The sequence below is a fragment of the Meriones unguiculatus genome, chromosome 1 (genome assembly GCF_030254825.1).
Source record: "Meriones unguiculatus strain TT.TT164.6M chromosome 1, Bangor_MerUng_6.1, whole genome shotgun sequence".
NCBI classification, from domain to species: Eukaryota; Metazoa; Chordata; class Mammalia; order Rodentia; family Muridae; genus Meriones; species Meriones unguiculatus.
The window spans coordinates 16,583,806-16,726,734 of NC_083349.1; the positions used below are offsets into that span (position 1 = coordinate 16,583,806).

Genomic DNA, 142,929 nt, shown 5'->3' on the forward strand with positions numbered 1-142,929 from the left:
AGACACCCAGCCACGTGTGAGCTGGGCCACCGGGCTTCCATAGCTCTTACGTTTCAAAGTTTTATCCCCTTGTCTGGGGATTTTTTTCTTTTACAGTTTACTCCCATCTCACCTTCATTTCTAAGTAATCTACTAGTAAGCTAACCGAAAAACTATTACCTTCAGTATCCTGTTTTTGCTGCTTAAAAAATGCCTAGCAAAATTTTATCAATGTGCACACGCTGGCTGAAGACACCACTCACCCTCTGGCCAGTTCATTTCTGGTGGTTTCCCTTATATCTGACCACGTGTCATGTTTCCCTGTGTGTGACATGGTGGCGCACGCCTTTAATCCAAGCAGAGGCAGGCGGATCTCTATGAGAGTTCGAGGCCAGCTTGGTCTACAAAGTCCAGTACAGCCAAGGTTACACAGAGAAAACCTGTCTTGAAAAAACAAAACAACAACAACAAAAACGAAACAAAAATCAACTTTGGAACTTGCTAAGATCTCAGGTTCTGGCCTCCAGAAAGGAGTGACCCATATCCCCCTCACGGCTCACGATCTTCTAGGACCCGCAGCAGAGCTTCCGTGCCCACCAGATCTAGTCTTAAGGCAGTTCACCACGTTCTTGTAATCTCTCTTTTCTAAGGGGATCCCTTTCCTCTAGAGTATGATGTGGTTTAGAGTGTGTGGGCCTGACTGACCTGCCTCCCAGAATGCCCTGAAGGCTTGTAAATGAGGAGGCGCAGCCTCCAAGTTTCCACTCTAGAAGGGTCTGTGCCGAACGAGGCCCTCCTACAACAGGGACGCCTGTCTCGGCCTCAAACCCCACACCGGCCTGGTGTGCCAAGATCACGGCACTGCGGCTGCTAATTCAGCGCAGGCGCAGAAGGCAGCGGTCAGCTCCGGGCAGCCTGAAGCTCGGGGTCGCTCGGCCTCCCCCAGGTCCCTAAGTCCTCCCGGAATCCACCAGCCCGCCCTCTTACAGTCTCTTTCTGGCCCGTCGCTAAGCGCACGCCCACCAAAGCCACCCCACCCCTCCGCCCCGCGGCTTGACGCCCGCGGGCCTCCGTAAGACAGCTGTGTCTCCGTGGCGACGGCGTGCGCCGCGCGGCTCCTTTGTTGGGCGATGCCTGAGCCTCTCGGAGGCGGGGCAGCCGGAGAGCAGGTGGGCGGGGAGGAGGTTCAGGAAAGGAGGGTGGGATGGTTGCTGCGTCAATCACCGCTGGCCCGCTCAACTAGATGGTACTGGCCACCGGTTCCGGGGCACGGTCATGGAATGGGGGGTGTGGGCTGAGGGGAAAGGACCACCAGACAGTGGGTCTGGTATGCTGGGGGTCCTGTGAACATAGGACTTTGTCCCAGCTCCTTAACAGTGGCCGCCACCCACCCACCCGAGGTGGGGAATTGAGGCCCAATCGGGCCTAATGCAGCCCAGGATGGAAACTGCATCACCTGTCCTCTGCTTCCCACTTGTCAACATATTTTTCTTACGATGTAATCTAATGGAGGCGGAGTTCTTTCCTCCTAGTTCCAAGGTGTGAAAAAAAAGAAAAAAGAAAAATCAAACCATAGACTGTGCAAGGGCCTGGAGACCTTAGGGAGGAGAGACACATCTGTCAAGCAGACCTAGGCTCCCCATGAATTGTCTGCCCTTGAGACCAGCTCCTTAACTGAAAAGTTACCTTTTCCTTAAAGCAGAGTGAGTCAGGCACGTGTGGCAGTCATCGGGCTGACTAGTTGACAGATGATCTTAAACCTGTAAGCATTCCAGCCACTGTCTTTGCTTGGGTTGGTTTGAAAGTATACTCCAGCTAAGCAAAAGAACTAGGAGGCAAGACTGGCATTGCCCAGGTTTCCTCTGGTGCCTACCTAGACATCTTTTTGGGCTGGGCTGGGCCAGAGTTGGGGGTAGGGAACTGGCTTTCTGACTTCAGGGTCTCCATCACAGTAAAGAAGAGAGAACTAGGGTGGAAATAGGAAACTGCCTTACCAGAAGCCCCTCCCCATTTTGCAGGTGGTTTGCAAATTGAAAAGTCCCCATCTGTTTTCAGCCGAGCATGCTTGTTTTCCCTGGTATTTTCCAGGTAAAGTTAAACTGTAACCAGGTGTGTACTTGCTTGTAATCTCAACATTTTGGAGGTAGATGCAGGAAGATCAAGATTTCGAAGCTCACCACAGTTGGAGTTGGAGGCCAGCTTTCTCAAACCATAATCATCATTTTCTTCTTAAAATTTTGTGGTACAGTGTGAGGAACAGAGAATTTAACCAGTACTTTTTTGTGTTCTGGTATTTACAAGTTTAAAAGCCAAATTCATGGTGCTGTTGCTTTTTCAGTGAGTCAAGCCCCTGCAAATGTGCCCTCACTCTTCTGTCCCCCTCCCGCTCCTCCCTTTTATCCATTCCCCCATGTGACTTCTGGTTGCTAGGACCTGTACCACCACCACCCCTTCTTGTCTCCAGGTGACTCCATACCAAGAAGGATGAGCGGTGGCCACTGGAGGGTATCAGATGGAAGACACCAGCACTTCTGCAATGGCTGAGGAAGCTACCAATGATCCCAAGAACGCTGCCAGTGATGCCAAGGACGCTGCCAGTGATGCCAAGGACGCTGCCAGTGAGGCCAAGGATACTGCTAGTGATGCCAAGGATTCTGCCAGTGATCCCAAAGAGGCTGCCAGTGATGCCAAGGATTCTGCTGCTGCCAGAAATGATAATGAAAGGGGTTTTGAAGGGGTCATCTTTTCTTCCTCATCAGTTTTAGACTTGAGTCAGAAAGGCCTGTGCCACTTGGGAGAGTTCTTGAAAGTTCCCCACCTTCAAGTAAGTGTCCAGATCCTGGAGGTTGGGGGGGGGGGAGGGAGAGGGTGGCACACAGGTGCCTGCAGCCAGCAGTAGAACTGGAACTAGGCTCTTTTTTTGTTGTTGTTGTCGTTTTGTTTTGTTTTGTTTGTTTGTTTGTTTGTTTGTTTTTGTTAGGAGAGGTGAACTCTAGGAGCAGAAGGGTTAACTGGGGTTTTATGGGCTGACCACAACAAAGAACAATTGAGATGCGATGAGGTGCCAGGCAACAGGGAGAGAGGTATCAGGATAGGGCAGCCTCCTCCAACCCATGGGTTGTGTTACGTCATGAGAAAGCTGGGTGGAGATCAATGCCCAAACACCCTGGGTCTCTGATTTAAAATGCAGGCCCTTCTGCAGGCCCTGGGCACTGTGAAAACAGCTGGAAGCTTCCTCTGGTTTTCTTGATGTGAACATCCTGCTTTCCTTTGTGTCACTCCCTTCAGAGCACTCCCTAGTGGTGTTGCCTTATCCCTTAGCTTTCCTGAGCAAGCAGCATTGGTGGCAGACAGGATAGAGGATCCCCAAGTGGTGCTGGAACTGCCCTGGCATCACAGAATCTCCTTAAGCTGCATCCAGCTGCGTCTGGAACCTAGAAACAGTACTGTGGTTTGTTGTAAGATGACAAAGTAACATACTTAAAGACCTTGTCAGGGACATTGCAGCACTGGGGTAAAGCTGTTTGTTCTCTCTGCCCATGTCTGCTCTCAAGGTATGAGAGATAGCTAGCATCCTTTTTTTTTTTTTTTTTTTTTTTTTTGACAGATCTTGCTGTGTGGCCCAAACTGGCCTTCCATTCACAGTCCTCCTGGCCTTGCCTGGCTGTTTATTATCACTAGGCTCCAGGAGTGCATTCTTAGTTATGGGGACCTACTTCCTTCCTCGGGCCTCCTGTTACTCTACATGTCACCTAGTAAGAGGTAAAGCTCTCCAGTCTCAAGAGTCAGGCCCAGCTGTGAGGAACCCATTGCCTTTATTTGAAAAGGAAGGAACACATTCCAAAGTCCTTTAGGTCTAACCCAGACTCATAACTATCCAAGAAGACAGGTTTTGCTAGGAATGTGTTACTAGAACAACAACAACAAAAAAAAAAAAAAAAAAAAAATCAGTGAGGTAATAACTACCCAGAGCTTTAGACCTTTAGGGGTTATGGGCTGCATTTTGCAACTGTGCAGCAATCAGTCCCTGAAGCTGTCCCTTCCATGCCAGGGGCATTGATGCCCAGAGGACGTGGAAAGCAACGCTGCGAACACCAGAACCTGGAGGAAGGGCACAGCAGCGTGTGCTCCACTGGCCCCAGACAGTGCTGAGTCAGCCTTGCCAGGCTTGCTGGGGAAGGACAGTGTGTTACCCACTCTGATGTTCATTTTCCCATGTTCTGAAGGAACTCTGCCTTCCAGTCTAAGTATCAGGGTTAGCTTACACCCTGAAGAAAAGAGCGGGCCTGAACAGGTTAAAGCCTCCACTCTAACAAAGCGTCAAGCAGGGAGCAGGGTCACGATAGAGTCTTGCATGTGCATGTCTTTGAGGAAATGTGTTCTCATGTGTCTCCTTATGTGTCTGATGCAGGCATACATATGTGTGTGGGGACATCTGCCGCCATATGTGTGAAGGCATGTACACATGTGAACTTGGGGGGAGTGTATCATAGGCCTGAAGATATGCACATGTGTGTGCATGTGGATGTGTATTCTTATGTGCTGGGGGTTGTGTGTGCGTGGGAATATGCATTCTCATGTACACTAAGGCATACATGTTCTATGTGGGGTGTGTATTCTGGGTACTTGGCATATGCATAAGTATCCAGTCACGGGCACGTGTCACACCATGCTCCCCTAACTGTCACTCTAATCTCTAGAGGCCATGCCAGATGCCAGCAGGCAGGAGCTGGTGTTTTCCAAAGTGATGTTTTACTTTCATATCTACAGAATGCCATCATTCCGATCACCATTCAAGAACCTGCAAGTCATTCAGATTAGAAAATGGGATAAATAGAACTGGGGGCTGTGAAACCCCAACAGGGGGAAGGTGCCTGTGGCTCCTGGAGTAGGAAAGCAGCACAAGTGTCACTTTGGCCAATATACTCCATTTCCTGTGCCACGCTGCCAGGGAAGGCCCATTATCCCACCCTACAGCCAAGGACACTGGAGAACAAAGAGATACAGGAGCTTGCTTAAGGTCACATAACTAACAACTTTTGAAACAAGGGAAGTCTGGGTTTAAGGTTCGTGTCCTGGGCATCTGATGCTGCCCAGGACAAGTGTGGCTATAGGTGTAAGTGTGGACAATGATGCTTTCCCAGCATGTAACAGCAACATCGATGGAGGCATTTAAACAATAGTATATAATCCAAGCACACCGTGACTACAAAATTACACCCGCAAGATGGCTAGGTAGGTGAAAGTGCCTGTCAGACAAGCCTGGCAACCCAAGCGTCACGCCCAGAACCCATGTCAAGGTGGAAGGAAAGATCTGCATCCAGAAATTTGCCTGTTGGTGTTTACACATGGGTTGCTGCATGCATGCACCCCGTGCACACATGCAACACAATAATAATAAAATTTCAAATATATTTACATATGATACTATATATAATGTGTATATATGTGTGGATATATATCTATACACACACACGTATGTATACACATATATCTACACATATATATGTATGTGTGTGAGTGGGTATAGTATTTTCCCTTATCCAGGAATGCTCAATAGAACATTTCAGAAAACATATTTTAATAACTTATAAAATGTATCCCTATGGCCATTCTATTGCTTTATCGGTTATTGTTACCCTCTTGCTATGCTCGCTTTGCCCACCACACATTATCGTGGGAGTGCACAGACAGGAAAGCAGGATGTCCCAGTGCTTTCTGTGGTTTCAAGCATCCACTGAGGGGTGGGGTGTCTTAGACTATAACCCCGGCAAAGTCAGGACAACTCACAGGGCTCAAATCAAGCCACATGGGTCATGTCTTCTTGGCTGGGTGATGGCTTCTTTCTGTGTGGCTGGTCATAGATCACACCACAGCAGAATGTGTCTGTGTCCTGTAGCTTCCCCCTAACTGGCAACCTGGAGTGAAGCCATTGTGGCTCTTACTGCTTGTTCACTTGGTTTGCTGAGAGCGTGGTACTGGGTGTGGCCAGGGAGAAGGAAGTTATGGGCTTCCAATCTTTCTGATCCTTATTTGGTTTGACGCATAGTTGTGAGTGGTTTAGCCCCTTTGGAGATGGTTTTAAGTTTCACTGGCTGACAGAGCATCTTCTGGTCTCCTTCTGTGCAAGCAATTGCACCTGCAGAGGAATTCGCTCATCAGGATTCCGAAGGATTTTTTCCAGCTGCTGCCCAACCTGATATGGCTAGACCTCCGGTACAACAAGATCAGGGCTCTTCCCTCTGGGATCGGCTCTCACAAGTAAGTGTTCCTTAGACACGCAAGTAGATTTTCAACTGGGCTGGGCACTTAGGGGGCAGAGGCAGGCAGACCTCTGTGACTGTGAGGCCAACTCCATCTACACAGTATGCTGCCATCTCAAAATTTAGATGTCCAGATGGTTCAGACACAGCCCTGAGGTGCATGCGTGGCCAGCGGTTGCAAGTGTGGCTAACTGGATCTTGATGGGCTCTTTGATGTGTAGAAATGGCAGCCTCGTCGCCTCTGCTGGAAAACCCACATGATTTCTGAGGCACCTGATTCTACCCTGACCCTACTGTGGGAAGCTAAGATTAGAAATACCCTGGGTATATAAAAACCCAGCCACATGTTGCTGTAGGGCTTGGGGAATCCCCCTAACTCTCAGGAAGAGTTTTGCCCCATTTTGAAAAACCAAAAACCTCCAAGCAAGCAGTGTGGACTGTCCTGGCACATTCCTGCCCCTCAGCTTCCCCAGAGTTTCCTGGAACTCCCAGTCGCAGAGCCAGTCTAGCCCACCCTTGACAGCCAGGCCTCTACCCCCCCTGCCCCATCTGCATGCTCACCACCTCCTTTCCTGGGTCCTTTCTTCATGCCATACATCCTCCTGCACCAGTGTTAGCTCTGACCTGGACCTCACTTCAGACTATCACCTATCTGATCTGAAAAGGGCAGACAAGTCCCTAAAGGAGTTTGGAGATTACCAGGTGTCAGGAACATAGTAGGAGGAAGAGGAGGCTGAGAAAGGCCTTTAGGGTTTGGGATCTATGTCCTCAACTTTATTTTGAAAGAACTGAACATGGGCAGGGATAGAATTAGACTTGTCCCCAGATCACTGCCTGAAGAAGGAAGCTGTAGGGCAAAGGGTAGAAGGAGGGAGAGTTGGCAGGCAGCCAGGGCAGTGGTCCATATAGGAAGCTTGGCCAAGCTGGTTGCAGCAGGGCCTCAGGGGACCTTAGAGCTGTTGGGATTGACATTGACATGAGGCTGAAAAACAAGAGTCACCCAAGGGTGACCTCAGTTTCTGTGGGGGGTTATCCCAGTAGTGGTATCACAAGTCCACTGTATATCACAGCAGGCCTTGGTGGCATGACTAGCATACAGTTTTCAGAGGTGACCTGCTGGCTCTGTAAGCACCATCTCTTTAAGTATCAATAAAAAAATGTATGGAATTTTTTTTAAATTAAAATTAAAAAGTGAGCGCTTCACATAAATGATGGTGACAGCAAATGTCTTGCCTTCAGTCTTCAGCTTAGCAGGAAGCAGCTTGCTTTTGCTGTGTCTGAGCTAGGGGGTGCCCCAGGAACCCACCTCTGGAGCTCTGGAGACCTTGGGGCCTGCAGGACAAGCGTGGATGAATGGATGGGGAGAGGACACAGGCCTGGCCAGCTGGTGGTGGGACAGCTGAGCTGGGTCTCCTGAATGGCTCTCTGGGATGTTTCACCCAATCCTGTTTCCACCAGGTGTCTGTGCATGTCCTCTGGTCTTCTGGGCCTTTGTCCTGTGTAGAGTGGCTTTCTTCCCCACAAGGAAACTACCGTCTGTGCTGAGATAGCCGAGTGGTTTTCATCCACAAATTGTTTAACTGTTAACACTCAGTCTAGGGAGTAATTGTTGTCCCTGAGGGTTAAGATTACATGAACTGTGCTGCCGAAGGGCCCACTGCCTGTTTCTCCCCCAAAAAGGTACTCAGTCCTCAGATCTGGAATCATTGGATTTTGACAGTCAAAACCAGCTGGTTTGTGTTATTTAATTTATAATTGGGCCTCTGATTTTATACCCATTATGTCATTAAAATTGGGTCTGCTTGCTGAAGGGCTGAAACATTAATTAGAAATTTTAAGTAATTATGGGCTCATTAAAGGATTTAAAGTTAAAAAAAATAATTAAAACAACGAGCCTCCCACCCCCCGCCATGTGCGGCTGTGTGAGCGTGGGCACAGAGATTAAAACAAGGCATGTTGATTCGTTCTCCTGAGGCTCCAAGCTGGCAGGTGTGTGCGCCGCTGTAAGATGGTTCTGAGGTGGCCGGTGAGGACAGTCTGGCTACTCACAGAGCACACAGACTGACACAGGTTCATCATCACACGAGTCTTGCTACATAACGTAGGAACCATCCTACATACTTTTAGCTTTAATATTTGGTAAATATTAAATATTAAATATTCTTCCAAAAGAAGCCAAGACAAATGTCTTTGTCTCTGACGCTGGAGAAGTCCATGGCACATTGCTGAGTCTCCTGTGTTGAGTCACTGTCAGCTGTTCAAAGAAAGATGTCCTTGCTGGCTGCTTCCTTAGGAGCAGATTTAAAGGATACCAGGGCAAAGCCAACTAGCTGGGTCAGGGCGGCTGCAATGACTTGCCTGCACACATCCCGCTAAGTTTCTTGGGTGGGAGAGATAGGTCAGTGGTTGAAAGGGCTTGCTGAGGCGTGGTCGGGCTCTCTGCAAATGCCCACATGGGCAGTTCGTGACTGTAACTCCAGTTTCAGGGGATTTGACACCATCTTCTGGGCTCCATGGACACATGGTGCATGTACATACATGTAAAACATAAAAACCATGCAAAGACATACATGTTTAAACAATAAAATCTTTCAAAAAACGAAGTTTATTCATAAAAGCGTCACATACGGCGTGATATGGTATGTGTCTGTGATCTTAGCACTGGAAAGATAGAGACAGGAGGATTATTGAAAATTTGGGACCACTCTGGTCTGTACAGCAAGGTCCAGGCCAGCCATATTACAGAGAAAAACTTTGTCTCAAAAACAAGCTTCAAATAACGAGAATTCCTGAGAAAGTGGCACCATGGTGAATGAGGAAGTGAGCAGGCGTGAGCTTTGCTCCAGGGTACAGGGGCATTAGTGCTCTTCAGCCCAGCATGTCCTCTCTCTGCCTCAGGTTCATCAGATGTGGTCACACTGAGCCCATCAGACCAGAAGGCAATGGTTTCAGCACCATTCAGAGTCTGGATTGTAGCTCAGGCCTAGAGCCCTGCACTTTGCTAGCACTGGCCGTGAGACAGGCCCTACCTTCAAGTGGACAGCACAGCAAAGGAATAGGCTGAGACATTGTACCAGCTTTCAGCCGAGTGTCCTTGAGAAGTGTCCCCTGAGAGGGGAAAAAGCAATTAGCAGTGGGTTCAGTCTTAAGAATTAAATATGAAAAATAAAACAGGATTAAAAATAAAATAGGCAGACAGGGTAGGGGCAGAGCTCACTGTAGCACTCCTATTGTCCTCTGACTGTTCAGGGGCTTGCTGGTGGTGCATGGAGGGGGTGTGTGTTAGGACCTCTGTGGCCCAAGAAAAGGAAAATGAGGAGTTTTGACATATTTTTACAGTCGTTGAATCTTCTGCTTCCTAAAGTATTTCTGTTTTCTCTTAAAGACATCTGAAAACTTTGCTTTTAGAAAGAAATCCTATCAAAATGTTACCCGTTGAGCTAGGTAAGTACCACAGCAATAAAGTGAAAGGTGGCTTTAAATGCTTTGAAGTTCCTGGGCTTGTGATGGAGACGAGAGGCCTGACAGAAAAGGGTAGGCAGCAGGGCGTTCAAAGTCCCTCCCGCAGCTTATTAGTTACTTTCCCGGTCGCTGTGATAAACTACCCTGACAAAAGCAGCTTGAGGGAGAGACGGCTTATTTTGGCTCACAGTTCAAAGGTTCGCTGTGTGATTAGTGAAGGCGTGAGATCCGTGACACTGCATCCACAGTCGGGAGACAGACAGTGATGCCTGTGTTCCACGCACTTTCTCCTTTTCCTTACAGTGCAGGATCCCAGCCCTAGGAATGGTGCTACCCACAGTGGTAGTGGTGAGGGTGCCTTTCTGCTTCATTCAACCTTATCGCAATACTCCCCCCTACAGGCATGCCCAGAGGGCTGTGTCCAGGTTCCTTAAGATCTCATGCCTTAACACTGTTATGCGCATTGTCTGTGGCCAGGCCAGACTGAACTTCACACGTAGCACACAGCCTAAGAAACGCTGCATATGTAACTATGCATGCTCCCGTCATGTGGCTTTGCTTTCTGTGGGAGCCAGGCCTCTCGCCAGTTCTAGCTGCTTGGTTTTAGTAACCTTCCTTTAGGATCAATCTCAGTTCCTCGATTCTTTGGCTCACTTGTGCATCCAAGGCCCAAGTGGACGTGTGGGGCTATTTACTCCTTGTGTGCGTTTTCTCTGCTGTAGATAAGGATGGTCATTTTCTCCTTTGCATGTTGATCTGTCTCAGTTTCTGCTCTCTCTTATCCTTGTCTATTTAAGTTTGATTCTGCTTTTTGTTTTCAACTTCATTGAGTTGGAAGTTTAGGTTTTGATTTCAGATCTCTCTTCTCTAGCATACATTTGAACTGCACTGTCCTACCTTCACTGCATCCATTTGCTATGGCCTGTCATTCAACTCAACGTGTTTTCTGGTGTGATTTACCCGTGGGCTCCATTAATTTGACAAGAACAGCTGAAGGATGTGTTTTGGCTCATGGCAAAGAAGGCATGACAGAGTTCACTATGACAGGACTGTGCAGCTGGGATGGACAGGTCAGGCAGCAGAGAGCAGGGAGTGCTGGTGCTCACAGCTCGCTGCTTTTAACCTTTCAGTCAAGGACCCTGATCCATAGGATGGTGCCATCCACATTCAGAGCGGGCTCACCCTCCCCTTCAGTTAAACCTCTCTGGAGACGCCCGTAGACACGCCAGAGGTGTCTCCTGGGTGATTCCAAATCACCCGGGTTAATTATGAAGATTAGCACAGCTTGCTACTTAGCTTATACCCAACCAGAGATTTTCTAGCTAGCTTTCTGTGATGAGTGGTGCTTTGCCATTTAAAGGGCAGAAACTGTCAGGCCAGATGAAAATGCAGAAGCCAATTGTATGCAACTCACTCACTTGAAGTTACTAAAATGCAGAAGGCTTGAACACCCGTGGCTGGAAGGGAAGGGAGGCAGCAGGCGTGAGGACAGAAGTGACTTCATGATATGAGACAGTGTTCGGTGTCATTCTGTCACTAAAGTACTGGGCATCTTAAAGAGGACAGATATCTTTGGCTTCCCTCAGTCTTTCTTCTTGACATTATTAGTTGGCCAGGAAACCCATCTAGAAGTGGGAGCGTGGTGGAATGTGCTCAAAAAGGAGAACGTGGAAGGAAATAAAGACCATGATGTGGTCTGTCATATACAGGGCAAATACAAAAAAAGATGGTTGTTTTTCACCTAGCCTTGAGACTGGGGTGGGAAGTGGACCCCTAAGACATTCTTAGAAATTATAAATTCAGCCCAACATGGTGACTTATAGCTATAATCCCAGAACTTGGGATCTGAGATAGGAAGATCGCTGTGTGTTTGAGGACAACCTGGGTTACATAGGGAATTATGGTCCAGTTTGGGCAGCAGGGTGTGAGACCCTGTTTCCACAGAAACAGAAGAATAAACAAATGAATGATAGCTGTCATTTCTCATTACCTGCTTCCCCATCTCTTCCTCCACCTCTTTCCTCTTTTGAGACAGTCTTTTGTAGGCCACGCTGGCCCTGATCTCCCCATGTAACTGAAGGTAAACCTGAACTCAGGAGCTCCCTTACTCCACCTGGAATCTCAGGCATGTGCCACCATACCTGGTGTGTGCTGGGTGCGGAACCCAGAGCCTTGCACACATCAGGCAAGAACTCTACCAAATGTGCTGCACCCAGCTCCATCAACCCCCACTGCTGAACTTTTCAATGCAACTCTTGCCATGTTCAGTTCCAGAACTGTTGGTACTTTTTGATACTCTCTGTTTTCATTAACAGAAAATTTGCTATTTGCTTAGGTGGTTTATTATATTTTCCTCTAATTAGTGATGCACCTTTATTTTTCATTTCCTTGGCTCTATTTATAATGGCTGCTGAAGCCTTCATCTGCCAATCCTGGCATCTGGGCTGCCTGAGAACACTGTGACACCTGTTTCCTCAGCACATGTCCCATTTCTTTTTCTTTGTTATGTCACATAGCTTATATGTTACAAAGGGACATTTTGGGTAGTGTAGCCACTTTCTGCTATGAATTTCACTTGAAGGTTGCTGCTGTTCAGTTTGCTTTTATCATCATTAACTGTCTTGTCTCCCATGAAGTGTTCAGAACTGCTATTTCATCTCTTTATTTTGTATGTGAGTATGTAGCTGTACCATGGCATGCGTGTGTGCGTAGGTCAGAGGACAACTTGCAGAGTTTGTTCTCTCTTCCCACTATATTGGTTCCAGGGGTGAAACTCAAGTTCTTGGTGGCAAGTGCCTTAACCCACTAGGCCATCTTGTCAGCCCTGACAGAGGAGTTTTTAGAAGAAAACCTCAGACATCTGTCATCTCCTCTGCTCTAGATTGGTTTTCAGTGTGGGAACAGTTGCTCTCCTTTCCCTCCTGGGTCCCTCTCTAAGATGTGCGAGAGTATTGAATTTCCCTTCCACTACAGGCCAGGTCGCCACACTGAAGGCCTTGAACCTGAGATTCTGCCCTCTGGAATTCCCTCCTCACCTGATCGTGCAGAAAGGCTTGGTGGCAATCCTGACCTACCTGCGCTTCTGCTCCGTGGAGAATGCCTTCCCTGGAGATGAGTTGCCTCAGGGTGTGTAGAGAATTTTCTATGACTAGATGAAGACTGGGAGTGCTGCTTCTCCAGCCTCTGTTGGGGCTCACATGGCAAAGGCTAGCCCAGGCAGACGCTGGGCCAAACACCATGCCTTGCCCTGGCTCCAACCCACGCTGAGTAGTCCATGCTTGTCTGGGTAGATGTGGTAAAAGGTCATGGGATAAAGGCAAGTGGAGAAGCCATTGCCTGCCATGTGCTTTGAGACATCCTTGTGCTCCTCCAGACAACTTTTTAGAAAGCTCAGTAAAACACATCCTGTTCCTGCCTAGATACCAGGAGCTAGCTTAATAAGCATGTTGTCGCCTTGTGGTGAGATATTTAAACTGTCTCATTTTATCAACATATTGACCAGCCATTGAGGAGGAGAGAGGAGGGAAGGGTGCATCAGTCTTCATCTCAATCATCATCGATGTCCTGGGTTCTAAAACAATCACATTCATAGAGGGCCTTAGTGTGTGTCTCCAGAATCAGCTCTGAGACAGGGATTTACGGGCCTGTGGATGTTTCTGGAAGTGTCCCCAGAAACTTGAGAGAGAGAGGCACTAGGCAGCAGGAAAGGTGAGAAGCTGTACCAAGCAAGCCCCTGGGAGGCTTGTGTTGGAGAAGGTATATAGAATGCTGGCATTAGGCCTCAGGTGTTGCTGTGACTAACTACATGGGGGCCTATCTGAGGGCTAGTCCTTGTGTGGGACCTAAGGCCAGTGCCTTAGACTGCCTGTGGAAAGGCACATAGGGAAAAGCAGCATGTAGCAAGACTCTGAGAGGTTGCGATGGCGCCCTAAGTCCCTGACGGACAGTTTGCCAAGGACAGGATAAGAGAGGAAAGGCAGTGTAGAAAGCATCGCAAGCCTGTCAGGAGCAGGAACAAGAGCAGGAACAAGAATGGGATTATGAGTTACTGAGAGGCCAGAAGCAGCAACTGCTGTCCTGGGGGGCAGGGACTTGGGGCAATACCTGGGGCAAATAGTTCAGAATACTAGAGGACATACATGCCAGACCCCAATGAGAAAGCATTCTGGGAGGCAATCTGTACTGTTCAGAAGTGAGAATGCCATGAAAAAGAAGTTAAAGCTCTACCCCAGGCTGGAGGAGACAAAGCATAGGAAGTTGAACACTCCACTCATCTAGGAAGGCACTGGGAAGGCTGTGGAAGTGCAGGTCCTTGACAACATGACAGACGATGGAATTTAGTGTGACACCCTGACTCTGGGGTGGTCTGTGCCTGGAAGTCACCCCTGCTCTGATGTGTTTTACACAAATGCAGGAAAGGGGGTGGTCCACAATAGTCAAGAGTGGTCATGTTTAGCATGTAAGACGAAAAGATGCTAGATGGTAGAGGGGTCACTCTATCTGACCTCACACATCACCTCCTGTCCAGTCCTGCATCTCCTGGCTTGTGGTCCTGAGCCTCTGCCCATCTGAGGGCAGGTTTGCAGCTTATGTCCCCACTGGGTGGCTGCCGTACTGACTCAGCAGTGATGTTCTTTGGACCTTTTTTTTTCTCAACAGTTGACACAGAACTAAAGCCTTTAAAAGTCAGCAAAGCATTGCCATTACCACAGACAGAACAGCAGGCCCACGGGCCAGCTTATAATTGAAGTAAATGTCCATGATATCTTGGAGGAGGGGAGCAGAAATGCCCAAAAGGGTGGCAAGAATGCCTCATGATGCGCATGGGCTAAAAGATAATACCGCAGAGAAGGCGTGAGGAGGTCAGGGCTTTTGAAGCAGTGTGTCCATCCCCCAGCCAGCAGCTACTGTGAGTCTGTGGCAGCCTGTGGGGTCCAGCTAGTCCTGAGTGGACTCCCTCCTGCCTTCCAGACCTCTCAGCAAAGGAACAAAGGCTGTGGCCCTGGCTGCTTAGCCGATCCTGGCGGGTAGTGTTGACTTACTGGTCACCTCTCATGCTGGTGTGACAGAATGCCTAACCACAGTAATTCAAGGAAGAAAGGCTTATGAGGCTCAGGATTTGAGGAGATACAGCTTCATCTGGGGAAGTCGTGGCAGCAGGTACCTGAGCAGCTGATCACGATGTGTCTGCCATGGGGAGGCAGAAAGATGAATGCTGGTCTCACTCAGCCCATAGGATGGCGCCAACTACATTGAGGGTGGGTCTTCTCAGTTACACCTCTCTGGAGACAACCTCACCCAAATACCCAGAAGTTTGTCCCCCAGGTGATTCTAAATCCAGACAAGCTGATTCCACAAACACTAAAATATCATTTTACCACCCCCCCCTAGAAGTCTCAGCAGTTGAGATGGGCCTCAGTGACCTTTCATACCCTGTGCTTTCTCATCTCCATATAGGCATATTCACTGAGAAAGGCCTTAATGCTCTGGACCTCGAGGCAGCTGTGGCAAAGGAAAAGGCTGCCTTATTCCCACGTATGGGCAGGCTAGACCTAAGCAAATCCAGTGCCTTCTCCGAGAACTGGCCTAGTAAGGAGGAGATCAAACGCTTCTGGAAGCTGAGGCAGGAGATCGTGGGGATTGAGGAGGGGGAGGTTCAGGGGAAGAAGCACCTGGCTGCCGAGCTGCCTCCAAATCTCAGGGAGGCACTAAATAACAAGGAGAAAAGGCACCAGAAGCGAGGACCCACAGTCAGGTAAGGCAGCACTGAGGCAGACTTCCTGATCTACAGAGCTGTAAAGTTGTTTTATAATCCGCTAAAGCACAGTGTCCACTTTTGAAAATGTTTTTCTGTTCTAAAACCATTATTTAGGGTTTGTTGAACCAGAGCAGATTAGTGTCATAGAACACACTTGGCAGGGTAGGGCCTGTTGATGGGATTCAGCTCACGTGTAGTATGTAATGTGTGCACATGAGCCGATGTGCGTGGTGGCTGTGTAGCGCTGCCTGTATAGAGGATGAGAATGTGTTCAGTCCAGCTCACACACCCTCCAGAGGTGTGTCATCATATCTCAGGGAACAATAATGGGCTCCTGGGAGTGGTGGGGCCTGCTGACTCTCTAGCTATACTGTGGATGTGAACATTGTGAATGTTATCTGTGGTGTGTGTGTGCATGTGTGTGGAGGCTATAGGCTGACTTCAGATGTCTCCCTCTCCACCTTGATCTTCCAGACAAGGTCTCACTGAACCTGCAGCCTGCTCTTTCTGTTATTCTATCTGGCCAACAAGCCCCTAGGATCTATCTGTCTTTGTTCCCCCACCCCCAACCCCACTCCACTGTGCTAGGAAAGCAGGTGTGTGTTACTACTCTTGGTTTCTGCGTGAGTGCCTGGGAGCCAAACTCAGGTCTTACCGCCTCTGCAGCAACTGGGTTTGAACATTTGTCTAAACCTTAAAGCATTCATACATGTTACAGCCAAGAAATTTTGGCACCCTACACCGTGGCATGTTGTCTTAGTAGCCTGGGGCTACTGCCCTGTTCTCAGTTTGAAGTCACGGGCAAAGAAAGCAGCAGTCTACCGTGCTGTTTAGAAACCTCTTTTCTCCCTCTTGCACTCACTGTGAGGAATAATAATGACAATTTGTTTCATTGATCATGGTTTACTCTCTAATAGTACTTTGTAAGTTTGTCTCTGTGTCATACATAGATACCAGACCTCAGCACTGGGAAACTGACATGGCTTGAGAGGTTGGAGCATTCAGTGTGTGGCCACACTCTCTAGTTCCCTGTGCTGACACTGTGCACCTCCTGGGAATGGCTTAAGGATGTCCTTTCAGTAGCTGGTGAACATCTGGAAGACAGAGTCCTCAATTGGCATGAATCAATTCTGAAGCTTTTCCTACATGGCTTTAGGTGGAAACAGTGACTATTTCAGTATGCAGTGGACCCTACTTTAAAGGGCCTACTTTAAAGCTTTCCTGTTAGTTTTTGGGGACAAGAGCTGGGATCTTAGTCTTGGACTCTTTTTTAAAGTCTGTACATGTTCAGCATTGCATCTCCCACAGATGTGAGAATCATAGTTATCAGCTATAAATATTTTGTGATTTTAGAAAGAAGTCCACCCCCTCCAAAGGCATCCTTCCCAACATCCCTTCAACGAACCAAAACACAGTTTATACAAAAAGGCTGGAGGACGGTCATATGGCTGCTGTCCGGGAGCTCCAAGAGAAGGAGGCACTGCTGGAGCAGCGAAGGAGGTACGCCTGGGATGGGATAATGTCAGGACTGGGGGACCTCCCCGTGGCCAACCATGCTGGTGTGGTTCGGTCACCAGCCTCCGAAGAGGTCTGGTGGCTTTTGTTCTCATGGCCAGGCTGGGTCAGCTTCCCTCATCTGGAAGCCCTTGCACATTTCCATGGTCTACAGTTCCCTGACATGCCTGGGATCTCACTCAGAAGTTCAGATACTTCTCGGTTCCCATTAGACTTGCGCAGCATTGCAGTTAATGGGTGTCCTTTGAGCAGTTTATTATCCCTGCCTTTTCCCTATGGCTGCCTGCCTTTTCCAAGTGCCTTTTGGCCCCCCTGCCATGTACGTTTCTCCTCCCCTGCTCATCCCTAGGGCCTGCCATCATAGCTAAGGAATGTTGTCAGAGGTGACTGCCACCTGTGAGCTTCTCTCATGTTGGTGGCACAAATAACACACTCCCTACCCTTGGGCTCATGTGGCCAGCTTGTCCCCCATCCCGTTCTCAATAGCTATTCTCCTCTGCCCTACAGCTCCACTGACAACCCAGGTGTGTGCTGTTATAGACCCCTGCAGCCAGTCAGCATGGACTACATCCATAGTACCACAGAGCCCCAAGCCTCATGGTTGGGTTTGGCCAGTAGGGGACCCCAGCAGACATGTGCGAAAGCAAGGGTGAAAGCAAGGGTAGGCTCTACGTTCCTAACCTCTGTGAACTTCCTAGTCACATCCTACACACTGCCTTTGACTTCATCTTCTCTCCCATTCAGTTTTCCTTGCTGTTCCTTCCCTGTCCTGTCAGGGTCTATAGGATCTTGGCCACATCAGACTCAGGTCCCTGAAGCCTCCCACTCCTCCCCTCTGAAGCCTGGTTATAAATAAAGCTCCTGAGGCTACAATCAGGAAGTCTGCCTCTGCTTGTCTGGGACCCGGCGGGAACAGACTACTCACAAGCAGCATATGGGGCAGCCCATGGCTGGCATCAGGCCAGACACCCTGCGGGTGGTTGTCTTCTTCCTGTGGTGGGTCGTTCACCTTTGTTGAGAACATTCCTTATACACAAAGAACCAGTGAATGATTCCACTGTCCTGCTTCCGTGTTGTGTTCCATTGCTGAGCAGCTGTGGGGCTCTTTCCTAGTTAGGAGCCTCTGGAGGAGAGAGCAGATCCCTTCTGTTCCTTGTGATGGAGAGGTGGCAGAATAAATGGAGTCCCTTGTCCAGGAGCTAAATGGAAGATTTGGAACATGTCTGAGCATGCTTAGATTGGGGACTTGGGACTTGGACCATCTAGGCAAGCAGTAGGACACAGCTTCAGCTGGAAGGAGATATAGAGGAGAACCTAACCCTATACCCCATGTTTGAACCCAGGGGACCCTGGAAATTCTAAGGCACCTACATAGGAGATGGAGTTCAGAGGGGAAAGGAGAGATGGGAAGCCCAGGCTAAGGCAGAATAAGCATGAGCCAGTGCACAGATATCTCTGAGGAGGGCAAGAAGAGGATGATCGGGAACAGAATTTGGGGTACCAGGCACTGGAGCTGATGGCAGGTGGACTTGAGGCAGCAGAGATGGCTTTGATGCAGCAAGGCCTTATCCCTACCATTCTGGACACTGCATTCTGTATCCCTAGGAGCTCACTTAGCCAATGTGGGTTGAGTGAGATGGGAAAGAGAAAAACAAGTATCTTTTGAGAAGCTGCTGTGACCCTGAGCAGGGTCTGCAGGCTGTGATGCAGTGTGCCTGCAGCCCAGCTTATTACTCCCTGGGCAATGGGACCTGGGGAGCCCAGCTGCCACAGCAAACTATCAGCCTGCAGCAGAAATGTACCCTGCATGGGGGGGGGGGGTCTCAGTTGGAACCAAATTACCCCTATCTCTTCTCAAAGTGTTTGGAAGAAGCCCAGCTGAAGGGAAAGGGGAAGGGGGAAGAGGGGAGGGAGAATAAAGGGTAAGAAGGGGGAAGGAGAGAGAAGAAGGGGGAGAAATGAAGAAGGGAGAAGGGGAAAGGGGAAGGAAGGGAGAAGGAAAGGGAAGGTAGGGAAGGGAAGAGGGAAGGGGAAGAGGAAAGGAAGACTACCTGCCTCTCACTAACTCTATGGACAGAGAGATGGAAGAAGGCTTTGTGAAGCTGCAATGACAGCAGAACTTTCAAGCTCTGCTGGCAGCAACTTACAGCTTGTGACTTTAATGTGACCATGCTTCTTCTCCAGAGACAAGCGAGTTCTGAAGGAGTGGAGAGAACAGACCCAGCTAATGAGGAGCAAGAGGGAGCTCAATAATCCCCAGCCTTTCAATAAGAACATGGTATGTGGCAGGCCAGGAGGCTCTGGTCCCGTGTGAGATCAGGGAGGGGCTCACACACAGTGTCCGGGCCATCCCTCTAAGCCAGAGGTGCTGCACACGCCCCACCCTTTGAGCACTGCAGCGGAGTTCACTGTGCACAGCCCATGGCCTTTGAGGCTGCCCTCAGCCCACTGACTACTGGTTCTATCTGAAGGACCCTGTGGTCAGAGAGGAAAAGGGGAAGGACTTGAGGAGAAAAAAAAAATCAAACACCACTAGCCTGAGACGTGCCTGGGGAAATTGTTCTGTAAACGCTGTGCCCTTATGCCACTCACTTTGGGACTTAAAACAGTGGCCTGGCCACCTGTCCCTGATCCCAGAGTCTCCCCTCTCAGATTGTGCAGCACCCCTTGCAGATCCTGGTCTAGTAGAGTACAGGGAGCATCAACACCAGAATGTGTCTGGCATCCTCTGTACCTGGACCCAGGTAGGCACGGTGCTTCTTAGCCTGATAACATGTTTCTTCAATATATATATATTCAATATATATGTATATTGAAGAGGCCTCCGAAGAGGTCTGGTGGCTTTTGTTCTCATGGCCAGGCTGGGTCAGCTTCCCTCATCTGGAAGCCCTTGCTTCCAGATATATATTCCCTGTGTCTGGCCAGGTGGAGGCGGCACACACCTTTAGTCCCTGAACTTGGGAGGCAGAGGCAGGTGGCTCTCTGAGTTTGAGGCCAGCCTGGTCTATAGAGCAAGTTCCAGGACAGCCAGGGTTACACAGAGAAACCCTTTGTTGAAAAAAAACAACAAAACAAACAAACAGGGCTGGAGAGATGGCTCAGAGGTTAAGAACACTGGCTGTTCTACCAAAGATCCTGAGTTCAATTCCCAGCAACCACTTGGTGGCTCACAACCATCTATAATGAGATCTGGTGCCCTCTCCTGGTGCACAGGCACACATGCAGGCAGAACACTGTATACATAATAAATAAATAATATTTTAAAAGGCTTAAACAAACAAACAAACAAACAAAAATGTTGCCCATGTGAAGCAAACCATTGGTAAAGTCAGTAGCTGAGGAAGGTCCCATGGCCTTGCACAGGCTATTCTAACTATACTGTGCTAGCCTGCAGGTGAGGTCAGTGTGCAGTTCAAATCTTCTTAAAAATAAAACAAACAAATTTTAGAATTTATAGTAAAGTTCTGAAATCAATGCAGAATTCCACACATCCCTTTCTGCCTCCCTCCCTTCCTTCCCAGATCACAGAGCAGCGCTCAGAATAGGCATGCCTTGTCCTGCAGTCTCAAAGGCAAACTGCCCCTCACCAACTTCTCCACAGACACCCTGATCTGGTGGAGTCCTCTTGCCACCTAGCATTCATGTTCTCTGGTATGCTCTAGCTGTGCTGTTCTATGTCATGGTCTTCTGTGACCTGATGCCTTGGGCTAGTGCTGAGCAGTGATTTTTGTCAATTATATCTCCATCATTTCACTTCCTAGTTAGAGATCTGCAGTAGGGGCAAGGGTACCACAAATCAACAATGTCTCTTTCTCTGAGCAAGGTAGAAGAAAGTTAATTCAGAACATGGCTGTTCTGGCAAGAGGTCACATCCTTCTAGGTCTGTGTGATCCAGTTGGAATACAAACATTTCTTTAATCCGAGAGACAGAGGCAAGCAGATCTGTGTTCAAAGACAGCCTGGTATAGAGCAAGTTTCAGGTGAAGAGAAGCTTAGGTCCAGGTATGGTGGTACATGCCTTCAATCCCAAACAATGAAGATAAAGTCAGTTTGTAGGTTTGATTGTTTATTTATCTCCAGTATTCTTCCTGCATGTACACTTGCACGCCAGAAGAGGGCAGAAGAGGGCAGCAGATCTCAGATGATTGTAAGCCACCATGTGGTTGCTGCGAATTGAACTCAGGACCTTTGGAAGGACAGCCAGTGCCCTTAACCTCTGAGCCATCTCTCCAACCTGGAAGCACACGTTTGAAGGTGCTATTTAATTGAGTGGCAGAAATAGTGACAAATCAGAGGAAGGATACACTGAACTCCCAGGAGAAAAGAGAAGAAAGGGAAGCTACCTAAGGGGCAATGTAGAGAGAGCAGGCAGTTTTACCAGGACAGTAATAGAGAGACGGATTGAAGAGAAAGAACTCGGGTAAAGGTGGAATGATCCAGATAATGAGAAGAAGCCAGACTGAATAAATCAGCTGGGAGAGGAGTTTGAGCCAGAACAGCCAAATTGAACCAGCCAGCCCTGAGCTCAGAAAGAACAAGAAAGGTTAGCTTATTCAGCAGTAAGTCTTAGAAGCTGAAAACATTCTAGGCCTAGGTTAGATTATAGGGAGGCTAGAAGCTTCCAGGACTAGGCCTATGTTAGCAGAAGGAGGCATCAAGCCTCCAAGACAACAATTAAAGCAGGAGAATAAAAGTTATTTTTACCGAGCAAATTGTCATGGGTTCACGGTGTACTCGCCTGTGGTAGTTTGAATGAGGACGGCTTCCATGGGCTCATGGGTTTTAACGCATGCTCCACGGTCGATGGAACCATTTGGGAAGAATTAGAAAATGTGGCCTTGCTGGAGGAGGTGTCACCAGGCCTGGGCTTTGAGGTTTCAAAAGCCCACACCATTTCCAGTTGGCTCTCTTTCTGCTTCATGGTTGTCTCAAAGCCCTGAGCTACTGCTCCAGTGCAGTGCCTCCCTGCCGGCTGCCATGCTCCCCACCATGATGGCCATGGACTCACCCACTGAAACTGTAAGCAAGCGCTCAGTGACCTCATCCTTTTGTAAGTTTCCTTGGTCATGGTGTCTCTTCCCATGGATAGAAAAATAAGACACCAGCCTTCATCCCTTTCAGGGTAGCAAGTTTTTCCCTTGCGGTCATGCTGGCCTCTACTCCATGGCTGATCCAGGCCTTGGGATTCATACTTATGGATTACTACCAGGACCCTTCATCACCAGATCTCCAGTAGGGCCTTGCTGATGGTCTGACATGCCCCTTTGTCACTGAGTTCTGTTGCAACATATCTGAAGCAGAGACCATTGTTGATGTCTTAGCAGGACCCATTGTCGCTGATGTCTAGTGGGACTTGTCTGCAATAGGGCTGGCAACTGACGGCTCACTAGGGTTCCTTCACTGGATTTTTTTACCACCTAACATTCCCCAGGCTGCCATTGTTCATCCGACTCAAACAATGGTTTGTTACCTTAAGAAAAAAAATAAAACAAACCGTGGAAATGTTTACTATGGTAGAATGTCCCAGGAAAACATAGAGGTAGGGTCCCTGGGTGGTATGGGTGCCCTGCACATAGCCAGCAGAGACACAGCCCTGCCACCCGTGTGCACTACTTGACCTCTGGACAAAGGGGTACCCATCTCCTGGGATGGAAGTTCAAGAGACTTGGGCTCCTCCAAGCCAAACAGGACCTGTTACCTCATGTCACATGCATTTCTTGCCCAGGAAGCTTTCCTTAAGAGTAGTTCCTCAAAGTCTCCTGGGCCCTGCAACAGGCTCTTCCCAAATAATGTAGTCAGGATCAGAGAGGCTTGTGGGGAATACATGCTGAGAGCCAGCCTTGGCTGCTCTGTTTACCCCGAAGGCTGCTCTGTTCTGTCCAGCATGTATGTGCTACCTCTGCACTGTATGTGATGTCAGAGAAGCCATCTGTTCCTTCCTCATTTAACATGACCTTGCATTACGTCAAGTGTTCACTTTCGTGTCTGTCTTTTTCTATATTCCTCAGTTTTTTCATATGTATAAAAAATTAAATGCATTTCTATCAGCCAGACAGTGGTGGCCCATGCTTTTAGTCCCAGCCATGGCCAGCCTGGTCTACAGAGTGAGTTTTAGGGCAGCCAGGGCTACACAGGGAAACCCTGTCTCAAAGACAAAAACAAAACAAAACAAAAGAAAAAAAGAAAGAGAAAGAAAGAAAGAAAGAAAGAAAGAAAGAAAGAAAGAAAGAAAGAAGAAAAGATAGGAACCAAAGAAGGCTAGAAAGATTACTCCGTATTTAAGGACACTGGCTGCTCTTGCAGGGGACCTGGGTTCATTTCCCAGTATCCACATAGTACCTCACGTCTGTTACCTCAGTTCTAAGGGATCCAGTGACCCCTTCTAGTCCCCTTGGACATCAGGTATAAGACATGGTACACATACATACATGCAAGCAAAGAACTCAATATATTACACAGAAAATAAAAATAAATATTTAAAAAAGATTTGTAAAAGAAATCAAAGATTACAAGAAAAATAGACAGAGGATGTGACAGGCAGTTCACTAGAGAAAAATCCAAATGGCTAGAAATCTATTGGGCAGCCTCACTTGCCCAGCTAAGGAGTCTGTGCGCACAGCCCCCAGCAGTCTTCGAAAAAAACCATCTTAATAACGGGGCAAGCCTGGGGGCTGAGAGATGGCTCAGCGGTTGTCTGCTTTTCTGGAGGTCCAGAGTTCAATTACTGGCAACCACATGGTGACTCACAACCTTCTATACTGGGATCTGATGCCCTCGATTAGCATGCAGTTCTATATGCAGATAAAGCACTCATATAATCATATACAATTTATTAAATCTTAAAAAAAAATGGAGCAAGCCAACTGAGGATCGTTCTCAGTTGATGAGCTCTCTCCCAGCATGCACAAAGCCTTGGGTAAGAGCCCCACCACCACAGACGCTTGGCATGGTATTGTAGCATAGGTCTGTAATCTCAACACTTGGGAAGTGGAGACAGCTATAGATCCCATTTGAGGCCAGCCTGGGCCACATGATGCCTTGTCTCAACAAACAAAAAAACACTAGTATGTTTTGGATACTTTGGAGAGTTCGGTTTTTTTCAGAGATGATAGCAGTCTAATGGGACAAAGATGTTTAGCTGTGTATTTCTGTCATCTGCAGAGGCAAACACACAGTGGAGATTCACAGTAGATGGTGTGCCGCTGCGCCAGCCTAGGAGACATCCTCAGCCTACGCGGGCTCCTGCAGTTGGGCTGGAGGCCGATAGAGGGTGCCAGGGTACTATGCATGACTGGAGGCTGCTGGGCGGAGCTGAAGCTCCAGCCGTGAGCACTGGGTGCCAAGCCTGGGTAGTCACCACGTGGTGTGAGGAACTGCCTTTGCAGCTTGGCTCCAGAGTGAGCCCACTTGCCTTTCCCATGCTTCTTGTGACCCCTAAGTGTGCAGGTCATATCCCGAGCAGGCGCTGACTGCTAAGAGACTTCAGAAATTAAACACTGGTGGGACTCCAGGCCTACTGCCCTATTCAGAAAAAGTTTGCATTTCTCTTCTTCGTGTTCTGAAACTAACAGCCTCGCCTATGACCTTTGAGCCCGTTTTCCTGGGCCTCCATAGCAATTGTGTTTGACACTGATGTAAAGCTGGTGAGAAGCTTTCCCAGTCACCAACACTTGCTGTGCCTAAAAGTTTGCACAGTTTTCAAACAGTTATATTTGTTGTTGCTGTTCTCAGAGATCTAGGTGTTTGGATGAATATTTCTTCCCAGTGGTTTTCTGTAATAGTAAACTATGTATAGATGAGCTTCCCCCTCCCCAAATACAAATGCCTTAAATGAGAGAAACAGACAAACAAAACAAACAGACACACACCTGGGCTTAGCATCATGCATTTCTTTCTGTTGGAATTTCTTTGGAAGACTTTTGACCTATGGTGGGGCAGCTGTCACAGTCAGCAAGCATGAGGAATTCCGCTGTGTCCTACCCTCCCGGTGCATTTCCGGGCGGGTGGCTGTAAAAGAAGGGTGTGGTGGCTCCTGTCCCCTAGCTATATCTTCTTGAGTTCCAGGCCTGTTCAGAGTATCAGAAATGCTGGGTTTGAAAGGCACTTGCTAGCAGATAAGACTCCAGCCCTGGAAGTGTTCTGGAAATGCAGATGCAGTTCTGATAGGGAGTCTGGCTGAGCTCGAAGTCCACCCTCCAGGCAGATAATAAGCAGCAGGAGCCCTGGCAGGAGGCTGACCCCTCTCCAGGCTTCACACCTTCCACTCACTCTCTACTTAGTCAGTCTTGGAGTCCAACAGCTTGCCTCCCCCTAATGGACACACAAACGCACTCGCTGTGCATTGCAGGCAGATGCACGTACACTTAAGCTCCTGAATCTGGGGGTTGGTTAGTTTCCCAGCTCATCCCCTGGAGGCAGCAGAGTGATCAGCACTGGTCACGAGGTCCTTGCTACCAGCATGTCCTGGACAGGAGCATCTGCTAGCTAAAGCTGCAGAAAAAAGCTTCGGATGCCATCTGATGGCTCTGAAGGAAGCTGGCCACTTCAGGAGGTCTGAGAGTAAGATAAAAATGTCTAGTCTCAACTTCTGCTGCTGTAATCAGTAGGATGAAGTTCTCTTGCCTCTAGTATTAAGAGGGAACAGGCAAGCTCCTGTTCAGAAGGAGCCATGATTAGGGCTGAGCCCTAGCTTGGGAAGACACAGACAGACTGGGTGGGCATGGGGATCTGGGAACAGACAGGAGATCTCTTGAGTCATAGCCAGAGGAGAGTTTGGAGACTAGCCTGATGTGTTTGTGACACGGAGTAGAGAGGTCCTGGAGGAAGGCCACAGCAGTCAAGAGACAGGATGGCCCAGGCTATAGGACAGAAGGCAGGACTGCTGGGCAGGGAGGCCAGTGTCTACATGGACCACAGTGGGTAAGGAAAGCCAAATAAGGTATGAGTGGTCATAATCTGAGTGCCATCAGGCTGTCTAGAAATAAGGAGTATGCCTGGGGGGCTGTGAGGAGGCCTGAGTTTCCATGACGCCAAGTAACTAAGCTATTAATATTATAGAGGACAGCTAGGTCTCTTGGCTGGGCTGGAACCCTCTTTCTCCCCACACTCTATTCTCCAGTGAAAGCAAAGATGGGGGCCACTGTGGCAACATGGCAGAAGGGCTGTGGAATATCCCGGAAACACACTGCTCTGGGCTGTTGAAAGATCTAGCACTACTTGGCCTTGAGGCCCTGGCATACAGGGGGCTGTGCCAATAGACACATCTGGATACACCTGATATCCCTCAGGACGCAGCTCCTCTCCCCGGGGGAACAGCTGAGCCACTCGTAGGTTTGTCACCCTGCTTCACTCATGATGTCTAGATCCGTGGCCAGCAACTCTGTCCTGCAGACTGGCCAAGTTCAAGGCCTACACTCTACGTATTTGATTGGTATTAGCACTTATGTTTTAGCCTAAAACTTTGTGATTTTTAAAACTAGTTCATACCTGTATGCACGACATGGGTCCTGTTAAGACCCATGTCTTAACAGGGTGTGTTTTCTGTTATCTGTCTCTGTTATCTGAGTATCCTGGGTCAACTATAGCAACCACATACCCAGGGTCCCTTCCTCGCCTGCAGCCTGGGCTGTTGGCACCTCTGAGAGATGCAGGGATGCCTGTAAAAAATGCCTCCCCCTCCCCTGGGTAGCCCCTGGGTCGCCTAGCAGGGTGAAGGGCAAGTTCATGAGCCTGGCAAGTGGGCACGTGGGAAGAGTAGCCTTTTCATGAATTGCTGGAAATACCTTGTTGTTTTTTTCCTAGATGGCATCAAAGATTCCCTTTGCCACAGATCGGATAGACTATAGGAAAACGCCAGTGGATCCACTTGGGAAAGTGAAGCACAGCAAAGAGAGGACAACACAAAGGAGTTCAGAACTAAGGTTGGTTACAGTCCTGCATTCTGGGCTCCCTAGCTCAATGCCACAGGTTGGCCAATGCATGTATCAAGTGCCACTGAATGTCCGGCCTGAGCATTCAGCACAGTGGGTGGTCTGGAAAGACATCGCCCCTACCCTTGGTATTCCATCACCCTGCCAGATGGTCAGTAGGACTTCGAAGATGCCCACTACAGGGGTACACCTGCGGGCACCGCCACCCCCATCCTGTCCCAGCACTCCCTGAGCACTTGTCTCACCCTTAGACCTGTCCTTTCAGCCCTCAGGACTACCCCTAGCCTTCCCATGGCATAGAGTTTCTGCCAAAACCAAGGCAGGAGAACACATGAAAAGGCCATTTCATGGTACCTTAGGATTTCACACCCTAGTATTCGAGTCTCTGTCCAGGGGGTCACTACACTGCTCATGGGGATGGTGAAGCAGCAAATGTCCTAAGAGCTTAGGCCAACTGGCAGACCCATCTGGAGCTCAGGAGAGCTCTGGGAAAGCTAGGTGCCAACAAAGGGCCAACAGGGGAGGGAGAAATCCCTGAGCCCAGCCACTGGGACCCTGTAGAAGGATTTTAGGGCCTAGGGCAGATGGCAGAGGCTAACTGTAAGAACAGGGAGGGGGATTCCTGGAATTTAGCTGAGGTCCCTGGCATTTAGTGGAGGTTCTTGGCCTCTTTCTGCCACTCTAAATCATTGCATATACAGTCAACAGATAGCAACTTTGGAGTCACAGCCTAGTGTTAACAGAAACAGAGACGTATCTAAAAATGTCAAGTCAAGCCAGACATGGTGGCTCATGCCTTTAATCCCAGCACTCAGGAGGCAGAGGCAGGCAAATCTCTGGGAGTTTGAGGCCAGCCTGGTTCACAAAGAAAGTTCCAAGACAGCCAGGGCTGTAACACAGAGAAACCCTGTACTGACAAACTAAAAAAAAAAAAAAAAAAAAAAATTCTCTCGTCAATGTGATGTTCTGCTGTCTAAAGGTTCAGTAAAACTGTTTTACCTATGAAAAGGAATGCTGTTCTCATGCATGGAACAGGCTCCTAGATCGGCACAGCCACACATAGACGCGAGGGTGTTTGAAGATTCATGTTTATGTGTATGGGTGTTTTGCCTGCATGTATGTCTGTGTACCATGTATGTACAGTGCCTGAGGAAAGCAGAAGAGGGTGTCATATGTTTTGAATTGAAGTTATAGTGGTTGTAAGCCACGATGGGGGTGCTGGGAACTGAACCTAGGTCCTATATAAGATCCATAGGCATCTCTCCAGCCCCAACTTGAGGGTGTTTAAGCAAAGTGGCACTATGGGTAAAGATGTTGCCACAAGCCTAGAATCTCTAGGGGGAGGAAAGGAGCCAGGCCATAGCATCCTGGTGTCTCATGATGGCTCATGGGCTGCAGGGAAAAGGTACCTTCTCCATGGTTGGAATGGGGACTGCTAGCCTAAGGCCAAGATCCAAACAGCAAGTGTTTATGTCCCAGCACCTTACCATTAGCTGAGCTGGAGGAGAGGATAAAACGGCACACAGAGCAGATCCATGCTCGCAACTTCCTGGGTACCAACCCACTGCAAGACATAAAGGTGGCCAACCAGGACCTGGAAAACGTGAGTATCTGTTGACCTGTTTGGGAATGTTTCGCTAACGGAAGGGAATTCTCTACACCATCGCAGAGCAGGTACCCTCTAACCATGCGGGTTGCCTGCTATTTCTGTAGTGGGCTGGGATGGGGGGGAGGGTACCTCCAGAAAAGATCCTGGCCCCATTTAGAGCCCTCAGCTCTATAGTACCAGACATAATGGGATAAGCATGGTGGCTTAGGGCCTCTGAGGACAGGATGGGCATTAAGTGTGGAACTGCTCCATTCCACTATGGAGTCACTGCTTAAGGCCTCATACCCACAGGACAGGCTGAAGCCCTGTGCTGGCTGAAAGGGAACCTCTTGGAGAGGGCTCATGGCTGTTGGCTCAAAAAGAGAACACTGTGCCAAATCAACAGGGATCTGAATGACCACACCCCTGAGCTCCTAAACAGAGAAAATTGTGCCCATAAACCCTTCCTAGACTCTAGAAGTCGAACCACATTCCAATACAGTGACTGATACCATCAGCACATACTTGTGCCTCAATGTCCCTGCTTATAAGAGAAGCATGGAGAAGAAGCTGCCCTGACAGGAAGCTGGTGGAAGGAAGCAGAGGTTTTGTGATAGAGGTACCTAGGTGCCCATGACCCCACCATTGCTTAGTTCCAGGTTAATCTGGCATTGGTACAAGACCAGGCTTTCTCCACAGCCTGTCTATGGCTCCATGTCTGTTCTATCCAGATGGAGAAAAGTAAACACTGGCCTCAAACTTGCCATGAGGTTGAGTCCTCCAAATCAGCACATCACATTTGCACCCACATTAATCATCTTCCCCATCACAGCAAGAAAAAACAAGGTGCTACCCTTGTAGACAGGGAAAGTGGATGCTTGGCAGCTTTGAGGTGAAAGTCATGGATGCCCAGTAACAGTTGCAGGGAGCCTACAGCATGGAGAAGCCACATCCCCTGACATTAAGCCACTGTTACCTGACCTTTGGCATTTGGCGTAATAGCTGAGCCTGTATCCTAGCACATACTGAAGTCAGCAAAGTTTTGTAAGAAGAAAGTCCCTAGAGGTATAGTATTAAGAGCCTGCTGAGAGAGAAAACACCAGCCAGTTGTAAGATTCATTCCATAGAACCCCAAAACACAAGAAAGCAAACCTAGACCAAATAACAGCTTGGTACCAAGTCCCTCTCCTGGCAGAGAAGCTATTGACAAATAATACATGTGTGAGGATACCTCAGGAGTCTGCCCCCAGGTGACAGTGTAGCCCCTCATCAATCTACCACGTCGCAGTGAGCCACACATCCAAGAATATTTGGACAGCAGAAATTGGTCTTAATGAATGTTAAGGGACACAAAGTTAGGTGGGCAGGGAGGAGGTATGGATTGGGAAGAATTGGAAGAGGGGATTAAGTAAGATTAAAACATGATGTCAGATTTTCAAAGAACGAATCCAAATGTTTGTTTTGTTTTGTTTTAAAAAGGATGCAAATCCAGGGACAGTAGGTAAAAGTTGAGAGTGTGTACCCTAGACAGTTACCACTGTCTCCACTAGCCCACCCAGACATGTCCTTCCTAGGAAATTCATCCTTACAAGCAGGATAGAGGTGTAGTGATAGTGGCCATATAATGACTTTCTGAGCTCCGAGAAAGACCTGTCACCCTGCTGTGTGAGGGTATCCTGGGGGTCTGTCCCCAGGTGAGCTGGTAGACATGAAGAAGCCATCCTGGGGTCCTGCAGACCTAGAAAGGGGGCCATGGCTACCCAGGTGTCACTGTCACAAAGCCTCTGCTTTCTACCAGCTGGATAGGTTGCACCTGTCAGGGAAGAAAGAGTTTTCTCAGTGCTACTCTCCAACCCTCTCACCTGACAAACAGACTACATCGGTGTTCCCTGGAACCAGCCCAACACAGGGTGGACAGTGGGCACCCAGCAACACCTATGAGGTCTTTTCATTGTCTGGGGTCTCATCATGATGCATAGGGAACGAGCCTGCATTCGGCCTGCCCCCTGGAGAGGCCATAGCAAGCCTGTAGGAAAGCCGCAAAGGAAAAAGAGAGACCAAATAAAGACGTGCACAACAGGACCGCAGCACTGTTCCTCTTCTGGAGAATCTAAGTTCAGTACCAGTGCCCGCATGGCGGCTTATGACCATCTGTAACTGCAATTCCAGAAGACCCAGCGCAATCTCTGGGTACCTCCATAGGCACCAGGCACTTATGTGGTGCACATGCATATATGTAGACAAAATACTCATACACATAAAACAAATACATCTAAGAAACTTACAGAATAATAATAATAATAATAATATGATGATGATGATGATGATGATGAAAAAGAAGGAGAAGAAAGCATTAAGAAGGAGGAGGCATTATTAGAAATAACTGCTGCCTGGAGGTAAAACTGAATAAAGGCCCCAGAGAGCAAATGAAAAGAAAAGGAGAGCTAGGCAAAAGAGTTAAAACAAGGTTTTAAGACAACAGCTAGAAGATTGGTCCAAGGAGGTTCAGCATGTGTGAGAATATTTCAGGAGATACCAGAGCAAGAGAAGGGAATATTTTTGTTTGTTTGTTTGGTTGGTTGGTTTTTTAAATTAGCTTTTCTAGCATGTGTGAAACCCTGAGTTTGATCTGTAGCACACTGGACATGGTGACACATGCTTACAATCCCAGCACTTAGGAGTAGAGGTAGAAGAGTCTAAAGGCATACTTGGCTACATAATGGGGCCCAAGCCACAGTGGGCCTACATGACACCCTGTCTCAAACAAGGAAAAAGCACAATTAGAGATAGGGTTCTAGTTGTCCGAGTGTTAGTAACTTGATATCCTGAGCAAGGAGGGAACAATCCCATTGCCAAATAGATCATGGAGGTTGAAGCCAGAGCATAAATGCAATTGCAGACACTCAAGCCCTCAAAAATGTTACTCCCTGCCCAGCCTCTTTTGAGGGTTTGGAATGAATTCTACTCACAGGGAGTTGTCTGAGAGGGGTGAGCAGAGCAAGAAAAAACTGCTAGGAGGCCTTACTTGCCAGGGGACCAGAGCCTCTGGCCAGAGGTTCCCTGGGGGAGACAGGTTTGTCCAAGCAAAAAGACTTGGAGGGGTGTCTAGTTTGGGAACACTGAATGACAGGCACAAATGAAACAGCACAAGTATAAAAAGAAGCCCCATGAAGCAAGGCTTTAAATTAACAGGACCAACAGCAAACAGGGCTGATGGGTGTAGTGTGGACCTGAGAATGGCCACATCCACAGCTGGGCTGTGGCTTCTTGGGGGTGTGGCATCCCTCAGGGCCAGTCAAAGACAGTGGGGCTGGGCCTGAGGAGTAAAGCAGAGGACTGGAAGGCAGCTGGCCACAGTGGACAGAGACACTGGGCAGGCAAAGGTAAGGGCTTGAGTTACTGATAACACTGCCCACCTGTGACCACCAAGCTTCTTCCAAGCTTCTTTACCTTTTCCTGACTGGCACAGGACACAAAGCACACACCTGACTCCAGGCTGGGCAGTTTCCTTCCTTGGCCCTCTCTGGCTGGCTGGCTGTATTCCTGAGCAATTAGAAATCTTGGCTAGGATTGTGTTTAGGTTGGTCTCCCACCACAAGCCCCAGAGGTATAGCACCAGCCTCAGTGTGATTCTCATTTCCCTCATTTGTATTGCTGCCTGCAGGGGAGTCTTGAGGAGATGCTGTGGGGACACCATGGCAAGTGGCCTCGAAGGTTGTTACCTCTGCGGAAGGATGGTACAAGAGCTACCAACTGTCTAGGTTGTGCGGCCCCTTCACATCACTGACTATCCTAAGATGCAGCCTGTGGGTGCTTGAGGAAAAGGCATTCTGAATGTTCCCTATAAATACTCCATATGCACCAAAGTGGGGGTTCATTTGTCCTGCCTGTCTAACTTATACCTCTTCGTCTTCTCTCCAAAGGCCAAGAAACTTCAGGAGGAGTTAGGGACACTGAAACTGAAGATGACCTTGAACAAAGAACATCCATTTGGAACTTTAACTGGAAACCTTTCACTTCACCCACCAGCATCACAGCCTCAAAAAATATTTTTTAACACAAAATACTAGGAAAGTGGTGGTGTCATCAAGGATAACAAGTACCTCCCACAGTGAGGAGTTGCTGTCCCCTCTGTGGTGTGGGGATGGAGGGTAACTTATGGGTCTTCAGCTGCTCCAGAGGCTGAGGCTTTTAATAGACCTGACTCCTTTCTAAGGCAGGAGAAGTTTTAGCTGCATTAAAAGGAAGAATGCTGTAAGCAAACCAAACTGTTCTATTCTGTTGTTTTTACCAATCTAGTTGACAGGGGCTTTCAGCTAAGCCATAAATGTGTCCTAGCTTCCAATGATCCAGTGGGAAGGGGGCTACTGGCCTGACTTATACAGCTCCATCTTTGTGGAGCTTAGTAGAGCATGTTATTCTGTTCAAACCGAAGTATCCTTTGGCCTTGACCATTTGTCTGCACAAGGGACAGTGACACATAGCCCCAGGCATGCCTCCGCCCTATAGTATCCCACCACCACCACCAAAGTTAAAATCTCTTGATGATGCCACCCGCACACTACCCCTAGTAATCCTTCTGCCACTCATTCAGAGGCTGCCTGGCAAGTCCCAGCTCTGAATGTGGCTATAAACTCAGGGCTTTTTCTTCAAGATGTTGGGGACAGACAAACTATTCAGACTTTCTGTTTCCTTTTATGTTAGTTCCAGTTAAGACTTGATCCTGGCTGGGCCCCTGGCTTCTAGACCCTTGGAGCACCTACGGAACTTTCCCCTCCTTGCAGATTCAGGGGATGGTCTGAGTTGAATACCCCTCTACTGGAGTAAGCTGGACTAGCCTCTCACCCTGGGAGATTACCTAAGTGGGGTAGTCCCTCTCTTCTGATGAATTTAGGATATTTGACTAGATAAAATCCTTCTCCTGATATATCAGATTGGGTCAGTTGGTGGGCACTCTCTTCTGGCTTCTGCTCTGTTGTGTTGTCAGAGTGTGTAACCAGGGAACATGGGATGCCCTGTTGAATTTTTTAGTCTTATAAACAAAAGAATTTGAAAACATTTGAGGGCTTAGAGAAATGGCTCAGTAGGTAAGAGCACTGGCTGCTCTTCCCGAGTGCCCAAACAGCAGCTCACAATCACCTGCAACTCCAGTTCCAGGAGACCCAACACCCCCTTCTGGCCTCTGTGGGCACATGGTGTACACATATAGTGCACACACATACATGTAGGCAAAACACATATGAAAAATAAAAGTAATTTTAAAAATACATGGAAGGAAGCTCAAGGACCATTTTATTAGAGTTTGAGAGGAAAACAAGGCAGGAAAGGAAAACTGGAAATACCAGCAGCTTTTTACAAGGGAGAGTTATACAAGAAAGCCAATCCTTAAAAATGTTATTAAATTTGTGTGTGTGTGTATGTATGTGTAGGTTAATTTGAGGGAGTCATTTCTTTCCTCCATCATGTGGGTTCTTAGGGAATGAAGTTTAGGTCGTCAAGCTTAGCAGCAGGGATCTTTACTGAAAAAGCCATCTTAATGTTCCAAGAGACATTGTTTTTAAATTAGTGAAAATCTGCTGTGAACAGCTACATGGGGTGAGGTGGGTGGACTTCCAGAGAAGTTGAGAGTACCCTGTGAGTCGGGCAAACAGGCTTAGGATGCTCAGCTGACTTCTAAAAAAGATGTAGAGAGAGGGAGAAAGAGGCCAGGGAGATGGCTCAACTGTAAGCATGCTGACAAGGCTGGTAGCCTAACTTCAGTCCCCAGAATCCATATGATGGGGAAAAAAAACAACTTATACTAGTTGTCTTCTGACCATCAGAGTGCCACGGCACGTACTGGCACATGCATACACACACACTTGCATGCCTGCACATAGTGCACGTGCCTGAGCATACACACGTAGTTATTTAATTAGAGGAGGCTGGGTGTGGTGGTAGTGGTGCACTCAGGAGGCAGAGGCAGGTGGATCTCTATGAGTTCTAGGCAAGCCCCAGTCTAAAGAGCAGGTTAAATATTTTCTTTAAAAAAAAAAAAAAAGAAGGGAAGGGGGGAAAAAGGAGATGGACAAGTTATGCTTTTTGAGTTAGAATTCAGAAAAACAAAGCAGGCAGATGTAGCAGCAGAGATCTGTAAGCATGTATAGGGTGCTTTCTTATTACAGAGATAATTATATACAGTATTTATACAGTATTCTGTCTGCACGTGTGCCTATATGCCAAAAGAAGGCAGCAGATCTCTTTATAGATGGTTGTGAGCTACCCTGTTAGTTGCTGGGAATTGAACTCAGGACCTTTGAAAGAACAGCCAGTGCTTTTAACCTCTGAACCATCTCTCCAGCCCTTGCTTTTGTTTTTTTCCAAGACAGGGTTTCTCTGTATAACTGCCCTGCCTGTCCTTTTCACAAAGAAGACCATAAAATATTTTGCATTAACTACTTAGCTTCCATGTAAGCCTTGTGACCTGGAGTTTTACCTTATCTGCTGTTATTTTATCCAGTGCACACCAGGAGCCATCTTGTTCTTACTGACTGAAAAAGTTCCTTAGCAATCCCTGAGACATAACTTCAGAAGCCACCAAATTCATGTGTGTGATTCCTGTAAAGACACTTAAGTGTGACTCTCTTAAGAGGGCCATACCCATGCTTTGTCCTGTCTTATCCTTTTCCTGAGTGTCTTTCCCTTCCCACACCTCACCCACTGCTTAAAAGTTAAAATCTCCCCAACTCAGAACCATAGTATAAGGAACCCCAGCTTTGCCTGAATGAAGGCCTCTGATCTTAAGCTGTGTGGAAGTGGCAGCATGGGGCTGTGTTCCCAGCCACTGCCCTACTGCTGCTGGTAGACAGCCCCCACTTCCAGCCCCCACCCCCAAGGTCACACAAAAGACAGTGATCCTAACCCAAAGTCCACACCCTTAGTCAGTGCTTTTATGGCAAGTTCTCTTCCTAGTCTTGAGATCTTTCCAAATGGGACAGTGCCATGATAATCCTGATTTCTAGGGACAGGATCTCTTCAGAGCAGTCCATGCAGGGTGGCTAGAAAGGAGCCAGTCCAGCTGCCAAAGTTCTGTGACCTGTGGGAGGTCCAGGATCTTCAGCTACAGACTCCCTGAGGCCTTGCCATGGAGGACTTTCAGGGAAGTTTGACCTGCCCACAGCAGGAGGGGGAGGGGCAGGGAGTTCTGGTGTGCTTCAATGCCCCACTCTACAATACTTATGAACCAGGGCCTGCATATCACTGGCTTTATTCTGTGTCTCCACCCGGACCAGGTCCTTTAATTCTACCTCAGAAACATAGGCTCTGACAAAGTCAGGCCTTGTTGAAGGGACTGCCCAGCTGGTTGGGCCTGGTAAGTTCAGAAAAATGAGGCAGTCAGGCCCAAGTGTATGTTTGTGTGTTTGTGAGTGTGTGTATTGTGTATCACCAATTGACTGACCACGCAACCCTGGAACAGGCCTGTGGCTGTGGCAGCACCCTTTGCAGTCCTGGGTTGGGAGCACTTGTGAGTGTCCCCACTAGAGCTATGTAGGAGTCAGTGAGACACTGAAGGACAGTGCCCTGCCAGGGCCTGCAAGGGAGGAAGTCATCTGTAAAATGGAGGCAGGCACAGAGCTAGTGGCAAGTGGGGGCCAGCCAGCTGTGGAAGGTGAATCCTGAAGCCTAGTCCAGGCTCCAAAGAGGGAAGAAGCTTGCTGCTGGCCACCTTCCCTGTCCAGGTGGGCGGGGCTGGGATGAGGCCCTATAAAAGGCCTGTGTTTAAATTGCAAATCCATCTCCTTGTTGGCTGTTTAAATATTCTACCAAACAGAGAACAGGTTTTTAAAAATGGCTTCCAAATACACATTAAAATACACAGCACAAACCTGGCAGGCAGATGAAGAAAACAGCACAGGTGGCCTGTGGCCCCTTCCCTCTACTCCCTAGCTCTCTGACCAGCAGCAGCCCAGGAGCTTCCTGACACAGGCTCTTTGTTCCCCGTGTCCCTTTGATTTCCAGACCTCCAGGCCACTGTCCCTTACCGCGACCAAACTGCTTTTCTTGCTGACAAACTCCTTACCTATACAATAAGCTGGCAGTTTTCAAGGTGTCCCTCTGTTCATGCCCCACATCGGAGCTTGGCATCTGGCAGACTGTCTACCCCTTGCCTCTACTGCCTGGGGTGAGGGGCTCCCTTCACAAGGGCACCTGCTTGCTCATGTCTTTTTCGGCCGCCCCTTCCCTCACAGCCCCAGTTGCTCAGTTGTGGGTGTCCCCAGCCTGGGAGCCGCTGAACTGGGGAGCAGGGGTCCGTCTCGCTGTAGTCTGCGCTTAGCAGGCATTCTCAGTACTCAGGCACAGATGCTCAGTTAGTATCTGGGTGGAGTGAGTGGGCAGCCTCCCACCAGCCGTCCACCTGGGACTGAGCTGGGAATGGTTCCTGTAGCCACCGTTTTCGGCTCCAAAATTCTGCAGCACCCCGCTCGCTCCGGAGAGAAGGCGTGGGGAAAACAGACGCTTGGGGGAGGGGAACTGCCCCTCAGCCGGACTCCGCCCAGACTTTCTCATCTGCTCTAGCGTCGCCTGAAGGCGAGGTAGAGCGGCGCCGGGGCGGCCTCGACTGTCTTTAGCGGCGTCAGTGGTAGCAGCTCCGAAGCAGGTCCCAGCGGGCCAAGAACTCCACTCCCAAGCTGAGAGGGACAGGGGCCCAGTAGAGCAGTGGTCAGGGCCTCTTTGCCCTTTAGGTGCCACCAGTGCTGCGTCAAGGCGATGCAAGTCAGGCTTAGGGGCTCGGTTCGCAGACGCCCGTTGGTCATTGCTACACGACCGACTCTTCGGGGCAGTCAGTTACCGGTTCTGAATCCGGATCTCCAGAGTGCAAGTGCTTGCGGAAGCCGGAGGAGGTCTGGGGTGGCTGGCGGTCAGGCGTCCGCCGGGCGCCGCCACCTCCCACTCATGGCCAGGCTGCCCCCGCCGGCCTGGTTGCGCGCGCCCGGAAGCCTGGCTCTTGCTCTCAGGAGGTGGCTCTTTTGTACCGTACACTAGGTGAGGCACGCTGCAGCGCCTAAAACTAGGAGACGCAAGAGACTGACGGGTCCTGATGAAATTATCTTCCCAACGCTAGGGGTTGCCCCGACCCCTGCGCCCTGCGAGGTCCTCAAACTGGCGCGAGCCCTATAGTCGCCAAAGAGGCGCTGAGCACACCTGGGTAACCCAGAGCCAGGTCGCCCGTGTAATGTAGGCAACACTAGGCCTCTTGCAAGGGCCCCACTGGTGTCCCTGGCCCCTCGTGTCTCCTCCGCCAGGCCTGACTCTCTTTAAATACACGCGCCCACAGACTTTCCCAAGTACCGAGTGGACATAGGAGTCCACGTAGGAGTCGTACGTAGGAGACGCTGCCGGGATACACTAGCACAGACCCGTAGACAGAGGACCCCCCCCCCAGTGGATGGGGGAAGGGCCCCAGGCTGAGCCGGGTTCAGGGAGTGGCCCCGGGACAGGATCAGGAAGGAGGTGGGGCTCGGGGTGGGACCCAGAGCAGCAGAGTGGGGGAAGGGCTCGGGCCCGGGGAGCGTCCCCGCTACCCCTCGGTTCCTGGCAAGGCCTCCTAGGGGGGCATTCCTAGCCAGCGTGGCGGCAAGATTAATGAACCCTTCTCTCCGCCGGGTGGGGCCCCGCAATGCGTTTCCAGCCCAGGTCTGAGAGCCGGCCGTGGGGCGCACACTGCGGGCGGACCGCCCCACGCCCTCCGGCTCCCGGGAGCGCAGCCCGCGGTCGCGCGCCCCAGCCCAGCTCCGCGGTGGCGGCCGGCAGAGAGAGCTTTGTGACGTCAGGCGGCGTCACGCGGGGCTGACCCGGCGGCGGCGGCGGCGGCGGCGGCGGTGGCGGGCGGGGGCGGCCTCCGGAGGCGGCGGGAGCATGGAGCCGCGGGCCGGCTGCCGGTTGCCGGTGCGGGTGGAACAGGTCGTCAACGGCGCGCTGGTGGTCTCCGTGAGCTGTGGCGAGCGCAGCTTCGCCGGGATCCTGCTGGACTGCACGAAAAAGTGAGCGGGGCAGGGTCGCGGGCCCGGGACTCCTTGGAATCCCCCGGGACACTCCCCCGCCGATTCAAGGTTCTGATGCGGGCTCCGGGAAGAGCGGCCAAGCCCGGCGCCCGCTTTCAGTTTTCGCCGTGCCGGGGTTTCGAGGCGCGCCAGCTGGCCGCCGGTCTGGGTGCGAAAGTGGCTCTCTCCCAAAGTCGCGGTGACTTTCTGGGCAGGAGAGCGTGCGGCCCCGCAGAGGGGCTGCGGGTGCCGGCCGGGACATACGGGAAGCCTTGCCTGAAACTCCGCACATCTGCCATAATTAACGCACTTTTCTTTGTTCAGACGCACTGTTGGATTCGACTGTTTTGCAGAATTGTGATTCGTTTAAGGGGCACGTTTTTACGCCTTGGCCTCACCTGTCACAAGAGGGGAAAGCCCTGTTTTCGTTGTGGGTCCCCAGGCTCGTAGGAGTGGCTGGTGGGGGCCAGCTGCGGCGACTGCGGTGTGTAGAAACACTGCTGTGGGCGAGGTGCTTTGCGGGGGAGTGGAAGATAGAAGTTACAAGGGCCAGCGCCTCAGCTGGAGGGGGACATTGGGCTAGACTCCTTCGACCACCTGTGCACCCTTTGCAGGGGCTCCTGCGGCGCGGAGCAGCTACCTGAACCCAGAGTCACATGGCAGTGCGCTGTCACTGCCGGATAAATGATTAGGCATTAATCAGGCTGTGACTCTTCTGCTCCAGCCAGGCTTTATTCTGGAATTGGGAACAGGGAAAGACCCTGCTTTCAAAGACCCAACTTTTTTCCCTTCCCAAAGCCCGGATTTTCCTGCGTTCCCAGCACAGAGCAGAGCCTTTCCTCCTTTGACAGTTACCCTGCTGACATTATGTCTTCATTAGATGTGCCAGAAGCCATTTATGCACAAGTCATGTGACCTAACATATGGCCTCCCGTGTGACTGGTGCCCCTCTCTTGTTGGTTAGTACAGGGAGTGCCTGTGTGATGGGGTGACATTCGGGGGCTGCAGAATAGCCACCTGAAAGCTTCCAATGCAAGCCCTCCCCCACCCTGCCGACGGCCGCCCTGTCTTTCCTAGGCAGGTCTGGCTCGGTCCTGAGCTTGCAGGGCTGCACCCCTGCACTACCTGTGCAGCCTGCTCTGGCCTCTTTCCGAGTGTCTGCAGCAGAGGACCTGCATTTCCCCAGCTCTTGGTCTCCAGGGCTCAGGATAAGATAGGTTGAGGTAGTCCTAGCTTGTGGTGGAGTGTGTCTACAGAGATAGTGAGATCCCTGCCCCGAGGCCCACGGCTAACCTGGCTTGCAGATCCGTACCACCCTTCATGAAAACAAGCTAGTTGCTGGGATCCTGAGCATGGAAACTGGCAGCTATGGGACGCGTGTCTGTGCCCCACAGTCTACCATAACCACAGCGCCTTGGAGCCAGGAGCTCAGCCTCAGTGGTCACCGCTCTTCTCTGCGTGGCTTTGGTTGCTTCTGTGCCCTTGCAGAGAATTTGAAGATAAAGCTGCCCTTCCCTGCCCCTCCAGCCCTCCAAGACTTGGCCTTGAAACTGTTTCTCCTTCTCCCCCACCCAGTCTTTCCTTCAGGCCACCGCTGGTTTCTGTTTCTGTGTTCTATCCTTAGTATTATGAGTTGCAAAGCTAATGTTTACAGCCCTGCTTGTCAGGCAGGACTTAGTGAGGCTTAGGAGCTGTCTGGGTGTTATTGGCTTTCAGCCTACGGGGTTCACTTGCTGCCATGTCCTCCCAGTACCAGTTTCTCCTCAGGCTCCACTACCTGTCCTTGTCCCTATGGAGGCCCAGTCCTTGGGGATGCGAGCCAGGAAAGAGCCCCTAAGTTCTATTTCCTGGGGTGCTGGTGGGGCATCAGAGCTCCCATAGTTTGGATACAGACCTGGTGGCCCGGTTGTCCTTTATAGTTCCTGATCACTGTGTGTCCCCTCTGCTAGATTGAAGGTGTCACCTGGATGGCCTCATTCATGTAGGCCGCTTGGGTGGTGGAAAGGTCGGAGGCTGGACCCAGCCGCTAATCATGGAGTGCTCACCATGGAGTTAGATTGAAAGATGTTCTCTCTTTTCCCTTCCCTGTCTGCAGATGGCTGGGGAGCTCTGAGGGGGTCTTGCCTGCAAGTCACCTGGTACAGTGCCAAATCCCTCCTCCCACTTCCATCCTGAATCTGCTGCCTGACTGTAGAGCAGCCTGAAGCAAGGTCTCTGCTGCAGCTCTGGGTACCTACACATTCCTGTATGTTCACTGAGCAGCTACCCCAGGCCAGGGAGTAGGCCGAGCTGCTAACAAGCTGCCTCTAGGACCCCTACTTACAAATTGGAGGATCCCTTCAAAGTGTGCTGACCCAAGTGGGGTATGAAGGGGTGGGGATTGCCACTGTTCTGCAGGTGGTGTAGAGATATAGCTCATGTTGATCACTTCAGGTGAGGTAACCCCGGCTGAAGTTAGCCTGCAGACAGCTAAGACAGCCAAACAACAGGTAGGCATCCGCTGGGGTGCTCGGCATGACATCCTCTGTGACCAAAACCACAGTCACTGCCTGTCACCAGGCTAAAGAGCACCAAGTTCCGTTCTGGAATATGCTGTCCAGAGTGATGGATCAGCCACTGAGGGTACTCCTGAGATTACGTGGTAGACACAGGCAACAATGGCGTTCAGACATCCTCTCTGTCCTCAAGGACCTGGAGAGTCCCAGGTACCTTGTGCATCACAGTTGGTGGACTTAGGGTCCTGGCTGACATACTGGCCTAAGAGATTTTACTATAGAGATGTTGACTGAGTGGGCAAGGAAGACATGGGGGTGAGGTGGGCCTGGTCTGAACTTCCGGGGGAGCCCTAGGACTTAGGGATAGTTTGGTGCTAATATATTCTTGTTGCTAATAAATGCAGGGTGCAGGGTCCACACTCATTTTCCCTTCGAAAATCTGGGGTCTGTGTACAAGGATGTAAGGCAGGTCCAACTGTACGCTCTGGAGAAGGAACTGCTCTGAGGTCCAGGCTGTGACTTGTCCTGAAAACCTACTCACCTTGATTCCCAGAGCAGAGGTGGCCCCTGGAGGCCTCTGTGCATTTAGCAGTCCCAAGCAGTCCACTGTTTCTGCAAGACCTTCCTGTTCCTGGCCCCATCCAGCTCTAGCCTTACTGCTTGCAGGCTATTTGCTGGGCTGCAGAAGGACTGCAGGGCCTTTCTAAAGCAAGCAAGCAAGCAAGCAAGCCTTGGTGAACAGCCCAAGGTGGGGCCTTGGGTGTTTGGACTTGGGCCTTCCTGGGGCTGCAGGCTCCTGGCAACAAAGCTATGTAGAGAAGTTTCCGCACAGACTCCCGCCCAGCTTTGCACATCCGCATGCTTCTGATCCAGGAGCCTGTTGACTGAACCCTCAGGCAGTGAGTGGCAGGATGGCCTCTGCCACCACAGGCTGGGGGAGGAAGGTCCCAGGCAGATGTAGTAGGGGTGGGAGGGTGCCACTTGGGCGCCAGCGGCACCGTGAGTCCTGGGTCTGCCTGCCGGATGGGAGGCAGCTGCAAGCAGGGCAGCCCAGAGCTCTGGCAGGCAGCCAGAGCTGTATTCTTCCTGTCCGTGGGCTGGCCTTAGCCAGGCTACTCTGGGTGAGTAGCTGAGACATAACCCATGCAGGTGAGTCCCCAGGACATGAGTTAGCCACTGGTGTCTTGCTCAGGACTTTGGGCCCGGCCATACGCCCCCAGGACTATGTCCTCATCAGAATACCAGAGAGCCTCAGTGTCCCCAGGAGCCCTATCCACTGTCTCCTTTGAGTCAGTACTCCTCTTGCTCTTACAGCCTCATTGGCTCCTCAGTCCTGCTTAGTTTTCCCATCTTTTCCTGAAATCACAGGTTCAGTGCTATGCTGTCTGGGAGATGCTGGCTCCTACCCTGGTGAATCATTTCCCAATCTCCAGGCATACCTCTCCTACATAGCTGCCCTCTATCTAAAGTTAGCCACCCCCAAAGCAGCAGGCCCTCTCACTCCATTGGGAACCCTAACATGCTCTTCTCACTTCCAAGGCCTGTGGCATTTCCTGTGGGCCTCTGTTCTTGAGATTGGCCAGCCTGGAGCACAGCCTGGTCTTATTGGGGGTGCCAAGCCTTGGGAGCCACACTCCCCTTGGACCCCAGGCCAGGTCACAGTTTGTCCACTTGTACCAAGGCCATCTCTATACTTGGAGGCAATGGATTCCAACATCACAGGACTGCCCAGCTGGGGCATGTTTGCAATTCCCTTCACCTCATTGTCTTATCTGTGAAGAGGGAGTGTAGAGGAATTTTAATTCGGAACGTGGCTGCTCTCAAGCAAGAGGTCACATCCAAAGACCTTGAGGTCTGTGTTATCTGGCTGGAATACAGACATGCCTTTAATCCCAGGAGACAGAAGTAAGCAGATCTGAGTTCTAGATCAGCTGGCCCGATATAGAGCAAGTTTCAGGTAAAGCTGAAGTCCAGGCGTGGTACACACCTTTAATCCCAGCACTCAGGAGACAGAGGCAGGTAGATCTCTGAATTCTAGTTTGTTCTGTTCGGTCAGTTTGGTTGAAGGTCTGTTGAGAGACAGTGCAGTAGAGTTTGTGACACTTCAGTTCGTGGAGTTCTGTGGCAGTCTTTACCGGGAGAGTTTTACAGGGGGTGAAGAGAGAACAAGCTAGGCACAGGGGAAGATAGAATGATCCAGAGAGTGAGAAGGAGCCAGAAGATTAGAACAGATTGCTAGAGTTAGTTTGAGGCCAAGCAGAGCAATTCAGTGAGCAACTGAGAGAAATCAATTTGAATTAGTCAGCTTGGAGAGTTTTGAGACAGAAAGCTGAGCTGAACCAGCCAGCCAGAGTTCAGAAAGAACTAAAAAAAAAAAGGAGGGGATGGTAAGGGGGGAGTGAATTTATTCTAAGTCTCAGACACTGAAAGCATTCTAGGCCTAGATTAGATTGTTTGGAAGCTAGAAGCTTCTAGGCCTAGGTTAGCAGTAAACCTCCAAGATAACAATTACCTCAGGCAAATAAGTTATTTTTGCAAGGGAGTGTCACTGCTGGTCATTCTGTGGAACTGCTAAAGGGTTGAGGGAGCTTAAGTCAGAGAGCTACAGCCACAGCCTCTGCCGCCTAGAGGCTGTAAGCACCAAAGCCTTGTGTTCCATGGCTTCCCAAAGTCTAGCAGTTGGCCTCGGCTGCTTTCATTGCTCCTTAGGGTAAAGTCATTAGCTACCCTGCCTTGACCTGGGGTGAGCTGTTCTGCTGTTTACCCACTAGGCAGGCCTTGGGTGTGGCCAAAGCAGGGGCAGGGCAGCAGCTCCAGGAAGGAAGAGTGGCCAGCATGCTGCCAGCACGGAGCCATTTCTGAGGAGAATCTGGGAAAGGAGCAGCTCGAGCCTGTGATGGTTCTTGAGGGCCCTGGCCCAGGTCAGGACCTGGATTTGCCGACAAGCACTGAGTGTCTTATCTTCAGCATGAAGTCTGCCCTAGGCCTCTGGGGATGAAGCAAGCAGATCCCCCGGAGTACCCTCTGCTATACAGCCCCTGTCAGGTGGTTAGCAGGAGGAGGCTGGAAGGATGGACAGAGAAGAGGAGAGGCTAAGGGAATCTTCACTTCCCTGCTGGAAGCCTGCAGGGAGGTAGGCAACTCTCTAGCCTTGTGTGTCCTGCCTCCCAAACCAGCCACTTGCCATTCTTTCCAGGGTACCATGTTCCCCAGTTCCTGGGATGACCTTGCCCTCTGCTTCCTTCCCCGGGACCTGGATGCCTGTTACTCTCACAGAATGCTAGTGCTTCCTGAGTCCTGTATTCCAACTTCCTCTTTCTTCCAACACTGTGAATTTGGGCGCCGTGGTGTTTTTGGGGGGTGGGGTCCAGGGATGTGGATGGCTGCTAACTCTCTTTTAGGGGCCTTGGAAGTAGAGGCTAATTGTGAGAGTTTGGGAGGTTACAGAGCCCCCAGGGCTTTGCTTTGGTGCCGCTGACCTCAGGGACAGCAACAGCTGTGGCTGACTCTGCATCTGGTCACACGTGGCTCCCGTCCTGCACAGGGACACAGATTAGGCATCTGGGACCAAAGTGCTCCATAAGACATTACTCAAGGCCAGGAGGCTTGCTTGGGGTCCCAGCAAGCTGACTCGTAAAGGAAATGGAAGGGAAATTAAGACACATGAACAGAGACCTGTGCCTACAGGCTGTGGGTAGTTGGACTCCCTCTCAGGCCACAGCCTGTCTCAGGATGCAGGTGCTCTAATCAGTCTTCTAGAAGCTTTCCAGCCTCAAGCCCACCTTGGCAGCTATACACACATGACCATTTAATACTCTATGACCAAGAAGAATCCCTCAAGCCATATGTCACAGGATATGTGGAACCTCGGTACCTGTTTGATGTCAATCTACCGCTCTGGACCTATCTCCGGATGGCCTCCCAGGCTCAGAGCTGGTTAGATAACAGGTGCTGAGCATAGCTAGAATCCTTACCATCCTCACTCTGACTTTTGTTCCCTTCTACCAGGTCTGGCCTCTTCGGCCTGTCTCCGTCCACTCTGCTGCCTGTGGCTGACAACCCCTCTGTTATCAGCTGTCATGGCCAGGTTCCTGAGGAGGGAACCGGAGAAGTGATGCAGCTGGAAGCAGGACCTCTGCCTCCTCACCACAAAGACCCTGAGAAGGATCAGCCTCCCAAGACAGATGGACCTGAGCTGCCTCCACCTCTTATACCACCTCTGCCTGCTGGGAAGCTGCCTCCCTTTCCACCTTACTTTGAGGGTGCTCCCTTCCCCCACCCGCTATGGCTGAGGAACACCTACCAGCAGTGGGTGCCGCAGCCCCCACCCAGGACCATCAAGCGGACCCGTCGGCGACTGTCCCGAAACCGGGATCCTGGCAGACTCATTCTTAGCACAATCCGCTTGAGACCTCGCCAAGTACTGTGTGAGAAATGCAAGAGTACTGTGAGTCCTCAGGAGGCCAGGCCTGGTCCCCTGAACACCCCCAAACCCCGCCGGAGGCAAGGCAGTGGCCCTGACAGTGAGCACCGCAAGCCAGAGGAACCAGAGGACAGCAACTCCATAGCTGCGGCCACCCCAAGGAGGAGCAAAAGGGAGAAGCGGGAAGAGGACAAGGTCCCTGGAGAGCATGTTCCACGCAGCCCAGTCATCAAGATCTCCTACAGCACGCCACAGGGCAAGGGTGAGGTGGTCAAGATTCCATCCAGAGTGCATGGCTCCGTGGAGCCCTTCTGCCCCCAACAGTCTCTACAGAATGGCAGCCAGGACTCAGAGGTAGTGAGGGATGTGGAGCCCAGGGGTGGTGGAGACCGACCACCCAGTGGGCCTTCAGCCTCCATTCCCAAGCTGAAGCTGACTCGTCCAGTGCCTCCTATCTCAGACCTGCCCCCTCCCAAAATCCGCCTGAAGCCCCACCGGCTGGGGGATGGGGAGCATGAGCCTCTGTACAGAGCTGAGCTCGTAGAGGAGCTGAATGGATGCCCACGAGGCCCCCTGGCCAGCTCTCCAGCTCTCTTTACTGATGGCTCTACCCATGGGCTGGAGGACTTGTCTTCCGGAAGTTCCGGTGAGGACGACGACCTCAAGAGGTTTCCCCAAGGTAAACATGGTTTGGCTTTTGTCGACTGCCCTGGCAGGAAAGCAGACTGTACCAGTGAATCTGTGTGCAGCACCGACAGCCTGGATGAATTGAAATCGTCTGGTTCAGAAGTGACATCTCCAGACACGGGAGACCTGTCATCTGGCGACAGTGCCTCTGTACCGTCTGCTGACACTCGCCAGACAGTCCCTCCCCTCACGGTCAGGCTGCACACGCAGAGCGTCTCACAGTGTGTGACTGAAGATGGAAGGACGGTGGCTGTAGGGGACGTTGTGTGGGGTAAGATTCATGGTTTTCCTTGGTGGCCAGCGCGTGTCCTTGACATCAGCCTTGGCCAGAAGGAGGATGGAGAGCCCTCTTGGCAAGAAGCAAAAGTCTCATGGTTTGGGTCTCCAACTACATCATTCTTGTCTATTTCAAAACTGTCCCCTTTCTCTGAATTTTTCAAACTGAGATTTAACCGTAAGAAGAAGGGGATGTATCGGAAAGCTATAACTGAGGCTGCAAATGCCACACAACATGTGGCCCCAGAAATAAGGGAGCTCTTGACCCAGTTTGAAATGTAACTTTGGTTCCAGGTGAGTGTTATGTTCACTGGGTGCCTGCTGTTCCTGAAGCAGCCATCAAGAGCTCGTGTCAGCATCCAGACACCAGGGAGCCAGACACCAGGCTTTTTGCTCAGAAGGGGCTTTCCTAAACACCACTGCCCTCACTGATGTTTGTCCCCAGAGCTCACACAGCCCAAGAGAGATGCTTTAGAGAGATGCTTTAGAGAGTCGGATTATCAGATGTTTGTTTGTGCTAGGGTTTTTGAGAAAGGGATGCAGTTTGCCTGACTCTGGCTGGGGTAGAGGGAGAGCAGAAGGATAAAGGGCAGGCTTTCATCTTCTGTCACTCTGAGGGAACTTCTGTTCCTCCCTTCACAAACACTAGTGGCCTTACACATCCTGCTTATATGGGTATATGCTGTTCTGGTCAGACATCTTACTGGTAGGGAGGAGGAAGGCAAGGCAAGGTGTCTCACCCTCCTGTGGAGCTGGCCTCAGCTCCTCAAGCTGGCTGTCCCCTCAGCATGCCCTCTCCCTCCTTTGTAGGTGTGATGGTTCTGAATACTTCTCAATGTGGCCAGGAGCCACCAGTTCCGGGTGGTGGGCGCTCTGTACAGTGTCTTAAGCTCTCATAGGAGAACTCTGTAGTTTATTAGCTAATACTTAGGTGGACTGTGTAGGGTCTGGGCATTGCAGCATGCGTGATGAGGACGTGTCATCATTCAGGCTAGTGGGGTATCATGGAGTCGGGGGAATCTCTGGTGGTCCTATGGTCACCATGTCAGGTGCCTGGGAACATTATGAGGGATACAACCTGCCTGTACTTCTCACTGGGCATACTCATGTCTGATAGCTACTTCCTAGAGCTCTTCTTGGGTCCAGGCACCCTCTTTTTTTTTTTTTTCTTAATCCTTAGCTTAATGCTGATCTCATAGCACAGTGATCAGTCAGGTGGTCATACTCAGAAGATAAGAACAATCCATCTGCCTCCAGCTAGACCCCTGACTTGGTCTCACTTCCTTCAGTGACTTGTGTGCCCAGGCCACTTGCTTACGCCACCATTTTTGAGTCATGGTCTCTTGGCGATAGCCTTTCATTAGTTTTTCGGGCCAACTGACCTGACATCTGTTCAGGAAGAGGAGTCTGGGATACCTCTCAAGCCTGTTTACTGCTCTGCCTGTTGCACTGGAGGTCCCAGGAGAGGAAGCAGTACTGGGAGGAAGGCTCTGAGGCCAGCTGTCAGGCTGCTCTGGCCTCTACTCTCTCCAGTGGTTCCTGGTTATGCATAAACCTTCCTAGGCAGCCAAGCCTATTTCTTCTCAGTTTGGGGACCTTTGTGTAGGATGAGGCAGGTACAAACAGGCCTGGGGGCTGTGGTAGCAGCCTCTGCATATCTTAAGGCAGGGCCTTCGACAAGCGAATCTCAGAGAAAGGTCAGGTGACTCACCCTAAGTCCTCCCCCTTCCCCCTGCTGCATCCCAGCCCTCATAGAACTTCAGCTGCAGCCACAGCACAGACCTGTAACACTCTCCACCTGGCTTGGCTTTGCCTCACCCTCTTCCCTGCCATCATTTCAGCAGCTGGTCCTGGCACTGGCTGAAGGCAGTTTGGATGATGGCTGAGAGACCCTCACATGTGCCCTGATTTTGTTGCCCAAACCCAGCTCCTGGGGAAGGAGTCCAGCCTAGTCCTCACAACCAGACTTTTAATTCCCATCATAATAGCTGTGTAGACTGAGATGGTGCCTGAAGACATCTACCCAAAGGGACTCAGGGGCTCCAGAAGCCCAGTCAGGCCTTAGCTGCTCTTTGGAGAATGTAGTCTTGTAGGTTCTAGGCTGGCCCTGTTTATCCGGAAGCAGAGGGAAAAATCTCACCAAACTGGTTTGCCTGGCCCCTGGTCCTGGGCTGTGCCTGGACCAGCGTGCACCCAACAGCCCTTTGCCTTCTGGGAGTGTGGAGCACTGTGTCCCTACAGTGGCAAAGTACTCTGTCTGGTGTTTTGCTTTTGTAAGGACTTTATAAACATGTAGAGGAGATTCCTGCCAGGCAGGTCAAGTGCTCATCAGGGATCCTTTGCAGCTAGGGCCTCCTGCTGTGTGAATTGGGGTCCCCCGGTAGACAGATATACTTTGCAGAGTCCCTAGTGCTTGCAGCCCTAAGCCCTTCCAGCTTGCCCAGGAGGGGGACCTGGCAACCTGGCCCTCTCTAAGCAGAAGCTGTTGAAATGCCGGTGGAGATCCAGTGAAGGGCATATTGGCTGGCCTGTACATTTGAGAACAGGAAGCTACCCAGGGATGGAGAGGCCTGATGGAGAAGGTCATCTTCCGGGTCCAGCTCACTGGCAGACCATATGTGACCCTGGAACTATCTGAAGACAGCTGTGACAGAGACAACAATTCTTCAAGGTTTGGGGGGGCGGGGTGCCACTCTCACACGCTGGGAGCCATCACAGGAAGCACAGCTGTATCTACTCCCTCCCAATGGCACAGAGCCCAGTGTCCCATCCCTTAGAGACCCTTTACTCACCTGGATGTGTGGCTGAGGGGGGTTGGTGCTGACAACCCTGGACAGGGGTGAGGGGGATGCCCCGACCCTTCATCAAGGACTTTCTTGGGGACTCGGTGTTACTTATGTGTCACTCTCAGTGACTCCTCCAAGCCAGTCCTGATCCAGAAATGTAGGCTAGGCTGCCCCCGCTCCTGCGTGCATAAGAAACCCGGTTTCCTTCTCTGTCACAGGATGGGTGTGGTGGGCACAGCACCACTGGGCTCGGGAGTGAACCTGTAGGCAGCTGCCTTTGGAGGCGACCACCGTACCTTCTCCAGCTAGGCACCAGGGTTGTTTACCCAGGGGCCCTGGAGAGAGTTTGGTGGCTGGGGTCGAGAAGCTTTTAGAGATTTCTGTGTACAAGCAGAGCCTGTCCCCCTCGTTGGACAGGTCAGGTCTCTTCTGCTCCTGCCCATGCTACTGCCTGGAGCCCTGCAGGAGCTGACCATCCAACTTTGTCCTACATAGGAGTAGGTGTTCCCCAAGCAGAGGGCTTGACTCTACCTACTCCCAGGCCAGCAAAGACTGGAAAGGGTTGGTTTGAGTTCGTGTTCTTGAGGCTGTGATGCTTTCTTTCCCACCCCTTGTGTTGCCTTCCTCCCCTGGCCAGTGAACCTGCCACCCACCCTTCAAATCCCCAACTGGATATGGGCTAGCAGGGTGGGTAGAATCCTGGAGACATCTGAGTCACAGTTCCCAAATTAACTTGTCATAATTGTACAAGCATGCTCCAGGAAGGAGGGGACAAGGGATTTGAAGTAGATCCTGTTATCTGGGAAGGCTTCCTGGAGAAGGTGACTTGAGCTGAGATCGGAATGGGGTGTAGCGGACTGTGGGAGGCAGTTCCAGGACAGACCCTGCTCCGGGTGGTGCGGACTCTGTCCTGACCCTAGAAACAGAAGTCCCCGAAGTACCGGGACTCAGAGAAGCAAGCATGTGTGGTCATTTATGCTGAAACAAGCTGGGGAGGCTTGGGTAATGTGGTGTTGTCACCTCAGACAAGAGGGTGCCACCTCTCCCTGTCTCACAATACAGACCTCAGGGTGGTCCTGGTGGGCTAATGCAGGTGGGAAAGTGCCCGAGGCCTGACTGATAATGGCTCTAGTGGAAAGCTCAGAGGCCTGGTACCACAGGCTAGAGGTGCGGAGCTCTCTCTGACTCAGTATGACATTGGGGGTGACACAGTGGGAGAGGACCTTGCTGTGTCTGGCAAGGCTCCATTTGGAGCCTCAGTGGGGAGGGATGCGGTGGCAGTGATAGGAGAGTGGCACCAGGGCCTCAGGGAGAAGGAGAGAGAATAAGTTGACTATCCTCGAGGAGAGGAAGTTATATAGGATCAGGGAGGAGGCCTCGGAGCTGACAAAATGGGATGGAGCCTTGCCCACCTGCACCATAGCATTCTAGTGACGAGAGGTACTGGGTTGATGGCTGGCAGGTTCTGCCTGGGGATTGGCCAAGAGGTGCACAGCATACCTGCCTTGGTACCCTGGGAGCTACAACAGTTGATGGTACCTCTTTTCTGTTTTCCTGAGTGCCCCGGGGCAGTATGTGGACAGAGACACAGGGTTGCCAGGTAACCCACACAGTTTGGCTGCTAAGTGGACTAGAAGTTATGGCACTTCCTACAAAGATGATGAGATGCCATCCCACGACCCAGCCCCTAGGACAGTAGAGACATCCCAGGCTCTAGACATGGGAACATTTAGGCCCCAACTTTGAGTGGCCAGGCTGCAGAGTTGAAAGCTTTTCCAGAGAATATGTAGCAGACCCATGTCCTGGATGTTCCCCTTTGTTGAGCAGTCACCCTGGCTAGAGGCTGTTTGTCCCATGGCCATGGTAACAAGCTGCCACAGAGTAGGGCCTACAAACACCACCAATGTCCTTTAGAGTCAGAGGTCTGAAATCAAGAGTTAAGGCCAGCCGAGCTCCCTCTGAAAGCTGAAGAGGTTAGCCAGCCTTCCAGCTCCTGGTGGCTTCAGGTGCTCCTGGCTGTGGCAACGTCCCTCTGGTCTGCCTCCATAATCTTGGAGTTTCCTCTTCCTCAGTGCGGTATCGTAAGCTGCCTTTCTGAGAAAGGACCCGTAACGGCTTTGGGTGCCCACCTGCATAGTTCAGTGTAACCGTCTCAGAAATACCTACTTGGGTTTTATCTGTGAAAGTTGTGAAAGTACGTGATAGAAGCTGACGTGACCCGGTTCCAGGGGTTAGGGTCTTAAGTCTATGGGGTGCTGTCCGTCTCTTGGTCATCCCCTTCCATCAGCTTTGCCAGCACATGTTCCTTAGGGTGTCTGCACACACTGTCTGTGCCCAGCCTCTCATGGAGGGGAGCCTGAGCTTCAAGGATAGACTGGTACAGGGCCCACAGAGCTCCCACCACACCAGCCTGATTGTGCATTAACACCTGCAGAGGGCCGTTGTGATGTGGCCTTCCAGAGGATTGTGCTGTGAGGGAAGAAAGTGTTGTTTCAGGAACTGTAGTTGACCTGTATGTGAAGGCAGTGACACAGCCAGTTCAAGGAGCATGATGGTCCTTCTCGCCTTCCTGCTTCTTGGTATTTATTTCTCCTGAGAAAGTAGTCATGGATCAGGAGTTTGCAGGTTTTAGTGCACTACTCCTGCTGGGTGGAGAGAAGAACATACCCCCAGACCCCGAGTGCACTGTGCCCCGCCCCTAACACCCACCACAGTGTCCCGCCATCCAGCCTTTGAACAGCATTCTTCAGTGGAACGCACCAAGCCAGCCCTCTTTCTTCCAGCACTTCTGCTCCCCCGACGGGTTGTCAGCTGACTTCTGCATTGCTTTCAGGGAATTCAGGTCCTCTGGGAAGGTTGTAATTATTTTGTTCCAGAATGAAACTAAGGCCTATAATTCTAGGCCTTCTACAGGGGCTCAGGTCTTTCCACCCACTGGCTCCCAGTGGCCTGTCCCTTCCATTGCCACTGGGTATCATGTGGGAGCCTGCAGGTAGGCAGGCAGGCTAGTTTGGGGGAGCTAAGTGGGTATTAAAGTCTGGGGCATCATGGGCCCTATCCAGAGCCTATGAATGCCCCTGCCTGTCTGAACCTTTTGGGCCAAATGCTGCCTGTTTTCTCACTAGAGGCCATTGTCTCAACACCCATCTCTACATGTTGGTCCTTGACCCTACCTGCTTTGGGCCTATGCACCTCTCATGCTGCTCCTTGGTCAGTCAAGGGGCTGCTTTGAGACTGTCACATAAGTTGCTCTCTATAGAGAATATTTCCAGCCTCCACACAAACTGATGGTGGTCTCGAGGCTCACCTAATCCTGGTGAGGTAAGCCATCCTCAGGGCTGCAAGTTCTCCTCCCTCTTTGCCTACCTAGCAAGGCCTGGCTGAACAGTGAGCTCCACCCTAAGCCAGTGTTTCCTAAAAGCATATGCTCTTCTGGGCAGCAAGAATTCCTCTGCTGCTCAGATTGCCCACCTCAGTCACTTGTCCTGTCAGCTCCAGGCCTTCAGTGACCATGGCATCTTGTTAGCATCCCTTCTTCCTGCCATACCTACCATCTCACTCTCGTACACTGTATATTTTCTGGCCAGGCCTGAGGCCCTCTCAGTTCCTGAAAGCCTAGGCCTGGAACCAGGCTGCTCTTGCTCCCGAGTTGTTTATTGCTTCTGGTATTAACACTGGGAATTACTTTTTTTTTTTTTTTAATAGCAAAGCTTTGACTCTCAGTGGTACCCTAATAATACAATTACTAATTTTGTATATACAAAGCTGAATTGCTTTTAGTAATGCATGTTATACATATGATCTTTTGCTTCATTACAATGCACATGATAGTTTTGGGATATGAGAGCACGAATGCCACCCACCCGGAGGGCTGGCCAACAAGGCTGCCCTAGTAATAACACAACAGTCCAGGACCTCCACATTCCTGTGTTTCAAATGCCTTGAGGACAGTTTCTCTGAGTCAAATTGTAACACAAACATGACAGTACATGTTTATTTCATTTGCATTCATTACTGGATTTTTTCTTTTTAATCTAGCTGTGTTTTGTACTGCTGTGAGCATTTCTGTGGCTCCGCCACTTGGCATCCCTCATGGTTCCTCCTGACCCTGTCAGAGTCAGCATCTTAGTAGGATGCTGTCCCTGTGATTTTAGCACAAGGGGGTCCATGACCACCAACCCCTGAGGGCTGAGCAGCATCAAATGGCAACTACTACTGGGTTGTTCTCTCCTTTCTTTGGGGGAGCAGAGGATGAGCCCTCTAGGTTTCTTAGCAATGGAGAAGGCTGGGTCTGGGGAGAGAGGTGCCCTAAGCTGCAGGGTGGGCTGGGCTGGAGCAGGATGCTCTGATACCCTGCAGAAGGTGGGGTTCCTGGGGAGGCCTGGTGTTCTAGCGTGTCAGCAACCCAGAGCTGCTAGCTTGCCCTGCAGTGCTGGCCACAATGCTGGTAAGGGGCCAGTTCCCTGAGAGTGGGAGAGAAAAGGCTTCTCTGAAGGCCACAGTTATAAGACAAAGAGAGGCTCGAGGCCAGGAGCCGTCGTCTCCTCTCAAAGCTTTTTGTGCTTTTCCCTCAATGAAGGTTTCTGCTGCTGGATGTTTAAGGACATTTCCAAAGGTCAGGCCATGGTGGCTAGAAAGACTTAGCTTTAATTGTCTCCCAGGACTGAGGCCTTCTTTTTTGTTTGTTTGTTTGTTTGTTTGTTTGTAAAGCACAGCTTAGATTTGAGCCCCTTTCAAATCTTAAAACACTTACTAGAAGGGACAGGAGGTGTGCTTTTTAGTTGTGCTCTCCCCCATCACCCACCCCACCCTGCAACTCCCCATCACTGTAAGGATAACTGATACATCTGCACAGAGCCTAGCCAGACCATTCCAGGCACCCAAGGCCATTCAAAGACCTGAGATACCCTACCCAGGGTAGCTATCTATCCTCACATGTGTTCCAGCCTAGATGTGGTCATCCTATGGTACCAAAGTGGGTACACTCTTGCTGGGCACCGAGAGTGTTGTGTGGTGTATATATATGGGCCCAACTGTACTTTGCTGCTGGGGTGATGGGTGAGGTGCCTCAGCCCAGAATCTGTTTGCAAGTGGCTTTCTAGCTAGCATGCATTTTGATTAGTTTCGTTCCTCCTTTGATTCCCAAGGGCCTTCTTTCGAGGACCCATAGAACCAAGGTCCCTCTGGTTCTATGGACTGCAGACCTGCTGCAATTGCTCACTGTGTTCATGGAAGCACGCACACAAACATACACATATATATGCACAAACTGAGGGTCCCCTGTATGCCTTCTGCGTTGGAATCACAGGTAGTTGCCATACCCATGTGGGTGCTAGGGATCCAAGCTCCAGTGCTCAAATTTGCACAGCAAGCCTTTTATGTGCAGAGCTGTCTCTCCGGCCCCTGATTTCCAGACTCTCCGTCTTTTGGGTTAGGTATTCCCTATAGTCCTTTTCCTAGGGAAGGTGGAGATTTTGTGTTCTTTGAGCACTCGTCGCCATCAACATGTATAGATTTAGCTTGCTGAATGAGATTTGGGGCTCATACAAATAAATGGAGCCTGTCATGAAGATCATGCAGGGTTCTGCCCTCTGAAGTTGGCTGTGGACCTGCTTCCTGTCGGATTTGCTTTATAGTCTTGCTACTTGCCTATCTGCAGCTCTGAAGAGAAGTTCTTTAGTGCTTCAGACATGTTAAGTATCCATTTAAGACTGCTGAGTTGACACATTTCTCCAAAACATCTCAGCTTAGCGCGGTGCTTACTGAGATCTGTGCTCACTGGGTACTAGCAGTGGCCAGCCTTGGAGCTAAAGAATAACTGTATTCATGAGCCAGACACCTTGCACTGGTACAACCACCCCCTCCATCTACACACACACACCACCACCATCACCACCACCATCATCTGTTTTTGGGGTCTGCCGTCCCTCACCTGGGGAGTGGAGGCAGTGTCCTGGTGAACAAGGGACCCAAGGATTCCCTGAGCTCATTACTACAACAGCAGACTTCCCTCGAAGTGTCCCAGTGTTTGGGCTCCTACTAGACTTATCTGATCCTGTGGTCCAGGGCCTCCCACCATCTAAGATCTACCTTCTTCAGACATGGCTGGGGTATGAGTACCCCAGAAGTTGTGGGAACAAGGGAGGTATGGTTCACTGGCCTGGTGAGAGCTGGTGGAGTCCCTGTAAAGCCATAGAGCCCAAAAGAAGGCTAAGGAGACACTGATACAAATGTGCAAATGCTCTGACCTGATGCTTGAACCCTCTAGGTCGTGTTCCCTACAATTAACCCCTTGATAACCTCTACCTTTTCTGCTTTTCCCAAGGTCACCGACAGTGAGGGTGCAGCTGCTGTCCTGGAACTTCTGACTTCTGTTCAAGGGGTCCATGTGCCCCTGGCTGTCTGTGTGCAGAAACATGCTGGGCACAGTGGTCGGCATGACTCCAGGTCCCCAGAGAAGCAGGTGTGCATGGGAAGGGGCCAAGCTCAGGACACCTGACTCCCCTTGGCGAATGTATCTGTCCCCGTGATTCAGGCTTCGGCATTCTGTGCTGAGGAGTGTCCTGGAGCTTGGTGACATGTTTGCCGCTTTGTGTACTAGCAGCTGCAAGGCTTAGGCATCCTGAAACAGAAGCAGGGACTTCTGCCCAGCCTGTGAGGCTGCTGGTGTGGGTGCCAGGCCTCCCTACGGGGCACCTTCCTCGGTCTGGCCTGGGCTATTCAGCTAGAGCCACCCTGCAGGCTTGAGGAAACCAAATTGCACGTATGGGGTTCTCCTTCTCCAGCCCTTGGGTGTAGGGTCTCTGTGCACTTGAGCCAGGAATCTGGTTGCACCTCCTCCACATTCCACTCAAAGCATGGGTCCTTGGGCTCCCAGCCCTGGCCTGCAAGTGCAAGGCCGCCTTGATCTGAGATGCTGCTAAGTCACCAGTACTGTGAGGGGGAGGGGGAGGGCAGAACTGAAAACAGGCCTCAGGTTAAGAGATACACAGGGCTCTGCCCTGTGAGGCCACATTCCTTTCTCCTCTGTCACTTTCAAGACCAAAAAGAAAACAGAAAGAAAAGAAAACTGTCTCTGTGCTTTTGTTTAAGCATGAAGAGGACTAAATGGAGTCTATGCGTTGAGGCTCTTCCCTGAAGAGCCTCAGAGCTGCACCTGCCTGACCTGTGAGAGAGGCTACAGTCCTCTAACGGGGTGAAGGAGGGCTGTGGCTGCCCCTGTCCTTGTGGCACCGTGTTCATTGTTTTGCTCACTCAAGGTCACCTGACAGGATGCAAATCTGAAGCTAGCACCACTCTTTGCTCTGGCTGCTGGTTTCAGTCTCCTGCCTTAGGCCTTCCTCCTGGTTTTCTGGTTCACCCTGACTCCTTCAGGCAGAGACTTGGACCTGGAATGGTTTGGCACTTCCGTCCTATGAAGCCTTCCTTCTGCATTTTTCTCCCTTTGCTCAGTTGGAGCTAAGGGATGGTGGTGGCTTTTCTTGTTCCTGATTTTGATGGAAAGCAGTTTGGCTTTTGAGTTGGGTGTGATAGCTCTCAGGAGGAACCTGTGGGCAGTATGGGAGCACTGGTTGCCTCCAAGGTCTTCTTCAGGTTCAGGAGAAGGAGCCTGGTGCAGATCCATCACTGACTAGCTGCTCTAACGGTGCCCTGTGGGTCTGGATCTGCCCTTTGGAGTTGGGAATGTTTTCCCAACCTTCTGTAGCAGCAGCAAAGCCTTCTCGATGTTCAAGCTCTCTGGGAAGATGTGACACCAGACACTGTCTCCAAGACCCTATACACACACCAACCATCTGTCTATTTTCAGGGTCTCTCCAACCATCCTGGAGGCATGTGTCTTGGTGAATGGGAGCTTCTGGGCTTCCTTGTGCAGTCAGTTCATGGCTAGAGCAACAGGTCCCCACCACCACCACGACCAGGTGCGCGCGCACGCGCGCATAAAACACACACACACACACACACACACACACACACTTACTCACTCACTCACTCACTCCCCAGTACCCCAGTGTCTGGCCCGGAGAAACTTCGAAAATGTACATGTGAAAGTGGGGAACCTTGTATGGGGGGGAGCTTTGGAGAAATGATAGCAGGCAGCCTTGCCTTTTTGCACCCACCATACCCATTCTGAGGCTGGGAGAGGAGGATGGAGGAGTCACCCACTACTGTTTCCTGAGCACAGCCTCCTCACCTTTGTCCTACAATCTAGGAAGACTGAATTTTGGCCTCTGGACAAGCAGGGGCCCTTCAGCCACATAAGTGGTCATGTTGTGCCAGGACCTGAGTTGCTGTACTTCCTCTCAGGGGTTCCCCAGGAAAGGCTGAGCTAGGGGAATTCATGCTTCCAGTCAGCTTGAGTTAAGTGCCATCTGGGGCCTGGGGCAGGTTTGTATCTTCAGGAGGCCTGCTCTGCTGAGCAGAAGGATAGGGATATATTTTATTCATCTGTGCTTTGCCTGTGGTGTGCATTATGCGTCTTCAAGGGCATTGGGTCAGGCCCGGATGTAATAGACAGCAGCAGAAGGATCTAACAGTGAGGTAAAGGCCAGCCGGGGCTACGTAGTGAAACCCTGTCTCAAAAAAATATCAGACCAGGAAAGGCCACTGGCACTTGTCCCAGGCTCCAATCAAGATTGAAGAAACAGGGCAGCATGATGTGTGAGAGCGCTGTGCCCTGGCGACCCCAGCAGCAACTCACAGGGCCTGATCATCCCCTCTGCCCATAACTGTCTATAGCACCACATTCCTGAGCCACAGGTACTGGCTGAGGCCAGTAGAGGCTGAGGAGGGGAAGACCAGTCTCCTCCATGGTGTAGAAGAGTTCCCTGTGCTAGGGGAGCTTAGGCCCAGAGGCACCTTCCACGGGGCAGCTCTTAGCCACACACGACCTTCACTAGGCCAGAGCTCCGACTTTAGGCCAGTGACAGTAGCATGGACTGCTGTGTCTGTGAAGACATGAGTTCTATATCAGATCAGTGTGAGCACAACTCTCAGAACTCACGTGTTATCCACCCACATGCGCGGAGGGTTCTGCAAGCAAGGTGCTCTGCCTGGTGGGTCTCAGATCAGTCAGCCTTGGGCATGTTATCCTAGGGAACTGAGAGACTGCAATGACAAAAAGTGTTATCTGGGTGTGGAGGTGTCTTCAGAATACTTTGCCCTGTGAGGTTGTCAAGGAGCCTTTGCCTGACCAGGAAAGGAGGTGTCCTGGTTAGGGTTACTAAGGCTATGATGAAGTACCAGGACCAAAAGCAAGTTGGGGAGGAGATGTTTTATTTGGTTTACACTGTCACATCATAGTCCATCATTGGAGAAGAGCAGGGCAGGAGCTTGGAGGCAGCAGCTGACCGTGAAGGGGAGCCACTTAGTGGCTTGCCCAGCCTCCCCCCTCCTCCCAACGCCTGCCTGCCTTTCTTCCTCTTTGATTTTTTATTATATTTTTACTACTTAAACCATTTTTAATTTTAAATACATTTTTATCACATTCTCCCTCCAAGTTCTTCCAGATACTCTCCCCCTCCCTACCCACCCAACTTTAAGTTCTTTCTCAAAAAACACTAAAATTCAATAGAACAAACACCTCAAAACCAATAAAACAAAACAACACCCCCCCCCAATGAAACTGTAACCAAATAAAAGCACAAAAAGGCTGGTTACAACCATTGTTGGACAATTACTCAACATGAGGCCTGCCCTGGACTGGTTGATATATACCTAGTGTCCATTGGAAAAAAAAAAAAAAAAGATGATTTTCCCTCTCCCAGCAGTTCAGTTGTTAGCCTTTACCCTAGTGGCTAGGATTCATTCATTCTTTCTTTCTTTCTTTCTTTAAAACCATAACAAAATAAAATAAAAACTATGACATCAAATTTGGACAAGACAAACCAAGAAGAAGGAAAAGAGCCCAAGAGACAGCATAAGAATCAGAGACCTCCTTTGCAGACTCAGGAATCCTATAAAAACATTAAATTGGGAGCCATAATATGAACACAGAAAACTTGTCGCAAGACCATGAAGGCCCTGTGCTTACACTTCCCTGAGCTCTGAGCAGACGGATTTCATTCAGCCTGTTCCTTATTGTACCCAGGACCACAAGCCCAGGGATGGCACTACCACGATGTAACTCTCACATCAATCACTAATAAGATGTTCTATAGGCTTGCCTAAAGCCCAATCTTTTTTTTTTTCTTAAGATTTATTTTATGTATATGAGTGTTCTATCTGCATGTACACCTGCACGTCAGAAGAGGGCATCAGACCCCAGTATAGAGAGTTGTGAGCCACCATGTGGTTGCTGGGAATTGAACTCAGGACCTCTGAAAGAGCAGACAGATCTCTCCAGCCCCTAACACCCACTCTTATGGAGGGATTTTTCTCAACTGAGACTCCCTCCTCTCCAATAAACTTTAGGTTGTGTCAAGTTGACATGAAACTAACCAGCACTGGTAGGAAACACTACCTTTCTGGATATCTATACGCTACACCCCAGAGCACTGGGGAGTCCTAAAACCCAAGAAATTCTTGCATGCCTGACACTAACCAGACTTGAGGACATGAAAGACCCTGTCATGTCCCTTGGGAGCACTTCCTCAAGAGGTCAAGAAGGTACTGAGTGTGTACACTGATGGCCATGCCAGTCCCTTTGGCTGCCTAGTCCTTAGAACCCTGTCTGCTCAGTTCTACGTCCTAAGTTGGCATCTCTGAGTTAGTGCCCCCTCAGAGGCCCAAGGCACCAAAGCTTTCAGGAAGGGAGGTCAAGACAGTCCTAGAGTCCTGGAGTCCTAAGCTAGCTTGTGCTACCTGTCACCTACCACACGACCTGGAGACAGCAGCTGCCCTGGGGCATGGTGTGGCATAGATGAGGCTTACGGTCTAATGAGAAGTACAGTTAACTTTAAGTCATCAAGACTTGTGATCCCCTCTTTTCATCAGGGCTGACCATGCACAGGGACTCCATTCTGTCACTTGCTTCCCCAACCTCCACTGTGCCTGAGCTGCTCCTCGTACCCACCCCTACCAAGCTCCTACTCCCCCTGCACCTCCATGTTGCAGCCAGGGTTGCCTGCCTGCTCCGATGGCCCTGAAGGCCTTGGGTGCTGCAACTATGGCAATGTGGGGCACGGTGAGTGTGGACAGAGGACTGGACAACAGACCTTCTGGCCCCAGGATAGGCCTGATCTGGCCCTGCACTTCTGGGGCCGCCTCAGCTACTCCTGTGCGCGCACACACACCTCTCGAAGCCTAGCTCTCTCATGGCCAAGTAGAAAGTGGGAAGAGACAAGGGCAGAGTCATCACTGCTGGGCTAGACACACGGTTACACCATGAATCCAACGTGAAGCCTGAAGCCCTGTACTCAACTGTGAAAACAAAGGCTCAGGTCCCCAAGCTAGCTCCCAGTCTCTGTCCACTGAGTAGCAGGCCCCGAGCCTGGCGACTTCCAAATGCTGTCTGGTGGTGCCGCAGCCCTGTGTGGTCTCTGGAGGGCCTCTTTTTCTCTTGCTCTGAAGTGACCACTGTTGGTGGTAGAAAAATAGTAAAAGGAGATAAAAGTATATGAGCTCCTCCCATATGTGCTCTGCTCCCAGAGAGTCTCCTGGCATTCACAGCTGTTTGCTTTTCAGACTTGGCCTCCTGCCACCAAGAAGCTCCGCCTGGCTCTCTCCCTTCCATGTTCTCCATGTCTCCCCATGTCCTGGGATTCCCTCTGCCTGCCAGGCTCCTGAGCGGCTCACAGTTGCCTGGTGTTTGGTGGCATCTTGTCCCTCTGGACACTGCAGGAGAGATGGCCTCGATGGATGAGCCTCCCCTCATGGGAGCCTCCCCTCCTCGTCCCTGTCTGCCAAGGAGTGAGCCAGGAAGAGGGGAGGCACACACAGCAGGGGACACACACACAAAGGTGGGGGTGGGCTGTCTGCATGGCTAGGTTGGGCCTGTCCCTGGCTGGGAGTGGCTATCATCTGTTCAGAAGGGTTAAGCTGTTTTGTGCCCCAGAAACCCAAAGCAGCTTCCAAAGCTGACCAATGCCCAGCCAGAAGGAGGGGCTGTGGCTTGAGGGGGAGCTGCCCACAGGTCTGATCCAGGACTGAGTTCCTCCTCCCACAGCCCCTGTGGATTCAAGGAAGAGTCAGTGGCCCCTCCTGCTCCTCCTAGGACTATGGCTACTGCTGTCACCAGCCCAGGCTCCCTTCCTGCCCGCCCCCTCTGGAGGCGCCAACCAGCCTCTGCCCCAGCTGGTTTATTTTTAGCTCCTGCCCTGCCTGACACTGCCTTAGGTTTTGCACTGGGATCTACAGAAACCCTCCCTAGGGCAAGCAGGCCCTGACCACTGTAGGGCACAGTGAGGGCTTCCCTCCTTGTGATTCTAGGAGGTGGCAGCAAGAGTGGGATTGCTGACCTTCCTGGCCAACCGAGAGATGGAGCCTGGGAGTGGGGTCCAATAAAGTCCATAGTAGAACAGAATCACTGTCCACAGCTAGAGGGGACCATGGAGTGGGGGCTGGGAGCTGGAGTAGCAGTCTGAAGAGAGCAGAAAGGAGCAGTCGCAGCATGGGACCTATAGGGCATAGGTGGGAATTAGAATTTGGGACTGTAGGCCTGAGGATGGACACTAACTAGGACAGAGAGGTAGCTACCCTTAGAACAAGGGTCTTGTGATGATTGGACTGTAAGGAAGACATGACAGCAAGGCCCCATGTGATGGTGGTGATGGGACAGTCACAGGGAGTAAGAAAGAGGAGAGACTGGTCAGAGGGTCCAGGGATATCCAGGGTTTCTGGAGCACAGGAATGGCTCCCCAAGCCCTCAGACAACTTTGCAGAAGGGGGACATCCTTGTGCAGGAGAGGGTTTAGAAGATGCACCCATAGCAGGATGCACACACACAGCAGGGCCTACTCTGGGACAGGTCTACTATAGAAGTCATACAGCTCACCAAGAAAGGTCCCTGGATGATCCCTGGGAAGCCACAGAATGCATGTCCACCCTCTCCAGTCTGGCACAGAATAGGAAGGCCAGAACGTGACAAGTGGCACAGGCAATGAGGACATCAGCCCAGATGGACTTATCAGGTATGAACCTTTCCTGCTAGCCACTCACAACAGAGGCCCATCCTGACCTTTCATTTGAGGGGCTTGTTGAATGCTTGGTGCAATGAATGGGTTTTTAGTATGTTTGCGGACAGACAGATAGACACACCCACATACACAAAAAACCCATCTGAGATCATCACCAAGTCCCCTGAAGGAAAACCTACACCTTTTTAACCGTGTCACCCCCACACCCTAATGACCACTATTCTGAGGACATCAGCCCAGATGGACTTATCAGGTATGAACCTTTCCTGCTAGCCACTCACAACAGAGGCCCATCCTGACCTTTCATTTGAGGGGCTTGTTGAATGCTTGGTGCAATGAATGGGTTTTTAGTATGTTTGCAGACAGACAGATAGACACACCCACATACACAAAAAACCCATCTGAGATCATCACCAAGTCCCCTGAAGGAAAACCTTTTTAACCGTGTCACCCCCACACCCTAATGACCACTATTCTGACTTCTGCCCCAAGAGTCCGTCTATCCTGGATGCTCATACCCTGTGTCCACACTGCACATGATATGGAGCTGCTTTCACTGCGTGTGTTACTAAGGCTCATCTTAGCACTGTGCATTCATCCAAGCTCCATCCTTCCTAGGGCCGAATAATGTCCCGTCATGTGGGTGGGCCACATTTTGCAACCAAATTTTTGTTGTCTGGGTTGGTGTTTTTCTGAAGTGTTAGAAACTGAATCCTGAGGCATGCACAAGCTGGGAAAGCCACCTCCACAATATCTCGTTTTGCTGACCCAACAGCTCATTCGTTGCTAGCTCTTGCACCATTGTGACTAAAGTTGCCAGAACACTGGTACACAGGTGTCTATGTGGACACAGGCTGTAGATGGTCACTGGGTCCTGTGGGTCAGATTTGGATCATTTTCACGTAGGAGCCATGATGGTGACTTACAGTAACTGGTTGTGGGTGCCAACTAGCTCTGTCAAGGCAAGGGCAGGGCTAAGCTCTACCTTAGCTCCAAGGCCTCACTTGGGCCTGCTCTCTCATATCTAGACTTGGAGGCATCCAGCCCACGCCACCGGATTAGCTGCTAAAGGTGGTCACTAGGAATGGAAACCCTAGTGGGAGAGGTCCAGGTAGGTACTTCAGATGTCCCTGCTGCAGATACGGTGTTCAGAGGGATGAGGCAGGGAGCCCACTTCTCCACTCTGTCCTGGACTCAAAGTGGTGTGCTTGGGGTGGCGCCCAGGAAGGGACTCCCGATTCAGAGTCATTGTCTTCCTTGCCTCCTCCTGTGCCTGCAGTTTGGACCCAGTCCACACACTCCCAGCCTCTGCAGTGAATATGAAACAGTACCTGCTGCATTAAGCCCCGTCCACACTGTCCCTGACGTGTCTTCTCTTGCCTGTCATTTCATCACACGTGGTTTGGGTTCTGCAGAAGGTGAGGTGTGGTGTTGCCTGGTGACTGACTGGTTGTAAGTATTCCGTCTCACACGCTGTTCCCAAGAGCTCCTGCTAACTGGCAGCATTCCCACAAACAACAGGCCTCTTCTTGGCTTGGCAGCGTCCCCCTCGCATATTGTATGTTTTCCTCTGAAATGTTTAATGTGCTCAAGTCTAGCTTCAATCAGATTGGCTCTAAAGCAGACTAATCATTTAGCCTGATTGCTGGGCTGCATTTGGTTCTGAGAGTTTTAAAACTATGGAAGAAAATAACCCTATCAAGCTACACAGCCACTGCCCGCTGCACAGCTGATCTCTCACAAGATAATGCATTGCCCTCTCTGGGGCTTTGTGGTTGGATTAGTGTTTACAGGGAGTGAAAATTGTTTTACTCACCAGCTCAGTGTCTAGAATGTTGGGCAGATGTTAATTATGTTATCGATGCCAAAATTGGAAATACCTTGCCTCTTCCCAGAGTTGAGCTTTTTGGTTTAATTACTGTAATTGCAATGGCTGAAACTGAAGCACGTGTGCAATCAGAATGGGAAACGCTGACGTTAGAACATAGTCTCAGACCTTCATAGCTGGGGATGGGGCACAGCAGGTGTGTCAAAGAGAGGGCTTCTGGCTGATGCCGCCGCACGCCTGTGAGGAGGGGATTGTGTGACGGTTCCTTCCACGTGTAGCCATGGGTATGCACTATGCTGCGGTTATATCTGGCAATGATTTCCCATCCGCAGTGTCACTGTGATTTTCCGCCCTACTCCTTAAATGCAGAGGCAAATAGCAGCCCTGTTCTGGCAGGCAGAGGCCTGCAGGTCAGTTGGTGGTGGACTTGCTGGCCTGACCCAGGGCTTCTTTCCCAGACTCCTGCACTGCTCCAAGGTAGTGTGGGTGGGTGGGGGGGGGTGTTTTGGCAGCCAATGGATCTTTTTATTTCACAATCAACAGATGCAAAAAAAAGAAAGAGAAAAAGAAAGAAAGAAACCAAACATGCTGTTTCTGAAGCTGCCCTTCAGCAGCAGCAGGTGGGCTTTGACTGCTGTCTACTCAGTGGCTCAGCAAACTCACTCATCCGCCCTGAGAGAAAGCGATTGCTTAGGAGAAGCTGATTAAGCTCTGTGCAAGGGGGTGTGATTAATGCCTACTCACACAGCAAACAGGATGGTTACATTCCACTGTCTTCCCATGACTCAGAGTCAGAGGCTAAGAGCTTGGGAGAGATCCATGCCAGGGACCCCAGGCATCCAGCCGCCAATGAGGGTCACTGGTGGCTGCGTGCTGGGGGCCCAAAGTTGGTTGCAGGTGCACCACCATCATCAATATCATCACTATCTTCATCTTCACCACTCTCATCAGAACCATCATCTTATCACTGTTATCACTATCAGTACCACCTCCATCATCTTTGCCACCACCACCATCACCTTCACTATCTCCATCAGTACCTTCATCTTCACCTTCATCATCACCAGCACCTCCATCATCTTCACCAACACCATTACCTCTACCATCAACACGATCACCTTCATCATCTTCATTAGTTCTTTCAACTTTACCACCATCACAACCATCATCCTGCCTTCATCGCAACCACCATCATAACCATGACCTTTATCACACTAACATAATTGTCGCAGTCACTGTCATTACTGCTGGCAAGCCAGGTAGATGAGGTGGGTGGGGCCTAGGCCTGGCTCCTGTTGATCAAGTCCCCTATATAGGGAAGTGTGTATACTGTGTGAGTGGACACACAGGTCCAGAGGAAGTAGAATGATGCTGTAAAAAGAAACTGAGATGAGGGAAAAGAGCCTTGACAGGTGGCCCTGAGAGCCCTGCCAGCACTGGACAGCCTTGTTTTTGGTGGTGTTTCAGAGTGTTTGGTGTTGTGCACTTGCCTCTACTTTCTGCCCTTCCAGGTCCTCTCCTGCTGTCTCCTAATCTGTCCATTCATCCTGCCTTTTCTACCCTTCTTGTTTTAACCTCTTCTCTCCAAGGACCACATATGCTCCCTGCCTCCTGCAGATCCTGGAACTCAGGGCCAACCAGAGCCAGTGGTTGGGATCCAGTGCAGGAAGGGAATACAGTTGGAATTCTGCCAATAAATGTCCCCATTTCTGATGACCCACACTCCCTCCACAGCTCTTGGCTTGAAGCTTATCTGGAGATAAGAGATACCAAAGACCCCTCTAGAGGGAAGGGTGGGTCTGCTGCACACCCACTCCAGCCTTCCTTGATAATTATTCTGAGCCATCCATCCCTCCCTGGTGTCTGGGCCTCCCAGGAGCTACCCCTGCTTCACAGATCACCCCAACGGCAGGTCCTGACATGCTTTGTTCCCTGTAGCTTGGCAGCCATGGGGGATAGAGAAGGCATCCTGTCTACACTCCCAGGTCTCTCTCTCATCCTCCTGGCCCTGCCTGGCATTCATCAGCATACTCAAAGTTGCTCAGGGGCAAAACTGGGAATGAGGCTCTACTCAGGACCTTGCTTGAGGCCACTGTTCCCCTCTGCACGTCCTGAGCCTCATAGCTCTCCACTCTCATTCTGTTTTTCCTTCCTTCCTTCCTTCCTTCCTTCCTTCCTTCCTTCCTTCCTTCCTTCCTTCCTTCCTTCCTTTCCTCCTTCTTTCTTTCCTGCTTTCCTTCTTTCCTTCTTTCTTTTTTCTTTTTTCTTTCTTTTTTTTCTGGGAAAGCTGGGCTCTAGGGCTCACTTTCTACAGCTCTTCATTTCCATGGCTATTTGTTTGTTTGTTTTTATTTCCAGAAAGCAGGTGTCTCGTGAGCAAAAGCACTCTGTGGGCATTGCAGACCGGAGTGACTGGAAGTAGGTGGGGGAAGGGCACTCACACCAGCTTGCTTCTCCTTCAGGTTCTAGCATGGGCTGCCAGCGGTCCTTGAGTGAGCATCCCCTCTTTATCTGGAACATCCTCTGTAGTCTGAGCTCCAGTTAGGCGCTGGGCTCGTGTAGCACATGCCCCAGGCCTCCCCAGGCTCTGTAATGACATGATGGTGACAGCGTTTCCTAGGAAACTGCAGCTAGCTGCCAGACCAACATGCCTGTGCCCCTTGGGGCTGCAGTGGGTGTAGGCTTGGATGCTCCAGAGGGAAGGTCTGTGTCTCTGTGTAGTGAGAGGAGTGAGGAGGGTGGGTGGGGCACACGCGTGCATGTCTACAAGAATACATACGTGAGTGTGTGGTACCATGTGTGAAGTATTCCCATGTGAGTTCTGCATCTGGGGTCTTCATGGGTGCATGTCGGAGTATCTTGGGTCTGTGTCCTGCAAGCCTTTGTGTGGATGTGTGAGCATGTGTGCACTGGGGCTTTGGTGTGCCTCTAAATCCACGTGGGTATATGTACCTTTATGTGTATATTTGTACATCTGGATGTGTGGATATTTTGGAGCAGCTGTGTATGTGTGTGCAGTGCTTTGGGCTTCTCTGGTATTCTTGTGTTCTCTCTGCAGGCCTGAGACTTCCTGACAGCAGCCTCATGGGCCCAGAGCCAAGCTTGCTATCCAGCCAGCAATGCACCACTCCTGCCCCTGAGCCTTCAGGTAAACTGCCGTTAGCACACAACAATGGAGGCCAGCAGGCAAGGTCACTAAGGCAAGCCCAGACCTGGCTGAGAGCCCTGAAGGTTCTACCATGCTCCAAGGCCTGCTAGCTAGCGGCAAGAGGCAGTAATGTCTTCAGATCAGCCCCTAGGACGTAGGAGCAATGTAGGTACGTAGGAAGAGCCGAAGACCCGCTGCCAGGGAGGACTTCCTGGGGGAGGCCCCTCTCAGGGTGCCTGAGCAAGTGTGGGACCTAGGGAGGAGGGGAGGGAGGAGGGAGAGGAGCTTCCAGCGCTGGGGTTGCAGTTGACATAGGCCTCAGGGAGACAGGCCTCCTCCTTCTCCTCCCCAGCCACACCCTCTGCATTAGAAAATGTGAACGATGTGGAAAGGCAGGACAGTTCAGGTGAGCTCAAAGCCAGTCCTCAGCCAGCCCAGGAATGGGTGGGGAAAAGACCAGGTATCCAGAATGGGAGGAGACATCACAAGCAGGGGCTAGGGCACAGGCAATGACAAGAGCCACCAAGAAGCTTCTTAGGAGAGGAGGCTGCAGAAAAGGCTGACCTGAGCAGAGTGTATATCACTGTTGAGAGACCCAGTCCACAGGTACCTGGTAAATACCTCTGTCTGTCCCAGGCTCATCTAGAGGAGGCAGTGGTGCCAGAGCCTCTGCATCCCAGGGCCCCCAGCACTCCAGGCACATGGGTGGGATACAGAAAGAGATGGGTAGAGGGGCTCAGGGACCCCAGCCTTCAGAGGTACTAATGGTCTTCTCCTACAGGTCACTCTTGGGCCTGGCCTGGGGCTGCTGTGAGGGATTTGGGGTACCTCTGTATACAGGGTCACACGCAGCCCTTTGTCCACTCAGCAGATGCCTTCCCCTTCCCCTAGTCAGTAGAAGGCTGGGCCCTAGCCAGAAAGAATGACAAGCAGGGAGGACAGCAGCCAGGGACAGGATGGACAGGATCAATCAGGCCCTCATTCCATGTACTGCCACTCCTTCCTCCCCTCCTCCACTACCCCATTTCTGCAGCATCCTAAGAGAGGTAAATCTGAAGGTTTGATCCTGTGTATAGCATTTCTTCTTTGCTGATTGGAATATGTCTGCTTTAGGAGCAAATGGAAGAATTAAAGCATGCAGAATGTGCATAGTTAGGCTGGGTGCAGCTCACCCTAGTAACACCAGCAGTCAAAAGGTAGAGGCAGATGTGAAGCCAGCCTAGGCTACACAGTGAGTCCACAAGAGCCTGGGCTCCAAAGGGAGACCCTGCAGAGAGAGAAAGAGAGAGGAGAGAGACAGAACTTAAATGCTTAACATTAAAAACAACGATCATTTTTTTCCTTTAAGTGAATATTGGACTGGAGACAAAATGAAAGTCAGCTCAGTGCTGACAAGTATAAACTGTTCTTATCATTTTGTACTGCCATTAAACTAGAGGTAAGAGCCTGTGCTGCCCACGCGGGTATCTGGTGCCCTCTGTAAATCCCCGCACCTATCTGCTGTTCCTACTTGCTCCAGGAAGAACATAAAGGACAGGGTCTGGGAAATCCTCCTCCTGACGTCAGCCTGGACCCCGAAGCTTCTAGCCCCGACTAGGGAGCTTTGTCTCAGGGAATATCTCCCTATGGGCTTACTGAACACGCCCATCCTTGGCTCTAGACTGCTTCTGTGTGTTCCAAAGCCTGATCTTTGTGCGCTGTGTCTGGGCATCCTGGATACCTGATTGACGTAGGATATGCTAAGTAAGGTTGTGTCTGACGAGAAGAAGGGGTTTCTTCTCCTGAGATGGATGCCTGGTGGTGCCCCATAGGGTGGGGCCTGAGTCCCAGTGTGGGCACCTTGAGCAAACACTAGGCAGGCCTGATCATGTACAACCAGCAGTGGGTGAAATGGCTGCCCTCCTCCAGTCCCAGAACCTGTGCAGTCTGAGCAGGCCTTCATGGCTGCCCTCATCATTTTGTGTGATACAATAAACAAATAACAAATAATAATAAAAAAAATAATAAGTAAATAAAATTGATGAACAGTAGATATTTTTTTAGATTTGTTTTTATTATTTTAATTACGTGTATGTGTCCATGTGTGGGTATATGCACATGGATGCAAGTGCCCATAGAGGTCGGAGGTGTCAGATATCCCTAGAGCTGGGGTTACAGGTAACTGTAAGCTGCCCGATGTGGGAGCTGGGAATTGAACTCCGGTCCTCGGGAAGAGCCATCATTCCAGCCCCTAACTCTAGCCTGGAAAGTTTACAGTTGAGCCTTAGCTAACCTGGTGTCTGTTGAGGCTGCTGCTGCTTCCAGGCTGTGGTCCTCACTCACTCGAGGAGAGTAAAGAGGGCAGTCAGCATCCCTTCAGGCCTTCTACAAGGGCCTGAAGACCTGATTACATCTAAAGTAAACCTCCCCAAACCGTCCTTTTGGTGGTTCAGTTGTAACTTGAATTCAGAGGACATCTGTAGTCAGTCTGCAGCAGAAACCAGGAGGGTTGATTTCCTGGGTCCTCTGTGCTTAGTGTTTAGCCAAACGCTAGTCTAGAGAAGGCCTTTAAGAGGGAAGATCAAGTAGGGCCCAACAGCAGAGCCAGCCAGACCCCTCAGGGATCCACTGAGAAAGGTTAGGTGGCTGCGTCCATGACATGAGCTTTTTCCTAATAGGGCTTCCTGGGCATTGGAACAAGAGTGGGGGTGTTACCCTAATTCAACCCCAAAGGAGCATCCAGGATCAGGGCAGCCTTTTGAGGGGGACTAAAGTCAGCAGACACCCTGTTTTTTTCCTGAGACCCTTGCTTGCTGCAAGCCAGAGCATGCCATATCTCGGCCATTGCCTGGGAATATATACATTTCTAGGCAGTATCCAGAGAGCCCCAAGTGTAGGGACAGATACCCAGCTGCTCCCCTCTGAGCCCCACAGGGAGCATTCCATTGTACCAGCCAGAAGGCCAGGGTAAAGAAGTTCAGGATGTACCCATGACCTCAACTCACCACACCCAGCCCCCTGTTGGGAGACATCATGCCCTAATGGGTAATGGCCTCTGTACACAGGGCTCTCTGTTTGCTGCTTAGCTTGCTCGTTTTGGTATCAGTCCTTCCTGGAGCCACACTGTGAGGCCACACAGGAAATGCCAGGTCTCTTCCTGGAGCCTGGGGCATCCTTCAGGGTATCAACGCACTCATCGCTGTGACGAAATTCCTGCCTTGAATTCCTCTAGCACTTAAGGGAAGGAGGGTTTATCTCCGTTACAGTTTGAGGGGCACAGCACATCATGGAAAGGACGTAATGGCCGCAGGAGCATGAGGCCACCGGTGACGTTACATCCACAGTCGAGAACAGAGTTATGCATGTTAGCGCTCAACTTACTTTCTCCTTTTTATGCAGCCTGGGACCCCCAGCCCATGGAATGTGTTGCCCACAGTAAAGGCCAGTCTTCTCGTCTCCATTGAAGTAACCTAGGCAATCCCTTACAGTCTTCCCCAGAGGCTGATCTAATCTAGATTATCTCTCACAGGCATTTCTAGAGGACTGTCTCCTACCTGATTCTAGATCCTGTTGTCTTGAACATCACCTGTCAGTGATTATAGCCACAAAGCCCCCTGTTCCCAGAAGTGCAGGCCCAAGCTGGTCCTCAGCAATGCCAGCCCTTCCTGTATTTTTCTTGTGTTGCTCTTGGTCTCACTACAAAACCAGTTGCCGTTCTTTGTAAACTATCAAGAAACATAAGGAAGGAGCTGAAGAGATGGTCCAGCACTTCCTGCCTTTTCCAGGGGACCTAAGCTCAGTTCCCAGCCCCACCTGGAACTCAAGGATCTAAATGCTAACTTCTGGACTTCATAGCACCTGCATAAGCACAGAAACATATACTTACATGTCAATAAAAATAAATACTTAAAAAAAAAGAAACATAAGGAAATATCCTAAAAGAAAAGTAAAATTACCCACATTCAACTCACTAGAGATTAAATCAGTTAAACACTCTGGTGTGTGTGTGTGTGTGTGTGTGTGTGTGTGTGTGTGTGTGTGTGAAGGCAGCTGAATAGAACATCATTTTACTTCAAGCACTGAGGTTTGTTTATACAAACAGGACTGTTTAGGGAAAACCTTAGACTCAGGAGTCCCTGATTTGGCCTCAGTTGTCCACGTGGCTATTTCATACTGAGTCACCCACTGATGGCAAGCCCCGCTGTAGTATGTCCCTCAGGGAGGGTGTCCTGAGTACTTCCTGGCACCAGGTGAAGTCATTTCTAAGGCTCTGGTACCACAGAGGCTGCTAGGAAACCTAGATGGTCCGGAAAGATATGCTTGCTGGGAATTTTTTATCTAAGATGCAAAGGAAATAGCAGACGTGGCGTTGAAATGAGAACCATGACATTTCCTTTTCTCTTCTGGAACATTAAGAGTGACATACGCTCAGTGGAAAAATCACAGGAAAATGTCAGTTAAGTAAAAACTATTTCCCTGATCCTCCTACGCTGAGGGTGGTTGTCCTTTTAAGCCCTATCACTCCCCCTCCTTCTTTCTCTTTCAGGAAAAGAGGAGCAGTGTGGAGGTTTTAAGCTTCCTTACTTAGTGGCCACCAGGTCTTGGCATGTGACTTGAGTTCCCTGAGCTTTGCTCCATCGAAAAAGAGGAGTGAAGAAATTTAAGGAGCCAACTGCAGGGTGTCGGTATCTTGGTATCCACCTCTTAACCTTTCCTGTCCCCAAATGCCACACGGAGGTATCTTCCCATAGAAGCTGATGCTTACCCTGCACCCTTTTGAGTGACCCCTGGCATTCCACTGTGTGGGTGCAGCAGACAGTTACATGACCCGACTTCCACGCTGGACATTTAGATGGCTTTCAGATTTGACTATTACGAATAATCCCGTGATAAGTGGTCTCCTGGTGAATGGTTTATGCCAGTCTGCGGCTCTTTTCTTACATAGCCTCCCATCTAGGGAGCTATGGGTTACAGGGATGCAGAGGCCAGGCTTTCAACTTGACTGTGCTTCCCATGCAGACCGTTTGTAGCATACTTCCTCCACCAGCCCTGCTTCTGCCCGGGGCAGGATGTGTGTGCGTGTGCGTGTGCGTGTGCGTGTGCGTGTGTACCATGAATGTTCAGGTTCATGTGCGTACCTGGATATCTATTCCTCCAGGAAGTCACAGCTGGAAACAGCTGGAAGAGTCACTAATGAAGGTAAAGGCAGCCAGGCAGTGGAGATGCACACCTTTGATCCCAGCACTCAGGAAGCAGAGGCAGGTGGAGCTCCGTGAGTTCAAGGACAGCCTCTTCTACAGAGCTAGTTCCAGAGTAGTCAGGGCTACACAGAGTAACCCTGTCTCAAACAAAACAGAACAAAAAAGTAAAGTAGGGGGGCAGGACTGGGGGTGGCTCAAACAACCATGAGGGTCTGACAGCAGGACAGACGACATGAGGAGAGTTTTGGGAGGGAAGGACACATGCAATTGCATGGTCAAGTGGGACACATGCAGCCCAGGCCAGGGCCTGCTAAGAATAGCTTGGCCTCAGCTCAGTGGCACTGGCTTGATGCTTTCAGGCTGGCAGCTGGCAGTATGGCGACAGCTGGAAGACAAGTTGTGTCTGAAGGGAGGCTGTACATCTATCTCTCTATAGCAGCCTTGGTTAAGTGTGCAAGTCCATGGCTACTCATGGAGTAAGCCATGCTGTTTTCGGAGATATTTGACTTTCTCCTAAAAGCCCACCCACAAAACAAAACAAAGCAAAACGAAACCCCAAAGCAATAGCAGCAAAAAGCTTCTGCTTATATTTTCTTATTTATTTATAGGATGCCTTTGTATATTTCTTCTACTTTGGGACAGAATATTTTAGGAAGCTTAGAGGTTGAGGTGGTAGGTGGTGGTTAGACTGACTCAGGCCTTGGGCGCAGCTGTCAGGACAGCTTAGTAATTTTTGAGCCCCTTTGACCCCTGGGGCCTCAGATTTCTTCATTGCTTTCTTGGGGGCTAGCTTGACCAGGCATCAGAAGCCAAGAAGGAAGCTGGTATCCTCAGACGGCAGGTAGCACTGAGGCACGCAGGCATGATCTATAGAAGTCGTTGTAGGCAATCACTTTGCTGTTTCATGTGCATCTCTGAGTTCCAAGAAAACAATCCAGATTACACGGAAACTGCTAAAAGTCAACGAAAGTCTCAAAAAATGCACAAAGGACTTGAGACCTTCATGTCATGAAGGGGTGCTGTCTACACCATCCAGTACAGCTTCCTAGTGCTCCCTAGAGCACTCTCATGACCAGGGAATTGGAAAGACCAGAAAGGGTCATAAGTCACATGGCTTGGACAATAGGTAAAGTCAGAGCACCCATCTGTGGGGCTTCTTGGCCTACACTGGTCCTGAGACAAAACTCTTTGTATGGAGGGTTCTGTTAGGAGCACTCTCGATTTTTATTCATTCATTCTCATCCCAGAGTGGCAACAGAAGGGCACCTGTGGGCTCCTGCTCTCCTGGGACAGTGGAATGGGAAGTACATACTCTTGCTCTACCCACTCCGGATGGGGCAGTAATACCAAGGAGGAACAAGAAGGCTTCCAGCTGGACGAGAAGCACACGCATCTGTCCTGAGCACCGTGTTGTTTGATCAGCCCAACACATGCTCCAGGGTCTAGTGACACTGAGCTGTCACCAGTGAGCTGGTGGTTCCCTGTGTAGCTCTGGTTCTCTCCATAAAGACTTGCGAGTCCTGCCAAGAGACCAGAGGCAAGATGCAAGGTGGAACAGAGAGCCTGTCAGAGATGCAGGGAGCTGATAAGCAAAGAGCTGGGAGCGGGTGATAGAGGGTATAGCTCTGGTGGGCTGCAAGAAAAGAACCCAGACACAGGAAGGGTTAGGGTCCTGGATATCTTGGATATGCTGACTCCAAGAAATTAGCAGACACCCATTCCTTCCTCGCTTATCACAGGCCCCAGGCTGTCTCCAAAACCTCTTCTTCCCCTCCTAAGAAGGGCTGAATCTCTGTTGGGGATATGCTAGAGACTGGGCCTGAAAGTTGAGCTGTTGTTCTGTGTAGCATGATCTTGGAGAAATGTTCACCTCTCTGCCACCCACCCTGAGTGCCTCACTCCCTACCTGTCATGGCTATTCTTGGTTGTCAACTTGACTCAATATGAAATGAACTAAAACTGAACTACCCAGGCATACCTATTTTTTTCTTAATCCCATGAAATGGGGAGGGGGGGGCCACTTCTACTCTGGGTCTCTGAGGTGAGAAGATACACCTTTAATCCACATCTTTTGAAGTGGGAAGACCCACCTTTAATCTGAGCCACATCTACTAGCAGGCTACATAAAGGGCATGGGTGAAGGGAGCTTGCCTTCTCTTTGACAGCTTGCTCTCCACAGCATGTTCATTCCTTTACTGGCATTAGAGCCTACTTCATGGGATTTCCAGAGTATAGTGAAGACCATCTGAGACACCCAGCCTCATGGACTGAGCAACTACTGGATTCTTGGAACTTCTACTGGTAGATAGCCATTGTTGGACCAGCTGGATCACAGCCTGTAAGTTTTATTCCTCTAAAAAAGTCCTGATTAATACACCACCCCTGGACCCACACAGTGAGCAGACATGGGATCTATCCAGAGAAAACACAGGGCTGCCCCTCTCAGCCCCTCCCAGCATAACTGGCAAAGACTTCTGCTCTGCACAAGATGTTAAAGTGAGTGAGTTCAAGGCCTAGGACAGGCTCTTCCCCCGAAACTGTCCTGAGAGGCTGTGATCAGCAAACCAGCACCACAGCCAAGACTGCCTCCTCCCACGTAGGCTCCTCCACTCCTCTCCAGTTGCTGTGGCCTTGATGGGATGAGGCTGTCATCTGACAGCACAGGGGGGAGGGCTCTGCGAGCCCTGTATGCTGCTCTGCCTGGCAGGAGGCACAGTCAAATACCCACCATAATCTCTGATTGCTCAACAGCCCATCAGATGGTTCAAGGGTGGGAGAAGGAATGGGGTCTTGTTCTGCCTGACCTCCAGTCTGTTTACTCTGGGCAAGAGGTTCCAGAAGAGCACCTTCTGACTTGTGTGCTGAACACTTGGAATGCTTGGTCCCCAGCTGATGGTGTTATATTGGGAGGTTCTACAAACTTTATTGTGTAGACCTAGTTGGACAGACAGATTACTGGGGACTGTGCATTTGAAATTATAGCTGTTCCCCTGTCCTTTTCTCATTCTTCGCTTCACGTCTGCCTTGAGGTAAGCAGCATACACTCCCACCGCCACAATGGCCTGCCCAAGTGCAGGGGACCAAGTGACCATGGACTGAACCCTGAGAAACCATGTTCTAGATTAAGTATAACTCCTTCATTTGGTTGTTTTGGTCAGAGTGACACAGGAGTAACTAACACAGGTCTGAAGGCTGCGCCTGCCCTTCCCATACGATCTCTGGGAGCATCCCTAAGCTGTTTGGCCCCTGCTTTTTGGCCCCTGCCGACACGTAGATCCTTGCTCTTGGGACTCATTTCCATCCTCTGCCATCTCCACCCTGCATGTTCCTCATATTAGCTTTCAAGTGATGCCCAATGCCAGCTACATCTGTAGCTGAGCGTCTGTACCAGGCACCTTTGTGAGCCCTGGAGGCATCCTATCCCTGTAACATAGCTCAGGCTAGGGGACAGTGGAAGCAGCAAGTGGCAGGCTCTTAGGAATGGTCCAAGGTGTTGCCCAAACAGCCTATGGTATGAGTGCTTAAGGGAAGGGAAGTTTTATGATCCAATATTAATTTTTCTTAAAAAAAAGAAAAGAAAAGAAAAGAAAACAAACAAGGGGCTGGAGAGAGGCTCAGAGGTTAAGAGTACAGGCTGGTCTTCAAAAGATCCTGAGTTCAATTCCCAGCAACCACATGGTGGCTCACAACCGTCTATAATGAGGTCTGGTGCCCTCTTGCCTGCAGGCACAAAATTGTATAATAATAAACAAACAAACAAAAACCATATCAAAACATGCTAGTTAGTACTTGGTCACATGAGATGATGAGAGAAGGAGAGGGTTCCTCTGGCTCACAGTTTCAGGGGCTCCAGTCCATGGTCCGTTAGCTCTGTGGCTTTTCAGCTGAGAGCATCATGGCTGGCGTATGTGGTAGAGGCCCCTGTTTACTGTAGAGTTGCCAAGGAGCCAAGAATGAGAGGAAGGGACTAGGGTTCTAACAGCCTTTTCAGTGGCACATTTCACTGCTCTACTTCCAGGTACTTTCTCCTAAAGACCCCACCATCTCCATAGGTGTGGTGGTGCACGATTGTATTCCCAGCACTCGGGGAGGCAGAGGCAGGTGGATCTCTGTGAGTTTGAGGACAGCCTGGTCTACAAATTGAGTCCAGGACAGCCAAGGCTACACAGAGAAACCCTGTCTTGAAAAACAAAAAAAGAAAAGGTCTCCACCGTCTCACTAGAGCACCAAGCTGAGTGCCAAGCCTTCACCACACTGTCACTGAGGAGGCAGTTAAGGATCAAACTATAGCAGTGTGAAAACTCAAATAGCACAAGAAATTAAGGGGAGAGCTGCTGAGTCCCCCTTGGCCCTCAGTACAGCAGCTGCTGCCTCTGCCCACTGAATGCTTGGTTGCAGCGCTGGCCACAATGATCACTCTGCGACTCCAGTTCTCTTCTCATTTGTGGAAACCCTACTTCAGACAAGACCAAATTCATGTCGATCTCTCTTTCCTCCCAGATTATGTTGTTTATTCCTGCTTCCGATTCACACACAATGTTCAATGGCCCCGTGACACCTGCCGCCTACTGTAGTTCCAGTGCAACACTGAGGCAGGAGACTGTCCAGCAGTAGAAGATCAGATGACTAAATCTCAGGGGTCACAAATAGTGCATGAAAGAGATTGACTTCTGAAGACTGTAACCTGGAGTTTGAAAACATTCATTGGAATAACTTAAAAGGCCATCAAGCTGGGCAAAGCACTGCACGTCTACAGTCTCAGCACTAAGGAGGCTGAGGAAAGAGGATCATGAGTACAAGGCCAGCCTGGACTACATGTCAAAAGACAAAAGACACCAAAACAAAGAACATTGTTGAATGCTGTCAAAAGTTTAGGACAGACGACAAATTTAAAATGAAACACAAAACCCCATTCTTCCTTATTCTGGGTCTTCTTATAACACCTATTTTCTTATTTTAGAACTAACTCAAGCCTCTTATAAAGCAATCACAAATCACAGACAGGAAAACAAAAACTGTCCTAAGCCACCATGAATGCCTGGCATCTGCAGAAACGATTTTGGTTCACTCTGGTTAAGACGTCTCAGGAAAGTTCACGGGCACAACATAGGCATATTCATGTGCATGTATGTGTGTGTGCGTGTGCATGCACAGATGTATATTTTAACCCTAAAGAACTATTATAACAGTTATAACCAAATGTCTCTAGAGATGAGATGCTGAGGCTCTTCCCAGACATGCCCTTTACTGCTGGCAAGAACAGTGGAGCTGGGGGAGGCAGCAGGGAGAAGGCAGAGAGCAAAAAGATAGATGTCCTTCCGAGGCAGAGGACATCAGAAATAGATTGGAATGTATGTTGGGACAAGGCAGCCTGGGAGAGGAAGGCCCTTGTCTCTTCTCTGGTTGGGGTTGGTTGAAAGATAAGATGTTTCAAGAGATAAAGAAGAGCCAGACTGTTCTGGAATCCCAGGAGAGATTTGGGGGATGGTACAAGGCTGCACAGCTGCTCCTGTGATGCTCATCCAGCTGGGATGTTCACCTCCAACCCATTTCTTCATGGTTAGTTTGTTTTTATGGCATTTCTCCATGAAGACAGGAACTGATCTCAAGTTCACATGGGCAGTCAAGAGGAGCCTTCAAGGACAGATGATCTTATCCTAGAGAGAGGTTACAATGGCTCAACTCTTCAAATGAGTTCTTAGCAAAGAAAAAAAAGAGCACTGTTTAAAATACTATAAAAATACTGCTGACATTAATGACAGATTTTTCTTGTAAGCGCCCTGTCTTAGTCACTATTCTATTGCTGTGAAGAGACAGCAAGACCAAGGTAATTCTTACAAAAGAAAACATTTAATTGGGGGCTTTCTTACAGTTTCAGAGGGTTGGTTTATTATCATCGTGGTGGGGAGCATGGTGGCAAGAACTGTGTTGGAACAGTAGCTGAGAGCCACTGATCTGCAAGCAGAGGAGTGTGTGTGTGTGTGTGTGTGTGTGTGTGTGTGTGTGTGTGTGTTGGGCGGGAGGACGGCAGACATAGGATTTTGAAATCTCAAAGCCCAAGCACAGTGACACAGCTCCTTTAACAAGAACACACCTACTCTAATAAGGCCACACCTCCTAATCCTTCTCAAATAGTGCCACTCCCATTTGTTTATGTTTGTTGAGATAGAGTCTCCTTTGGTTCAGCCTGGCCTTGAATTCTCTAGGCATCAGAGGATAACCTTGAACTCTCAAATACAGCTACATTTAGCTCTTGTTCCTAGTTTCATTGGTATGATCCACCACACCCAATTTTCTGTAGTACGGAGGACCGAACCCAGGGCTTTGTGCATATTAGGCCAGAACTGAGTTACAACCCCAGCTATTAAGTACCCCTTTTAGTGTTTTTTTAAAGCTAAGATATAGGGACTCGAGCAGTGTTAAATCCATAACCAAAAGCTATTAGACTTCCTTCCTGGGGCCTGGCTGCTTTGAGCTGAAAACAACCAGACAAGCAGGCATGGACCCTCCCTAGCAGCCGTGGAGACAGTTCTCAGGAGTCCCTACATGGCTCTGAATGCTTCACAGATACCCAAGGAAGCTGTACTGCACCCACAGCTGCTTATTGCCAAAAACACCACATCAGTTCAAGAAGGTCATATTATAGTCAAAACTGTTCCAGGTAGCTTGTTCTAGATTTTTGCTTAACACAAGCCTCAGTGAACTCTAGAAACCATTCTCCTTGTGGCCCAGCAGAAGGGCTGCAACTGGTGCAAACATAATATTTCATTTGCATAAGGTCACTGTGCCTCTTCCTGAATAGATAAGCAAGCTGTTCAGCTTACTGCTCCAGCCAGCATAACGGCATCCTCCTATGCTGTCGTTAGATCCCTTGGATGGTTTCTCTAAAGTCTTTTCTTGTCTGCTTTTGATCATTGTCAATAGTAGAATGGGATGAGCAGGTAACAAAGCAGTTACAGCAAGAATGGCAGGAGGTGAAGGTGGTAGCTGGAGGGCAGTAGAGGGAGCGAGGAGGCTGAAGGGTTCCACTATGTGTACCAGGGCAGAGAGTAGAAGTGATGGAGATGACAAAGGTCACAGCAAGTTAAAGACAAGAAACTGTGAGCTCAGAGCCTGGAGGTGCCAAGCCACTGGTCCAAGTATCCCGGGCCACTGGTCACTGTGAGAACCAGGAGACTTAACACCCCTGGCCAGGGCAGGAGCTGCAACACTAGCAAATGCTGCCTGCTGATGCTGTCCACTGGTTACGGAAGCTTAGGATGACAGCAGCTGCCAAGGGCAGGATGGCTGATGCTTAATTCCCAGAGTGATAAATCTCTAGCTTGAGAACCTGGAACCACACAGCTCTGGCTTCTAAAGCTTGGAGCAAGAGGGCCTCAGCTCTTAGGGTTTGATGCCTATGCCTCTATGTTTTCATCTGTGAGTCTCCATCTGTGAGTTCTGGGCACTCAAAGGTCTGGTGATTGCCAACACCAGAAGGGGTCTCCTTAATATAGCACAGTTTTCCTCCAGGTACAAGCAAAGTTCCCCAGCCAGCTAAGAGATAGCACAAAGAGCTCCATTTGTGCTCTGGCCCCAGGTACTGTGGGGCATGTGAGGGAATCCATGTCTCTTCATTGCCTTTGAACTGCTTCTTGGACTTCATCCTCTCCTACTAAATCTTTTTTGCACAAAAATAATTTGCAAATATCAGCAGCCAGTTAGCTCTTTAATGGAGCTTTAATTTTTAAATGAATATTTATGAGCTGTTAGGAGCCGAGCTGAGTCAGTAGTGGAGCTCTGGAGCCTGCAAGTCCCTGAGCTGAACTGAGTGGTTAGGCCTGGTTATTCCCCAGAAGCTAGGAGCGGGAGGCAGGAGAGGCTTGGCCTTGTCACAGCTTCCAGGCCCCAGGCTTCATTCCCCAAGCTCCCCTAACTCCTCATGCTCCATTCTGTCCTTGACTCTGATCCCTCCCCGGACCCTCTCAGCCATGCACTGCCATATGCTATATCTAGACTTGTCCTACATCCCAGCCATTATCAGCATTGCAGCAGGAGCCAGCACATCCTGGTCCTTATTAGACTGCCACAAAGAAGGCCAGGCTCATGTCCTCTCTGCCTCAAATACCCGTGGCTGAGACTTGGAGAGAGGGCAAGTGGTCAAAGGGACCTGAAATGTCATCATTCTCCCACCCCCACCTCACTCCCGGTCTGCCAGAGCTTCCTGGACATGGAGCTGAGTAGACACAGCCACTCCAGGCTCTGTCCATATCCCAGAAGCCGGGGTGACCTCATGAAAGGCTCACGGGAAGAGGCTGGTCGGAGTGCCTTAGAGTTGTCTGGAGCTACCCTCCCGCAACTGGGCCAGGAGTTGACTTTAAGGTATAGGCCGCAGCCTCCCTGGGGCAGGACTTTTTGGGAAGAATACAATGTGGTGGGGCTCAGACCTAGGGTGAGGGCCTGCAGCCTCAGTTATGAGCCTTGGGCACCTGTACTCTGCAGCCTTGGCATGTTCTAGCAACTTCTCTGGAGGGGGTCCAAGGTGGAAGTAACTAACTGATGAGCTGCTGTGGTTCTTGGTAAGGCTTAGGGATTTGAGTGTGGCACCCTAGGCCCCCACTTCCCACCTATGAGAATCAAGCCCTTCCTACCACTGCCCCTTGCTATGATAGTCCCAATAGGAAGAGGGACCCTTAAAAAGTACTCTCAGGTAAGGCCCAATCAGCAGTAAAAGGCAGGCCAAGGGTCAGGAAAAAAGCAAAACAAAACAAAACAAAACAACAACTTGGTCTAGTTCTGTAAATACAGCAGGGTCAGGGTAAAGGTGGGCAGGACCTCCACACCTGACTGAGTGCAGAAGAGGCCTCAAGCACAGATCATTCCATAAGAGGAGGGTGGCAAGACTAAGGGATTGCCATGCAGCTGTCAGCTCCCTGCTGACTCACTCAGGGACAGACAGAGGAAGTGTGGGCAGGGGGAGGAGCTGGCAGAGGAGGAGGAGGAGGAAGGGGAGCAGGGAGGAGGGAAGGGAAAGAGACAGGGAGAGAGGGGGAGGAGGGAGGCTGGGCCATCTACTCTCCCCCTTCCGAGCAAGGCCGTCCAGGTTGCTCCCCAGGGACTCTGGGCTTTTTGGGTAGAAAATAGACTAGAGATGATAAGGCACACCCGAGCTCGGCCCTGAGCAGTGGCCACTCAGAAGCACTGGCCTTGGGAGCTCACTGTGGAAATCCTTCAGGCTATACTTCTTCAACCACCCACCTGAGCTTGGAATCAGGGGCCAGTGAGGTCTATTCTTTCATTTGTCTAGTGTTTTCATCTGAATGACAGACTACTCGCAGGGGCCCTCCTAGGGGTATAGGGCTGCTTCCAGGCCTAGCATCCAGCCTCTACCCTATCCTGAAAGGTGGTGTCCCCCAGAGTGGCCCAACAGGTGGCCCAGATCCCAAGGCTCAGGATGGCAAGTGGGACCACCACAGGGTTCTGAGGGACCTGGCTGTGCCCTACCCATCATCTATGGCATTGTGCAGAAACAGGCTTGGGCCTGAGCTTCTGGGTGCCTTGGGCAGGGACTCGATGCAGTGTTAGCATGGACCACTGGGCTCTACCCCTCTGTCAGCCTTCCCTGCAGGAGAGCTAAGTGTAGGCAGCCTTGGTGAGCGCCAGCACTGCACTCCTCCCATTCCCTCCCCTCCCTGCCCTCTCTCACCCCCCCACCCCCCTACCCCCCCACCGCCTTCTGAATCAACATTTCCATCTCTTCCCTTGGAAGGCCCAGGCACTGGAGGGTTTGTAGGTTCCTGTTCTTACACAAACCTCAGACAAGAAGCACATTTCCAGTTTCTCTCCAAGGCCGGCCCCAGGCCCCAAGGCAACCCTTCTCCCTGGCTGCCTACACACCAGAGGCCAGAGGCCAGGAGCCTGCTGAGGCTGCGTGGTAGGCAGCCAGAAAAGCCGGTTTGGGCCTGTGTGAACAGGTGGCCTTAGTCTGGCTTTCAGGAATGCAGCCTGGGGAGGCTGCAGTGTTTAAGACCACTCTTGCTCCCAGCCTGGGGAAGTTGGGGAGGCCCACCTGGCACCCTTCCACCCATTCCCAGGACCCCAAATTACCTTAGAAGAGCCCCCCACCCCCACCCTGAGGCCCTGGAGAAGCCTGAGAAAGCTAATGGCCTGCTCAGGCAGAGGCAGGAAATAAATAGCCTGTCAAAAGTCCTAATTAAAATATAATATAAGCAACACTGGCTCCCTTTCTTAGGGACAGGGTGCTGGTGGTTGAGGGAGGCGGGCATTAGGGAAGTCAGTCCCGACACACCAGTCTTAAAAGCCCTCAAATACAGCAAGAAAAGCTATAATGGCATTAATTAAACATTAAGTTTGAGCGGGGGTTTCTAAACAAAAGAAGGATCCCCTGAGGAAAGCAGAATGAGGTCCCCTTCCTAGATGTGGCCTCCATGTGCTCCCTCCAGGCTCCACTCCAGCTGGAAAGGGTGCCAGGCCTAGGTCTTGCTCAAGGCCTTCTGGTACTAAGGGATTTGTCTTGGACTTTCATTTAATAAACTAAAATGTACACTACTTTAAAATCTAAAAAAATAAAAAGAAATGTTTATTTAGGAGGAAAAATAAATAAATAAAACCGAGGCCAGAACATGATAGGCGGGAGGTCCTAGAATGTTTGTCTTCTGGAGATCAAGCCTCTATTTACTCCTTTAGAGCAGGTGACCCCAGAACATTGCTTCACCTGGGCCTGACTAGCATGGCTAGGGGGAACCATCTTTATTCGGAGGGCCAGCTGCTGAGGCCCTGAACACACGGACACCGTAATGCAAACCCGGCGGGCCTTAGAGGACAGTGGAATCAGAGTGGGAGACAGGGACAGTTAGTAGAGACTGAACTGTATTCCCGGGAGAGCAGTAACTGCAGATATGTAACCTCAGCACAGGCCAGTGCCCGAGACACACCAGAGGCCACCACTGTCTCCCATGTGACCTGCAGGCTATGGCTATAACATGGGCCATTTAAAAAAATTCGACTGCACTTTGACGTATAAAATATTTACATTGTCTTTCTGCATAGGTGCATTATTTATGTTGCCACCCATGAAATATTCACGTCTGACTTCGACTTCCAGTCAGCCGCTGTGGGTGACAGGCTGTCCTTTTCATGGTCATAGGAAGATGCAGTGCTGTCGCAGGGGTGTCTAGGGAATCTAGGTGCAGACCCTGAGGGAGGCGTGGCCGGTTTGGAGCTGGGACCCCACCACACACACACACACAAAGGGGAGCAAAGAGAGAGTAGAGACAAGGTAGCTCCACTTAACAGAATCTGACCCACATTCATGGGGGTACCCAACTGCTGGCAGGTGACACCCAAGAATGTGCTGGAATCTTGTGCTGACTGTCACAGCGACGCAGGGATACAATGAGCTGCAGCCTTTTACAGAAATCCAGGAGCTCCGTGGGGGCAGCAGCAGAGGAAGGAAAGGCACTGTGGAACACCCCATTCTCAGGCAGTGGTAACCAGACCCTGAGGATGGGGAGGAAGACTCAGTTCAGAGAGCCTGTAGGACCAATCGCCAGAGGCACACAGGGCCTAACACAGGACCATAGGCTGCCCCAGTGTCACCTGCCTCTGTAGTCTGTGTGTGGTCAGCAGAGCCTGAGGGGTAAGAGGCACCCTCTGCTGGCTTCCTGCAGAAGGATAAAGTTGCCACATTCCTAAAAGCCTTTTTATGCCCCTCTGTACACACTGTACCTGTCACCCTTAAAGCACTCAGCAACCCCCTATACCCAACTGCCTACGGTAGTCAGTCACACGCATCCTCCATATTCCCAGGAATCTGCCGAAGAGAGGCAGGCTTCCTGCTCTTGACCTCTGTGAAGCTCTGGATAGCCTTGGCTTCCCAGCTGAAGGCCTCTGGGAAGCCGTGGAGCAGGAGGGAGGGGCTGGAGGGTCTGGTGGCTCCATTTGACCAGTCTGGTGGGTGTCATCAACTTAACTTGTCCCCTAACCCCCCATCAGGCCTGGCCTCCAGTACCCAAGGCTGATTCCCATCCCCCTGGCATTGGCCTTGCTGGCGCCTCCGGCCTGAGGGTTGAGGCCTCTGTCTAGGAACTTTGATGTTTCCTGCACCTCCCCGAATCCCAGCTGGGCAGAAACACTAGGTACTGAAGACTGAATCCCCACACAAGATGCCCAGTGCTTACGGTACCCCCTGTGGCCAGTCCACTTGGGACTGAGATTTGGAGTGTGGTAAGGAGGACAGGGAGAGCTCAGACTCTAGGGCCCTGCTGGGTCACTTTAAGAAACTAGATTTGGAGACAAACCTGTTCTGCCTCCTTCCCCGCCCCACCCCCCTTCTGTGCCTCAGGATCATATTAACACTATCTCTAGGTACATTGTAAAAGCAGCAGAGTCCAGAACAACTCTCACTTACCCTGCTCCCCTCAAGCAGGAGCACTTCAGCATTCAGAGGTTCCCAGGGTAAGGCCACAGGCAGGAGGAGGCTGGGCCTCCCTGGGTGGTCTTCCCTATAGCTCCAGCCAGATGGGCCTGGACAGTGCAGTGCTGCCACCTGCCGACGCTTCCCAGCATTGCATGGCTCCAGAGAGGGGAATCCAGGCTCAAGTCAAGTGTCTAAGGAGAATGGACATTGATGCAGAGGCATAAACTTGATTAAGACCAGGGGAAAATACATCCTGGATAACAGGTGAGGTTCTGGGCAACCAGGAGTGAAGTTGGAGAGGTACACGGTAGAGGGGCCGTGGACAAAGAGAAGCAGGGACTGACTGTGACCAGTGTTGTGAGACCAGAGCCAGGCAAAGGTCTTGGGATGCATGTAGATTTGCTTTCATGGTAAATGTACATATCCTGGAACTTTGGGGGCTGAGCATAGAAACACTTCTAAAGCAGAAACCATCAACTTCTAAGACTAAGAGATGACCTAGTGTTCAAGGGATAAGGGTATAGGGGAGAGACAAATGCTAGAGGCCAGATGGGTATGGGGTGTTAGATGCTTGGGCCCTGGGTGATGACAGTGGCTCAGTTCTGTAGCCCTGGTTCCCAGGTTTCTCCACCAGGATAGGTCAGAGAGATTCCATTATGTGGCAGGGTGGGCCGTGAGTGCTATTGACATGGCTGCTGAGGCTCTGTGTCTCTCCTTAGCTGTGAAATCTTGATAGGGGTGGCCTAACCCTGGTCTCTAAAGTCCTATGGGGTACTCCATCCTGGAAATAGAGTCCTGGAGGACAGTCCTGGGGGCATCTGTGGGACACAGAACTGGAGTAACATAGGCACAAGGGCACAGACTTCCAGGGAGCTAGGGCAGATGGGTTATCTATTGCGCTGCATGGCTTGACTCTGATGCCAGGGCACCCTAGGCCAATGCAGTCATCTTGGGGGATGAGGGTGTTGTTAAAAAAAAAAAAAAAGCTGAGATGTAGCAAACATCTCACACTGTGTCCTTGGCACAGGGTGTGCAGGTCCTGGGAGAGGAAGGAGGTGGCATCTTCATTTCCATAGCAACCTTGATGCTTGGCAGGGTGACAGCCAGGCTAAGAGGTGGCAGGTGCACGTGGAGGAGCCGCGTGAAGAGCCCAGCCTGCTCAGACGAGACATGATAGCTACTTTCTAGGCCTGCACTAAGGAGGCTGCTCAGGACCCAGGTCAGCCACCTCCAACTGGGTCCTGTGTGCTTCCTGATGTTTGTTCCAGAGTGCTGTAGCCCTGGGTGTTCACGCCAGAGCTAGGGCCCCTGCCGTCATGCCTACCCATAGCCCTCTTCCAGCACTCTGGCCCTAACCTAGTGAGCTACTCAGCTTCCGTCAGGCTATGGGTGGACTGGTCAGTGCTTTCACAGGGCCCTGACCCTTAAGTGGTGCATCTGTGGGCATGGGTGGGGACTTCTCACCTCCTCCCCTGCCTCTCTTGTTTTTAGCACCCAGTGTTAATAACCCACCGTAGGAAGGTGGGGCGAACCCTGTGACGGAAGGGGAACAGATGTACAGCTTGTCCAAGATAAACTGTGGACTCCAGCAAATCCTACCTCACCCCCTTTTATTGAGACAGGGTCTCACTTTGTAGCCCTGGCTGTCCCGAAGCTCATTATGTTGACCAGGCTAGCCTCAAATTCACAGAGATCCACCTGCCGTTGCTTCCCAAGTGCTGGGATTTAAGGCATGCACCACCACGCTCAACGTAAATCTTTTTTTGTGGGTGGGCACACTTCCTTGCTGAAACCCGAGCCGTGCTGTCCTCTGACTGCAGTGCTGTTTCAACTCTAACCCTCAGACACAGCAGCCTGAGTGGGCAGGTGGAAGCCCTTCGGCCAAATGGCGCCTATCGTTGAGACACTGGGTTCCCTGAGGGTAACTTTTTCGTGTTCTCATGAAATGCTCTCGTTATCTGTCTGTAGGGACTCTGCCTGACAGTCACACTGTGCTAGGGAATGGAGGAAGACGGTTGGCCTTACACATAGGCTAACAGGTCATGAGAGGAACCTTTGCACTTAGAGGGTATTGGTGTTGATTCTGTAGTTGTGATGAAATAGCCTGACAAAAGCAACTTAAGGGAGCAAGGGTTTATTTGGTTCACAACTCTAGGTGACAGTCATTTCTGGGATGTCACAGCAGCAAAAGGTTGAGAGAGCTGGTCACTTGCATCTGCAGCCAGGAGACAGCAATAGGTGCACGCATGCCTGTGCTCTGCTCTGCATCACCTTCCCATTCAATCCAGGGCCCCGCCCACAAAATGGCACTGCCTGCATTCGGGGTAGCTCTTTGCTTTAGTATTTCTCTTTTCTTTTCTTTTCTTTTCTTTCTTTCTTTCTTTCTTTCTTTCTTTCTTTCTTTCTTTCTTTCTTTCTTTCTTTCTTCCTTTCTGAGACAGGGTTTCTCTGTGTTCTCTTTGCTGTCCTGGACTCACTTTGTAGACCAGGCTGGCCTTGAACTCCTGCCTCTGCCTCCCTGAGTGCTGGGATTACAGGCGGGCACCGAGCCTGGCTTCATTAGGGATTTCTATTGCTGTGAAGAGACACTGTGACCATGGCAACTCATGTTAAAGAAAACTATTTAACTGGGGCTGTCTCCCAGTTCAGAGGTTTAGCCCATCCTCATGATGGTGGGAGGCATGGCAGCACAGGCAGACATGGAGCTGGGAGGTCTACATAGGCATCAGCAGGCAGCAGGAAGTGAGAGTGACACTGGGACTGGCTTGAGCACCTGAAACTTCAAAGCCCAGCCCCAGTGACACACTTCTTTCAACAGGGCCATACCTCCTAATAGCATCATCTCTAGGGCCTATGGGGGCCATTTTCATTCAAACCACCACAGCCTTCCCACCTCAATTAACCCAATTACAAAACAAAAAAGAAAACAACAACAGCAAACAAAACATGCCTCCCAGGCATTCCCACAGGTCAATTCTTTACTGAGACTCTATTCCTAGATGAGTCTAGATTGTATTAAGTTGACAATTAACACCTAACTCCACACACATAAAAGCTGTACAAGGCGCCTGGTGACAGGCAAGAAGCCGCTCACCTCACACCAAAGGTCTCACCTGTGATCCCGCTTTTCCTGCAGGCATCCCCTGGTGGTAGTGGTGGTGGGGGCTGTCCACAGGAGTTTCTTGAGATGGCAGGTCTAAATGGCATTGCTAGAACAAGATAAGCACTCCAGTGGGTCACAGAGAATGCCTCCAGCCCGGAGGGTTAGCCCCAGCCCACCCTCAATCATAGTTCAGCCCCAAGCCCTGCTGATGCAGTTAGGAGTCCAGAAAAAGCCCTGCAGTCATGCTCAGCTCTGCCAGCAGAGGGCACCCCACACTTGTGTGAGCAGCTTCAGAATACCCGAAACTCCATGGAAACTGCCTTGGAACCAGCAGCACAAAGGGCAATTCCAAAAATCCCCTCCCCTGGGCTGCAAGCCTGCACAAACTCCTAGGGTTACTCTGAAGTTTACAGTCGAATGTGTGCATGACCTAGGGTAACCCCAGAAACTTCTTCCCAGACATTTTTCACCCAAGGGCAGGCGCTTCTGTATTCACGTAACCGTGAATGAGCTAAGTGTTGGGTACCAACACTCTCAGGCAGTCCTGCGAGTAACAGGCTGGGTGTGCACTCTACGCCAGATTGGTTTGACTCAGGGGTGGTGCAGCTGGAAAGCTATGTCCCATTGTCCTTGGCTCCCTTGTTGCTGCCCATAAGATCACAAACAGACTGTATGATCTCTGCAATAACTAATGATTGATGACCACAGCCTGGCAATGCACAGCCTATCTATCTGTCTGTCTATGTATCTATGTATCTATCTATCTATGTATCTATGTATCTATCTATCTATTTATCATCTATCTATCTATCTATCTATCTATCATCTATCTATCTGTTTGTCTGTCTATCTATCTATCTATCTATCTATCTTCATTCTTGGGTTTTGTTGTTTTGTTCTTATTTTCTGAAACAGGATCTCTTTAATAGCTCTGTCTGTTCAGAAACTCATTATGTAGATCAGGCTGGCCGTGAACGTATAGAGATCCACCTGCTTCTGCTTCCCAAATGATAGCATTAAAGGTGTAAGCCACCACTCCCGGACCCTCCCTCCTTAAAGACAAAGTCTCACTATATGGTTCTGGCTGGCCTGAAGCCTTAGAGATCTGCCTCCTTCTACCTCCATAGTGCTGGAACTAAAGATGTCAATCACCTGGGCCCTAAATATTTACATATGTGTATATATATAGAGAGAGATTTAGATATATAGATGTGTGTGTGTGTGTGTGCGAGTGCGAATACTCACGTGCGTGCACGAAAGAGGACAACTTGTGGGAGTCAGTTTTCTCCTTTCATCCTGTGGGTTCCAGAGATCTAACTCAGGTTGCCAGGCTTAGCAGCAGCTGTCTTTACTCTCTGAGGCATTGCACCAACCCATGCCCCTCCTCTTGCGTGGTGCACGTTTAGAAGTGAGTGTGGCTAGGCAGTGGTGTCTCACACCTTTAATCCCAGCACCGGGGACACAGAGGTAGGCAGGAGGATCTCTGTGAGTTGGAGGCCAGCCTGGTCTACAGAGTAAGTTCCAGGACATCCAGGGGTAAACAAACAAACAAAGAAAGAAGAAGTGAGGTGAATGTCCTCAGGCTCCTCCAGGTGGCATCAGAGCTCTCTTGGAGAAGTGAGAGCTACAAAAGTTGGGATAGGGGCTTATGCCTGGCTGCAATATTCTTGCAGTGGCCTCTTGAGAGATGCAAGACTAACTTTTGATGCCTGTGCCATTTCTTCTTGGCTGACTGGGAAGTGGATCTGAATGGGCTCTAATGTCCCTGGGGACAGTGAGGGACCCCATGAGCTGCACCTGATTACAGCTGCAGAGCCTGGGACCCCAGAACGTGAGAGGTTCTGCCTGGCCCTAAACATGAAGGGTATCCATGTGTCTTTCCTTGATATACAGACAGTATCCAAGCCCACGTGTTTCACTGCAAGCCCAGGTCCATACCTAGGCTAGTCCAGTACTTAGCTTCTCTCTATCTTCCCTCTTTTTCCTGTACCACTGGCCAATGTCCTTCTCTCCATTTTTGGTTTCTCTTTCTTTCTTTCTTTCTTTCTTTCTTTCTTTCTTTCTTTCTTTCTTTCTTTCTTTCTTTCTTCCTTCCTTCCTTCCTTCCTTTCTCTCTCTCTCTCTCTGTTTTGGTGTGTTGAGATAGGGTTTCTCTGTGTAGCTTTGGCTGTCCCAGAGTCACTATGTAGACCAGGCTGGCCTAGAACTCATAGATCCACTGCCTCTGCCTCCCAAGTGCTGGGATTAGAGGTGTGCACCACCACTGCCCGGCACGGCTCCCATTTTCTATTAGCTCTCTTGGCCTCCTTCCTCTCTGGTGGCAGCCTTGCCTTCTCCCCTCTCCAGTCTCACTCCACAGGTGTCCCTGTTACCTCAGTTTGCAGCAATTGTTTTGCTGCTTTTTGAGAGAGCTGAAAAAATATCTGGTAGATGGATAGATGGATAGATGCATGCATGGATGGACAGATGAAACTTATAAATGGATATGAATGGATATGAATGGATGGGTCAGTAGATGGATGGATGGATGAGTGGATTATGAGATGACTAGAGGATGGATAGATGGATGGATGGGGCATCTCACATCAAACTGGCCTCTGGCAGTGCGTTTGGCCTGAGGATCTCAAAAACTCTGAATTTCCTTCCTTCTTTTGCTGTAGAAGTCTCTGTGTGGCCCTGCCTCTTGACCCCTGTCCAGGTGCAGCTGTCTATCAGAGTTCAGCCTGCTGCCCTGCACTCTGCTGCCTGGTCCTTGAGTGTATACATCCTTTTCTTCTCTAGGATGGGTGAAATCGGGTTACTCAGCTCTTTCTAGTGGGGTGGGGAGGCAGCCTCCAAAACCAGGACAGATGGCAGTGCTTCTCCGGGGAGAGCTGAGAATTAGGTCCATTAGGTTGTTTCTAAATTAGTCAGAGCATGATTGGGCTCCACGGGCCTCAGGAGTCACATTCCAGCGTCCCAGCACAGGTAGAAGACCTGAAGCTTCTCAGAAGGCTGTGTTGTCGGGTATGTGCTTCCCAAATAAGGAAATAATAGCCGGAAAGGTGTGGAACAAGACAGCCAATGCAGCAGGGTTAGGCTTCAGCCAGAAAAGGGCAAGAAAGGAGAAAATAAGACTTTATGAGAAGAGGGGAGGGAGAAAGGGAGTGGTGGGGCACCTGTGCAGGTGGGGAAGCCAGCTGCATACAGGAAAGTGGGCACTTGTGTAGTCGTGGGACTAGGCACCTATAAGGGTAGAGTGATGGGCACCTGTGCAGATGTATGCAAGCAGGGAAGCTGGGCACTTGTGTAGACAGGAGGGTGTTGTAGAATACTATCCTCCAAGTAAAACAGCTACCACGTTCATCACATCTTTCCCTGCTTGCAAGAGACTGTCACAACCCCACTAGCTGATTGTTGATATTCCCTCATAGAAGGAGGGTGTGTGCCTGAGACTCTAGTTTCTCCTCCTAGCCTAATTGCACATGGCCCTGGCAGACAGACACAGTCTTAGGAGGCGTTAGAGCATCATATAGGTAGAAAAACATAATGGAAAGGGGCTTTATCTGTGTGGCTATGGGAAGCCATCATTTATGCTGGGGGCTGATTTTCTCATGAATCTCTTTAGGGTCATCCACACTCTGGCCAGTAACCCCTCATTTCTGCTCTGGAAGTAAGTCCAATCAACTTTGGGTGGGCTTTGCTTTGCCATTGGGACCTTATGAGGAAAAGGTTGATGCCGTTTAAATCTCCCCAGGGAAGGAACTGTCAAAACAGAGGGGTGACTCCCCCCGAATGCCTCCTTGTGCCTGGGAGAGAGCGAGCCGGGTTTCCAGGCTACGGCAGCATTAAATGACACAAGTAACTGCTCCTCCTACCAACGGTGAAAATGCAGAGTGGTCAGTGGCAGTCAAGGGGCTACTGGCTGGCAGGGACTGAAGCATCTTGGAAATAGGCCTGCTGCCCTCTTGAGAACTGGTACCCTTGGGTGGATACTAGAATCCACAGGCAAAGTCTGGACCATTACATAACCTTTTGCTAAGGTAAGCTAAGCAAGGAAGTATCATGAGACAGTGCTGTCCAGAGCTGCTCGTGGGGACCATGGCTCAGGAAGCACCCTGAGGGAAGGTCACTATGTGTGAAAACCTGATATTCTTCCTGTGTGATATTCTTCAGACCTGGCCTGGGATAGCATGTTAAGCACACAGTATTCCCTTTCCTCGGTCTCCTGCTTTCTCCTCCTCCCTACTTTGTTCTCACCAGGAGAGAGATCTAGGAGAAAGATAGTGGGACTGGGAGCATCAAGAAGCCTGCTGGAGATGGGGGTGCATTCATTCCTTGGCCATAGGCAGCTGCTGTTTATCAGGGTGGACTGTGGGTAGACGGTGAAACTAACATGTACAGTTCCTGCTTTTAGACCCAGAGCAGGGTTGGTACCCTTCTATGCTGTCACAGTGGCCAGTTGAGGCTCAGAGTGTGAGGACTGTGGTCAGTCTCTGGCCAGGGTATGTACCAGAAAACTAGGCAGTCAGAGCACTTCAGGATGGTTGGCTCCACCTATCCCTAGAGGAGCATGTCCTACCTGTAAGAGGGTGTTATATCCTGGGAAGGTAGTCTGTCCCTGGGAGGTGTCTCATCCCTGAGAGGCTGTTCTGGCTCTGAAGAAGTCCCCTCCTTGAGAGAGTGTCCTGTCCCTGGGAGGGTGTCTTATCCTTAAGAAGGTGCCCTGGCCTTGGGAAGGCTCTAAATACTGATACTGCTAGGTTTTCTTTGTTCTGTTGATTTTTTCTTTTATTGGCTATTGACTTCTGAGACTTTTCTCTGACAGATGTGGGGTTATCAAGGATGTCCAGGCCACATTCAGGTAGTAAAAACTAGCACCGGTCACTGGTCCCCTCTTTTGGCAGCAGCCAGAAAGAACTGCAGAGACTACCAGCCTCGGATCTTTCAGGGCCTTAAGGCAAGTGCTGCCAGAGGCACATCTCCCAGTACCCTATCACCTCAGCAAATCAGCCAGCATCAGACACCACATGACACCAGGTGGAATTCCTTGGTCATCAATATGCCTGCGCCCTCTTTCTCCTCTTCTTTTTGTTCATCTCTCCAGCCTTAGCTGTAGAGGATCTGTCTGTAGGCTGTCCCTTCCTCCAACATCCTTCCCCTGTTTAAGTAACAAATTTTGGGTCCTGTTGGTTGGGTGTGTGTTGTGGGTGGGGTAGGGCAGGGGTTGAGGGGTGGCACACTCAGGTCCCCAAACAGAGTTCTCATCTTTAAGGTCTAGGTAGGGCTTCTGGCAGTTCCTCTCGTGTCTGGGCATACTCAGGAGAGCCTGGCTCTGTAGGCTGGTGCTTCTGGAGTCCTCTACAGGCCTGGGGACACCCCACCTCCATAGCCTACCTCCAAGTATACAAAGTGGGCCTTTCGTGAGACAGGACCATGGCGTTCCCTTCAAGGCAGGTCATAGTGTCCCCAGACCCTTAGAGCTCTGTGAGACAGCAGGTTATCAGAGAGGTAGCATGTGAGAGGCCTACGAACAGGCTTGACATGGCTGAGGTAGACCTGTCCATGTTTGGGAAAGTGACTTTCCTGATATTCCTGCACCCTCCTGGAGGCCAGCAGGGAACCACGCTGGGGCTGCCCTGCCCTGGCCATGTCATTGGAAGGGCTATATCGGCCTCAGCCAACTCCTCATGTTCTCTGGCTGAGTTGAAAGCCAACATGTTCTTCCAAGCCTGGAAACTCCCAGAAGGTTGGGAGCTGGCCTCACTGTACGGAACAGAGCCATCTTGAGGTTGGCCCAGGAATGGCTCTGTCCTCCAGTAAATGTCCAAAAAAACTTCACACTGTCTACTCTGCCTGAAGGGTGTGGGAACAACTAGTCATGGATGAGCAGAATCAGGGAACACAAGTAAGTGGATCTGGACAGGCCTGAGGCAACCAATCAGAGGGACTTTTAGTTCGTGACTTAGTCCAGACCACTAGGTGAATGTCAGTGCTGAAGGGGATGAAAGGGGAAACCACAGTATAGTCAGTTAGCTCCCAGGAACGATTAAGTTGGCCCTGGTCTTCTGGCTCCTTCTTTTCAGCCCCAATGTCTCAGAAAGCCCACTGCCACATCAGCAGGTTACCCCCACCTCTAGAGCAGGACGAAGGGGATGTGTGTTCCTCCTTCAGTCCCTGGGCACAGGCTTCCTGGAGACAGTGTCACTGCTGGCCTTGGCGGTGGGAAAGGAAGTGGCCAGGCCTGGCCTGAGCAAGCTCATCTGGTTTTCTTCTCTGGCCAGGAGTCTGAAGGAGCCTGAGCCTGCCACAGCCCAGAGCTTCCAAGACACTCTGCCGGCCAAGGCAGGCCCCTCCCACTCCCCAGGCAGGACCTGAAGCCATACCAACAGTCAGTCACTTGCTGGCTGGGGCTCTGAGCCACACTGACCTCTCAGGACCTCCTGGCTTTTCCTATGAAATATGACAGAGACTATGAGGGTCTTAAGGAGAGAAGCTCCACCCAGGGCAGCACAGGGAACCACTGGCCCAGGACGCTAAGCTTCTTAGGACTCCTTCCTGGCACCAGCCCCAGGGCTTAATGTACAGGCCTGGCATGGAAAAGCTGTATGTAGTGACCTGAGATCCTTAGTCCCCAGCCCCTTGCCAGGCATGGCCTAGACAAGACCAGAGCCTGCCTTCCTTCCTTCCTTCCTTCCTTCCTTCCTTCCTTCCTTCCTTCCTTCCTTCCTTCCTTCCTTCCTTTCTCTAGCTCTCCTCCATCCCCCATCCCCTATCTCTCTCTATGGATATATGCATGCTCTTTTTGAGACAGGGTCTTACTATGTAGTTCGTGGCTGTCCTAAAAATCCCTATATAGACCAGGCTAGTGTCAAACTCTGCCTATCCCCACGCCCCCTGGAATTAAAGGCATATGATACCATGCCTATTCTCTTCATGTGTTTTTGAGTCAAGTCTCTCTATATTCCTCAGGCTGGCCTGGCATCTGTGATCTGCCTGGCCCTGACACTCAAGTGCTAGTGTTATAGGCATAAAGCACTACACTATGCCCCCTGCCTCTCTATCTGCTCCTACAGGCTACCCATCCTCCATTCTTATCAGCCCCCAAAGACTGGGGGAGGAGGGTAATGAGGCTAAACTGAGAGGAAGCCAGGGGTTTCTGTGGCTGTCAGAAGTAAACTTGAGACTGGGCGAGGTGGCACATGACTTTAATCCCAGCTCTCAAGATGCAGAGGCAAGTAGATCTCTGTTTGATGCCAGTCTAGCCTACAATAAGAGACTGTTTCAAAACAAACAAGCAAGCAAGCCAACAGAGTGGGAAAGGCCCTTCAAGAACCCGGGCTTCTGCTACAGCAGACACCAAACAAAATGGCCTAATGGCAGCATCCTGCCCTGCCCTTTGTTCCAGGCACTGTCCTGAGACCCCCATGCTGTAAGCACCCCTCCCATTCTTACATCATCCCTTCAATCTCCATCTGCAAAGCTCATTAAAGGCCTCATGTCCAGGACACTCTCTTGGGAGGCTCATTGCCAATGAAAGCCCTGTGCCTTTGAAGCCTACGGACTCTTGCCAACACTGTCCAGCCCTAGACTTACAGCCCCTGCGTGGCCTCTGAGCTCTGCTCAGTGTCAGCAAGAATATCACAGCCTCTATCAGCTGCACTGTTCCAGCCAAGAACAAGCTGCCCCGCAGATCTTTGTTGGTCCCAGCTCTCAGCATCCTTGATTGTGTACTCAGAATAGGAGAAAGGCGAGGTGAGCGCTCTGTAGGTGACCCTGAAGATCATAAGCAACTGGATGTTGTTATCCACATGAGGACTAAGCAGGAGATCACATAAGCTGATGTCAGAGGGGCCTGGCCAATTGAGGGTGTCCCTGCTACCCATGGCTCCCAGAAGTGCACCAGCTGGAGTTACAAATAAACCAGGGCTGTCCAAGTTAAAGATGACCAGTGTGCAGATGCGAGAATCAGCACTTTCTGGGGAGCCTTCTCTGTGACCCTGAAAAAGCCTGTATGAGGTCAGGGGCTCATCCTCACTTAGGGAATGCAAGGCACCTGGGCAATGTAGAAAGCATGTGGGGCCTGCATCCAAGCAGGGGTTAGGCCTGACTGTGCAGGCATCTTTTGAGAGGTAGGGAGAGTGGAGCTAAGACTTAGGGTCACAGGATCATGTGTACCAATCCCCTTCCCCAGGAGACCCAATTCAACAAAGGGTAGGTCAGGTAGCAGGGTCCAAAAGAGGACCACAGAGGGTGAGCTGGGGTGCACTGCAGTGACAGAAGCTGGACCCAAGCTATCACCTCCTTCAGCCAACATCGTTTCTGCGCACTCATCAGACTGCCTGAAGCCTCGGCCGGGCCGCCTCATCAGGTTATAGAGCTAATGCTCACGTTGTGCCCCAGCTTAGGATCTGCCCACATTTCCGCTCAGGGTGCCTTGCCTGGCCTTAAAGACTCTTCTGACTCCACAGGAGGTTCTAATGAAGACCTCTGAGGCCTCTTACTGGAGGACTGGAGGTCCCCTCCTCCCACATGTAATTAGAAATAAAAACAGTGCTAAGGCGTAAATTATGCGAATGAAGGTTAGAGTTCTGATCTCTCCCACTGTGTCAACTTGGGTGCCTTTTCTGAAATAACAAATACAGAATCTATACTAAAACAGCACCTGCTGGCCAGGCAGCTTATGAAGGACCCTCCAGCTGATTCCTGGCCAGCTGAGGCCACTGTGCCCATCACCAGGGTGGGATCCTTGGCCCCCTCACCAGCTCCTCTCAGAGATGTCACCAGGTGCTCGGCCCTGGCACTAGATTTAGCTCTATCTGGTCACATCTCTCTATTCTGCCTCCATCTGGGGACAGGAGCTGTCCCTAGACAACAGAGACAGTCTTAGAAAGACTCACTCTGCAGACCCAAGGTCAAGGGCTGTGGGATGGGGAGAGTCTTATCCCAAGCTTAGGTCCATCACTACCTGTACCAGCTGGTGGTCTATGTGGGGAATTACTACACAGAGGCCTCCTTCCCCAATAGGAAGGGAAATGAGTACTCAGGGAGAGGACATACTTGATTCCAAAACAGAGCCATTGCCTTTGGATAAAGGCTGTGCAACCCATGCCCACACTGGCCAGTTCTGCACAGGCTCCATCGCAGGGTCCTGTGCATCTGGACAAGCTCCCTGGTTCTCCGAGCACGACCAGGGTGTTGCACGATTTCCCTGTGAGATCCAGTAGCCATGAGACATTGGTGTGCTAGGCAGAAAGACTCCTTTTCTATTCAATCACTCTCAGGCACTCAAGTCTTCTGTCACCCCCAGCCTGTCAGAGGCATGTATCAACCCTGAGCTTGGAGCTTCTTTCAAGTAGACACAAGGCAGGACCACAGCCTGAATGACCCCAGGTGATAACCTGATAGACCCAGCCCCCAACTATCTGTCTCTGAACCAGGGTGAGCAGAAAGGTGAGGCTTCTGACCTGCTGCCCCTCTGGCTTGAGGCTTAGAGGTCAGGAAGGGGTAGCCCTGGCAGCGACTCAGTACTGGGCTGGTTGCTCATTCATTCCACACTCAGAGTCCCTCTAAAGCTGATCTCTGCCTGGCCCGTGTCTGCTACCCTAAGGCTTAGACAAACTGCAGAAAGTGGGGAAAGACCCTGGGGGCCAGCCCCTCCCACAACCCAGCCCTCCCGCAGGCCACCATGCCCCAGATACACTTCTGGAAATACACTCACAATTAAATGGAAAAGGCCGAGCGCACTGCCCACAGAGGAGAGCAATGCAAATTACACAACATCTCATTACTGTGTTCCCAGCGGCCCAGGAAGACAGTTGCCCACCAAGGCTGGACAGCAGCGGTGCAGCTTGCCTGTGGCTTCCATGCCAAGTAGTTTCCTGGCTGGGAGCAAGAGAAGAACAGGGCCTCCCTGGCCTCTCCCCAGGAAGGTGGCCTGTAGCAGCCTGCATACTCTCGAGCCTTTAAATGTCAGAATAGCCTCCTATATTAATATATAGGGTGTTGGAGCCCTGGGAGCAAAGCCCTCTCCTGTTTCCTGGGCTCATGGCAAAAAAAGCCTGTTTGGCAAAGAGTTGCCTATCCAGGGTATATCCAGACAGGAGAGGCAACATGCCAGAAGAATTTCCCAAGCAACAAGGCATTACTAACTACAGAGGTGTTACTAACTAGATGGCTGTCATCCTTTTGCTATACCTGGATAGGAATTGTGGGTAGGTAAAGAGAATCTCCTTCCAGGAAGCCTGGCCCCTTCATGTGTCCAGGAAGTTAGGGGTGAACTGGCAGAACCAGAGCCGTAAAGCTCCAAGCCCTGAGAGCTACAGGCCTTCTGTGCCAGGCTTCAGAAAGCCACAGACTCATGGCTCAAGGCACTCAGGCTAGAAGCTTTGGCTTTGGGCTTTAAGTACTGGTGGCCCCAGCACTTGGCAGCTATGGCTGTTCCTGGCTTCCAGCAGCAGTAGGCAGTAGCAGACCAGTCCCCTCTAACGTTAGAGCCTTCATACAAATCGCAGGTGCTGGGGTCCTCTGTCCTTCAGTGGTAAGTGTTACAGTTTTCAGGCTGAGTGTTGGAACTGTACTAGCATTGTACTTCTCAGGCCTAGGGCACTAGGGTTCTGCTACTGTGCTGGGGCCTAGAGTGTCTGAGACTGAAATGAAGCATTCCTTTATGCCTGCCTTGAAGAAGAGCAGCTGTGATGACCCACATGAAACCCTCAGGCAAGAGTTAACTCGTTTCCCTGAAAGCCTTACAAAGCTCACGAGAATCACACGACCTCCACTATGAAGGCTCCTCTATCCTGGTTGCTACTAAATAAGATTGGGACACTTCTAGGGGCACCGATGGCTGCTGTCTGCCTGCTGACTGCCCATGGAGTTTCTCAGCGATACAGCGGCTTTTGAGTTGCCCGTACTCCTGTGACCCACCCTAATAAAGATATTAGTTCACCAAGTGGGACTTGGACACAGTCTTTTCTTTCGTCTTTTGGTGACCCAGAAAAAGTCATGTAACAGAGATCCTGGGGTTCACTGTGACCAGGACCCACAGTCTTGTCTTTTCACAGCCTTTGTTGTTGCCATCGCTTCTCCCTTGGCTGCTCTCTGGAATTCCTAAGATGCCCTTCTGTTGCTACCGTCACCATTGCCACCCCTGGAGCAGTGGCAACTGCTACTTTCACCTCTGCTGACACCTTCCTTTCTTCATGTCACCAGCTCAGCCCATTCTGTCAATGATAGAGGATATGAAAGAAGCTTTTTTGGTTTTTTTTGGGGGGGAGGCCTTAATAATCCAACACCAGAATGCAGCAAAAGAGGGTGTCCTTAAGCTGGCTCACAAAGTGAGCTAAGTAGCCTCCTTATATAACCAGGGAAGGGGTGTGGCACGAGCATCTATTCCAATCACAGCAAACACAAGCAAAGGATAAGGTTTAAACCAATCATGGCGCAGTCCCTCAAATAAGAAACGGCACTTACACCAATTACGATAGTCCCTTATGCAAATGAAGGGCTAGACTCACACCAATCATGCCACAGTCCCACATTCAAATAAGAAATCATGCCTACACCAATTGCACCGTCCCTTTGGCAAATGAGGGGCACAACTCCACATGCAAAATGAAAAACCGCTCTTATACCAATCATAGCAGTCCATTATGGCAACGAATGCTTACATTAGTCATAAGCCTCTACTGGGTCACCAAGGTAAGCACTTGTCTGAAGGGTTTTACTGCTGTGATAAAACACAACAAACAAAAGCAACGTGGGGAGGGAAGAGTTTATTTTGCTCACACTTCTACATCACAGTCGATCATCAAGGGAAGTCAGGACAGCAACTCAAGACAGGAACTTGGAGGCAGGAACTGAAACAGGCCGTGAAGGGACTGTGCTTATGGGCTTGAGCTCAATGGCTTGCTCAGCCTGCTTTCTTCCATTCAGGACCACCTGCCAAGGGGGGGCACAGCACTAGTAGGCTAGGCCCCCACACATCAATGACTAATTGAGAAAATGCACTAAAGACTAGCTTACAGGCAAATTTTATGACCGTATTTTCTCAGTTGAGAGTTCTTCTTCCCAAATGAATCTAGCTTTTGTCCAATTGACATAAAACTAGGCAACACAATTGACTTCTAATCTCTTGACTTGTAAACACATCCCTATTAAACCATAACCTTTCCTTTTTCATTTGTCTCCAAGATGTCATGTTAATACTAATATCCAAATGTAAAACATTATGACCTTTAAAACTCCCAGTCTTTAACATTTCAAATACTTGCTGGATATGGTGGGGCATGCTTTAAATTTTAGTACTCCAGAGGTTCAAGGCCAGCCTGATCAACAGAGTACAGCCAAGCCTACATAGTAAAACCCTGTTTCAAAAACAAAATAATAAATCAGGCTCCAGACAGCCTGGTCAGCTCCACCTCTCTGGTTCTGACATCTGCTGCATACTTGACTCGCAGGCTCAAGTTGGCACTGCTCCACAGGTGCTGCAGTCCTTATGATATTGGCATCTCCAAAATTCTGGAGTCTCCACCACAACTGGGCTGCACCTTCACCAGTAGCCTTTCCTGGGCTCTCTTTAGAAACCCTGCCCCTGCTCCACGGTGTAAAACCTCAACTTCTATCTATGACCCCTTTAATCCTGGGGTTTCTATCACAATTGATGCTGCACCTTTACCGATGACCTCTCCTGGCCTCTTGTTATGCGAAGCCTCAACTTGTCTCCATAATCCCTTTAAACCTTCAAAATTACTGCCCGAGAAATTCTTACACATTACCAAGTTCAGCTGCTAGCACAAAGTACAGTCTTGGGCCCTTCTGGACCACAACTTCTGTGTGCTAATCCTAAGGAAATGCTTAAAACATCCTCAATGATGCCAGCGTCTTCTTAATCGCCACGATCTTCTTAGCTCCAGCTAACCAGCATCAGTTATCCGAGCAAAGAATTCACCTTAGCGGTTCTGCCCTCTTGTTAATCACAGCTCCAGCTAACCAGACCCACAGATTATTAATTCAAAAATTTGCTCAGATGGTCCCAGTAGAGCTTTTCTTTCCTTATGAAATGTCACACACTAGTCCTCCTCTCTCTGCACTGCTCTTAACATGCTTATCTTCTAAGCTCTGACAGAACAGCACACGGTCTCCGAGAATTCAGTGGTTTTTACAGTCTGGTGTTCAAATGTTACCACTATCCTCCCCAGAACACACAGGTCTGTCACAGCAATAGCTCACTCCTGGTACCAATTTCTTCTTAGTTTCTCCTGCTATGAGGAGATGCCATGAACATGGCAACTCTTATAAAGGAAAGCACTTAATCAGGGCTTGCTTACATTCAGAGATTTAGTCCATTATCATCAGGGCAAAAAGCATGGTGGCACAGACATAGTGCTAGAGAGGTAGCTGAGAGAGCTATATCCAGATCAGCAGGCAGCAGGAAGAGAGAGTGAATCATTGGGCCTGTCTTGAGCTTCTGAAACCTCAAAGCCCACCTCCTAGTGACACACTTCCTCTAAAAAGGCCACTTGTACTCCAACAAGGACACAGGTCCTAGTCCTTTCATATAATACCACTCCCTATGAGCCTGTGGGGGCCATTTGCATTCAAATTTCCACAAGAGGAAAGGGTTTTTTGTTTGTTTGTTTGTTTACATTTATTGATCACAGTCTATCATCAAAGGAAATCAGGGCAGGAACTCAAGGCAGGAACCTGGAGGCAGGAACTGATGTAGAGGCCATGGAAGAATGATGCTTACTGTCTTGCAGCCTGCTTAAAAAAAAAATACTATCAAGGACTATTTTCCTAGGTGTGGCACTGCCTCCAGTGAGCTGGTCCCCCACACATCAATGATTAATAAAGAAAACACAGTAAAGACTTGCCCACAGAGGCTGGAGTGATGGCTCAGAGGTTAAGAGCACTGCCTGCTTTCCTAGAGGTCCTGAGTTCAATTCCCAGTAACCACATGGTGGCTCACAACCATCTATAATGAGATCTGGTGCCCTCTTCCAGTGTGCAGGCGTACATGCAGGCAGAACACTGTATACATAATAAACAAACAAACAAAGAATTTTTTTAGGAAAAAAAAGACTTGCCTACAGGCAAATTTTATTGAAGTATTTTCTCAGTGGAGAGTGTCTCTTCCCAAATGAATTTTGCTTGGGTCAAGTTGGCCTAAATTTAACCAACACAGTGCTCCCTCCTTGGTCTGGGTGGAAAAGGCCGAAGAGTCATTTAGAGTTTTCTGAGGCCTGTGATGGCAAAATGCTGGAAACCGTTGTAGCTGGAGCTGTGCCCTTCAGGCACTGGCATAGTGCTTTGGCAGCAAGCAGCTGCAATTACTGAGTAGCTTCCTCCCAACATCTGTGGAGTAATCAAAACATCTGGTGCTGGCATGGGGGCAGTCTAGCTGGCTGCTTGGCTGATAGTCCTTAGCTCAAGTCAGCAAGGATACAAAAAGAGAGAGAGAGACTAGTCAGAGACTATCCCCTAAGTTCTAAATCGTATTTAAAGAAAAAGCAAACTTTAACAGGGCTGCTTACAACATTATATTAACACTAACAGTGATTTAACAGTATTCGATACAGCTTTAACAATGCTTAACTCTTGCACCAGAACACCCAGGGAGAAATGGGTCCCTTTCATCGGTCCTGAAGGCACTAGTGTTCACATTTTATCCCCTATACAAGTGTGCCTATGATTGTTTGTGCCATGTATCCCATGGTGTGTCTAAAACAAAAGGAGGAAAGGAAGAGGTTTTGGGAAATAGATGAGGGGGAGAGAGCTTAGGAGGGCACCTGGTGCTGGAGCTGCTTCTCTGGCTAGAAGAGGCCACAGCTTCAGCAGCTTTGTGCAGAGGGGGCTTCTTTGAGCCCGCTGATCTCATGCCAGCCCCTTATTCTCTGGGTATCTTTCTGCCTTACAGATAAGGTTGGAAGTATAGTTGGGCAGGTGGGGCTCTCTCCAAACCACAAGTGTTGCAGAAAGTTCTGCAGATTTGGCACCTTGTCCTGGGCACTGATATTCCTGTTCATGGTCCCTCAGCCAAGAGTCGTCAGCGTTATGACCCATTTGAGGTCAGGTCAGCTTTCAAGATGGCCCAGGAGCAGCAGGCCCAGGGGTCTAGGGGGTTTCCTCAGCCTGCCTACATCAGGCTGATGTCTGCTTTTCTTGTTTGCTAGACACTTGCTCAGAAAACACACTGTTTCCTGAGTTATTTAATGATAATTTTATTTAATAATAATGTTTCCTGAGTTATTTAATGATAAACTGAATTATTGATAGTACAGAAAATTTGTAAAATAGAAGAGAACCACAGAACCACCTGTTGCCTGCCTTTGGATCCCTTTCACATAACTGGGCTGCCTTGTCTGGCCTCAGTGGGAGAGGATGTACATAGTTTTGCGGTGACTCGATGTATCAGTGTGGGTTGGTACCCATTGGGGGAATTCCTTTCCCTGAGGATAAGGGGGTGGGGAAATTGGGGAGAGGGTGTGAGGGTGGCACTGGGAGGGGAGGAGGGAAAAGAGGAGGGAAAAGGTTTCAATTGGCCTGTAAAATGAATAAAAAAATTAAAGTGTTTTTTTTTTGTTTTGTTTTGTTTTTTTTTAAATCAGAGCTGTTAAGAGCTATAGCAATATAATAGCTATGACCTTCTGGCCTGCCCTTGACCTTGTAGCCTTCTGTGGTGGTTTGAATAAAATGGCCCCAGAGGCTCCTAGGGAATGGCACTATTAGGAGGTGTGCCCTTGTTGGAGGAAGTGTGTCACTGGGGGGTGGGCTTTGAGATTTCAGAAACTGAAGCCAAGCCCAGTGTCACTCTCTCTTCCTGCTTCCCTCAGATTGGGATGTAGAGTTCTCAGCTACCATGTCTGCCTGCATGCTGCCCTGCTTTCTGCCATGATGATACTGGACTAATCCTCTGAACTGTAAGCCAGCCCCAATTAAATGTTTTCCTTTATAAGAGTTGCCATGGTCATGGTGTCTCTTCACAACAATAGAAACCCTAACACAGATACCTCCCTTGAGTATATTTGCTGTTCAGCCCTCCTCTATGCTTGCCTCACACTATGACAGTGATAGAATAGGCAGAGTCTCCCAAACCTGGTGCTCCTGCCCAAACTCTAACAGGCAAGACCAGCACAGCCTCCCACTGTGATGGTGCAGGCTTTCAGAGAAAGCCAGGCAGAGTATCCAGGCAAGCTGTTCCCTGCCTGGTCATCAAGGAGTTGTTAGTGGGCAGCCTGAGGTGACTGCTGAAGCAGAAGGCGACACTAGCACTAAAGCCCCCAGGCAGAAAGAGCTGTCAAGTAACTGCCTGAAGCAGAGGGCTGTGAGTGGGACCACCGTGGTAGAGGGGATCCTTGCAAGGCCAGAGGCTTGGTCTAGGACGAGCAAAGGGCTATGGGATATCTGAGTCTGGCCAGGCCAGGGGAGGCCTGACTTCAAACATTATCTGTGTTCTGACTTTCAGTGTGTCTTTGTGCTTTGTCACCAATGGAAACTGCCTGTCTGCCGAGGAAACTATGGTAATGAGCCTTTAGGAAAATCTGGGCACAGTCTAAACAGGAGGGTCTAAGAGGCCTCAGTAAAGGGGCATCCAGCAGGGCAGGGAGAGGGCGTCGCTCAGGAGGCCTGACCAGGGAGGGGAGGAACTGTGACCAGCTGTAACTGGTTTCCCTGTAGTGGTTCTGTGACCAGAGAGTGACATTTCATTTATTTCTGTTGCTTCTTCCTGCTCTTTCTCCATTCCCCTGGGACATTTGTCTTTTTATTGGTTTCAGAGTCTTACATCTGTTGCAAATATTCCCTCGTCTCTGTTACTTGGCTGTTAATTTACTGAAGGGATTTTTGAATGTTTCTCTTAAAAATCACAACTACTTACATTTATCCATATTTTCCTTTGGTGATTCTTATTTAGGCTTATGCTTAGCATTTTGTTTTAGGCTGGGTAGTGGGATAATCCCAACACTTGGGAGCTGAGAAGATCGTGAGTTCAAGGCCAGTCTGGGCTGCATACTAAGACTGTGACTCAGAAAGCAAGGCTTGGGAATGAAGCTCAGGGCTTACAGACTTCATGCACGTGAGCACTGTCCCTTGTAGCAACTTTTTATTATTGTTGTTCTCTGTTCAACCTGGAATTGATGTATATGGATACCTGAGCAAGACATCATTTTTCTTTAAGTAATAAACTATCCCATAGTTATCTAAATAATTATCCCAGAGATAGCCCCTGCACATTCCTTGTGGGGCAGAGTTCTGGTGGAAGGTACTTTGCTTTACAGACGATAAGGGCTACTCCACAGTACTCGTTGGGCCTATTGAAAGCAGGAGGATAGAGCAGATCTCCAGGCTGGGAGAGAGCAAGCAGAGGTGCTGGGGCCAAGCCTGAGGGAGACATGAGAGCTCTGGAAGTATAGAGCCTTCTCAGTGTGGACTCTCCAGGGGGACTCCTATGTGGGCTGCCATCTGTACTGAAAGGCCAGCACATCCAAAGTGGCCTGGTGGGGACACAGGTGTCAAGAAAGAAAAGGCCTGCTCTCCCTCCTTTACAATTTTCCTTTTCCCTCAGTTCTTCCATTACCAAACACAAGGGCCTGCATGCAGCCAACACAAGAGCCTGTTGGCTACCAAACAGTGGGCCTGGGACTCCCCTCAGCACACTGCTAAATATAATTTAAATGGATCTAAACCTTAGGAGTCGTAAAATCTTTCAAATTCTGAAGTAAGCAGTCAGTTAAGCCAGAATTCTTTACTTCATTGAGCAATGCAAGCAACATGAAACATGGACCTGGAAGCACCACACAGGAGAGGCAGCAAGTTCAGTGTTAAGGAAGAGCCAGAGTGACAGGCAAAGAAGCACAGAGGTTCCCCTCAAAACAAGGTGTGGTGGACATGGCAGGCACTGCTTCCAGAAATAGCCAGACAAGGTGCAAAAAAACAAAAAAACAAAAAAACAAAAAAAAAAAAAACAAAACACCTCCCAAGGTACCTGAGAGCCATGCAAGCAACAAGGGATGTGGACAGGAAGATCCCTTCCAGACAAACTGTCTGCCTGTCCCAGTGTATCACCACCCCTACTACCCAGTCACCCACTTACCCACAACTCACCCTCCTGTACTAGCTGAGTACCAGTTTGGCCCAGCAAGGATTCTCTTCTGGAAAAAGAAACCACTAGAAGTCCCAGGGTTTCCTCTAGCTGAATAGCTTAGCCTGGGGGACCAAGGCTCCAGCCCAGCGTTGGCTTTCCTAGGGACATTTGTAAGTTTCACTGCTAGGGAGGTTGGGAGCTGGTAAGATATCCCAGGGCAGAGTGACATCTCTAGCCATGCTGTCTGTCTGGGAGGAAGCTCCTTGGGTGCCCCAAACCCCTACCTCTGCCGAGAGCCTCATACAACAGAATAGGGAAGCTGGAGAGTGCTGTGGGAATCTCTGCAAGGCAGAGATGGACCTTGCACGCCCTTATTCCCCCTCAGAAGGCTATGCCATGAGCAGATGGACAAGCTGCAGACATTGTCATGTGTCTCCACCAGGCTCTGTCCTAGATTGCTCTAATGCGATGGGCCCTTACCCCACCTTCCCATGAGAACAAGTGACCCTCACTAGTGGAAGGTTATGCCACCTGGTTCTCACTATCTCTCCATGCACAATGTAGAACACAGCAAATGATTACTGGATGCGGTAGGGGCAACTATGAATGAATAATTATGATAAATCTTTAAGAGAAAGGAGACAATAGGAATAGGACCAACACAAATCTAGATATCAGGCTTTAACAGCACCAACAAAAATATTTCATTGAGATTGAGGAAAAGATGACCAAGTGAAGTGGAAAGATAAAAAATTTTAGTGGACAATTGGAATCTTCAAAATTTCAAGGCTTAAATTATTAACGAGTCAAGTGGAAGACAGTGATATGGCGCAGAGGGCCAGGGCACTCAGCATGACGGAGTTCTATCTCTAGGATCCACATAAATGTGAAAGAAGAAAACCGTCTTTGAAAACTTGTTCTCTGACCTGAACAAGACTGCCATGGCGCACATGTGTGCACAGGAATACACACAATAGTAAAAATAAAAATAAAAATAAATGTGGGGTATGGTAGCCCACACCTTTGATTCTAGCACTTGGGAGGCAGGAGTTGGTCAATCTCTGTGAGTTCAAGGTTAGGCTGGTCCACAAGGAGCATTCCTTAACAGCCAGGGCTATACAGAGAGGGTACCTGTCTCAAAAATCAAAACAACAAAATATGGTAAAATAAATAAAGTTTGCCTTTTGTTACTTGTTTTTTTGTTTTGTTTTGTTTTGTTTTGTTTTGTTTTTGGAGACAGGGTCTCACCATGTAGCCTTGGCTGTCCTGGAACTCCTGTTGTAAACCAGGCTGTCCTTGAATTCATTGAGACCTGCCTGCCTCCATGTACCTCCTGAGTGCTAAGACTAAAGGTGTGAACCACCATGGCCTGCTGGAAACTGCCTTATCAAATATCTTTGACTTTACTTATTGATAATCATATATCTCATTTAGCCTATTAATATAATAAAGTTAGATGATTTTGTAATATTAGTTCATAGTTGTCTTTAAGGAGTATGTCCACCCCTTTGACACGTTGGTAATATAAGATGGTGATTGAATTGAATATGCTAGGAATTTGAATTCTTATATCTGTATTCATAATTTAGATTGTATTGACATTTGGAATTACATTTTTGTCAGTTCTTAGTATTGAGGTTATATTGGACTCAAATAATTCTTTCAGAAGTTTTGCATCAATTGTCTTTGACATTTAGAACTGTTTGTTCCTTCGAAGTTTTAAATGTTCAACCCGTAGAAGTGGGTTGGTCTGGTACAATGTGTGGAAGTAATGACTTGGCACCATTTTGGTCATTCCACAGTTATTAACAGTCTATTAACATTTCAGGTTTCTCCTGGAGACAGTTTTAGGGAAGTGCTCTTTTCCCAGAAAATTGGCTCCTTGGCTTTTTGAGGCTGGTTCTTACCATCTAGTTCAAGTGGGACTCAAACTCTCAGTTCTCCTGGATCAGCCTCCTGAAAGCCAGCATCACGGCGGGGGCCACCACTCATGACATGCTCTTTTTTGAGATGTGCAAATGTCTTGTGCGGGGTTCTACTTGTTTTTAAGAACTGCTTTTTTAAATATTAAATTATTGTTGGCAACCGCTTGCTTAAGCCATTTCCATGCTTTATTTATTTCAAGACCCACTATAAATATTTTAAAATTCAAAGTGTGCCTATCCTTTCTCTGATATCTTTTCTCTTGTGTCACTTCTCAGCTTCCAGCATTGAAGAACAGGAACAGACTTCTAAATCCCACCTCCATACAAATGCCTCTTCCTCGAGATTGCTTCAATCTCTGTAATCCTACCTGTCAAACTCTTCATTCTTACCTGACTTGTAGACAGCTTCTCTGCTTTAAAAAAAAAAAAATTCTTTATGAAGACATCTTATTTATTCTTTTGTGCCCTGAGTTCGGTTTTTTTTTTTCTTGATTTTTTTAATGAAAGCACAAAGCAGGCATTTAAAAAAAAATATCTCTCTTCTAGAAAATATAAATGTTTTCAACATAATTGTGTTGTTATATCCTCTATCTTGCTTGATAGAGAGAGCCTTTTCACTGGTTCAATGTGAGTTTATATTGGGCACATGCATGGCATGTGTATGGGTTGTGCACTGGGAAAGGAAAGTCTCCCTTCCAGGAACAATAGAGAGCCAGGCTCTGAGAGCAGCCCCATGCTTGCTGACCCGTGGTATCAATCACAGACCAGGCACCTGGGTTCAAAGTATTTCATTTCCCCAGCTACACTTACCTCCAGTCAGACTATGTCCTGGGAATCCAGGTCCCAGAACGGGCACAGGCCAGATGGAGCACCTGAGTCCTTGCTCAGTCTTCAGTCTATGAGCCTAAGCTGAGATACTATTGCTCCCACCCTGGCTGTCTGCTGTTTCTATGGTCTGGCCCTTTGAGGATGCTTTTTAGATTTCAGTAAGCTCTTGCTGGTGATCAATAAGCTATTTGCCACTGCAGACAGAGGAGCTATGTGTCTGACAGCCTGTGGCATTTTGCTGGGTAAGAATTAATCAGCAGCAACCTTTGCGGCTGTCAGCCGGCCCCGCTCATGATATGTTCCCAAACTGAGGGCTTAACCCAGCACTAGCTGAAGTGTCTGCTTAGGTTCTTAGCTGGCAAGGCCTTGGACTGAGGTTGCCATCGCTCCTTCTTGTCACCCAAGGATGAACCCTGTCCCACCTTACACGCACAGAACAGACAGATGGTCACGGTAGCAGCATTGGGGCTCATGGGGCAAGTGAGGTTTCCAGCAGCCTGGTGAGGAGCTGGCAATGCTCAGAGAGCCTCAATCCCTTGGGGGATGGGTACCTTCTTCCTATCCAGCTGCATCCCTGAACGAGGCATTGAGGAATGAGGATGTGGTGTAGGGAATGGTTCAGGATCCTTCTTGATGTCCCTCAGGTTGATGGCCAATCCTTACCAGAGCTCCTGTTCTTGTCGTCTTTGTCCACTTGACCCCTTGAGTCTCATCCAGTATCTCCTCATGTCTTATTTCTCTAATAGTCCACATCCAGTCACCCCTAAAGCCCTCCTCCTGAGAGCTCTAAGACTCTACCCTAGGTTTCCCTTTGTGTCTTCTCTTATCTCTGACCTTCAACTCACCTGGAGCCCATTCTTTATTAGCCTGGAGTATCAGCCCTTGCTTCTTTAGAATGTCCTCCTTCAGTGGGGCTGGCCCCCACATGATTTACCTGCTCCCCCTAGTGGCTGAGGGCTCCAGGAGGTGGAATGAATGAGTCCTGACACTGTACCTGTAGATCCACGAAACTCCAGGGAGCTGCAAGGTACTCACCTGGCCTTACATGTTGGGGCCATCCTGCTCCCGTGGCTGACCTGTGCCCACAGATATGGCTGCAAGTGAGTGTTCATGAGTTTTCTTCTATCCGGTTCTCAAAAGTTTCTTCTCATTGCTGTCTGTTCTGCTTCAGTGGGACTAGCTACTCACTGAAATTTGTCTGTTTGTGTGTATGTGCATGCACGAGAGCAAGAAGACAGACAGACAGAGACAGGGACTGATAGAGAGACAGAAGGAGGATGAAGGAAGGGAGGGAGGGAGGAAGGGAGAGGGAAAGAATATGCATGCATAAGCATTCAGAGGCTAGGAGACAATTGACAACTTTGTTGTTACAGGCACTGTCCCCTTTTTTTTCTGATGCAGGGTCTCTTGTTGGCCTGTAGTAACCAGCCAGGCTAGGCTACCTGGCCAACAGGCCCCAAGGATCTGCCCATCTCTGCTTCCCCAAGTGCATGACAGCAAAACTGCCCTTTTCTTATATGGTGTATTGACTACTCTTCTATAACTGATAAAACACCACAGCCAAGGCAATGTGAGTAAAAGTTTATTCTGGCTTACAGCTCCAGAGAGCTAGGAGACCATGATGGTAGGACAGAGGCAGCAGGCAGACGCGGCAGCTGGAGCAGAGTGCTGCAATTTCAGATCTCGAGCCGTAAGCACAAAGCAGAGGGACAGAGAGACCTGCCAACGGGGAAAGCTTTTTACTCCCAAAGCTCATCCCCCAGTGACACACTTCTTCCAGCAATGCCAGTCCTCCTAACCCTCCCCAAACAACACCCCAACCCAGGGACCAGGTATTCAAATACCAGAGGCCATGGGGGACATCTCATTCAAAGCATCACACATGGGTTCTGGGGGACTGAACTCTGACCTTCATGCTTGTAAAGCAAGTACTTTACTGACTGAGCTCACCTCACTCTGAAATCTATCTATTAACTACACATTAAGTTCTGCAGAAACACACAAACCCTCCCTTCCAAAGAACCTCCTGAGCCCAGTGCAGTGGCACACCTCTGTGATCTCAGCACTCTGGGAGGCAGAGGCAGGTGGATCTCTATTAGTTCGAGGCCAGCTTGGTCTACAAAATGAGTCCAGGACAGCTAAGGCTACACAGAGAAGCCCTGAAGCCGCAGTCTTCCCACATGTTGGCTCTGTTGTTAGTAAAGCTCCTTTCCTGGTCACTCTACCTCTTGATTCAGTGGTTCCTCAGATAGCAGAACAGGGAGATTTCCCCCTCCCCTATCCTGATCTCAAGACCCCCAAGGCACCAGAAAAGAGACCGTGAGCTTAGAAGGTAGGATCAACCACTTTACAGAGGCCTCCAGCCAGAGCCTCGGAAAGATGTCTGGAATTTCTGTGTGCTGCAGGACAGGACCATCCAGCTCCACACTCTCAGAGCACTGTGGAGGGTATAGGCAAGAATCTGGGCTGTAGAGGCTCCCAAGGCACCAAGGCCACATTGAAGGCACACCCTTCACTAACCGAAAAGCAACCTGGGAGGAGGTCACAGAAGACCAGCCTGATCATTGCTGCCAAACCACTGGTGCCGACATTGCTGGAGCATACCACACACCAAGGCCCTGGCTAAATTTAGGCCTCATTTGTACAGTTCGTGGTGTGCCTCCCTCTGTCAAAGTGGCAACGTGGACTGGAGATGCTTCTTGCTTCCTTAGCAAGGAGCAGGTGGGCCCTCCTTGGCAGGCCATTTGGCTTCTGGGCCCCAAAGTGGGGATAAGGGTGTGAAGGGATTCCATAGACCACAGCTATGGAGCTCGAAACACAAGTATTCTGCCCACTGAAGCTGAGCGGCGAAGGGTAGGACAAAGATAAAGGAAGCAGAAGCAGGTCATGCCCCTGTCTCCCACAGCACCCCTCAGGAGACCAGGACTTCCAAGGTAAAGCCAGAGAAGCTTCTGTCCTCCGGGCCAGGTTGTGGGAGCCCAGAGACACAGGGGTGCTCACCAGCTGCCCACCCTACGGGTGCCACCTACATGCCCTCATTGCATGGGATGTACTAAGAAAACTTAACAGTATCCATTTGCAGGCTCTTATTCTGGGCTTTCCCTCCATGATCCTGAACCCTATTCCAGAGTCCCAGTCCTCCCTTGCCCAGCCCCCTAGGCCTTTCAACTCTATCCCCTGCTGTAGCTATGCAGGCCTTCAGGATCAGGGAAAGCCATGGAGAGTGCCCCCATAGCACCCTCTGCCCTCCTTGGGCATCAAAGCTAGCTCTAGGACCTTATAGCTTATCTAACGCTTCTCAGGGAGCAGCCAGGGGCCAGGCAAGGCCTACAAAACCCAGGACATGGACACAGCTGTCCTGCTCACCTGACAAACCTCAGCTGCAACCAGTCCTCTGCTATACCCACTGTTAGGGTTTAGTAGAAAATGTTTCCTTCATGTCCGTGTATTAAATTCTTGGTCCAAGCTGGTGGATTCTATTTTGGGACTCGGTGGGAACTTTAGGAGGTGGGAGTCCATTGAAGAAGTTAGGTCACTGATGTTGTGTCCTTGGGAGCTGTATGTTACCCGGCCCCTTCCTGCCTGTCTCCTCTCTGCTTCCTGTTTGCCGAGGGGGTAGAGAATCACCACCCACTCCTAGGGCTCCGATGACCTGCCCAGGCTCACGAGAGCAAATAATCACAGGCTGCAGCCTCCAAATCTGTGAGCCAACATAATTACACTGCTTATGTCAGATATTTTGGCCACAGCAGTAAGAAGGGCCAACACACCCATTAAATCCCTATAGAACTGTAGAGGGCCTAGCATCACACAGGCCTATGCCCGGGCAGGCCCAACTTCATGAGATCTGAGATATCCAGAAGCTGACTAGGTAGTGCCATCTCAGTGAATCCTGCTGGCTTGCAGTCCCGCTGCTTGGCCCTGAGCATTCAAACAGGGTAACTCCGAGTGGGTTGCATTACGCTATATGAGCCAAAGCCTGTCTTTTCTTCTCCCTCTCATGAAATCTCCAGCATGACTCACTGACCTCAGGTGAACATCCAGTGAAGCTGTATATCAAAAAATGCCCAGCCTACATGGCAGGCACAGCCCAGGACATTAGGGTAACATTTATTAAATCGTAGCTCTGGAGGCCAGAAGGCTCAGGCCAAGGTGTCACAAGGCTCTGGTCCTTCTGAAGGTTCTACGGAAGATTTCCTGGGACTCTCAAAGAACACGAATGGCCAAGCCAGGGTGGCAGAATCTGGTAAACTCATGGGATTGTGGTTAGGATACCAGGACAAGGATAGGCTAAGAGAGCCATGAAGCCCCATCTGCATGGATCATAGGAGAGCTTTTGGTGTGGATACTAATGAAGATGAGGACTCTGCCCCGCCCCAACACCCACTCAAGGAAAAACACAAACTTTGAGGTAGAAAAATGTGCTGAGTAGAAACCTGCTGTGCTCCGTGGCATGGGGTTGCACCTGGCCTCACAGAGATATCCTCCTTTGCCTCCTCGTCCCACAGATTGCTGACCCCTTACATCCAGATGAAAAATGGCCACTGAGCCCTCAGCCATTTGATCTCTTTCTCGGCCTATAAGGATGGAACTACCATTTTCCAGGAAACACAGAACTCAGATCACAGGTGGACACAAGTGGGCTTCCTTCAGCACTGTTTAACACATGCTGTGATGTCCAGAATGGCTTGACTAGGGCCGCCAGCCTGAGGACGCTGCTCCCTGGCAAGAGGATAAGGAAGTGAGCCCGGTGCCCAATGGGACACACACACACACACACACACACACACACACACACACACACCACCATGGTTGTTTCTGGGTGGTGCCTGAGTCCCTTAACTACCTGCCTACACATCTCCAGAGCATGCCCAGCTGGTACACTGTCTGCAGCTCTTGGTGTCCAGAGAAGGGCAGTCTGTTTGAAGAGTCAAGCCACCTCCCAGGAGTCTTGGTTCTCATCACATTCTCTGCATGTTATAGACATAACAACACATATAAATGAAGAAACCCTTTTTGTTTTACCTATGTCACAAATGACATTCTGCTGACATCATTCTGTAACTTCTTTCACAGAAAAAATGCTTGGCATTTCCCACATCTGTTATTAAAATTCTACTGTATGCATTTAGGATTCTATAAACACATGGAAAATGTCTGTGAGTCCTGGAGCTGGGTCACTCATAGTGGACACCCTTGATCCTGCTTCTCTGGTACTCACTCCTCTCAGTTAGTTTGTACGACAGGTCTAGCCTGAGAAAATCACAGCAGACAAAAGCTCCTTTGAGTCTCAGGTAAGGAAGGAATCCAGGCCCCTATGGTAGAGGAAAATGTGTGATGTGAAGATGAAGAGAGGACTGTTTATCCCTACAAACAAGTACCAGCTAACAGGCACAGAAGAATGGCAGCAGCAGAAAGATGAGTACCTTATAGGAAACACAGTCACAAATGGAGGTGGCAGACCCATCCATGGGCCCTAAAGCCACTGGGGAGCATGCAGCCCCAGACCTAAAGGTGATCTCCAGGGAACACACACTTTACGATGCGGAAAGATGCATGGCCATGCAGAAACCTTTGAGTAAATGGGAGTTGCCAACATGGCCCCAGGAGGCAACTGCTCTGTGTTGCAGGCGATGCCCTTTGTCTACAATCCCAGAATGCCGTTCTGGCGTGGGGCTACCTAAGAATAAGCCCAGCATCCTGCGGCAATAACCAGGTCACAGCCCAGTGACCAGAATGAATGACCTCAACCAGGGCATTGGGTTATTTCCCAGAAGACGTCCCCAGGACTGCTACATGTGATGGTTCCCTGCTGAGCTCCCATGTCAAGGAGGGAAGGTGCTATTCCCTCAGGTGGGGTCCCAAACCCAAGGGCAGACTGAGTCTATTGGAGGGTCAGTGTCTCACAGCTGACCCACATACACAAGGGAAGTGTTATCGTCCCAAAGTCACAGATTATTACCCACCCAAACCGACCTATATGGTCCTCCATTAGTCCAAATAGAGACACATCCCTCTTGATAGACCTCTGATCAGGAGAGACAAGTGGCAGATACAGATTGGAGAGAAGAGAGGATCTAGGTCTGAATGCAACCTGGAAACTGCTACGGTGGTTTGAATAAAAGTAGGGGTGGCACTGTTAGGAGATATGGCCTTGATGGAGTAGGTATGGCCTTACTGGAGGAAATGTGTCACTTCGGAGTGGTCTTTGAGGTTTCATACCCACCTTGCTCAAGTTCTCCGCTGTTTGCATAATTTGATTAAAAGGGGCTCTAAGTGGGATCAGGACAGAAAACCTCAAGAGATTTTTGTGCTAAGATCCCTATAGGGAAATATAATGAGTTATATGCCTCAATGTCACCATCCCCTCATAACAGAAATCATGAGAAACTCAAAAAGTTACAGAGTCTATGGAAGAAACAGTTCATTCCAATAGGGTTTTGGTCTCCATCACGGAAAGGGGCAGAAGCTCAGCATACGGTACCAGAACAGCAATTGCTAGCTGTATATAAAACAATTGCATCCACTATTCCACTTTAGTAACAGAATAAAAGAGCTAATTTAATCAAGGTTTAGGTTAAGGTCCTCTGCCCAAGCCTTCGTCACAGAATCAAAATCTGAAAAAGTGGCATATATATTACAGCTACATGGTTTTCTGTCTGCGTTTTCTGTCAAAAATGCCATATAAGCTGTTCTGAGATGAAGCTACTGAGCATCCTCTGGTAACTGAACCAAATACCAGACTAGGCCAGACACTGGAAAGAACACTGTACGTCTTTGTAGATATCTGGTACAATGATGGAACAAATAAAGGTACCACCCAGCGAAGGAATGGTGACTTCGCTGCGGTGGCTTAAGTAAGAATACCTCCAATATGCTCATATATCGGAATGCTTAGTCATCGGGGAGTGGCACTACTTCAGAAGGACTGGGAGGTGTGACCTTGTTGGAATAGCTGTGGCCTCGTTGGAAGAAGTGTATCACTGAGGGTGGAGTTGGAGGTTTCAAAGGCCCACACTAAGCCCCCACCTCTCTCCCTCTCCATCTCTCTCTCCCTCTCTCTTGCCTACAGATCAGAGGTAGCTCCCAGCTACTCCAGCACCACATCTGCTTGCCATCACACTCCTGCCATGATGATAATGGACTAAGCCTATGAAGCTGTAAGCAAGACTCCAGTTAAATGCCTTTTTTTTTTTTTTTTTTTTTTTTTGTAGAAATTGCCTTGCTCACTGTGTCTCTTTACAGCAATAGAACAATGACTAAGATGATCAGCAATACAAATCAACAGAGACATCATGTGGCGGAGAAAGAGAAGATTGGAGGAACTTGGTGGTCTGTGGTAAGAGCAACACGAATGAAAACTGGCCTATGATAATTGGACTGTAGTAGAAGCCTGGCCTTATGGATTGCCCAGTGGAAAAGGGAGAGCTGGCAAATGCTAGGTTAGCTACTGTGGGGATAACAGATGTGGAAGGGGATGTATGGCAGAGCCCACCAGGGATCACTTCCTGGTAGTTTTTATGTGACAGCCAATAGCTCATTGAGTCCTCTCATATGAATGGTGGGTGAATACTATAATTGAGCAAGTGTATAAATATACCTGTTTTGTGTGGGATTGGCAAGTAGACTGTGTGGGGAATACCTCTGCCTGTCAGGGAGGAATTCAAATATACCGTCATCTGTATGGACACTGTTACGTGCCTCTTGCAAGCATGTACACACAGGCAAACAACAGATAAGACTGCCATCAAGGCCCTCACCCAACTCGTTGTTATGTGTGGGTATGCCAGAGAATCAAGTTACAGGGACACTGATTCACAAACACAAATATTCAGCTCGGGGAGGAAGACCACTCAATTAAATGTCATGTCCACCTACCTTACAACCTTAAAAAGATTGTGCTGATGGAAGAAAGGATGAATTGCTAAAATAGCAATTCAAGAGTTTGAAGGAAAGGATTCTACCTAGATGAAAGCCCCAGAGTAGGAGATGAGTTTCCTTTCTATGAATCCTTGGAAGAGAAACTCCTCAGATTCACACAGGCTATTGCAACTGCTCTTGGTTGCATGTCAGAACTGAATGTAAGTCCCTACTGCCCCAAATATCATATATTCTGGTTGTAGGACATGTAGAAATCAGGCTGACTTAGCTGGACTCTCTCTCCATACGGGTTTGTACTAATAGTGCTAAAGGGTAATATGTGGTTTGTTATTACTGGGAGAGTATTGTTGTAAGTGATTTTTTCCTTGCGTATAGACTCTGTGTGCTATGTTATCCGAAGGCCAGCCAAAATATACCCGCTAGTGTAACAGTGGTATGACCTAAAAGTCTTAGGGAAACACTGCTTCAGGATCTGCTGCCTGGCACAGTACACATAGTTGTTCTCTTAAGCCAGCCTTCAGCTTCCCTTGGTAGACACCTCATGGTTCTGGGATCTCCAACATCTTGAGGGTCTCTATTGTAACTTTGATTTCACCTTTACAGCTTCAAGCAATGGGATGCTGATTCTGCCGCACATGGTCTGTCCTGGGCTGCCTTCTGAAATCATGGAGCTGGATTCCATGACCCCCTTCATCTCCAATCTTTCACATTTGAAAGACTATGTCATGTGGATGATTCTGCCATGTTCTGCAGCCAGTTTGAGATATGAATTCCCTTGGACCACAGCTATATCAGCTTCTTTATGCTGACTGAGAAAAAAAATTATTTAGACAGTGACCTTCAAAAATTAGTGGCACACGCCTGTAATCCCAGGACTCAGGAGACAGAGGCAGGCAGATCTCAGTGAGTTCAAGGCTAGCCTGGTCTACAAAGTGAGTTCAGGACAGCCAAGGCTACACAGAGAAACCCTGTCTCGAAAAACCAAAAGTGAATAAACAAACCAACAAATAAATAACTAGAGAAACCCCATTAACAAGATAAAGCCCCCGGGAAGAGGAATTTGGCCCTGTCCTGCTGTGCCAGTGCAGCACAGGAGGTTTTTCTTTAGTGCTGCTGCTCTCTTTAATAATAATTGATGCTCTCTTAGCACCAGCCTGAATGCTCTCCTGTCTTGAAATTTCTGCCAGCCAAATTAGTCTACTGCCTTTAAATTCAACTTCACTGAAGTTCTCAGAATATAGGAGAATGAAACCAGGTTCTTGGCCAAAATACCACATGAGTGGCCCTGGTCCTCATAAAAAAACTCGAGATCTGAGCATCCGAAGTCTGTTTCTCTTAGCATTCTTGTCTTCCGAACGTCCACCAAAATGGCTCGTAAGGCTCTACTGCACACATAGTAGGGAGTTTTCTATCCCAAACTACCAAACTCTTCCACATTCCAGCCACACAACAGCTCCAAAGGTCTAAGAGCCACAAGGTCAAGTCTTTCACAGCAGTTCCACTTCTTTGCTGTTTTTTGAGACAGGGTTTCTCTGTGTAGCCTGGCCATCCTGGGCTTGCTTTGCAGACCAGGCTGACCTTGAACTCACAGGAATCTGCCTGCCTCTGCCTCCCTGAGCAGTTCCACTTGTTGATGCCAGCTTTTCATCTTAATTGTTTTTCCTGGTGCTGTGATAAAATGCCCTACAAAAGCAACTTGAGGGAGAAAGAATTATATATATATGTACAGTTTATGGATATAGTCCACCATAATGGGAAGGCCCTGCCCTGGCTATAGGAGCTCAAAGCAACTAATCATGTGACTAATCCAGTCAGGAAACAGATTGATAAATATTTGTGCTCAGCCCACTTTCTCATTATTGACTGATTATCTGATTGATTGATCGAGACAGGGTCTCACTGTGTAGCTCTGGGTGACCTAGAGCTCTCTATATAGACCAAGTTGACCTTAACCTTACAGCGATCTACCTGCCTCTGCCTCCAAAGTCGTAGAATTAACATAGTGTGTTCCACCATGCCTGGCAATCTCTCCTTTTTATACAGTCTAAGATCCCTGCTAGGAGAATTGCCTTGAGAATGGACCTAGATGATACCCAGGCGCTCACATAGATCAGCAGAAGGGATGCCCATTTTTAACTTTGATTAATGGACCTTTCCTTCCTTCTGTGTGGTAAGAATTTCCTTCGGCAGGTGGGCCGGGATAGCAGTGATGTGCCATAGATAAATGTACAGTGAAAGGAAGTGTGTCCTCAGGTCGTTGCTTGGTTGGAACAGCAAACAGTCAGTTAACTACACTCAAAAACTTTGGGTGATCCTTGATGGAGAGGGTGTCCCATGGTGGCTTGAGTTGTTACTGACTTTCAGAACTCCTTATTGCTTGCCAGGGCCTATGGCAGCCTAGACGACCTTCAGAAGTCCTCTCTGAGCACAGAGAGACAGGCCTCTCTGTACCTCCTAGACCTGCCACAGCAAAAGGAAATTAATTGGAAGCCAAGTTTCAGAACAGCACAAGCCTTGCTACTGTAGTTCCTCAGATGCCCTCTTTCTAGGGGTTGCCACGGGAGCCTCCTTTCCTCAGCCCTGTGTTCCAGGGACCTCCTCCGGGATAATTTTTAATATCTTTGCCAAATTAAATGTGAGCCACCTAATTACAATGGGGACACCCTGCCCTTGGATGAACAAAACTCGAGCTATAGGATAACTGCTGCATCAGCGTTGCATCCTTCCTACACTTTGAAAAAGTAGGGAACTGGAAGCCACGTCTGCCTCTGCTCAGGAGGGATCCATTAACCCCAGTGACTACTCTGAGCAGAGCTCAGGATGTTGGCCCGAGTCCCTTATAGAGAACAGAGTGCCAAGCCCACTGAGAATGCAGCTCACGGCCCTCCGTAGCTGGGGCCTCTCCTGTCACCGTGTGACCTCTGTAAGGTGAGCCAGAGAAGCAAGGCTTAAGGCTTGAAGCTAGCATGCAGCTCATGGCTACGGCCTTGGTCAACATGAAAAGGAGCTGAGCACACTGTTTCTAGACCTCCCTAGCTGGGTGTACTACAGAGTCCAGAGGTCCTGAGTGATGCAGGCAACAGCTAAAGGGGCTGGTTCCACACCCTAGAAAAATCTCTCATAGCTGGCAAAAACAATGGGGGTCCCAGGGACTCAGGGTCCCCCTGCCTTTAAGGACTCTCAGCACTTTGGAGTTCAAAAGAGGAAGTGACAGGCAGGCAGCTCAGAGCATCTGAAAGTACTTCCCTTGGAGGCTCTTTCTGGAATCTTCCATGAGTGAACATGGTACCGTCTATGCTTCTGGATGGAGACCTGGGGCCCTCAGAATTGTTCCTGATATACTTTTTTTTTTCTTTCTCCGTAACAGCTGAGGGTTCTCGGCGGTCCTTTGCCATGGACTTGGTGTGGCCTCTGCATTGTGAGGGTCCCAAGAATCCTCTGTCATCCTTGCCTCGTGCAGTGTTTGTAGAGCAACAAGTTTTGTGAAAAGGGGTGTCAGGGGAGAGCAATGAGCCCTCAGAAGCTATGACTCACTTTGGGTAGAATTGGGTGAGAACTACAATGGGGGCTTATTTGAGGTGAAACTGACCAGGAATCTCAACAGCATGGAGAGAGGGGGTGTGCCCAGAGCAGCCACCACCATCTCCCAGTCTGGAAGACAGCCTGATCCTGGTAGGATCGAATCCTTCCCTCAACTGCTGTTGAGACCTGTCTGAGAAAAGTCTTCCTTGCAGTGTTATCTTTTGAAAAATCAGCCCTGTTGAGACATAGTTCACATACCATGCAGCTCACCCACCTGTGGTGTGGAGTCTGGTGATTAGAGGAGATTCACCAACATGGGCACCTTCACAGCCATTTATAGAATGTTTATATCACCCCCAATGACAGCCCTAGGCAACAGTGAATCTTTCTGTCTCATGTTCCCTGGACTGGCATCAATGGCAGGTCTTCTCCATGCAGAGTTTTCTTTTGACATACTGGACACTGATTGCGCCTGCCTGATGTGCTTGCAGTGAGCCCTTGAGTTCTAAGGACCGTTAGGTGTATTTGGGATAGGAATGTAAGTCAATATCCAAAGCCCTGGGCCCCCTCTACAGTAACACACACAGACATATATGCACACACACACACACACACACACACACACACACACACACACAGCTTGAATGAAAGAGGTACTTCTACTGAGAGGTCAGTGGAACAAGACACCATAATCCCTGGGCTTCCCAGGCCTCCGTGAGGCTGTGAGGCTCAGGTTGAGGGAAGAACAGGCAGAGAAGCTGAGCACCTCCCCCACTTCTGTTGAGTTCCTCAGCCAGTTGCTACTCCCTCTGACAGTGGCAGGGGCAGCCTGCTCCCATAGAAGAGTCATTGGTGCTGCTCTCAAGCCAGCCTGCATCTCCACTGGCTCCCTCCACCCTAAGCCTGCTTATCTGGAGGAACAGTTGACTCTGGACAGCTATCCCACGCAGTGTTAGAGAGATTCAGATGCAACTGGGGCATTTTGGCAGTCACAAGGGGTGCGGTCCACACAGGCAGGATGAGAAGACGTGTTTGAAGGTCGTTGAATTGAGGGGGAGATGTGTGAACATTGCTGTGGATGTGTGTGCGTGCACATTACATAAGCGTGTGGAGAGCAGAGGTCAACAGCTGTTGTTTCTCTGCTTTCATTTCTTGAAATAGGGCTCCCCACTGAACCCAAGCTCACAAATTGAGTAGCCCAGCTGGCCACTGGGCCCCAGGACTCCACCCTTTTCTGCCATAACCACCCTAGCCCCATGCTGGAGTTCCAGAAGTGCGTTGCTGTGCCCAAATTTTATGTAAGTGCTGGAGATCAATTTAGGTCATCATCCTTGCAGAGCAAGTTTTTTACTGACTGAGCCATATTCCAAGCCCAAGATGTTCAAGCACCGTAAATGTCAAAGATGCAAAGCACAGTGCTCTGTTCTTTGTTGCCATGAGAAAACACTCAACCAAAGGCAGCCCAGGAGTGGAACTTATAGCTGAGGAGCTGCAGCCGACACCATGGCGAATGCTACTTGCTAGCTGGCTCACAGGCTCATACTTGGCTAGCTTACAGGCTCATACTTGGCTAGCTTTCTCCTATAGCCTAGGACCACCTGCCCAGGGAAGGGTGCCACACCTCCAGTGGGGTGGGCTCAGCCCAAGAGGACCCAGACCTGGGCCCACCGTGAACACAAGCCAGCAGCCCAGGATGGTTAGACTGAGCCTAGCCTGGGAGTAGGCTCCATGTGGCAGACTGGGAGGAGAAACTGGGTCACAGTCAGCATGGCTCCTTTCAGACTCGGGGCTCTGAGAGCATCTTCATGATATAACCACAGGCTTTCATGTTAATGGCAGTAAGTCCCATCTGCCTTGACCCTGCTTCAAAGAACCATTCCCTCTCCCTCTGTGAGATCAGTAAATGTGTCCCCAAGGGGCCTCTGAGTCTGTTCGGAAATCAGAGGGCTGAGAACTGAAAGACCCACAAAACCAAAAGCCCAGCAGGAAGGCCAGGAGAGAACTTGACCTCAGGATGCAATGTCCCTTGTCACTCTTCGTGCTGTGCTTCAGGAGCCATGAAGGGTGTTTGCTGCACACTGCCTCTGCCTGTTGTTGATCCCTGAGGCCACACCACCCACTATTCATGTTTTCCACATTTCTCCATGGGCTACTTGCCCATGAAGCCCGAGGACCATAAGGCATCCCGTGTTTGCTCTGCACTGGGCCAGGCAGCAGATGCCAGTCTGATGTTGCACAGTGATAGTCATGTCAGGCAGTTCTATAAATCAGCCTCCCATCGGGAGGGATGGGATGCCCCGGGAATCTTCCAGAATGTAGATGTTGGTGGTAGCTCAGCAGCTTTCAGGTAGTTTTGGATCTTTAGATGATACTGGGATCCCAGGGAATGGTAGGTTCGGATAGGATATGACAGGCATGGGTGTTGGGGAAAACATCCATCCTACTAGAGCCAATCCATGCCCTGTGTATGTGTGTGTGTGTGATCATATATCACAGTGCACATGAATGTCTCCTTCCTTTTTAATTCTTCTGTGTCCTGAGGTTCAGACATTGGGACCATTTGCCTGGCCTCAAGCCTGTTGTGTTTGTACAAATGCGTGTGTGTGTGTGCGCGCGCGTGTGTGTGTGTGTGTGTGTGTGTGTAAGAATATAGGGATGTGTGAGTGTGTGTGCAAGGGGTTGGCTCAGTGCGGTCATAGAGTGGGCATCAGACTCTCAGAGAGATGAAGGTCGAGTTGGAGAGAGCTCCTTTACTGATAGCGTGACCCCTGGGGGCTTTCTGTCTGGCATGAACCACATGTCTGTGGCTGCTCTACTGTCTGGTGACAGGAGCAGGTTGTCAAGCACACTGAGGGGTGACCATGTTTAAAATGAAACTATCTTGGCTCTTATGAAAACTTTTATGTACAGCATCCTTAGCCAAGGCTGTTCTTCTCCATCCTGGCTGAGTGCAGGTAGCTTGGTGTCCTGCCCTGAATAGTAGAAGAAGTGGATAAGGATGGGATGCAGCCTCAAAGCAAGGCTGTGTGATCCAGTCTATAGCCAGGCACCCTGTCTTGGGCAAGCTTGGCTTCTAGGGCTATGGTTTAAGATCCTTACAAGCCTGTATTAGAGACCAAAAAACTACGGTGGGAACTCCCAGTCAGGGTGTGCTCCTGGGTAGGTGTACTCCACTCTCAGGCAGGGTGTGTCCTGGGAGCAGGGCTGGCATGCTTGTGGCAGCCTTCTCACAAAGATTCAAGATTGGGTAGCAGCATCCCTGCCCACCTGGCTGCCAGCCCTGAGTTCACCCCTTGGGCTCATACATCTGTCCCAAACTTGTATCAGTATCAGTGGGTTCAGACATCAGCACAGCCAACCCAAGCTCTTAAGAGATTTCACTTGAGCCAGAGGTGATGCACCACACCGTTGGTCCCAGCATTTAGGAGACAGAGGCAGGCAGATTTCTGTGAGGTTGAGGTTTAAGGCCAGCCTGTTTATATAGCAAATTCCAAGCCAGCCAGAGCTGCATAGTGAGACCCTGTCGAAAAAAAAAAGTTGCACTTGACTTAGGCCTGGCATGGCAGAGCATTTCCCTTAAATGAAAGGGCCTCTTGCCCCAGTTGGAAGTATTCATCTCATCTCTAAAATTCGTTCGGATGTGCTGTGTGCTGGCTCTTCCGTGTGAAATGAATTTTTATAAAGAAGGATTTATATAAAGAAGGATTTAAAAATAGTTGCTAGGAGCCACAGTGAGCGATGACCCAATTATTGATCAAGAGAGGGAAGCAGGTGCCCACTGGGCATGCTTGCCTCTGCCCAGGCCTCCCTTGTGGCCAGTTCAGAGCCTACGCACCCCAGGACCTCTCAGGTGAAGGCGTTAACTTAGCATGACTCCAGAGAAATGCGTTTCTGAATCCTGAATTTTTTGTGCCTCAGTGGTCTCTCAGCCTGCACCGTTTGTCACCTGGCTCCCACTTCAGGGTCTAGGAGAGCTTACGGTTAGGAGGGTGTTCTGGTACCTGCTGGTCCCTCCTCACAAAACTATCTGCGACTGTTTTCAGAATTGTCAAGTTGCCAGACAGTTGTTGGGGCTCATTCCTAGTCCCTTACTCCTGAGCGGCCACATGGCATGAGCACTGGTTCTAGCTATGGTCCTGGCTCTCAAAGAATCACAGGTCTCCGAAGCCATCCCCTTGTGTTCCCGACCAAGACTAAGAAACTAAGAAATGGCACTGAATTCCATCCCGACCCTGCTCTTGCAAGGGTCACTCAGCAAGTAAGGAAGGCCGTTATACAGCAGAGAGGAGCTGAGAACAGATCAGGTATGTTTCTGCCCTCAGGCGCCTCAGGAACTAGGGGCTAAGTACACTCGCATGAAGATGGCCGAAAAGCAGGGTTCAGTGTCAGTCAGGAAGCCTATGCTGAAAGGACATGCGGCAGGACATCATAAACTGAGGGGAAAGGGTCACCTGGTGTTTCTGTGGAAGTGGCATTTGAGGAGTGACCCTGACCTCACCTTCTCCTTCTCTCTATATCTGTAAATAGACAGGCCATGTTCTACTGCTCTCCCCATTCTTAGACAGGCAAGGCTTAGCTCCTGAGCCATACCCCAGGAACAGGTTCATTCAGTGGCTCCCTCTGGGGTCAAGTACTCTCACATCCAAGCTACCGTGGAGGAGGTGTGTCACTGGGGGCAGGCTTTAAGGTTTCAAAAACCCACAGCATTCTCAGTTAGCCTTCTCCTGTATCTCAAGATACAAGCTCTTGATTACTGCTCCAGTGCCCTGCTGGTCTGTCTGCTTCCCGACATGACTGTCATGGACTCTAACCCTCTGAAACTGTGAGCCCCCCAACAGACTCTTTTTCTGATGTTGCTTTAGTCATAGTGTCTTATTGCAGCAATAAAAAGTAACTAAGACACACCCCTGCTTCCTTAGTGTGTTTTTCTGGCGTATATTTAATTCTCATACCTTCTGAATTTCTTCGGATGTAGATTTTATGTGTAATACACAGGGTTGTTTTGCCATCAATTCCCAAGATCACTTTATCTATCAACAAGTAAGGGGGAGGGGAGTGTAATCTGTAAATGCTATCCCTAGATGCTTTGGCCTCTGGCTAGAAGGGCAGTTGAACACAGAACCCTGGAAGAGGGCTCTGCCCAAGGGACAGCCATATGGGCATCTGTTCTTCCTTCTACTTAGTGTTTCCAGCTTCCTTCCTTCCCTCCTTCTTTCCTTCCTTCCTTCCTTCCTTCCTTCCTTCCTTCCTTCCTTCCTTCCTTCCTTCCTTCTTCTTTTCTTTCTTTCTAGACAGGGTCTCACCATGTAGCCCTTGGCTGGCTGATCTGGAGCATGTTATGTTGACCAAGCTGGCCTCAAACTCACAGAGCTCTGTCTTCCTCTGCCTCCCAGTGCTGGGATTAAAGGTGTGACACCATACCTGGTTTATTTCCAGCTCTTCCAAGATGAAGTGGCACTACTTTTGAAGAAGTCTTGTTATTTTAAGACTTGGTAATGCACAGAAGGAAGTCCCTCCAAGGCAGAGAGGGGCGTGTCTCTTCTGGCTGCCTCTAGGGGCAGTGTCTGGGGCTTGTTGTAGAGCTGGGTTTTGGCTGGGCAGAAGTATTTTCATAAGGAAAGCCCAGCATCCCATGGCAGAAAGGCTGGGGAACCCACAAAGAAGTACCTGGCTGAGTTAGGTGGAGACTCTGAGGCCAAATGCATAATAAGGGTGACTTCCTCCAGTACACCTGGCTGTGGACATAACCTATGACCCCGCACATCTGATGGAAAAGCTCACAGTGATGCTAAAAGTATTTCAAAGAGTAAACAGAGATTAATGTTGCAGGTCTCTGCTGAGGCACCTGCTCCCAGTGACTAATTCATTGCTTTCCAGACCAGGTCAGAAAGACAGGGCCTGCTGGGAAGCACTAGGGACCTCTGATGAGCTGATTAGATCTGCCATGGGCCAGCCTAATGGCAGCCATGGCAGGGGCGGCATTAATGGTACAGTTTGCCTGGATCTCTCAGGAATATCAAATATACAGACAGCCCTTACACTCCTGAGGCTCCTGGAACTTCCAGGAACACTATCAGGTACCAGCACACCTGAGAGTAGTGGAAAGAGGGTCACTAGCAAGTGCCAGCACAACCAAGGTTGGGGAAGGGGGATCAGTAGCCCCAGCCACCCCGTGTTCCTGGTTCCTTTGGGTTACTTCATACTGGAGCCCCTGCTGTAGGTAGGTTACTCTGTACAGTTCTCGAGCTTAAGAGCATCCTAAGATGAATCTCTAGGGTGCCTTGGTGTGGCTGGAGGAAAGATGGAGACCAAGGCTGACAGTCTCCTAAGACACCCCAGCCAGAAGCAATGGGAACATGTCAAAGCCCCAATCAGTCATTCCATGGGCTCACAGGGGTCGTGGCAGCATGTTGGAGTGGGACAGGAGCTCACTGAGAGTCTACTTCTAGAAGCCAAGATCAAGGAGACAATGATATAGAAGACTGGCTGGCTGCTTCCACCCATATATAAAGGAGAGCATTGTCTCTGCCTCGCCGAGGAAGGAGCTAGCTACGTGGACAACTTAGCATTCAGCACTGGAGATAGGTGCCTCCCTGGCTCATTTTCATGCTCCTGGACTCCTGGACACAGACACTAGTGTACTGGCCTCTCTTGGAGACTGCCAGACACCTTCAGCAGAGTCTGTGCTTGCCTGCCATGCCATGTAACCGAGGCTAGACAATGCCATTCTGCACGGAGACCCCTCCAGCCCCCACTGTGTCACCCCTGCCCGCTTTCCAAGGAGCTTTGTAAGATGGGACATGGCATAGCAGAGGTAAGATGGTTCATGTCATCAGACACTTGCTGTTTAGCCTGCCACTCAGCTCCTGCTCCCTCCTGTAGTCCCTAAGGCACATCCTGGGCTTTGTTTCTCCCACAGTAAGGTGGCCCTCTGGGTGACTGGCCACTGCTTTCACCCTGCAGAGGCCTGAGTGCATAGTAGTGACAACAGGGCCCCAAGAAAGCCAGGAGATGGTAATTCCTTGGAGGAGGGTGAGTGAGCTGGCTCCTGCTGATCAGAGGCTCCTGGCTTTCTCTCCCTGTCACTCAGGAAGGACCTCATCCAGGATCTTCACTCAAGCTTGGAAAGATATCATCTTAGGAGCCTCCGCCAGTACCCACGCAGGCCTTTCTGAAGGCAGACATCTGTGTCAGCAGTGTGGGTGTCTGTGGAGGCCCAGGGGTAGGGTGGAGGATGCGCTGTCCAGAACTGCATGCCCTTTGCTGGATGCACAGAAGTGGATCTGTGCTACCTTCCAGACAGGCTGGGAACATCAAGCTCACCAGTTCACTCAGCTGTAACTTCAGTGGCCAGGGCTCCAGGCTTCAGATCCAATTCTGTCTGTTAAAATCAGAGCTCTCCTTACACTAAATGGGCTCCTTGATATGATTCCACGATCATCATGAAATCAGCCCCATCCAGAGCCCACTCTGAGGCCCTGAAAATTAAATTAGCTGTTTCTTGAGCAAGCTCAGCCTTCCCACTTTGATAGCTCAGCTTTCAAATGCAATGGCTGCTTCCTGGAGGGGGGGGGGGGCGGTATGCCAAGTTGTCACCTGTGGCAGGCTGGAGAACATAGGACCCAGATAGGTTGGTGGTGAGGCCACTGACTCTCTACTTGATGGGTGTGGCGCTAGGCCCAGCAGGGCAGGCTCTGCCTCACCCAGATGAGGGGAACAGTGGAACTCCAGAAGTAGCCTCCCTGGTCAGGGCCTCCTGTGATGGGGTAGAGTGTGAGGTTCCAGAGGGGGTGCCAGAACTTGGACACAGGAAGGTGATAACCAGACAGTTCCCAGCTTTTGCCCCTTCCTTCTTCCATAATCTCCCACTTTGGAAATGAGCACTGTCTCATTGAAAAATGTTCACTGTGGGCCAACTGAGCAAATGATAGACACAGGATTGGGAGTAAGAGTGGACTGTCCTCCCTGGTCCTGCTCTCACTCAATTTGTTTTAAATGTTGCTTTGGCCTCAGGGTAGTTTGGGGAGACTTTCCACATTCCTCTCAGGAAGTGTTTGTTTAAGACTTAAATATTCTGTTCCTTACAAACTTGGTATAACATGTCTATGCAACCTGTGTGAGACAAAGAACACCTCCTACAGGTTCTTAGCTGGAAGAAACCCTATTACAAAAGACGAAGCAGAGGAAAGCACACGGGAGCTTATTGATATGTGTGTTTCACATGCACACAGACACACTAGGGAATAAACAGCTTGGGTGGCTTCTTCAGGAAAGAATGGTGGGCTTGGGAAAGGTAACAAGGCAAGAAACACACTCAGGCTCTTTGGAGTTGGTATTGTGGGCCAAGACAACTGCCTAACTACAAATGAAAATGGATGTTCTCTTAGCCATGCTAAAGCCAGTTGGCATGGATTCCTCCAGGTCTCCCTGAGGGCTTCAAGACATATTTTGTTAACTTTCCCCTCCCAAGGATAGGGATGGTGGTGGGTGCCTTTGATTTGTAAACCTGTGTCCTTCTTTTTAGTGAGCAGAGGGAGGCAAAGCCCTTGCACCTGATGCTTTTTGACATTTGCACTTGGTGTATGTTCTACAGCTGTCAGCTGGGTTTTCTTATGAGGAGATAATGACCATAGAATTTCAAGTCAGTCTCTCTCCTCTTGAATCAATACTTACGTCATACTTTTCTGAGAATTGATTTGCTTTACATAATTGAACAGCTCATTAATTTTGAAGGAGACTCCAAATTGATTGGTTCATGGTATATTTAACACTTCTGTATGCGCCTGGGCCATGGTGCTGCCTGTCTTTAATCCCAGCAATCTGGAGGCAAAGACAGGCACATCTGTGAGTTTGAGGCCAGCCTGGTCTACTGAGTGAGTTCCATAACAGCCAGGGCTACAAAGAGAAACCCTGTCTCAAAAAAAAAAAAAAAAAAAAAAAATCAACCCAACCAAATAAACAAAATCTATTCACATCTGCTAATTTCCTTATTTTCGTCCTAACAGCCACTGGCTTTCCTCTTATGAATTCTGTAGACAATACTTTCTGGTCAATTGTCCTAGGTCCTTCAGGTTGACTCTTATTTGATGGCTAATTTTTGCTCATGCCTTTACCTTCTTTTGTCCTATCACCATTGCCCTTAGCCTCATCTTCCTCTCACTGAGGCTGGATATCTAGCTCATTAATTTTCATTCTTCTTTTAAGGCCACAGTTTCCAGGTATCACTACTTTAGCCTGTGAGATTATAACAGAACACCCCAGTGTAGGCTTAGATTTTTCACCAAACCTACTTTATTTAGGGTTCTTAAACACCTTTACCTCCCTTCCAACTCCCCCCACTTCTACCTTAGGTAGGAGATTAGTAGGAAAAGGGGCTGTAGACCTTTTTTATCTACTTCCTGCTGATTAGGATCGATGGGTCTTTAGGGGATTACCAAATTTAGTCATCAGGAGACCAGCAGTCTAATCCAAAGTCAGCACAGCCACATGAAGTCAGCAAAAGCCACAAGACTCAGTTGGATTGCCCCGAAAAGCTCTTTGGAATGTTTCTTTCTGTGAAGTCAAGAGTCAAAGCATGAAGATCAGCGCAGCGATGTAGATCCAAAAAGCAATGTCTCACTGTGCATAGGCCTCTATATATCTCCTCTTCTCAGTGTCCACCCACAGATGTTCTCAGCTGGTCAAAGTCACGCCCCTCACGTGAGAAAGCTCACAGCAAAACATCACATGATAAAACTGAGTCTTTGGAAAAAACCAGAAATATCCACTTCACCCAAGATTGGATAATGTATAAAGGAAAAAAATATTGCTTAGTCTTGAGCCTGAAAAATTCAGAAAAATGATGCTAGCATCTGGCAAGAATCCCAGGTGTCTCCTGACATAGTGGAGGGACAAGAAACAAAAAAGCTGGACTTATCCTTCTAGCAGGAGCCCACTCCAAGGAAAACAACCCTGGTCCCTCATTAATTACTCTTTAAAGCAGGGCCCTCATTCTTGAACACTGAGGTTTATAATAATAATTATTATTACTTTTTAAAGATTTTTTTTTGGTATATATGAGTGTTTTGCCTACATATATGTATGTGTACCACATGCATGACATTAGGTCTCAAAACAGGGACAAATGGCTAATTGAGATACCTACTTACCATATCAAAGAAGACCTGGCTGCCAGGTTCTCCCAGCATCCCTTAGTCTCTATTACAGGGTATGGCTGGTATACCCTGCCTTCTACCTTAAACTTCTCCAGCCCAGAGGCTGGGCTGCCCTTCCCCCAGCTGCCCTTTTCAAATTTATCCAGCCATTTTGGTTACCCAGCTCTTTATCATTTTGAGACCTAACACAGCTGGGCACAGTGGCACACACTTGTAGTCCCAGCACTCTATGAGGTAGGAGCAGGCAGATCTCTGTGAGTTCGAGGCCAGGCTTGTGTACAAAGCCAGTCTAGGACTGTCAAGACTACACAGAGAAACCCTGTCTTGAAAAAACAAAACTGAAAGAGACCTAACACATGCCTGTTGTCCAAGGAAATTGGAAAAGGATGTCAGATCCCCTGGAACAGGAGTTAAAGATGGCTGTGAGCCACCATGTGTGTGATAAAAAAAATGAAACAAACCTAGGTTCTCAACAAAAATAGCAAGTGCTCTTAAGAACTGAGCCATTGCTCTAATGCCCTTTATGACTGTCAAAGGTCTCACCTCAATGCTTGAGATTATAGTGGCAATTGAATTTCAGCCTGGTTGCTTTTACCTTATTTAGTTGTTTGCTTATTGGTCGAGACAAGGTCTCACTCACTAGGTGTCCCATGGTTTCAAATTTATGATAACCATACAGCTTTACTCTTCAGAGTGCTGAGATTGCAAGGGTAAACCACAACACCCAATTTGTAATACATTTGGTAAGTGTTTCTAATGTTTATTTTGCGTTATTCCTTAATGTGTGTGCCGTTTAGAGCTGTCTGTTTTATTTTCCGAATAAATGGTGATTTATAAAGCTTATTTTCATTAGAATTATCTGTAAAATCTTGTGTTTACTTCAAACTAATTACATTACTGCCGAGAAGATAGTTTGTATGGAACTGAGTCATTTGAAATTTACTGTGTTGAAATGCGGAGTCATTTGAAAATCCCACTTATTTATTTACTGTGTGTGTTTGTGTGTATACACGTGTTCGCCGACAATACACATGCGGTCAGAGGACAGCCTGTGGGAGTTGGTTCTCTCCTTCCGCCGTGTAGGTTCCAGGGATCATATTCAGCTTGTCAGGGGTGGGGCCCTTACCAGCTGAGCTATCTTGCTGTCCCCATTTTCTGTTTTTGAGAGCAGGAAGGTGCTTCCCAGAGCCACAGACGCCAAAACTTGGGAGGAACATCCATTCCTCCTAACCGCAAATTCCCACTACACCTTCTCCACTCATAACAACTTGGATACATACCAGCTCTATGCCCCTGAAAAGGAACGTGGCTCTGGCTTTGGGGAGGTCTAGGTGCATCTATCTATAAGTCTTACCCAAGCTTTCAGTTTTTCCCATGTCTCAAGTGGGGCACCATCTTCTGCACATGGGGTCTCTTTGCTCTTTGTCAGAAGTGCTTGGCCTCACACCTGCACTTAATAGACACAGTTGCCTAAGAGTCAATGTCCTGAAGCCTCTGCAAGTAGCCCTTTCTGAGATGCACCAGGTGGGCGTGGCTTCCCTTTCTCTAGATAATGATGGGTGGGTACCTGTAGTAGTCCTTATTTGCTTGTAGGGTGAGGTGGTGTTGGCTGCAGGACTGCTTCATGTTTAGCTACAGGGTGATTTCCCTCTGAGCACAAGAAGGGCATCCACCCTTTCTTTCTAGCCTTTGGCCTCCACCTTGCAGGAAGGACTGGGTTCTGATTTTCTGGTCTATGGCTTTGTCTGCAGCCATAGCCAGCAGAAGGACCAGAGAACGGAACAGGCCATATTAAATTCTGGTGTCAGACAGGTCCAGACTCTAAGGGAGATTCTCTGGGAGAGGGATGGGGCCACCAGCTGGTCCAACCCAGAGATGTGGTGGAGACGTTGTGAAGATAGAAATCTGCCCAGGACTGCTCTAAATGGCTTGGGGACATTCAAGGATATTCTCTGCAAAATGGGCTAATGGAAGGGCTATGATAAAGAGCCCTGCTCCTGAGTGGAGCAGCAGACCTCTTAGTGCCAACCCTCCAAACTCAGCCTAGACTGCATTATCTCAGCCAGAGGAATCAGGCCAGGGAGACCTATCCCATAGGCCAAAGTTCCGGTTTCACCACACAGTTGAGTCACCTACTTTCCTCTGTGTGTCAGTGAGCAAATGCACCCACACACATCTGCCTACACATTGGTGACACTTCAGCAGGAACCTCCAGAGAGCAGAGCGCCTCCCACATCGCATGGCCCTTTCTCTTGGGAATCTCTTTCTATCCACTCCAGAGAAAAGAGCAACAAAGGCCCAGACAAGTAATACCATCACAGTCCATCAGGTGAACCAATGGGTTAACTGGGGGTCAGGGTAAAGGGTTATTTGCAGAAGCAGGAACAACTTGCTTACAGCTACATCATCAAAGAGTCTCCCTTCCCCAGAAATTGTTAACTGCGCCTATGTCCTTGGGGATGGCCTGTGGGGAGTCTTCCCCTCCTTTCACAGGAGGATAGTACTGAATTCACTTCTGTGAATGTCTTGTGAGTGGTCCCGGTGGTTCTGATTCAAAATGGAAACAATCACATTCAACCTGGGGAAAACAGCTGTGCAACACTCTACCCCTTCTCCCAGCTCTTACGGTCTTTTCTATCTCCTTCTCCACAATGTCCCCTGAGCCTCGGAGGGAATGATATAAATGTATGACTACCTTATCCTCTTTAGAAGTGAGAATTGGACTGCCATGGCATGGCAAAAAAACCATTTATTCTCAATAGTTTCAATGTCAGGGTTTCCTCAATAACCATTGCTCACTGAAAAAAAAAAAAAGAAATTTACCTGACCAAGGCTAACAGCAGTAATCTATGGGTATGAACTCAAATATGAAGACAAATTGATAGGATTATCATATAATTTAATAAAACAACAGTAGTAGCTTTCTCCTTAAGCCATACGACATCCCCAGCTATAGTTTCTACAAGCAAAGCATGCACTATCCTTAGTAATATGGATTTACCATCCAATTCTGATATGTAACTAACATCAATGGCCTGTATTATATGCAGAGTCTCAGAGGCCTCTGTGGCCAATAAGTCGTAAGAGGTAGGCCACTGCTTACCTACTTTTTACTGCCTACTGAATTTTTTACTCAGTAACCTTATAGTTTCTGAGAGGGTCTCTTCCCACGGACACAAGGTGCCTTCACTAAAACTCTGGAACAGATATTTCAGCAAATCATTCTTCCTTTCAATGAGCAGACCTTGCAAAGTTGTCAGGTAGGTGTAAGCCATTGGACTTGCTTATACCAAGCCCAGCTCTGCACATCAGTGTTTGTGAAGTGCCAGCCCCTGTCACTGTCGATTCTCCAAGAACACCCATACAAAACACTGACTTCTGAGGCCCTTAAGGATAGTCTTACATGTTACTTGCTTGCCTGGGAATGCTTATAAGAGGCCCGTTCCAGTGTCCACTGGGATGAGGACTTATTCGAAACCATCATTGACAGGCAGAACTGTCAGTTAGCCCTACCTGGCAATCACAGCAGGGCCGGTTGATTTATGCACTTTGCCCAGTCAATCAAAGCATCCATCTGTCATGATAGGCCTCACATGTTCGGATAGCATTCAAAATATCACAGTATTTCATGGGTATGTGACAGTCATAGCTATTTCCAGCCTATGCTGCCTCCCTATGGCAGACCCTCCATCAGATAGTTCTCCTTTCTTACAGGACTATCCATAAAATCAAGCCTCTAATTAGGGGTTCAGTTGCCAACACAGACTGTCACAGGTCAAATCTTATGAGGTGCTGCCACCATACTGTTCTAATTCATCCCACTGGCTATTCCTCTCCTTGATCCAGCCGCATAGTATCTATGTTCATTTGTATTTCTCCAGCCACTTATTCCTGTCTGGTTCTGTTCCTCTGTTACCAGGTGGTACAGGGGAGAGCCCTAGTATTTGCTTTGTTTTAGTCTGTTGTAGAATTGTATTGATTACCTTGTCAGGTGTCAACAAGGCTCACTCAACCCTGAAACTTCCCCAAACTTCACAGCTGTGCCTGGCTCTTGTACCTTGTATGAACTCACATCTATTTTCATCTCTTCAAGTCTATTTGTATGTCTTCCAGATGGCTTTCTGACTCTGCAAGACACTCAGACCTTAGCATTACATCATCTACTCAACGAAGAAGGTTTTTTGTTGTTGTCATTGTTGTTGTTGTTTTAAACAGAAGGTGAGCATGGTAGCAAAACAAAGTCTTGGGCTATCATCCCTTGACAAGTAATGGGACTGTGACAGGAACCTTGGATAAGAACTCTAAACGAACCAGTGTCTATGTCAAGTGAATGGAAATTGGTCTCAGAACTCAGCACCTAGGGGAATATTGAGCAATGAAAGCATTGGTAAGGCACAGTCGGGAAAGATCCCACTAAATATAAATTGTTACGTTTAAAAAAAGCAATACCATGGATAGGGTCCTTTTTTTTTTTAGCTCTCAAGAATCCAGTCTCTGACCCATTCGTATTTTTGTTACCAGCCACACCCATCCATAGAAAGGGATTTAGCCTGGGAAAATAAGCACCACCTTTTCTAATTCCTAGAAGGTTTCTGTAATTTTGTCATAACAGGCTGACTAACCTGTTTGGTATTTACTACCCTACAGGGATGGGGTAACTCTGTAAGCTCCCATTTCACCTCACCGGACATGACTTCTTCACAGTTCACACCTTCCAGTGAAACTCTAACCGTGGTTTTCAGGGTGAGTCCCGGCAGACATGCAGGGGAGGAACGCTCATAGCGTTCTCTTGGGAGTTGCTGTGTGACACATGAAGAAGAAAAGGCTAATCCCACACTATCATCTTCCCCACACTATTCATCCACGGTGCTGTTTGTGTCCCTGTTTCGGTGCCAAATGTTGCATGACTATGCCTGGGTGATATCATACTCAGAAAGAAAGAGAAATCATTAATAGAAGAGATGTTTCCACCCCAGTCCAGTTTGTGAACCAGTGCGCTTATTGAAGTTACTTAGGAGCATGGTGACAAATGAAGTCTCTCTTTCCCAGAAACTTAACTGGCTAAACATCCTTAAGGACACAAGGGGCCTTACGGGTCTATTGAGCCTTCCCATTCTCTATGAGGGAAGGCTAATGTACTCAATCTTATGTAAGTGACTACAGCTCTTTTTATTTAAAACAGCAATGAGGGGCTGGAGAGATGGCTCAGTGGTTAAGAGCACTGTCTGCTCTTCCAATGGTCATGAGTTCAATTCCCAGCAACCACATGGTGGCTCACAACCATCTATAATGTGAACTGATTCCTTCTTCTGGCAGATGTAAATGCAGATAGAACACTCATATACATAAAAAAAATAAATAAATCTTTAAAAAAAAATAAAATAAAACAGCAATGATCATTTCCACACAGAAACAAAGAACCATGGTAGGCCTGCAGGAAGATGAGTCAGGGCTACTATGAGGTGGAGCCAGTGATGCCTGGATCCAGGGTTGGGGCCTAAGTCCTAGCTGGGTTTTCACTGCCTGTGTGTTTTACAGATGATGGAGCTTCAGTTTCCTGACTGTGGGATGGGAACACAGTGAGGCATCAACATTCAAGCCTTCGTGAAAGCGCACTGTGAACTCTTGGGTGCCATCAGGTGTTCAGTCTTAGCCACATAGGGGATTCCTTGAGAAGGTCTCAGTGTTCTCATATCCAATCTATTGCCCTGTCCCTCCATGGTGGGACCCAGATGTCAACATTACTTCAGAGATATCCAAAGGATGAACAGCTAAGACCCACTCTACAAAATAGTACTAGCACAACTACCCAGGCCTGCCCTGGGACCCACCCCAGCTCTGAGCAGAGGCAGCCTTGTAAGGATGACAGCTGAGATGGCCTCTGTGGGAGAAATGTGTATTTCTCAGGGTTTCTTGCAGTCATTTGACAGTGCCCGTGGCTTAGGCATCTTCATCATTGGGTTCTCAGCGGCCAGCCTCCCAGCCTAAAGACTAGGAACTAGTTACAGTATGTACAGGAACTCACACCCACAGCACAGCCAGTTCTATCCACATCTAGTCTAACCCTTGTCCAAGAGGAGAGTGGTCCAGTCTTCAGCCCTGGCCAAGGCTTTGGTCCCCATCAGCCCAGTTCTGGGTCTGCTTCAGTCTATGCATTAAACTAGGGGGAACGTCTTCCTAAGACTTGGGAAGACTGGAAATATCCCAGGTCGGCGGGTGTGCACAGTTACGCCCTGTGGCTGCCCCCCACCACGCACACAAGCACACACACACACACACACACACACACACACACACGAGGGCAGTGTACAACTGAACAGTGTTACAGTCTGGATGGAGTGAGAAAAAAAAGTCATTGTCAAGGATGTGCTTCCCATAAGACAAACACATCCTCAAAAGTAGGAAAAGCTTGCTTGTTCCTCTGAGAAATAAGATGAAGCACACACAGACAGCAGAAAACTTGTATGAAGCAGACCCTGCACCTCCTAGAATGCTCTTGGTGAAAAGTAGGTATGGTTACATGACAAAACGAAATTTAGTGGCTACTTCTCGTAGGGGACAAGAGGTCATGCTAAGCAGCTGCGGCCCCTCCCCCTGAGGAACATAGTTGGGCCTTGGGGTGAGGGAGCCCCTGGATGGGCACACACAGCTGCTTCTGCGTCTGCAGGGCAAGCAGAGTCCTCTACCAGCAAATGGCTCCAATCACATCGAGCCAATTCTTCCTGAGTCCACTAAAGGTCTCAGGCCTCTACCTGCTTCACCTCTAAAGGCAGGCAAGCCTAGGACACACAGTGCAAGAGAGAATCTCCAACCCTTTCTCTACAGTTCCCACCCCTAAACCAGCCACTCTCCAGCTCCAGCTCCACGCTCTGGGAGACCCACACTCTAAAGAGGCCAAAGCAAACAAGTGAGCCCAAGAGTAAAGAAATCCATGCCACCGAGTGAGCTGCATCAGAGGCAACAAAACTGAGTAACTCTGGGAAGTGCAAAGGCTGTGGGGCAATCGGACAAAGCCTCCCTAAGGGGCAATGAATGGCAAGAAGGTGGCCACACAGCCAAGGGTATGGTAGAGGTGAAGGTCCTGAGGGTGGGTCCTGAGTTCCAGATTCTGGGTATACAAAAGAGGCCTGGGTGTTGTTGCAGGAGGAGAGAGGGAGGCAACCTGGGTGGTCGGTAGGATCTGAAAGATGACTTTATCCTGCACTGGAGACTTCAGCATATAAATGAGACCCTTCAGCCTCTGGAGCTGCCGTGTGGCCATAGGTCCTGGCAGCTGGAGCTTGATGCCTTTTGACTCCCTGTTGCTCATTCTCTGGAACAGCTGGGAGAGGCTGAGGGTTGGGCTTCCATTTAGGACGAAGCCAAAGCTACAGTCAGGAATGAAGAGCATTGTATTGGGAGGGATTACCAGCTGGCTTTTCATTCTTCTTTTTAAAAAATGTCTTTTATGTGTGTGGGTGTTCTGCTCACATATATGTCTGCATTAGTCAGGGTTCTTTAGAGTAACAGAGCTTATAGACTAAACCTCTATTCGTATAGAAAGGGAATTTATTAGAATGACTTATATAGGCTATGGTCCAGCTAATACAACAATGGCTGGCTATGAAGGGGAAGTCCAGGAATCCAGTAGTTGCTCAGACCAAGAGGCTGGATGTCTTAGTTGGTCCTCAGTAGGTGCTAGAATCCCAAAAAAATGGGCTCTAGTGCTAGTGAAGGAATGGACTTGCTAGCATAGTGAGAGCAAGTAAATGAAGAACAAAATCTTCCTTCTTCTCTGTCCCTATACGTCCAGCAGAAGGTATGGCCCAGGTTAGAGGTGGGTTTTCCCAGACCAAATGATCTGAATTAAAGGTGTGTCTTCCCAACTCAAGATCTAGATTAAATTCGTATCTCTTCCTAGCTCAAATGATCTGGATTAAAGGTGTGCCTTCCTACCTCAAAGATCCGGACTAGAAATGAATCCTTCTACTTCATGTTAAGCAAAAAATCCCTCACAGGTGGGATCCAATATCTTAGATCTTAATTAATTCCAGATATAGTCACGTTCATAACCAAGGATGACCATCACAGTGTGCACCAAGTTCACGCCTTGTGCCTGAGAAGGCATCAGATCCTTTGGAACTGGAGTTATGAATTGTTGTGAGCCACTGTCTGGGTGCTGGGAATGGAACCTGGGTCCTCTGCAAGAACAACGAGTGTTCTAACTACTGAGTCATCCCTCCAGGCCCCCAGCGGGTTTCTCTTTGGCCTTAGGAGCAGAGAGCAGGGAGCCTGTTAAATGCTAGAGACTCCTTGACAGGCAAGTGGGGCATGGAAAATGTTCCTGCTTTTCCTGGGATGAATGATACCAAGGCTGAGGTTTCTCACAGGGACTGTTTATTCTCAGAGAAGCCTCTTTCTTGTCAGGGCACCACCACACCCTACTCTCTGCCCCCAGCAAGCCAGGTGCCTGAACACCTGTTCCTGGACCTTGCACCCAGCCATTGAGGCACACCCTCTTGTGTGGGCTGTCACTGTAGCAATTCTGTCTCCCTGTTCCTGCCCCCATCTCTGTTTTCTGCCCAGCTCTCCTCTGCCTCAGAACCCCACCCTAGGTCCCTCCATGTCTTTAGGTCCCTCCCTGTCCTTGAACAGTGCCCTTCCCTCTGATTTGAACAGTCCACTGCCAGCTATTTCGTTCCTCCTACCACCTACTCCAGGATCCCCATCTTTAGTGCCATGTCAGAACCAGAATACCATTGTTCTACCTGCTGGTCTCCAGCCTGGCTTTTGCAGCTGCAGAGGTGACAGTCATCACAGAACAGACTAAAGATGTCTTTACTGCAGCACATGGACTTATCCCCCAACCCCCAGCCCAGCAGTGGTTCAATGTCTGCTGGTCCTGATAAAATTTCAGGTCTGGCCAAAATAGCCAGAAAGCTGCTCTCTTCTAGGACCCCGTGCTGGCTACTCTTATGTCAATTTGACACAAGCTAGAGTCACTGGAAAGGAGGGAACCTCAACTAGGAAGATACCTTCATAAGATTAGGCTGTAAGGCATTTTCTTATTTAGTGATTGATGGGGGAGGGTCCAGCCATTGTGGGCAGTGCCATCCCTGGGCTCTGTGTTCCTAGGTTCTTTCAGAAAGCAGGCTGAACAAGCCATGTGGAGTAAGCCAGAGAGCTGTAACCCTCTATAGCCTCTGCATTAGCTCCTGCCTCCAGGTTTCAGCCTTGCTTGACTCTCTCCTGACTTCCTTCAGTGATGGATTACAATGTGGAAATGTAAGCCCAACTAACCCTTTCCTTCACAACTTGCTCTGGGTCTTAGTGTTTCGTCACAGCAATAGTAACACTAACACCTCTTCATGGCCCTTCTCGCAGTGACCACTCAGACCACAGCAGCATAGAAGAAGGAGCAGGCTGGGAGGAAGCTACAGCTCCTCTGTGCGGTTTGGTCTTTGCTCTGTAGGAGAAACTGCTTGTGAATCTGAGAAAGTCTCCAGGGAAATTAGGGGCTTCAAGCCTAGAGAAGCCCAACGAATCTGCCTGGAGCCCTGTGGCTGACAAGCTGCGCTCAGGAGTCCTTGCAGGTCTTGTAGGAAGCAGGGAGTGTCAGCTAGACTTGGTCTTCAAAGGAAAGAGACGGTGATGGCTGCCAGGCCCAGCCCAGGCCTGGTGACCCCAGCCTTCCCACATCCCAGCTCACCAGACTGGCCCCTGTTTCAGCTCCTTCTGCTTTCACACTCAGCTGCCCCATCTCCAGAACGATCTCGGATGGTCCCAGCAAGGTTTTACTGCAGTCCACGGCAGACTGTGAACAAAGACAAATATACAACAAACAAACAGAATAAAACAGACCTAAACTAAATACTGACCCCCTCCAACCTAAAACAAACAAACAAACAAACCATAGACCATGGCATTTTATAGACATGGAAAATGTTTGGCTGAGTATAGGTAAGTTGGACTCAGGCTTATAGAGGAATGATACTGACTCACAAGCAAACACAATTTATCTTGAGGGCACAAGGTTGAGTCCTTGTTTAAAAATCAATGTGGGGACTGGAGAGATGGTTTATTCAGTATTGCAGTACAAGGATAAGATGATGCTTGATTTCCTAAAATCCATGTTAAAAAAAAAAGATGTGTGTGGTGCATGCACCTGTCATCCTTGTACTGGGGATGGGGCAGATGCCTGGGGACCAGGCAGCATAGCCAAATCAGTGCGTTCCAGGGCAGTGAGAGATTCTACCTTAAAAAAAAAAAGGGGGGGGGCTGGAGAGATGGATCAGTGGTTAAGAGCACTGTCTGCTCTTCCAAAGGACCAGGGTTCAATTCCCAGCACCCACATGGCAGCTCACAACTGTCTATAATGCCCATTCTAAAGGATCTGACACCTTCACACTAATGCACATAAAATAAAAGTTAAATAAATTATTAAAAAAAAAAAGTAGATGGCACCTGAGGAACTATAGTTGAGGTTGTCTTTTGGCTTTCACACATGCACGCATGCACGCATACACACATACACATATGTACCTGCACACACACACATAAACCTGTACATACACATGCACCCATACATACATACATACATGTATGTACCTCCAGACACATTTGCACCTGTACACACATGAACATCTACACACACACCCCAATGTGATCGACCATAGCACCAGACTAGAGGTATCTGTGGTCACCCTGACAAAATGCAACATACATGCATGAAACCCTCAGCAAAAGAAACCTCCTTCACGGGACAGACGGCCTGGGCAGAAAGTAATAGCTCCCGTCCCTCTCAGCAGCCAGTTGGAATGCTTTCTCTAACTTTAGGAACAAGGCAGGAAAAAGCACTCTTCTTCCCCCTCCCCCCATCCCCCTGCATTACAGGAGTCCTAGCACAACAAGGCACGGAAAAGACACTGAGATAAGAGAGGAAGCTGAGATAAGAGGAGACCAAACAGACTTTCTTGTGAAGGTCACAATCATCTGGAAAATCACAGTCTGCAGAAAATCTTAAGGTGGGCTGGGGCGAAGCTCAGCAATAGTGTGTGCCTCGTAGGCCGGAAGGATCAGTTCTATCTTGCAAATCCCAAGGATCAAATGAGTAATTATTCAAAAGCTTCGAGTATTTGTACAGCACGTTTTCATCCTATTCGCCCATCATTGTCTCCCTCCCACTCCCATCCTGTCTCTGTCCCAATGTCACGTCCCAGTCAAAATTCTAATATGAATAGGGGAGGGTTCCCCTGTCCGAGGTCCCACCCCTGGCAGAGGAACTGTGGTATCTGAGGTGAGTCACTCTCCTTTGGAGAGCCGGCTGCTAATAAGCCATCCACGCTTCAGCGGGTAGCCCCGCACCCAAGAACACATACAGCGCTAAGTGGACTCCGGGTTATCAAGAACAGCAAAACAATGCATTTTATAGGGCCGAGGGATGCATGGAAGTCAACTGCATCTCTGCACCCATCCCTCCCTGCCTTCAAGTTTTGCCTCAGTAGATTCAATCAACCGCAGATGGGATATAGTTTAAAATTTATGTCTGTACCAAACACGCACAGACCTTACCTCCAATGCTATGTGTAGGACTGGTGAGGCCACTCAGGGAATGAAAGTCCTTGCTGTGAAAGCCAGAGGTCCTGAGTTTCACCCCTGGGGCTCACAGTAGAAGGAAAGAACAGACTCTTCTGGCCTCCACATGCGTTTTGTAGCACACATGCCTGCTCTTACACACACACACACACACACACACACCATGAAATAAACCCTTTTTTTTATTTTTTAAGAGAAGGCTTTACTATGTAGCCTTGACTAACATGGAATTTACTATGCAGGCTGTCCTGGAAGTCACAGAGAACTGCCTGCCTCTGCTTCTCAATACTGGCATTAAAGCTGGGTGCCACCATACCCTCCCTATTAAAAGTCTTTAGAAAAGAGTACTTTGTATAAATTAGAATTTCATCAAACCCCTCCTTGACATTTGTTGAGATGAGCTTTTTCTTCTTTGATGTTTGGTTTGTAAACTGCTTGGAATTTAACTGTTTATGTACTCCTGAGCTTCTAACATCCCAGGCCATGGTTTTCCCTTCTTGGATTCAATTGATTAATAGTCTACCTTTGCATGCGAACAGTCCGTAATTTTCTTTTTTGAATCAGTTTTGATTTTCTGGCCGAGGTTATTCTACCTCATAAAATGCATTAGGCAATATCTAGTCTTTTTCTTATCAGTAAAGTTTCTATTGCTTGATAGTTGTTGTAACTCTTTGAAAGATTTACCCAAGAGGCCCTGATTCAGCGGTTATTCTTAGACATCTCCAAACATCTATGATTGATTGCTTAGTTTTTCCTTATTCTTCAGCTTTTTCAAAAATTAAGTGTGTGTGTGTGTGTGTGTGTGTGTGTGTGTGTGACTGAGGACAGAACTCAGGGAGGGCCTAGGCAGGGGCTCTATGACTGAGCTACACCGCTAGCACCCTCTTTTTTCTACCTTTTATTTTGTAGCAGATCTCCCTAACTTGCCAAGGCTGGCTTTAATTCACTCCGTAGCACAAGCAAGCCTTGAACTTCTGGTCTTCCTGCCTCAGCCTTGTTACCATCTTGTTGATTTATGTTTTTATAAAATTATTTGTGATTTTGTGTTTTA

At 49.5% G+C, this 142,929-nt stretch overlaps 2 protein-coding genes across 3 annotated transcripts; both read left to right on the forward strand.

Moving 5' to 3' along the window:
* The first annotated feature begins 816 nt into the window (after positions 1 to 816).
* Lrrc27 (leucine rich repeat containing 27) lies at positions 817 to 32,609 on the forward strand. Its single transcript, XM_060376229.1, is given in 11 exon segments — positions 817 to 1,148; positions 2,444 to 2,803; positions 6,110 to 6,240; positions 9,628 to 9,686; positions 12,678 to 12,830; positions 15,096 to 15,459; positions 16,816 to 16,962; positions 19,162 to 19,255; positions 26,779 to 26,897; positions 28,386 to 28,509; positions 32,418 to 32,609. Coding segments are annotated over 10 exon segments (1,695 nt in total). The 5' UTR covers positions 817 to 1,148; positions 2,444 to 2,491.
* A 5,340-nt stretch (positions 32,610 to 37,949) lies between these two features.
* Pwwp2b (PWWP domain containing 2B) lies at positions 37,950 to 56,348 on the forward strand. Of its 2 annotated transcripts, none has more exons than XM_021637829.2 (3): positions 37,950 to 38,516; positions 45,020 to 46,691; positions 55,509 to 56,348. In XM_021637829.2, the coding sequence occupies exons 1-2, from the start codon at positions 38,392 to 38,394 to the stop codon at positions 46,677 to 46,679; spliced, it is 1,785 nt and encodes a 594-aa protein (XP_021493504.1). In that variant the 5' UTR covers positions 37,950 to 38,391; the 3' UTR covers positions 46,680 to 46,691; positions 55,509 to 56,348. The 2 variants fall into 2 exon arrangements, with proteins under 2 accessions (XP_021493504.1, XP_021493506.1); XM_021637831.2 differs by having other exon boundaries at positions 37,953 to 38,516; positions 45,020 to 46,392; positions 55,509 to 56,338.
* The last annotated feature ends 86,581 nt before the right edge of the window (positions 56,349 to 142,929 follow it).

Coding starts and splice junctions, on each gene's coding strand:
- Pwwp2b (XM_021637829.2), top strand. CDS start 38,392: ATGGAGCCGCGGGCCGGCTGCCGGTTGCCGGTGCGGGTGGAACAGGTC. Junction 38,517..45,019: donor CTGCTGGACTGCACGAAAAA/GTGAGCGGGGCA, acceptor CCCTTCTACCAG/GTCTGGCCTCTTCGGCCTGT.